This window comes from Microtus pennsylvanicus, chromosome 11 (genome assembly GCF_037038515.1).
Source record: "Microtus pennsylvanicus isolate mMicPen1 chromosome 11, mMicPen1.hap1, whole genome shotgun sequence".
NCBI classification, from domain to species: domain Eukaryota; kingdom Metazoa; phylum Chordata; class Mammalia; order Rodentia; family Cricetidae; genus Microtus; species Microtus pennsylvanicus.
The window spans coordinates 78711830-78856008 of NC_134589.1; the positions used below are offsets into that span (position 1 = coordinate 78711830).

Here is a 144179-nt window from a genome sequence, read left to right on the forward strand (position 1 = left end):
TATCACTGGCTGGTCACTATAACTCTTCCAGATACCTATTTGAGACCATACTCCATTCAAGAATAAAAATAGATGCTAAACTGAATTTTCTTTTCTTTTTTTTTTTTTTGTGTTTATCTATAAGAGTTTTTTTTTTTAATTTTTTTATTGATAAAAGGAGGATAAAGAAAAGAAAAAAAAAAAACAAATTTCCACCTCCTCCCACCAGCCTCCCATTTCCCTCCCCCTCCTCCCACCCCTCTCCCCTTCCCCCCACTCCTCTCCCCCTCCCTTTCCAGTCCAAAGAGCTGTCAGGGTTCCCTGCCCTGTGGTAAGTCCTAGGTCCTCCCCCCTCCGTCCATATCTAGGAAGGTGAACATCCAAACTGGCTAGGCTCCCACCAAGCCAGCAGATTGCTAGGATCAAAACCGCGTGCCATTGTCCTTGGCGTCTCATCAGCCCTCATTGTTTGCCATGTTCCGAGAGTCCAGTTTTATCCCATGCTTTTTCTGGTAACAGTCCAGCTGGCCTTGGTGAGCTCGCAGTAGATCATCTCCACTGTCTCAGTGGGTGGGTGCACTCCTCGTGGTCCCGACATCTTTGCTCATGTTCTCACTCCTTCTGCTCCTCATTGGGACCTTGGGAGCTCAGTCCAGTGCTCCAGTGTGGGTCTCTGTCTCTATCTCCATCCATCGCCAGATGCAAGTTCTAGGATGGTATGCAATATATTCGTCAGTATTGCTCTAGGGTAGGGTCATTTCAGGTTCCCTATCCTCAGCTGCCCAGGGAACTAACTGGGGACCTCAGCTTGGGCACCTGGGAGCCCCTCTAGGGTCAAGTCTCCTGCCCACCCTAAAGTGGGTCCCTTAACTAAGAATTGTGGTTCCGTGCTCCCCTATCCAACCTTCCTTTATCCCGATCCTCCTGTTTCCCCTAGTCCACCCTCCTTCCCTTCTACCTTTTCTCTCCCCATCTCCCCTAACCCCCATCCCACCCCACCCCCAAGATCCCACTTTTCCCCCCGGCAATTTTGTCTACTTCCCTTATCCAAGAGGATAACTATATGTTTTTCCTTGGGTTCACCTTCTTACTTAGCTTCTTTAGATTCGCCTATTGTAGACTCCGTGAACCCTATTTATGGCTAGAAACCAATTATGAGTGAGTACATCCCATGTTCGTCTTTTTGGGCCTGGGATACCTCACTCAGGATAGTGTTTTCTATTTCCATCCATTTGCATGCAAAATTCGAGAAGTCATTGTTTTTTACCGCAGCGTAGTACTCTAGTGTGTATATATTCCATACTTTCTTCATCCATTCTTCCATTGAAGGGCATCTAGGTTGTTTCCAGGTTCTGGCTATTACAAATAGTACTGCTATGAACATAGTTGAACAAATGCTTTTGACATGTGATAGAGCATCTCTTGGGTAAATTCCCAAGAGTGGTATTGCTGGGTCCAGGGGTAGGTTGATCCCGAATTTCCGGAGAAACCGAAACACTGACTTCCACAGTGGTTGCACAAGATTGCATTCCCACCAGCAATGGATGAGGGTACCCCTTCCTCCACAGCCTCTCCAGCAAAGGCTATCCTTGGTGTTTTTGACTTTAGCCAATCTTACAGGTGTAAGATGATATCTCAAAGTTGTTTTGATTTGCATTTCCCTGATCGCTAAGGAGGTTGAGCATGACCTTAAGTGTCTTTTGGTCATTTGAACTTCTTCTGTTGAGAATTCTCTGTTCAGTTCAGCGCCCCATTTTTTAATTGGGTTGATTAGCCTTTTAAAGTCTAGTTTCTTGAGTTCTCTATATATTTTGGAGATCAGACCTTTGTCTGTTGTGGGGTTGGTGAAGATCTTCTCCCAGTCGGTAGGTTGCCTTTGTGTCTTAGTGACAGTGTCCTTTGCTTTACAGAAGCTTCTCAGTTTTAGTAGGTCCCATTTATTCAATGTTGCCCTTAATGTCTGTGCTTCTGGGGTTATACCTAAGAAGCGATCGCCTGTGCCCATCTGTTGTAGGGTATTGCCCACTTTCTCTTCTATCAGGTTCAGTGTTTTCGGGCTGATATTGAGGTCTTTAATCCATTTGGACTTGAGTTTTGTGCACGGTGATAGATATGGGTCTATTTTCATTCTTCTACAGGTTGACATACAGGTGAAATTTACTTAGAATTTTAAATGCAGATTCCACCTTGTTCTTTGACCTGCATTGTGATATCAGTCCACACTTGAGCCATATACAGGAATAGTGTAATATAGCTCATCCAGGATCTTTCCTTGGGGTTAGTTTTTCTACCAGCATATTCTGATTAAATGTATGTGTTTAGAATAAATCAGAGGAGCACAGAATCAGTGATTCGTAGGAATAATTGGGAAATTGATCATAGGTAGGCAACTAACCCTTTCTATCAAAACTGTTTTGGTACCAATCTGAAGAGCATTGTGGCATCATATTATTGTTATAATACACAATTTCTTGATTACTACTGTGGTTAAGTCTTTATTTTATATATTTATTGGCTATTTACAGTTAATTGTCTGATAGAAATCTGTTTATATTCTTTTCTCTTCCTATATGCCAGTCAAGAGAATCTCTTTGCAGAATAACTTAGACTTTTGTATCAAATGTTAAACATTGCATTTTTGAGTTAAGATTATGAATTTGTCTTAGATTATTTTCATATTAAAAATTTCGATGGATTTTTAATTTTACTTTTTATCTTTGTGAGTGCACATATTGTGTGTGTGTTCTTGTGTATGTGTGTGTTCCATAGGTGTTCAGGTGTTTGTGAAGGCAAAAATATGGTGTCAGATTCAATGAAGCTGGAATTACAGGTTGTCGAGGGCCACTCATTGTTCAGTGCTGAGAACCAATTAGATAAATGCACTAAAATACTGTGCAGGTAGACATATAATGTATTAAACTTATTCTTGTTGTTAAACAAGCATATTAAAAATTGTAATGAAATTTGTAATATTAAGAAATGAAGTAAAATTCAAACTTGAATAGTGGCATAACTCCTTTAAACATTTTTATATGTGCAAGATGGTTAGCATATCACACCCATTAAATGGGGTAAACAAAATACCTGACCAAAATATTTCACAAGTAGCTGCCCTTCCTTAATTATCTGTGTATTTTCTGACAAAGTCCATAGAACCCCCAATGTAATTAGGACATAAAAATTTGTTTGTGGTTCTGATCATCTTAAAAGCTCCACTATTTAGTGCGTGGAAGCTGTGCCTCAATCAAATTAGAAGCAAAGGTATTTTTTTAACCTTAAGTTCTTCAAGGTGTATCTCAAACCACTGTGTGAAGGGGACAGGAGAGTAGGAGGAAGGAAAAGTGGCTGAGATGGGAGAGATTCTGAAATAAATCATTTTAATAACATGGAGTCATACTTTAGGATACATCAAGATGATCTGTTTTCCAGACCATGCTTACTACTTATTAGCTATATTATCTTGACAATGCAAAGGACTTGATACTACTTCATATTCCAAGAAATTTTTTTCTGAACAATGAGATAATGAGTGTGAGATAGGGCTTAACACAAAGCTTCCTTTAGTTCTCTGTGGGGTCTATACAGCTCCTTTCATTGTACCTATGAGCCCATTCTCTAACAGAAAACTAAGTTTTACGCATGCTGGCCAATTATCTTCCCTCACAGAAGTTTATTTTACAGAGAAATAAAATGAAAGAAAGCTGGAAGAATCAAATGAAAGCAGAGCATAGATGCGATTGTGTGATTTTAGGAGATGGGGAGGATTCATTGCTTTCCCACTCCGTTGTTCAAGTACATATGGCCATAAATGATAAGTGTTTTGTTCTAAGAAAATTAGCTTGTTGCTGAAAAAACAGAAAACAATCTCAACAGAAGACAAGGAATATTCCAGTTTTTGTATGAACATTCAAGCCCTCCTTTTTACAAGTTACACATGAAATAATATTATCAAAAATATATCATCAAAGCTGCAGTCAATACAGGCATGCATACATATATATGTATATATATCAATATATATATCAATATATATATGTGTATATATATATATATATATATATATATATATATATATATATATATATATATCAATCCTAGGTCTGAGAAGAAACTGAGTTCTCAGGCACTAGTGGGATAACTTTATCAAGTTCACACCAAGACTCAAGGAAAATCTCTGAAGATGGGGTTGGAGGAGGAGGATAAAAGAGCTGAAAAATAAGGGGTGTGCTCTGTGACATTCTGTCTTCTGAACATAATATGGCTGTTAAGCTGATAAATTAATGCCAACTGTGTTACCTGAACAACACCTATACAAGATCAAACAGGCCAAAATACCTCCATATTTGGGGATATGATCTCTGGGCCCTAAACTTCTTAATGAGGAGTTAGTGGCAGATGGCAACTTTTGGAGAAAATAATATCTTACATATCATAAATAGTATGGTTCCTGTGCCTCAGCAAATGACCCCACATCCACACACATGAGTAGCACTGGTGCCTCCCTCCTTCATTAGTTGTCCAATGCCTAGTAGTCAGCTCTGAAATAGTATGAAACATACAAGTAATATTGTATGAACTGAGAATATTGTAGTTATATGTTTAGGTGTGTGTATCAATTAATGAAAAAGAATCTACAAACTTGAAAGACACATAAGCATTCAAAAGAAAGGGAGAAAGGAGGTGATTATATTTTTACATTAAGATATTTTAAAAATTAAATAGGGAAAATTATAACTTTAGGTGATGAGGTATTAGAAAGATTTAGGGAGTTAAAGTGGGGGAATGAGGGATGCTCAGGATTTGATTTTATTGCTTACATGCATTAAAATTTTAAATAATAGACTAATATATAAATAAATAAAGTTGAAAATATAGGTTATATTGTTTAATATATTGTGCATTAAACACACTACAGTGTAACTATTGTATGAGGAGAAAGAGAGAGACAGAGAGAGAAAAGGAAAGTTCCCTAATTCTAAAACCATTGCACTGTGGGTTCAGGCTTCATTAGATTTATTGCAAGAGGACACAAGAATTTGCGCTGTAACATTACATCCCTCACTGCTAAGTGCATTGTCTTCCTCATTTGTAAAATATATGCTTTGCATCCCAATAATCTCAGAAGTCTTACCTCATCTGGCATCAATTCTAAAATCCAAGGTCAAATCTCTTGCTATAAATGACTCCACTCAGGCACCATGTGACGCAGGTATGATTCACACTTGTATAAAGGTCCTCTCCACCTAAAAACTTGTAAAAGCAGATAATTTAAGAGCCTCCAAAATCCTAAATATAAGTCCTATGATTTATCTCTAAAACCAATACTATGAACAGGGGAACCAGCATCCCTGGATCTGTTAGCACCACAAGAAATTAAAGAATCATGTACTGAGTATAGACTGGAGCAATTGCAGAACCTTTCTTATTCTGAGTCCCAACACAAGAAGAATGCAGTCTTGGGTTCCCTCAATAAGCAGAGCAGATTAATACACCAAAAATGAGTACATCGCCTCTTAAACCAAAAGAGACTCTTGATGGAAGGGGGCCAGGTGCAGCACCTTATCCTCCATCTTCCAGAGTATCTGCACATTCTGCATTTCACCAGACTTCTTGAAACTTCACTGATGTTGAGAGGCCCCCAACAGTTTGTCTTATTTACCCCCCACATCTGGCATGCTGCCACCTTACAATGAGTAGAATAGTTGTAGCTGTCTGGTTACTAGATCCAATAAGTGTAACCTTTTCCACATAATAGACAGCATTGTAACCTGGAGAGAGATAGGAGATGAGCTAAATTATGACATCAGGCTTGGGTGAGGGTTGACGTACCCTTAAGGGCTATAATTATGCCTGTCTCAGAATAAGACTGTGCATATGATTTCTAAAAATCTCAAACCTGAGGATGCAGGAGATGAGTTTCTCCTTCAGGACATACAGAGATATGCTCGTGTTATTTATCAAGAACAGAATCTGGGAATTCAAATCCCTGAGTTTACTCCCTGCCACCACTTTAAAGATGCCAGGCAGAAGATGGAGACTATTCACTTCCAGATTTTACTTTTTCCCATATTTACATTATCCTAGTGAGTCACCATAATACTTGCCTATAACAAGTGACCAATTAAAAATATAACGGTCCATACTTAATAATAATTAATTATTATTTTTCAGGTTATTTTGGCCCAGTGTTCCCAGTTATGTGGTAAACACTGCTTCTGCAGATTATAGAATTTCATAACTGAGGTAAGGGAGAATGATATTGAAGTGTTTTTCATAGTTATCAATGTATTTACCTGTAGTAATATGTTTTCAATTCAAATTAACGGAGAGAATGAACTTCTATTCCGTCCCTGAAATAGTCAAGCCTTATATGGCGAACAATGAGGGCTGATGAGAAGCAAAGGACAATGGCACGGGGTTTTGATCCTATGCAATGTACTGGCTTTGTGGGAGCCTAGCCAGTTTGGATGTTCACCTTCCTAGATATGGACAGAGTGGGGAGGACCTAGGACTTACCACAGGGCAGGGAACCCTGACTGCTCTTTGGACTGGAGAGGGAGGGGGAGAGGAGTGGGAGGAGGGGGAGAAGGGTGGGAGGAGGGGGAGAAGGGTGGGAGGAGGGGGAGGGAAATGGGAGGCTGGGAGGAGGTGGAAACTTGTTTTTTTTTTTTCCTTTTCTCAATAAAAAAAAATAAAGACTTCAAAAAATAATTAAATATTTCTGTACTTTGGAATTTTACATGTAAGATGAGAAAATGACAACAATTGATATATTATCTACGTCTTACAAACATTTAAGCATATTTAGGTTTCTCACACCTACATTTATATGAACACATATGTCCATATGGATTTCTTTTAACAGATACATTTTGTTTTTGTATTAATGAAATTTTAAAGTCTTTTGATATTTTTCTATTTAAACATTTCTTTGCTGAATCTTTGGAAATTTCACCCCAATTCTTATCACCTCTCAGTCCCTCCATATCTTTCCCTCCCCATCTGCATCAGCCCCTGGAAATGAAAATTAAAAAAAAAATCAAACCAAAGCATAACAAAATAAGCAAATACAAAAAAGAAAAACAAACACATAAAATCAAAATAAAAATCCTCTTTATTCCTTCTTTTTCACTTCTCCAAATCCTCTCCGTGTGTCCTGTTGGCATTGGGAGCCACGATGTGTCACACAGTAGACCCTTTTTCCAATCAGCTTTACTTGCAAATATTCATTGCAATGAGTCATTGGTCTGGTTCAAGGCTTCTTCTTTCTGGTATATCATCATCACTGGATCCTCATCCAAATTCCTCTTGGATATCCCACAGCTGCCCCGAGTCATAGAGATCCAGCTGTTATTGTTCCACAAGATCACTCCCTTGGAGGAGTTCCATCCAGACAAAGCCTTCATCTGGTGATGGATGGAGATAGGGACAGAGACCCACACTGGAGCACGGGACTGAGCTCCCAAGGTCCAAATGAAGAGCAGAAGAAGGGAGAACATGAACAAGGAAGTCAGGTCGACCCACCGAGACGGTGGGAATGATCTAAGGGGATCTCACCATGGCCAGCTGGACTGGGACTGAACGAGCATGTGATCAAACCAGACTCTGAATGTGGCTGAACATGGCGGACAATGAGGGCTGCTGAGAAGCCAAGGCCAATGGCACAAAATCTATGTAAATATATGATTAAAACAATACAACAGGGAGCACTTACAGCTGTCAAAAAGCTAGTTATCTGCTCCATATGGTAATTATATTTGATTGAGATGATTTTGTATTACTTGTAATGGGTTACAGGCTAGTTACTAGGAGTACTTGCATTTTGTAGATGGTGAAAATAAGGCTTAAGAATGTTAAATGATAGACTTTAGAATATTCTTTCTCTTCCAAAGTGAAGACTTGATCAGATAGTTGCTAAAGTGAATTTTAGATGTGAAATTATATCCAATAGTTTTTCAATGTATTCTCAACTGTACTTATTTATTGATATTTGGATAAGATATCAAAATTTTTAAATCACTTAATTCCACGGGCAAACACTAGAAATTTCAAAAGGGTTATAATCAATATTAAATCTCATAATCAGTCATAAAAATGTGTTAAGAAGGTCAACAAATGTTTCACATTAAATTGCTTTGCTTAAAATATATTCAAAGAAACTGGATAATTAAGCACCATAACAAGCATGCTCAGAGTCTGAGGGAAAACATATAGTTTACATATTATCTGTGCTTCCCAGCATCTTGTAGGTGATGCAACACTGTTGGTCACTGGATGAAAAAATAAGTCACTGAATGAACTGATAAATGAATGATTTGATAAAATGAATTAAGATTAAGTTGTTTTATTCAACTATCTGGAGAATAAGTTTAAAAATTGTTTTGAGTCTACATGTGCACAAAGGTTCAGCTTTATCACTTTGTGAGGTTGGATAATTGTGCAAATTTAAGTACTAATCCCAAAGGAATATTTATTATAGTAATTGCCCTTGGTTTCTTTAAAAAACCTTTGAACTCAAATATGATATACAAGGTCACTTGGATTTCATGTATTCTTTGTTTTTTTAAATCTTTTTTTTATTGAGAAAATGAGAAAAAAAAAGTTTCCACCTCCTCCCAGCCTCCCATTTCCCTCCCCCTCCTCCCACCCTTCTCCCCCTTCCCCCACTCCTTTCCCCCTCCCTCTCCAGTCCAAAGAGCAGTCAGGGTTCCCTGCCCAGTGGTAAGTCCTAGGTCCTCCCCCCTCCGTCCATATCTAGGAAGGTGAACATCCAAACTGGCTAGGCTCCCACAAAGCCAGCACATTGCATAGGATCAAAACCCCTTGCCATTGTCCTTGGCGTCTCATCAGCCCTCATTGTTCGCCATGTTCAGAGAGTCCAGTTTTATCCCATGCTTTTTCAGTCACAGTCCAGCTGGCCTTGGTGAGCTCCCAATAGATCAGCTCCACTGTCTCAGTGGGTGGGTGCACCCCTTGTGGTCCCGACTTCTTTGCTCATGTTCTCCCTCCTTCTTCTCCTCATTGGGACCTTGGGAGCTCTTAGTCGCGAAGAATTAGAAGAGGTTATCAAAAACCTCCCTACCAAAAAAAAAAAAAACCCAGGACCAGATGGTTTCAATGCAGAATTATACCAGAACTTCCAAGAAGAGCTAATACCTATACTCCTTGATGTATTTCACAATATAGAAACAGAAGAGGCACTGCCAAATTCCTTTTATGAAGCTACAGTGACCCTGATACCAAAACCGCACAAAGACTCAACCAAGAAAGAGAATTATAGGCCAATCTCACTCATGAACATCGACGCAAAAATCCTCAACAAAATACTGGCAAACCGAATCCAAGAACACATTAGAAAAATTATCCATTATGATCAAGTAGGCTTCATCCCAGGGATGCAGGGCTGGTTCAACATACGAAAATCTATCAATGTAATCCATCATATAAATAAACTGAAAGAAAAAAACCATATGATCATCTCATTAGATGCTGAAAAAACATTTGACAAAATTCAACATCCCTTTATGATAAAAGTATTGGAGAGATTAGGGATACAAGGGTCATACCTAAATATAATAAAAGCTATATACAGCAAGCCGACAGCTAACATCAAATTAAATGGAGAGCAACTCAAAGCCATCCCACTAAACTCAGGAACATGACAAGGCTGTCCACTCTCGCCATACCTCTTCAATATAGTGCTTGAAGTTTTAGCAATAGCAATAAGACAACATAAGGGAATCGAGGGGATTCGAATTGGAAAGGAAGAAGTGAAACTTTCGTTATTTGCAGATGATATGATAGTGTACATAAGCGACCCCCAAAACTCCACCAAAGAACTTTTACAGTTGATAAACACCTTTAGTAATGTGGCAGGATACAAGATCAACTCCAAAAAATCAGTCGCCCTCTTATACACAAAGGATATGGAAGCAGAGAGGGAAATCAGAGAAGCTTCACCTTTCACGATAGCCACAAACAGCATAAAATATCTTGGGGTAACTCTAACCAAGGAAGTGAAAGATCTATTTGACAAGAACTTTAAGGCATTGAAGAAAGAAACTGAGGAGGATACCAGAAAATGGAAGGACCTCCCTTGCTCTTGGATTGGGAGGATCAACATAGTAAAAATGGCAATTCTACCAAAGGCAATTTATAGATTCAATGCAATCCCCATCAAGGTCCCATCAAAATTCTTCACAGATCTTGAGAGGACAATAATCAACTTTATATGGAAAAACAAAAAACCCAGGATAGCCAAAACAATCCTATACAATAAAGGATTGTCTGGAGGCATTACCATCCCTGACTTCAAACTCTATTACAGAGCTACAGTGATGAAAACAGTGTGGTACTGGCATAAAAACAGAGAAGTCGACCAATGGAATCGTATAGAAGACCCGGACTTTAACCCACAAACCTGTGAACACCTCATTTTTGATAAAGGAGCCAAAAGTATACAATGGAAGAAAGAAAGCATCTTCAACAAATTGTGCTGGCAAAACTGGATGTCAATCTGTTGAAGAATGAAATAGATCCATATCTATCACCATGCACAAAACTCAAGTCCAGATGGATTAAAGACCTCACTATCAGTCATGTATTCTTGTAATGGTTAATCTTCATTGTTAGTTTGAGTGGAATTGGCATCTCCAGTAGGACACACTTTCATATATGTGTTTGAGAGATTTTGCAGCGAGATTTTACTAAGAACTGAAGAGGTTCTCTGAATATGGGTGACAGAGTGTGAACTGGAGCCTCAGAGTAAGGAAAGAGAAAGAAGGAAATGAACCAAACATCAGCTTTCGTCCTAACTGTGGTTTCCTTGTGACTATACATCTCCATGCCCCATCACCCAGTTTTCCCTACCTTGATGGACTACATTCCTCTGAACTCTGAGTTAAAATAAATGCTTCCTGGTCCCAGGAAGATTAGTCCGAACTTAAAAGCACGTTCTGAGTTTGCAGAGGACCTGTGCTTGTTTCCCATCACCCACGTGGTGCCTAACAATCATCTGTAACTACAGTCCCAGGGGAAGAGACTTCTCATCAGCACATACGTGCACATGGTACATATAACCCCATGTAGGCAAACATACATACAATAAAGTGAAACAAAACAAAACAAAAAAACCTAAAATTTCCCTTTCAGTTTCTCTGTCAGAGAGAAATAAAGAGGGCAGTCGCCTTATGTAACAATGCATAAATTATGTAACTTTTTGCATTATCTTTTCAGCCTAATCCAACGGAAGTTTCTTTAATGTGCAAGTATTATATGAAAACTATGAAATGGGACATAACATAAATAGTAGAAAATAGTACGATTTGTATGTGAATACTGTCAGGTAACTTTTATTCCCCACTCCAAATAATGCTAGTCAAATTTTTTACCACCATGGAATATATGTCCAAGCCGGGAAAAAAAAAAACATGAGCAATTATGCAACAATATAGAGAAAATCATTTGTGTTTGAAATAATATAAATTTTAAGATGAACCTAGAAATGTAGATTCAGTGGTAGAACACGTTCAACACAAAGTCTAGGCTCTGTGCTAACTCATGAGTAAAAGAGAGCATATTTCTTAGTATGGAGACTTAACTAAATTCATCAGTCCGGGCAGTAAAGGTGTTTAAGATGGGATCTGCAAAATAAGTAGGAAATAAATATCGAGGAAAAGAACATTATTATGCAGAGACAGCAACATGTATGAGAGCTCAAGGGTCGGAATGTAAAATGTGCTCTACATACTGTGAAGCCCCAGGGGATTGAATGGAGACAGCAGTTTTGAAAGTACCTGGAGACGAAGGTAGTGAGGCTAGTGAGGTTAGACCACAACCTGCTTGCCTATGTTCCTAGATCTCAGTGTTATCGATTGCCATATGCCCAGCCTGTGTTCCCAGATCTCACAGAGTTATCGCATGCCACATGCCCAGCCTGTGTTCTCAGGACTCAGTCCTATCACATGCCACAATGCCCAGCCTGTGTTCTTAGATCTCAGTCCTATCACATGCCACATGCCCAACCTGTGTTCTCAGGACTCAGTCCTATCACATGCCACAATGCCCAGCCTGTGTTCTCAGATCTCAGTCCTATCACATGACACATGCCCAGCCTATATTCCCAGATCTCACAGTATTATGCACTTTAACAAACCATTTCGCTGCCTCTAACCTACACATGTGAACATGCACAGCCTACAGCTTCTATGTTTTGAATTAATTTCCTCATTTTCTTGTTTCTTGAATTTATGTGCCTCGATCATTACTTTGAAGCGTTTCATCTTCTAAGTACTTATTGCTATAAAATTTCCTCTAAATCTGTTTTAACTCCACAACATGAATATGGATATGCTTTGTTTCCACTTCATTTCATGTGAAATGCTTCAAACTTTCCCTTTGAACCTTGTAATTCAGAAGGAGTTTGCTTAGTACTCAAATATTTTGGAGTTTTTCTTTATTTGCAATAGATTCCTCAGTGAATTCTGGTATAGCAATCTTATGCATATTTGAAATTTACTGATTCTTATTTTATGGATAGCTTAAAGAAATGTGTAGTTTGCATTCTCTTCTGCGGTTCCAGAATGTGATCTAGAAACGTCACTAAGTCTGTGTGTGTATATGTGTGTGAGTGTGTCTCTTTCTGTATTTCTGTGCCTCCTTCTCCATCCACCTTTGGGTCATTCATTTTGAAGCTTTGTTTTCAAATGCATAAATTTATGATTTTTATATCTTTCTGGTGAATCAATTATTTTAACATTATAAAGATGAACTCTCTCTCATTGTCTTAGTTACTATTCTAATGCTGTGAATAAATACTATGACCACAGCAACTCTTAGAAAAGAAAACATTTAACTGTAAAAGCATGGTTTTTACATTTGCTACAGTTAGAGAGGGTTAGTCCAAGTTCATCACATTGCAGCAAGCAGAAAGACATAACCCTGGAGCAGTAGCTGAAAGTTTTACATACTGACTCACAGACAAGAGGGAGAGAGAGAAAGAGAGAGGGAGCGGACCTGGTATAGACTTTTGAAACCTCAGAATCTACCAACTCTGACACATTTCTTCCCACAAAGTCACACCTATTTCTTTTTTTTCTTTTTAATTTATTTATTTATTAAAGATTTCTGCCTCCTCCCCGCCACCGCCTCCCATTTCCCTCCCCCTCTCGCAATCAAGTTCCCCTCCCTTGTCAGCCCAAAGAGCAATCAGGGTTCCTTGCTCTGGGGGAAGTCCAAGGACCACCCACCTCCATCCAGGTCTAGTAAGGTGAGCATCCACACTGCCTAGGCTCCCACAAAGCCAGTACATGCAGTAGGATCAAAAACCCATTGCCATTGTTCTTGAGTTCTCAGTAGTCCTCATTGTCCGCTATGTTCAGCGAGTCTGGTTTTATCCCAGGCTTTTTCAGATCCAGGCCAGCTGGCCTTGGTGAGTTCCCAATAGAACATCCCCATTGTTTCAGTGTGTGCCCAGCCAAGCTATTGTTCACTATCAATGGAGAAAACAAGACATTCCAGGATAAGAAGGAAAATCACACCTATTTCTAAAGGCCACAATTCTTGGGTCCTTCTAATCCAGAAACAGTCTCTCTCCTTGGTGACTGAATATTCAAATATATTAGCCAAGGGGAGTCATTCTCACTGAAGCCACCACACTCACGAAGTTTCTACTCTTCATAAGTACCTCCATGCAGCATTAGCTATTTTATGTAGGTTTGTTGCATTTTATTCCTCCTGTATTCTGAATATTTTAAATATCACTTTTATGTATATGAGGGATATGTTGTATGTACGTCTGTGGGATACATGACAGCCGGGTGTGACTTGCATTGGAGCTGGATTTATAGATAGTTGTGAGGCACCAGGAAGGCACGGGGAATCTCTGGACAAACAAACAGTGCTCTTAAGCCTAAGCCACCTGTTAAACATTGTATTCAGTGTTTTCTGGTTGTTTTGCCTTTATTCAATAATTTTTAGAATTAGATTTTTAATTTAATGACATTTAGACATATCTTATATCGCTTGTTGTGGTGTTTAGGATAAGAATGTTCATCTCTGGCTTATCAAAGTCTAAATAGAGACATGCCATTATCTCTTTGATTTTTTTTTTGTTTGTTTTTTGTCTTTTGATTTTTCGAGACAGAGTTTCTCTGTAGCTTTGGAGCCTGTCCTGGAACTAGCTCTTGTGGACCAGGATGGCCTCAGACTCACAGAGATCCACCTGCCTCTGCCTCCCGAGGTCTGAGATTAAAGGCGTGCGCCACCATTGCCTGGCTCCATGCCATTATCTCTTTAAAGGATATGTAGGAAATAGGTCACACTTTAATTTTATTTAACTCAAGGTTTGGGTTTCCTTGTGATGCTGTTGTTTTATAAAATATATGCATGTCTGTTATAAACTACAATATACACTAAAGTTTTTGTTTGCATTACAGGGTTGGAATATTTTTTTTAATTGTAAAAACATAGCAAAATGGGTTGTAAAGAAATTCTGATGAATTATATTACGTTTTCTGTAATATTAAGTGTTCCTAGAGTTCTTCATTATGGATCTGTTTCTATCTGTATTTCTTCAGCATGAGGTCTTTAGTATTAGTTTTAATTCAGCTACACTATAGAGAAGGTCTCCTAACCTTCATTTATCTAAAATGTTTTATTTTTCTTTAACTTTTGAAAGGTTTACTAAATTTTATGTGTATATCCCATTTTAGCCATTCAAATATGTCATCACTGTCTCTTGTCTACAATGTAAAAAATCCTTTATTTTTGAGAATGCCAAACACGTATATGATGGAATATAATTATCTCTACTTTTATTTCCCCATTCCAAATTCCCTTATGTCCCTCCTCCAAAAACCTCTCGATTTATGTTTAGTTTTTATTTTATGGTGATGCACATGTAGTTTATTTAGTTCCACACTGTGCTTGACTCCCCTTATGAAAGCGCTGTGGACACTGCATAGTTCCTGGGGGAGGATCATTCTCTTTTGAGTTTGTAGTTCCTGGTAGGATTCCAGCATGCCGATAGAGAGCTACAGTCATTTTTAATGACATCCATCCCTATATTGCGGACCTGTAATGTCATGATTTAGCATTCTATATTTTATTTTGTATGTGGGACTATGAAGATGTCTAGTGCTATTTTCACTTTGTTTACACCTCTTGGAATCCAGTGTTTTGTGACATAATCCATATGCTAATATTTCTGACTAGCTTGGGGAATTTGCCGCCACTATTTCCTTCGATATGTATCTGTTTAATTTCCTTTACTCCATCCACAGCACTTCACAGAAAGCTTGCTATTCATTCACCATTCATTCCCAGGACACTTACTCTCTTATTTGTAGTATTTTTTTTTTCTAGTGTTTATAAAAAGCACAAATTTTTTTACTTCCCCTCTTTGATTCTCTTTAATGTTTCTCAATCACTTCTGTTTTCCCCTCTCCCTTGTCTGTCTGCTACCATGTAGATTTTTCTTTCCAGGCACTGGAAAGTTTAATTCCAGATATTCTCTTTTATCCTTTCAAAACAATTTCTCCTTTCTCCTTGAGTTCTATGTCTTTCATTCATTTGTCCATATAAACGTTATGACCATACTTTTCATTAAATTCTTGAATTACTTTTTGTGGTTGACTGAGTGTTACTATCTGCTAATTGCAATATTTAGGACATCTCTCTTTTATCTGGTTCTACAAACCATAATTAAAATCGCTATGTCTCAATATTCTAAACTATGTACCGTGTAAAATTTTACCATGTGTCAGATTCTTATATAATGTGTAAAAAGATTCGGGTGTGTTATCTTCCTCTGAAGAATGATCATTTGTGTTGTAGTAAGTGTCTACTGGAGAATACACTGCACCATTTTCAAATGGGTCAGTCTTAGTTTTGCTGGTACTCGTATGACCACTCAGTGTTTCGTTAGAACACCAAAAGGTCATGGGCCTGGAGGTTGGAGCAAACTGAGGTGTTGATGGAGAACCTTGGTTTGATGGGATTCAGTTGCCAATCTGCATGGCAAAGGATGACAGCTGATGCCAATGGTCCCTTTTCAATTTTTCAGCTTTGCATTTGCTGGGTTCTTTAATGCCCTTAGCCTCATTCTCACACAGAAACAAACATTTAAGAGGATTTTACTTTGACATGTGAAATATTATCTTTCTGTTCTCAAGTTCTAATTTTCTTCTTAATTTGTGCTTTTGTGGGAGTTATCTGAGACCTATTGATGAGATTCAACTGTATCTAGGCACCCTAAATTTCCGGGGTTGAGGATTTTTCTATAATGTGGGACTTCAAACAAGGAAATTTTAGAAAAATAAAGAACAAGTGGTAACTTTATAAGTTGCCAGAGAAGAGCCACCATTTCAGGGCCAATTCAATTCTGCTTGCATTCTCTATTACTTTCTTTATAGCTTCAAACCACTTTAGACACTTTTTAATCCTTAACATAGTTTTTTGTTTAATATTTCCCAAACAGTTACAAATATTTTCCAAAGAAAGATTATTTATGGAATTATAGCCAGAACTAAAATCTAAGTGATATATTTTAGCTTCTTATGCGATACCATACAATCCAACTTTTAAATTTGAAATTTATTTCCTCTTTTAATTATTCTATCTCAGTCTGTCTCTGTCTCTTCTGTGTGTAGGTATGTGCGCACGCACACCCATGTGCGTGCCATAGCACACTTGTGGTGGCTAGAAGACAGCTTTTGGGAAAGGATCACTTTCAAGAGTCAGTCTTTTAGTTCACCTTGAGTCTGGCTTTCTAGAAGTGTCTGCATTTACCATCTTGCTCCAGGCTATCTGTCCCCACAAACTTCTGCGCAATTCTTTTCTCTCTGTTTCTTGTTTCATGTTAGAAATTCCTGGAACACAGGACACCTCTGCATCTGGCTTCTGAAGTGGGATTCCAAAGGTCAGACTCAGATCGTCAGTCTTGTACGGCTAGCACCTGCTCCTACAGATAACACCCAGTGGACCACAATATTGAATCTCGTAATTTCCTACTGGAGATAGTGACCACAGCAGTCAAACTATTACTACTGCTTCAATGTAAGAAGGAAATTGAAGTGGGTGGCGGTGGCACATGTCTTTAATTCCAGAACTCAAAAGGTAGAGGCAGGGGGGAGAGATCTCTGCGATTTTGAGGAGAGCCTAGTCTACAAATTAAGTTCCTAGAGAATCAGAGTTGCACAGAAAAACCCTGTCTTGAATAGCCAAAAACCAAAATCAAACCAAAACAAACAACAAACAAGGATAAAATTGAAAATTTAATACAAACACTGACAGCAGCCATAATCAATAAATGCTCTCATAATTGCAATTCCTTGTGGGTGGTAGGATATGAGTGGTAATTTCCTTCATTCTACCTTCTATATTTTTTAAAATTTTAATGTAATTTTATTTACATATATGTATATACACATACTTAGATTTTACAATAAAAATTAGCTTCATTTTATTAGGTAGCAACTATAAACTTAGTATAATAGGTAATATTATTGCAAATTATTACTAAATAATGTATTTTATAAGTATTAGAAAATAAAATTTGTCTTATGAGATATTACTTTAGCTATGTGTAGGTATGTTATATTTGTTTATATTGAATCTGTTTAACTGTGTAAAGATGTTTTACATTTGTTTCACCTTGTCTGCCTAAAGGACCTGATTGATCTAATGAAAAGCTGAGCAGCCAATAGATATGCAGTAGAGGGTAGGAGGGATAGTAGAGTTTAAATAGGGGGAGGAATCTAGGCTCCAGGGTAAAGAGAACAAAGGAAAAAGAGAGAGACAACTGGGGACAACTAGCTAGACATGGAAGAAGAAGGAAAAGAAGGACATATTGAATGAAAGGAAGGTAAAAAGCCCTGAGGACAAACTTAGATGAAGAGGAACAGGTTAAATTAGCTTAAAAAAAAAGCTAGTGGGACAAGTATAAGATAAGGCCAAGAATTCTTAACTAAAAATATGTCTCCAAGTAATGATTTTGGGGGTGGCAGTCCAAGAAAGCCTGATGCAAATGTGGAAATATCAGCAAACATATCCAAAAAGCTTAATTCAAAGACTAGTTAGCAGATAAGACAATCCATCGAGGTACATTCAAGCCAACTAATCATATATAGCACAGTAAAAATTGCAACCAGACACTGTAAATAACTATATGGACTATTTTTACATTGGAAAAGTATCCTCTTATTAAAATAGGTTATATAATTTGTGGAGATTGTTATGAGTGTATTGAAGTAGAAAATATGAAAATTTGTGAAAGATACCAATCATTCTGGTGGGTTTCATTACGTGAATTACTAATTGAATTTATCTGAGACAGTACTTTGGAATGCTTGAAATATCCCATAGGGGAGTAGACAGATTCCTCCCACATAAGTATTTATGCCATCTAGAAACAATATTTTTGGTTAGTGGGCTACCTACTTATTTGATTTGACTGTTTAGAACATTCCACAAAACTGTATTTCTTCAATTTCTTCCAAGAATTATGACTGGAATTAAATGATGGGTCTATTTCTACAGTCACTCCAATGGGTATGGTTTCTAATATTGTAATTTTTTGTAACTAGCCTGTCCATTTCACTATGTCATTGATATTTTTGGTAGGCATTTAAAAAATATGTTTGTAGGCCCTATTCTACAAAAATGTGATCAAATTAGATATAGTCACTAACAACATATAACTATAGACTTCCTAGGCTCTGAATACATTAAAATTGTAGCTGTGACGAGGAACACTGGTCTTCTTGCTGTAGTTAGGAATGGTGACCATTTTAGCAAAAAGGTACTTAAATTTGTTCTGTCTTCATTGAAACCACAGTGGAAAGAAATCCATTGACCTCTGCTGCGGGAACTACCCACCTACTGGAGCATGGCCTCATAGACAATTTACCTGGATGCAGAAATGCGTCTGGCCCCTTCCTCTCTGCTTCCCCCTGGGCCCCGTTGGTTGTTCAGTTTGCTTTGGATCTGATCTTCATCCATCGTTCAAGCAGAGAATCCTGACTTTGTAAGTTTTACCCTTTTAATAAACATCGGTCTATTTCTTAGTTCTGAGCTAGTGTGGAATTCCTTTTTATAATAAGCTTCCAATCTTTCTGCCTTCAGACCTCATATGAATACTGTTATTATTTTAATTGGATTTTGCTCACATGCCATGAAATAATTATGCTTAAGGCTAGCATCATGCAGGTTTCCTTGATGTCTCTGCCAGAAGGCATTTCCTGGACTTAACACCATTGACAGAAGTCATCAATAATTTTTCCTGCTTTTCTAATGTGTAATTTTGAGAACAATAATGGAAGTGGCATCCTCTCATCCTGTGTTCAAGTCCCAGTCCCGGAACTTGTTGCTAAATTTCCATTAGTATAGGATGATCTTTATCACAATAGTTTTTGGTTTAGGGATGGTGCACTGGCACTTTTCTATGAAGAGGTACAGCAATTATCTTACCTGTATTTTTTAGTGAACATCTTGCATATGCGATGCTAACTCTACAGGAAGTGGGAAGCACTTCACCACACCCCTTTCTTCCCTAGGATATGAGAGTAGAGATTTTCTGTGTGGTTGGCTAACTAGGTTAAAATAAGAGCGTTCCAATGTCCTCAGGGCTCATTTAATCAAGAAAGAAACACTAGTTAATACAAGATTGTTTCCAAAACACCTAAAACTAAAATTAAGGAAATCAAAGTCAGGGCACACAGAAGAAATGGAAGTGTCTCGGCGTTGTTACATCGCCCACTGTTTTTGCCCACAAGTACACACAGGCATAAGCAAATCAGGGCCCTATTTTGTGATCCTTGCTTAAGCAGCTGCCTCCATGCAGCTGTGTTGGTCAGCATTCCAACACATGAATAACAGACAAGGGAGGAGTAAGGTCCTGAGGAGTGCAGGACTTTCCCCATGCTTTACCCTATCAGTGTTTTCTGCTTTCATTCAATTTAAGTTTACCAAGTCTTTCTTTGCAGAAGGATAGTTCACTAGGCACAGCTACTCTTTTCTCAAAGCCTGTTATCCCTCCCCCAGCAATGCACTCATGTTTAAGATCACATGATTTTTAGATAAGAATTGTTCTCAAATCTGGCCAAAACAAACCCTCTCTAGTGATTCTGTTTCTAGGCATACTGAAGCATCTCTTTCTTTTTTTCTTTTCTTTCTTTTTTTTTTAACTCCCATGAATGGAAATCCTAGTATGTTGGTACAGGAAAGGGTTAAAAAGTGCTGGCAGGAAATCACGCCTGTGTTAATGCCTGCTGCAGCCTTGCATTTCTTCCACTTTGACCTCACAGTTAGTCTGCAGGAGTTAATCACGCAGAGCCTCTAGTGATTCCCCTTTCTATTTCTTTTAAACAGAAACACAGTAGAACCACGCAAACAGAGCACAGCCCCATTTAAAAAGAAAGAAAAGAACAGAGAGCAAATACATAAACAAATCTAAAAGGACAAACCCCTGGGAGTTCATGGGAGCGCACAGGGCATGAAAGTGAGCGCCTTTCTGTTTCTCTCATTTGCCTCCGTGTGCATCTCTGCCTGTACCATCCCCCCTCCCCCCCCACCTCAATTATATTATCCTCTCAGACTTGGAAGCTGCTGCCCGAGCTGACGCTTTGATGGTATCTGCGAGCGTTTGTACTGATCTTTATTTCTGCCCCCTGAATATTAATTTTTGAAGCTGGTAGCAATACATTTCCTGAGTGACGGGACCTACTAGAGGCAGGTGGGGGGAGCCAGCATCAAATCATCAGCATAATAATAATACAAAGGGGAGGGATTCTTCTGCAACCCAGAGGCGAGAGGAAAAAAAAAGCGATGAGTTCGCCAAATACATGGAGCATTGGAAGCACAGTCTACTCTCCTGTATTTTCACAGAAAATGACGCTGTGGATTCTGCTCCTGCTATCGCTCTACCCGGGGTAAGATGGGCCGTTTTCAATGTTGTTTGGCTCTAGAGAGATGTGGGGGAGAGATAGGGTTGTGGAAGCAGGGAGACCACCCAGATTTGAGACACTCTTTTGGCATTTAGGCTTTATAATTTAGGGAAGAGTGAATATATGGGGTGGGAGAGAGACGGATGAGAGAGGAAGGACATATTGGTTTATCTGTTAATGAACTAGGTTTTATTTGTTTGTGTCGTGTTTCTGAGCGCTATAGCTCACCTCATAGACTCTGTGTTCTGGGAATAGCGTTTGAATTTGCTGCAATCTGATATGAAGTGGGCTGTGCTTGCACACGCCAGCATTTGAGGCCATATTGAAGGCATTTGGGTGGGGGTCTGGAGGAGAAAATTATAAATGGGGTCCTGGAGAACACTAGCGTGGTCTGTGTGAAGGAGTATTGGGGGCGGGGGCAGCGCGTTTTCTATTCTACACTCAGTCTTCTTTGGTCCTGTACCTGAGTATTCAGTCAGCCAGGTTTTCTATCCAGCCCCATTGACCCGGCAGCTAATTTCCAGATGGGCAAACACGATTCAGCACCAAGGACAGCGGTCCAGCTTAGGGCCCGATGTAAAGAGGCTTCCCAGCCCACATACAGTATCAGTATCTCTAAATCTTCAAAGGACATCCACATAGTCAGAAGGCCAGTGGGCCAAGGCACAGCACAGGAGTCTGGGGACCTTGCACGAGTTATTGCTGCTCCCACCATCAGATGGTACAGGGGCCACTGAACATAAGGTAGTGAATATAGTTCAATGAATGTTTAGGGAATTTATCTGGAACAGAGCTGGCCTGGCTGCAGTCTTGAAAACATGCTCAACCAAGTGAATGCAATGCCAAAATCGTGAAGCATGCATGAGTGCTTCACAGTCTTCCTGCAAAAATAAAGGGGGAGGAGGATCCATAAAATTCCTGAGCATGAGTGCTCCCTGAAATGGGTTTCTCTAGATTATTTAGAACTTCTCTTGAATTAAGCCTATGAGAGTAGAATCCCCCCCCACACACACACACACACACAGGCACGGTGCCTATGCTTCTATTCATGGATATAGCTCTCACCACATTACAGTTTCCAATAAGAACCTACAGCAGGCTAGAAGTCCACTCTTTCATAGTATGCTCTTCTGTATTTCCATTTTAAAATCAAGTATTGTAAGAAATATTTCTATGGCTGTGTCATCTCCAAACTCCAATAAAGACACAAATCTGTGGAAGATATCAAGACACTATGCCAAAGTTTTCTTGGAAGTTAATATAGCTGTTGTAATAGATATAAACTAAGTGTTTAACTACAATAAACATTGAGTTTAGATAGACCGTTTCATTAAAACACACAAATTGAAAAAGAGTCTCAGAAGAGGAAAGCAACATTTATCGGAAAACAGTATTATATGTCACAGAATATAGTAGAATCATTAAAATATTTTTTTCTATTCAAAACCACCACACACTTTCCTGTTACATATTTTATGTAAGTTTGTAAACTTTGTTTTGGGAATCAGAGTGCTCATAAATAGGGCATTTCTTCTTGTACTTCTACAAACCATGAAACCTGTGGAATAAAATTTAGATCAGACATGGGGAAATGTATCATTCCTTCTTATTTCCATTCATTTTAGTAAACAATTTGTAATAACTGCCTGAGTATATTCTTATGTATTTTGCCTCCAAATTATTCTATTTTACTTTTTATGGCATGATAGCATTTAAGATTTATGTGTTATAAAAATGCTCTGATAGATATATTTTTGTATCCTCGGAGTGATGATAAAGCAAGTAGCCATTGCAGTTTCGTGCAGTGAATGTGGTCAGAGTTTCATGTGATGCAGTCCTTTAGATGATCTATCTAAATTCCTGAGTATGGATGGAGAAAGTAGAAGATTTGCTCTCCAAAGCTGTTGCAAAAGTGTGGGATACAAAAAATTTCTTATAAAAAATAATGGAATCCTCAGATTCTATGTCATAAACAATAATAGTAAGTGAAAGGGGATGAACATTGTAGGAGAAGAAACTTTAACATACATTTTTAATCTATAACACTTCAAATGAGCTTTTCTTCCTATTAAATGACCAAACTCAGTTGGTCATCCCAACATAAAAGCAAAATAAATCATAAATCAAATCATCAGAGCAAGTATGTTGAAAGCTCATACCTCTCCTTCAAGTGAGAATTTCATAAACTTGAAATTTGCTCCACTGCCTTGTATCTTGTTTACAACTTGTGAGAATCACTTGGGAACTGACGAAAATGGAAATTCCTCAACCACACACTGGATGATTCTGAGTCATGAGGTCTGCGTGAAGTCTAAGAATGTTAATTTTAACAAGTTCTCAGAGTTCCTTAAGAAAAATAGGCCTGTTGTCTGTCTATTTAGAAAAGTTTATTTATTGCCCTAGTTAATATTCATAAATAATGTGTTTCCTACAATTTTTATTCATCTTGGCATAGGAAATCAATTTCTTATCCATTAGTTACCTAGTTGTATATTAATCAAGTATGCCCATAAATCAAAAATTAAAACTGTAAAGGATGTTACTATATTTATTTCATGTGTAAATTTTTTGAAAAATTTTGACATACAACCTACTTAAATGTCTATGTTGGTATATGCACAAATTCTATATACCACAACAGCATATGTTGACAAGTATGTTTTAAAACAAATTTAAAAATTTTGTAAATTATTTTAATATAAATTCATCCTGCCACAAAGTTTTAAAAATTAGTAAATTTTAAAATATAGCAGAAATTATTGGGAATAGTAGGAAATTGGTATACAAAGAGGGACATTTTATTTTGATTGGCAAAAATTATCTTATACTATGTTTAGACTGACAGTTATTTTTTAAAAATTAGTTGAGCAGAAACATAGTGGATTGAATTTTTGACCATTTCAATTTTTCATTTAAATAAAAGTTTTAATAGTTTTACTTTATTTATTTTAGAGATTATAACACAATTAAATATCCCATATTCCTCTCTTGCTCTATGTCAAACTTATGGGTTCTTTTCAATTAGTTTTTGTCACATACAAATAGGTACATACATATTTATTGTGTGTCATTTTAATGCCTATATTTATTTTGTGTTCTTAGCTTTTCTGGATAAAGTATGTTTCAGATAAAATACTAAGAGTTTTGAATTTTTTAATGCCGTAATTACGTTTTATACTGAGTTTCACTTTTGCAGACCATCAGCATAAACATAAAAGAAATGCTCTCGTTTTTCAATATAACCAACTTGTTTACAAAGTTAATCTTCATCAGCAAGCTTGTTACTCTACATCTTTACAAGTGCTTTCCCTTATTTTTTTTCAAGAAAACTACCTTTGTTTTTCATAAGCACACACAATTGCTTTGGTTCTGACATAGGATCCTAGTTAGTCTTCTTTGAGCACCTACGTGAAAGGGTAAAAACAGAGGCTGTATGTATTACTCAGAATTTCCAAGAATCCTTTCCCCCACCACACTGTACACCAAATACCTGGATAGCAGCCTGGGATTTTGAACCTGTTTTCTGTTTTGTTTCACTTTGGGTTGTTCACGCTGAGCTACAGGTTGAATTATAGACTGTGCTCGGCACCAGTTAAACTTTCATTTAATGGAATCCATATATACTTTTCTGGTATTTTAGATTCATTTTATATTTAGTTTAAAATAATTCACCAAAATTTAAGTTAATGGTAAAAATTTGTTTAGAAATTTTATAAGTTCTAGTCAAGTAGGAAGGAAGTCAAGATTGACTGCAGTGACATCATTCTTGTTGTTCACATTGTCCTACCAGGCCCATGATTTCTTTTTGATTATAGCATCTCAGTTTGTTGAACATGGATATTTAAAATTTTAATCACAATGTAAATAACTCACAAGTGATCTTGACAAACTGCCATACTTACAAGAACAGAGGGTAAGTAAGTTAAAACCAAAATACCAGAGGTAATTAGTGACTGATTTAAAATAAAACCAGTCATGCTATATGTGCACACATGCTTAAGCACTTACTTTGTACATGATACATGTATACTTAGCATTAAGCACAGATATTTTGTCATATGTATGCACAAAAAAAAATCTCATATTGTTACTTCTGATTATCTGTTTTCTTTAAGCCAACCACCTAATCTGTCTAAGATTCTGTTTCCTACTCTGTCAAGCCTGGGTGATAAAGAGAGTGTCACCATGCCACAGTGAAGATTAGATATAATTGGCACAAAAATGTATAGTTCACTGTATCTACACATAGGTCAAAGTTGATTTGAAAGTACATTTATTTATGGTTGATTTAGAATATGCCTTACTTTCCTCTAATTCTGCACAGCATGCATCCTGCTGAGGGTTGTTTACAGAACATGGATGTGCTAAGCACTCAATGTAATTGAGCCACATCCTCAATCAGATGACTCCTTCTCTTGACATCGACCTGAAACAAGCAACAACAACAACCACAAATCACAGAATATCTATGCAAATTGAAATCGTGGGTGTCTTGACACCCATTCTGGTTGAACTTCCAGACTGCTTAATTAGAACTTTTAATCAGTGTTCTGTAATCAATTTGGTAAAATTGTTTTTGAAAAATCACAAACACATGCCATTTCAATAAAGCCCAACTATACTATATCAGGTATAACAGATTCTAGAAAAGATATCTTAGCTCCAAATGTCTATTGGATAAATTAAAATATTTAATCTATTTCTTTCTGAAGATTCCTTGAGATCTTAGTACTTACCAATTATATCACTATTAAAAGCTATCACATTGTACTCTCTGGACAGACATACTTAGACACATCTTGCTATTCAATGGCTTTCTACATTTAAGAACATACTAAATGCAAGGGCTTAATTCAAAATTAGAATTGTATTTGGGAAATAAATTTCCCATATTATTATGTATGTGTAAGAAAGAAATAGTTCAATATGCAATTCTTTGACTATCCAGAACCTACCATGGAATGCCATCAGTGTTTAAAAGTCTTTACTATCTGTCAAGAAAATTCACAGGAAAATCTTCAGTAGTTTATAGCTCAGTAGTTTTCATTAATTATTTTACAAAGTTCTTAGAAAAGCAAAAGATGAAAAGATGAAATTGAGTTAATAATACTGAATATTGAAGCAGAAATAACATGGCTTTATCAGTGTCAAGAAACTTAATTTTTCAAATATGTATATACTAAAGGATGACACTGTTAATTACCTGCATCATGCTAGAGCTTACTTAATTAGCTGTGCTATGGGGCCTCCTAATATCAAGGCAATGATGCTTTTATTTCTGGAGTAAAAAAAAGAAGTTTCTGTTTCTAAGTATTAATTATAGTTTTTAGTTTTTACTGTAATGCTTTTATTAGTGTTCTTATACCCTCAATAGACTTGTTAGATGATGAGGATAACACTTTTTTCATCAAAGAACTGTCATAACTGAGAACCAAGTTGATTAACGGACCTAGGAATTCTTGAATATCAGCTTCAGGAAAGACCGAGATTCCTGTTGTTGTATTCCTAGCATACACAAAACACTGGATAAGTATAATTCTTAGTGTTAGAAACCACACAGGTTGTTGTGAATTGCAAGAGGCCTCTTCATTTTGCTTCCCTGGGGGGGTGGGGGGGAGAGTTGTTCCTTTTTCATGTGTACTTTATACTGGATATTAAACGTCCTTTAAAAGAAAATGTAAAAGCCCCTTTTAAGTTACATATTAGTGGCTTAGGGTAAAAAGAAAACTTAACTCCAAATCATATTAATCCTTGTAGTATTATATTACAAGAGCATAAATATGGTAATAATTCTATATTATTATAAGATCATTGTTCAGCTGTGCGTAGATAAAGTACCATGTGAAGGGTAAATACGTAGTACTGACATTACACTCTCCACCCATTCATAAAGAAAACCAAAAGAACAGAAAATAGCATAGCAGTGGGCAAAACAAGGGATGTTTTTAAAAGCAAAGATTCTTTATAGTAATAAACCTTACCATGAATAAAAGTTCAGCTACAGAAACAAGCGTATGTAGTAGGGCAGTAGATTCTGCAATTTATTCATTCAATTTTATGGTAAAATATCTCAAAAAAACTAAATATGCCATGTCAATATTTAATATATATTTGTGGTGTGGAAAAATAAGTGATAGATGGTCTTATGTGTTGTTTGGTAGTTATCAGTCTCTTTTATAAGTTTCTTTTGCAAATGTACTTGAAATACATGGGTGGTGAATACTCTTCACACAAAATGTGGTATAGATGAGTCAGATGTTGATGTGGGAGTGTCATATATCAATCTGTTGATTTCATTGGTTAAGCAATAAAGAAACTGCTAGGCCCATTGGATAGGCCCACCCTTAGGTGGGTGGAGTAAACAGAATAGAACGCTGGGAGGAAGAGGAAGTGAGGTCAGACTCGACAGCTCTCCTCTCCGGAGCAGACGCAGGAGAGACGCCATGCTACCTGCTCCAGGGAAGACGCACACTATGAAGCTCCAGGCTCCTGGGCAGACACACGCAATGAAGCTCTGAACTAGAATCTTCCCAGTAAGACCGGCGCTTACAGATTGTTAGAGATGGGTTGATTGGGATATCAGAATTAGCCAGTAAGGGCTAGAGCTAAGGGCCAAGCAGTGATTAAAAGAATACAGTGTCCGTGTAATTATTTCGGGGCATAAAATAGCCGGGCAGGCAGCTGGGGTATTGGGGACACAGCCCCACCATCCTAATTACTACAAGATGTAGTGGTACACGTCTTTAATACCAACACCCAGTAGGCAGAAGCAGAAGGAGCTCCCAGAGTTCAAGGCCAGCCTGGTTTACAAAGTAAATTTCAGGACAGTCTAGGCTAAGCAGAGACCTTATCTCAAAAACAAAAGGAAGAGAAGTATAAATCAATAAACATTTTTTATATTTAAAAAGGTATATTTTGGAATTAGATTTGCTGTGTTGACTGAGTGTGGAATTACAGAGTAGCAGAACCACAAAGATCTGTTCTCATAGAGTTTCAATACAATGCATGTGGGTACAGGTTATGACCAGAAAGGTATACAAATAACGATTAAGCTTTTACTAGACAAATGCTATGTGTTAGATGAGAGCTACATGATGCTGTAAAAAAAAAAAAACAGGTTGGGGTTTTAGTGTTGTTAAAGAAAGAATGGGACAGAGGTTCATAAACATCAAAGATTCATCAGCAAACAGCTAGTTGCAGTTTTAACAAACTGATGCTATTTTCTTTTCTTATTCTTCACAGTTTTCAGTATAATTCTGGAGTGATCTTTTATATGTATAAAAAATTTATATATTAATGATATTTATTTTTGAAGACATCTACATTTTTTTGAAATGTCCTAAGCTTTTCTGGTAGTGTTTAGAAAAGAATTATTTATAACATATACACATACACACAAATACAAAGGGCGGTGATAAAAGTCACACTGTGGTCTATTTACATACTTCTACTTCAACAACTTCCTATATAGAATAGGAAGTTGGTAGCCCTCTCCATACACTATTTTGTATAAACAAGTCAGGTGTAAGTGATATTAACATATTTATTATATAATGCTTGTAATTATATATATGCAACATAATATGATGTATATATATAAATATAAAACAAGGTCTTATGGTTAGATAATTGACAGTGGATATGTATTTTTCTATTACTTTTTACTGATTTATCTTTTCTGAGTCTTTGTTAATTCAATATAAATGGACAAATACAGTCATAAAAGATACCATGACCATCTGTATTCTGCAGTCGACTCCAGAAATATTAAAGTAAGATAGTTTGAATACAACAGAGCCAAAACAACAAGGATGGAGGCATTCATATTTTAAGTGCAAAATGAGATGTGTCACATAAAAGTACAGATAAGAGTTTTTAATTCCTTGACAGTTTTTACCTTATTTTATTCTTTTTTAGTTTTTATAAAAATACTATTTTGTTAAAAATGATTCTAATAGTTATGTTAATGAATTAACTGCCACATAACCAATTATCTTCAAATTTCCTGTCCAAAAACAATTAATTAATTAATGCTGTGCTTCAAGGGTGGAATCATTTGTAGTGCACAGACATAGCCAAAGAAATACAAATTTAAGATGTTATCCCTTTATTTGACAATTGATAATGAAAAAATTTAAAATCATTTTTTTTACTTTCTATCTCTGGAAAGATCATTTTAATGAAGCTATTTGCCCTCCACAAGCCCGATAACAATTTAATAAGGTAATGGAAGGAAAAAACTTTGATCCTTTCCATATTCTCTTTCTTCTAAACTTCGAAATCCATCAAATGTGGCTACAAGCCAAGAGAAAATGAAAAACGACAAAACAACTCTTAAGCTATACATGCTAGGCTGTGACGTGTCTTAAGAGTACAAGCTACTAAGATATATTAGGTCACACACTCATTTATAGCTAGTCATTTCTTACATAGTGAGACTCAGTCACCTTATTTAATTTCTCTTTGGCAAGTCACTTTCTGTAGTGACTGGTAAATACACATGTACCTATTACCTCTCTTGCTACTGCGGGGGCAATGTCTATTCCCTAGTCTTTATTCTTTCTTAAATGCCAGTTTGTATGCCAAGGCAATATTCTGTCTCCCTCTGTTTAAATCTAAATTTTGTGAGAATGCATTTTTTTAAATTTCTAATTACTTTGTTTTCTAAATTTCTCATCCATTTTCTTACCTAGAATGAGGTAAGAAAACTTGGGGAAAGACTGTAATTTCTAGAATGCCTGCACTATTCATTTTAAGTGTGTTGTTTCTGTGAACCAGAGACTAAAATGATATGGACAAAAATTATAGGAATATATATATATATATATATATATGTATATGTATCACTTTAGGGGACTCTTCCCTCATATAAAACTAAACAGGCATTTATTTTCCAGTAGTTGGTAACAAACTACTGACATTCATTTGCTAAACAAAATTATTGAATTTATTATTGAGGACAAACAAACCTTGTTTGCTTATCTTGACAGTCAAAGCTCTTTTTGTCATGATACATTATTTAATGGTTGTAGAGTATTGGGAAAGATAAAAATGCAAGGTGATATTTTGCAATTTGTGATCATGACTATCACTTCAACTTCTGTATGCCTCATAGATCTGATCATAGGTAGGAAACCATGTCACCTAGGTTACAGCATCAGCACCAAAAATATCTTTCTGATACCATGTTTGCTCTTTACTAACTCACACATGACACAGAAGAAATAGCCTCCAAACTAGTTTTTCTCAATAACAACCTATTCTAATAGGTAATTCGTGTAAGATTTAATGAATAGCTGGATGAGTTTTTCTTGATAGCATTTCTTCTGATTCATGCAGACATAAGTTTTTTCCTACTTGTGAAATTAGTATTAGTGAAATTAACTGTCTATGTATTTTCTTTGATGCTTATTTTATTGGTCAACATGATGTTAGGGGATCCAATGGTGTTGCTTTTTGTTGTTGAATTTTAATATACCTAATTATTTCCATGGTGTGTTAGGTTGAAGTTAATGGGACAATACTGACATTGCATTCTTTTATGTGTTTTTGAGACTATGCTTTAATTTCCATGGATGAAAGTTTTTAGGTGCAAAATAGCTATGGTATGATATTATTAATTAATTAGTAGAAGAGTTTTCAAGTTCATAACAGTGAAAGTTACTTCAAATTTCACAACTATAGAATGCATCATTTTCCAATTATTCCAAAAGGCAGCAGTATAAAATAAATACATTCTTCTCAGATTAAAACACAGCTATGACAAGTTTAGCTGGGCAGCTATAGCTCAGAGTCTCTCATGAGGTTATAATCATAACAGGGTTCTACCATTACCCAAATGCAAAGATATATCTGTTTCTAAGCTCTCAAAATTATGCACCATCATTTATAACTTATGCTATAAGTAACACAAGCCAACTCTAACATTGTGGCTGTGGTCAAAGGAAAGTGGTTGTCTTAGTGTGTTCAAACTGCTGTAAAAAAAAGTATCCTAGACTACTGTTAAAATATTATGAATGGAAATTTTCTTTTTTTTAATTTTATTTTTTTCTGCTTTATTTTTATTATTTATTTATTAAAGATTTCTGCCTCCTCCCCTCCACCGCCTCCCATAATCCTCCCCCTCCCCCAATCAAGTCCCCCTCCCTCATCAGCCCTAAGAGCAGTCCAGGTTCCCTGCCTTGTGGGAAGTCCAAGGACCTCCCACCTCTATCTAGGTCTAGTAAGGTGAGCATCCAAACTGCCTAGGTTCCCACAAAGCCAGTACGTGCAGTAGGATCAAAATCCAGTGTCATTGTTCTTGACTTCTCAGCAGTCCTCATTGTCAGCTATGTTCGGCGAGTCCGTTTTATACCATGCTTTTTCAGACCCAGTCCAGCAGGCCTTGTTGAGTTCCCGATAGATCATCCCCAGTGTCTCAGTATGTGGGTGCACCCCTCGCGGTCCTGTGTTCCTTGCTCGTGTTCTCTCTCCTTCTGCTCCTAGTTTGGACCTTGGGATTTCAGTCCGGTGTTCTGATGTGAGGTCTCTGTCTCTGTCTGCCTTCATTGCAGGATGAAAGTTAATCTCCAGAAGGATAAATTTATGTCTTTCTTTGGGTTCACCTTCTTATTTAGCTTTTCTAGGTTCACGAATTATAGGCTCAATGTCCTTTATTTATGGCTAGAAACCAAATATGAGTGAGTACATTCCATGTTTCTCTTTGTGGGTCTGGCTTACCTCACTCAGGATAGTGTTTTCTATTTCCGTCCATTTGCATGCAAAATTCAAGAAGTCATTGTTTTTTACTGCTGAGTAGTACTCTAATATGTATATATTCCATACTTTCTTCATCCATTCTTCCGTTAAAGGGCATCTAGGTTGTTTCCAGGTTCTGGTTATTACAAACAATGCTGCTATGAACATAGTTGAGCATATACTTTTGTTGTATGATAGGGCATCTCTTTTTTTTTTTTTATTGATAAAAGAATAAAGGAAAAAAAAACAAATTTCCACCTCCTCCCAGCCTCCCCTTTCCCTCCCCCTCCTCCCACTCTTCTCCCCCTCCTCCCACCCCTCTCCCCTTCCCCCCACTCCTCTCCCCCTCCCTCTCCAGTCCAAAGAGCAGTCAGGGTTCCCTGCCCTGTGGTAAGTCCTAGGTCCTCCCCCCTCCGTCCATATCTAGGAAGGTGAACATCCAAACTGGCTAGGCTCCCACCAAGCCAGCAGATTGCGTAGGATCAAAACTGCGTGCCATTGTCCTTGGCGTCTCATCAGCCCTCATTGTTCGTCATGATCAGAGAGTTCAGTTTTATCCCATCTTTTTTTGGTAATAGTCCAGCTGGCTTTGGTGAGCTCCCAGTAGATCAGCTCCACTGTCTCAGTGGGTGGGTGGACCCCTCGTGGTCCCGACTTCTTTGCTCATGTTCTCCCTCCTTCTGCTCCTCATTGGGACCTTGGGAGCTCAGTCCAGTGCTCCAGTGTGGGTCTCTGTCTCTATCTCCATCCATCTCTTGGGTATATTCCCAAGAGTGGTATTGCTTGGTCCAGGGGTAGGTTGATCCCAAATTTCCTGAGAAACCGCCACACTGCTTTCCAGAGTAGTTGCACAAGTTTGCATTCCCACCAGCAATGGATGAGTGTACCCCTTTCTCCACAACCTCTCCAGCATAGGCTATCATTGGTGTTTTTGATTTTAGCCATTCTGGCAGGTGTAAGATGGTATCTTAAAGTTGTCTTGATTTGCATTTCCCTGATTGCTAAGGAAGTTGAGCATGACCTTAAGTGTCTTTTGGCCATTTGAACTTCTTCTGTTGAGAATTCTCTGTTCAGATCAGTGCCCCATTTTATAATTGGCTTGATTAGTGTTTTACAGTCTAGTTTCTTGAGTTCTTTATATATTTGGAAATTAGACCTTTGTCAGTTGCGGGGTTGGTGAAGATCTTCTCCCAGTCAGTGGGTTGCCTTTTTGTCTTAGTGACAGTGTCCATTGCTTTACAGAAGCTTCTCAGTTTCAGGAGGTCCCATTTATTCAATGTTGCCCTTAATATCTGTGCTGCTGGGGTTATACGTAGGAAGTGGTCTCCTGTGCCCATGTGTTGTAGAGTACTTCCCACTTTCTCTTCTATCTGGTTCAGAGTGTCCAGACCTCAAGTGTAAAGATCACTTGAGGTCTTTAATCCATTTGGACTTGAGTTTTGAGCATGGTGATAGATATGGATCTATTTTCATTCTTCTACAGGTTGACATCCAGTTATGCCAGCACACTTTGTTGAAGATGCTCTCTTTTTTCCATGAATGGAAATTTTCTTCTCACAGGCCTATAGGACTGAAAAACAGAGATTTGCAGGGTATATTTCTAATGAGAACGTTCCCCTGCTTGGCAGAATATTTTCGTATGACACACTGAGTTAATTAGATGTCTTTAAACACTAGGTTCATTTTCTATTTTCTCTACATTCTCTGTATCAGAGTTTACTATCTATTTCCCAATTTCTTTGAGACTAGCTATCTCTAACATGAAATTTTCATGAAATAGTTACCTCAGATTTTTAGAGCTGTTCACACACTTCTTTCTTATTTCATAGCTTAAAAGAGAGATCTTAAGTAGAATAATATTTACAAAACTAATTATAAATTTGAAGATGAGTTAATAAAGTGCCAATAATGTAGAATGAAGTACAACTCACCAGTTATACATACTGCAAGTCTACACACACACACACACACACACACACACACATACACACACACACACACCATTCATAGAATTTAATAAATAGAAAATAAGATTAATAATGTGGTTAAAACACAGATATGCAAGCATTCAAACATTTCTCAAAATACTCACTATGGTTTTTGGAGGTTTTCCAGATGCTTCTATGGCAAGAAGATCATAACAGTTTTACAGATTCAAAAGAACAGTTCTTTCTAAAACTCATTGTTGTCCCCACTTTTCCTTGCATAATTTCTCTGGTGAACAAGCATCCAAGACACCCTTGCAGATGCACAAAAAGTGAGAGCTCATCAATCAATTCATTCTCTTTGACTACTGATATTAAGTAATTTTCCAAACAAACTCTTAGCAGATGGGTAAGTCTCAATAAAGTACATCAAAAAATTTCAAGTGCATTAAAGACGTAAGTTGGAAATAAATGGTCCATACTTATTCTGGGGAGCTAAAATAGGATACTCTGACTTACGATTTACTTTCAAGATGACTTAACTGCTCTATTCCTCGCACAATGAAAACACTAAAGATAGCTAAACAAGTTAATCACTTGGTCTTATGGCATTTATATTATAATAAAAACATACCTTTAAAATATAGTTACATATTACACCTGGTAACATTATAGACCTGCCTTTATAACTTTACTTATAACCAATGGCATACTTATGTACAATCCTGTTTCACTATTTCTCCTGACCCAAGGAAGTTCTACAGCTAGGAAATATTTTCTGCTCAATCATTTTTCAAACAACCAAATCCCCAAGATTCCTCATGTTACCCTGGGCTAGCATAGCCAAATATGTGTCATGATTTTATGAACTTGGTATTAACTTTATGAGTTCTGGAGTGCTCTGTTGATAGTGGAATGAAAACAAATTCAAGTGGATCAATCCATCCCATCACTACATGTCCTGACTTCTCTATCTTTAATAAGTATTTACTGCATTTCTAGTACTTAATTGTTCCAATCTTATCCTTAGCAACACACACACACACACACACACACACACACACACACGAACCCTTTTTAAATGAAAAAAAAATTATTTTTCATAGGTGGTGGGGAGAAACCATTCTGGTCAATGAATAAGTCATAGTGATTTCTTTTTTAATTAAGTGAAGTTGAAACAATTAGGGGATTTTATTTTTTATTTTTTTGGATTTTCAAGACAAGGTTTCTACGTAGCTTTTGGTTCCTGTCCTGGAGCTAGCTCTTGTAGACCAGGCTGGCCTCGAACTCACAGACATCTGTCTGCCTCTGCCTCCAGAGTGCTGGGATTAAAGGCGTGCGCCACCACCGCCCGGCTTAATTAGGGGATTTTAAAAAGCACTATACTTATGAATAGAATGATTTAGAATAATAAAAGATCTTATGAGAATAGGATTTTGACATAATTTTAGCACTAAACTAAAACCAGATGTTTGACATACTGTAACCAAAGGTAGAACAGCTATAAGAAAGGGTTTGGGAAGCAGGAAGCTACTTCCTAATTCCCAGCCTTACAGCAGTAGTCTGAATTGAAACTGTAGCTTACGTAAAGATTTTGAATTGGTGAGAACAATTCTGGACATCAGTGTCATTCTTAAAGAAGACACATGGACATCCTCTAGAGAATTTTGAATTCTGTTGTGCACAAACAATTGTTCAATAACGAAAATTAACATAAACTATTGGCCTCCTTCTTGCTCAGAAATCTCATCTGTCCTTATATCCAAACAAGGCCAAGAATCACTTCTTATTTTTTATAGTAGTCCGGTTATTTCAAACACAATTCATTTATAACAGCTATAAAATTATCTTTGTATAATTAACTGATCTGTTTATACAGTTTTAGTTTTGTGGTGCTAAAATGGTAGCATTTAAAAATGACAAACAATTCCTCTTATACAAATTAAAATATTTATTAGTTGATTGATTTAAATGTTCTAGGGTATTGTCATGGAAAGGATTAGCAAATATGTTTTAATTTCTTAGCTGTAAAATGTATTGGTGGAACTGGAGGTAGCAAAAGTAAGATTCAGCTTCACTGAAGACTGAATAAAATTTTATGATTAGAACATGTTACAGTTTTGCAAATCCAGATTAAAATTTTTCTTAGGCTGTTTTATGCCCCATAATAGTCACTCGATGACCACCGCCTTTTGACTGTGAAGTTAAAAAACTTGGAGAGTCTTGGTTCAACAGGCCATTATAGCTTCCACAAACCCCAAAGCTGAGGATGTCATCACAAAGACCCTAAAGCAAACAACAGAGATTCTCCTGCTTTGTTGCCATCTGCTCACGTGATAGTCCCACCAAAGTGTTTTCAAATGCCCTGATTTACAGCTGTCTTTTGTTTTAACTATACAGCAATAGTAATTCACAATAACTTGATTTCTCTAATATTATGACATATAAAAATATCAATTTATTAATCTATGAAATGTAGACACTCTTTTTTCTTATAAATTTGTATTTGCCAATAAAATCAACATGGTGACTTAAAATATGCTGAAACTTAAACTCCACAAAACCATTTCCACATTAGAACAGGCTATTGGGAAAATTGTCCACTCAGGATGTTGTCATTCAGACTTAGCTCATACAAGTTCTCTCTTGTTCTTGTTGACAGCAGGGTTCTTCGTTGACACTGCAGAAATTAACCTGCATACAGAAGTACTAGGGACTGTTATGTGCTATCAATATTCCAAAAATAAATACTAAAACTGTCTAACAAATTTTTAAAAAAACCAAGTACTATTTCAGTAATAAAATATTCATTACTGAAGCTCCAAATTTAAGGACAAATATGATTCTTGGAAAGTCGTCTAAACTTGTGAAACACAAACCACATAAAAATTTCAACATTTTAGTAGCCATTAACTAAACGCATATTTAAATCTCAGAAAAAAAGAAAAAAAAAACACTACAAAATTTTACATTTAACAATGTATCTGGACATATTTTATGAAATTACATGCAGACCTTCTTTTCCATACACTTTAGTGCCCTTCAGATTTCACAGAACCTGGGAAAGTCTTGGCTTTCACTCACAGATAGCCTGGAAAAACACAGAGATCATCTTGTCCATCTCTTGCTGTCTTATAAACAAATGAAATTTGTGCATATGTATATGAATGATCTCATTTTTATTTTAATTCTATTCTTGGTAGAAAAAGAAACAAATGTTTTATCAGCTTCTTAAAGTAGTTTGTGTTCTGGATGAAAACGCTCATTTTCCCAGAAAACATTAAGATTTTAAAGGTGAAGAGAGAAGTGTTTCAGTAGATGTAACCTCAATGTCAAGTTGGATGTGCTGGGAGACAGATTAGTCATCGTCTTGCTCAGCGAAAGCTTTAGGGTTGTCTTTCATGTTAAGTGTTGCCTTTCTCTACTTGCTCAAGTATTTGTCTCCACAAATAGATAAGAGGTGTTTGAGACCAGCATTGCATTTAACACTTCCTTCTGTCTAACTACAGCTGCATCTTCTGCATGAGTCTTAAATACAAGCTGATTAACTAAAGGACTAGAAGATTTAAATCTATAAAGCATCATTTTCAAAATTCAGTCACTTTTCCTAGATTTCACAACTAAGTGACATGTAGTAATTTATATATTGAATATGTATTTTGATACTTTAGGTTTATTTTATCTTAATTAAAGTGTGTGTGTGTGTGTGTGTGTGTGTGTGTGTGTGTGTGTATTTTCATGTGGGTATAGAGAACAGCTGGCCTGAACACCAGAGGTTTAGGGTTGTGAACTGGTTGATATGGGTGTTGGAACCTGAGTCAGGTATTCTGGGAGAGTACTATGTCCTCAGAACCACTGAACCACATCTCTGCTCCTGTTACTTACCGAATACTTTATAAAAAGTATGAAACCAGTGATTCAGTATAATTTTATAATCTCGATAAATTCATTTAAAAATATTAAAAACTAGAAAATTAGTCTCACTTTTCATAATAGATGACAGCTACAAAGTAATTGCAATAAAACCAGAACAATGTTACTAAGCTTTTATTACATGACTTTTGTCTATCAGACAAGTTGATTTTGTTATTGCTCTTTTAAAAAGTAGATTAGCAAACTAACAAATAGGGTTGAATACCAATTACAGGCAACTGAGAGTTTTACCAAATGTGATTAGATATGAAGAAAGTAATTTAAAACTGTAAAACTTTCAAAATATGTTGTTTAATGTCCTTTAATATTATGTCTCTGTGAAATTTCAAGTTGTTCCCTCAGAATGACTTCAAAGATTCAGGTCAAATAAAGACTGTCTTAATAGGACACAAATATTAAAGACAATGCTTTTTTTTCTTATTGTCAATGTACTTTGAGTTGCATAACAGAAATTCCCAAATGATTATTTACTCCAAAGCTGAAACGTGAAAAAGAAGTTTAAAATGTTTAAGAAAGTGTATCCAAAATCTTCTGCCTTGTTTCTTCAATAACTCTTAATTATCCCACATCTCAAAATCATTTGAAAACCCAGATTTTGACTTCCTTTGATCAGTTAAGACATAATTAAGGTTTTTTTCAGCATTTGTATTTTTATAAAGACTTCCAAATAATTTTAACATGCAGGATTAAATAGGAACCGTCTAGATTCTGTTTGGACATTGATTGTGGAGGGAGTGGCATTATGTCGTCCTGGATGCCATAGTTAGCATATATAATGAAATTTACATTATTTCTTCCTTGAGGCAATTCTTGATGGTGTATATAATCACCCCCATCTTCATTAGATTTTATGTCTTGTATTAATTCAATTGTGAAAACTGACCTCTGATTTCCAGCGAGGAGAGAACAAGTCATGCAGAATCTGAGGATGTACTACTGCTAAACTGGTAGAATTCTTGCTTAGCTTGCAGAACACCTTAGGTTTGATCCCCAGTACAATTATCAAAAATTCTGGGAGGAAGAAAGCAGAATCAGGCAGATGCCATGCTTCTCCTACCCAGGACAGAAAAAAAAAAGAAAGAAAAGAGTATTGTTATCAGTTTTCTAACCAAGAACATTGATGTTTTTTTATAAATAAATGGTTAAGTAAAACCATGCCTAATTATATACTGACATTTTTTTATAATTATATTTAATACTAACACTCTATTTCTGTCTTATGAGTATCATGGTCAAAACTTTGTTGCTTGTGGCCTTAATTTTGTGTTGTTGGTATCTAGAACCATGTACTTCCTTTGCATATCCACATACAGGAGTGGTTGGTAGTTCATGATATTACTGGCTTACAGACAATAGAGTGTAACAAAGGCAGTTCAATTACACATTAGCCTTAATTATTTATAAAAAACCTTAATAGGAAATTAACATGATTTTTTTACTAGTTTTACAAACATCAATTGCTCTTATTGATCCATTCAATGTTTTAATAATAATATTAATTGGAAATCTTAGCAAATACCAAGGACTTAGATGACTTTGAAAGATGCTACTGAGGAGTCTAATTTTCTTATGTCTAACTTTGTTGGTTAAATTGGGATACTTTAAGCTGTCTTTGTTTTGTGAAATAAAATGTAAATAAGAACAAGATGTCAATAGAGATAGATGGAGTATTGCACAATGATATAAAAATATGTCTTTATCAAGCAACTCTGGAAAGAAAATATCATCACAAACTCCGGAAACGTCTTCACCTATTTATCAGTCTTTGTCTTCTCTCCCTTGCTCCCAATTAACTGCCGTCCTCACTTTATCGCCAGAGTGACTTTATCCTGACATTAAAATGCATATCACATTTTCATGTATATGTTTCTATGTGTTGCATGTTTTGTTTAGATATTTATTTTTCAGATTTATTTTGTTGCATTTAAGTACAGTTTGTTAACTTCATTGAGACTGAGCATTGATTGCATGAAGATGCCATATTTTATCTACCAGTTCTGCTGTCCATTTGAGTTACACTCATTTCTATTGATCAACACAGTAATGGGTCTAAGAATGTCATTGCGCGTGTCTTTTAGAAGATTGGTAAACAGTATTATAGAATATACAGATGCCCATGACAGACAGTTAATAACAAAGTATTTTCTTTCTAGAGGTGTATGAAAGCAAAAGTCATTCCATGACATCACAAAACTTTTGAGAAATGTTAAAGTGAAATAATAACAAACCATGACAAGAAGGCTGTCCCAAAGAAAATGGCTCATGGCAGTAATTCTAGAATACAACCTGATTGCTTTTTCTCTGCAGAAACTCTGCTCTAAGCAAGTATTGAAGTTGCCTTCATGTTTTGCTTCATCACCTAGTGCATTTCAATCTTTTTATATCAGTGAAGGACACTCTTTGTGGGAAGCTAATTCTAACCATAATTTTATTGAGGGTAAATAATCAAACTAAAAGTCTAAGGCATAATTCACCGTCTAGCTAAAGATGCTGACTTTCAGTACGTCCTTCTCCTTGATACTTTCTATGAGCTTTGGAAAGAAGTATTCTCTCTTTTTAAAGCAAATTTTGTAAATGTTAATCTCTCTGATGAATTTAAACAAGAAAGCAGGAAAATGAAGAGATGTCAGTGACTAGTGACAAAATTATCAAAGCAAGTGTTTGTTTTGACAGTATCCAAGACAGTAAGAAGAGACAAACAGAAAGGGTCTGATTTTGTGTTGTTATTGTTTTTATTTTTTGAAACAAGTTTTCATTATGTAAGCTACATTGTCTAGAATTCTTACAAAGTCTGGACTGGATTCACACTCATGGAATCATCCTGTATGGATTCCTGAGTTCTGGGAATACAAGCTTCAACAATCATGCTCAGTCTGAACCTGTGGGGTTTTTTGTTGTTGTGGTTTTTGTATTTTTGTTTTTTAATTCTCATTTTAAAAATTGTGTCAACACACCTTGAAGTCCACCCTACCTGTCATAAGTATTTATGTTCCTGTTTTCCAAGCTAATTTGGAGATTCTGACAGCAGTAGTCAAGATTAATTTCAGCTAATGAAACATAATTTGTGATGGATTGTTAATAAATATTTTTGCATTTTATGCACTGGAATATATGTCTGATATTTGATTCAGTCAAAGTGTTACACTTATTAACAGATATAAACCTATTTGAACAAAATGAACTATTTGTGAGCTAAAAAAGTCATTCCAAGCTAGGCAATCTGCTCTCAGAATTATCTGCATGCATGCACAATTAATACCCATTCACTGGACTCCTTAGATGTTACTCAGTATGTCAGTTACATACATTCTTCCAGGAAAGGGAGACATGTAAAAGTTACCGAAGACTCTACAATCATAATTACCACTGTCAGAAAACAAGATATCCTTCAGAACTCTCAGTCTAGAAAGCAGGATGGAGTCCCAGATGGCACTGTACTGTAATGATTCTCCCGATCCCTCACATGCGCCAGTATCTACATACATCTATTCTACCTTCTCACGAGCCTTCTAGAAATCCTCCCTTTCCAGATACAGCCTTTGGAAGGAGCGGGATCATAGTGCTGTATTGCTTCTGTGAGTGTGTAGCTTTCCGAACCCAACTCCAAATGGGGCAGCTGATCACATCCAATACCTTTCACTGCAAGCTTTGCTGTTATTCCTCAGTATGGATTATGAAATCATTGTTGTCTACAATGTCAAGCTTACGAAATTTGACTGTTATTAACTTAATAAGGTGCCTTATTATTCAATGGTCTCAGTTACAAACTCATTTATTCCCCAAAGGAAAATGAACTGGAATCGTCATTCAATGTACATAATGTTTTGGTTGTCTCTTTGATGACTACACATAGAGCAGCAATTCTCAACCTTTGGGTCACAACCACTTTGGGCGTTGAAATACCCTTCCATAGAGGTCATCTAAGATTTTGGAAAAGCACAGATATGTTACCATTTGTAACGGTAGCAAAGTTGCAGTTACAAAGTAACAATGAAAATAATTTTATAGCCGGGCGGTGGTGGCTCACGCCTTTAATCCCAGCACTCGGGAGGCAGAGGCAGGCGGATCTCTGTGAGTTTGAGGCCAGCCTGGTCTAGAAGAGCTAGTTCCAGGAACCAAAAAGCTACAGAGAAACCCTGTCTAGAAAATCAAAAAAAAAAAAAAAGGAAAAGAAAAGAAAAAAAAGAGAAAATAATTTTATGTCTTGGGGTCCCCAGAGCATGAAGAACTGTATTAAAGGGTCAGAGCATTAAACAGTTGGAGAACCACTGGCATTTATTCTTAGGCTAACAAGATAGCTCAGTGGATCAGTTAATTTTTCAATTCAGATCTCAAGAGCCTGCATAAAGCCAGATGTGCTAGTGCATGGCTCAGATAGTTCTCCATCCCTGAAGATAAAATTAAGAGAGCAAAACCGCCAGTGTATAAGAATTTGTTAATAGAAATGATTCAAAGGTAGCAATTCTCTGATATATATGACCTGAGGGAGAGATAGTGACATGTAAAATACTGTTCATGTGAATCATTGTGCCTGCAAAAGGAACTTGCAACCAGTACCAACATAGCAGTAGTGCAACTGATTTTTAAACCACACTGGCCTTTTAAAAGTATTTCAAGCATAAAAATAAATGTTGTTTTTTTATTATTTTATTCAACTATCTTACCTATGTTAGGGAAATAGAAATATAGATTGTATTTTGAGGAAGTGAGTCTCAATGGATTTATAGACATCTAAATGAAGCAAGAGAGGCTTTTTAATTTGTCCAACTGTTTTCTTTTTTATGATGGAAGTGTGTAATAAAGAGTCTCTTATTTAACCTGGAGCTTTAGTAAATCTATTAGAATATGACATAGATGAAAATATAAACTTAATAAATACTAGTTAATTTTTCCAAACAACCCACATATGTACTAAAATTAAGAATTTTAATCGTTTATGTAATTGTACTTTTTTTCTTTCAAGCCCTGCCTTTTCCTAAATAGCTCATTATCAGTATGAAGAAGAGTTAATGTTTATAGTTATGGCTTAGTTAGGACCACATGTTAATGTGTAAAGACAGAAACAAAATAAATACTATGATTTACAACGCAGAGATTCAAATGACTAAGGCAGACTGGGAACATGAATTTATCTAAAATATCCTATTCGGCTTTTTATTATTTTATTTTTTAATAAGAAAACAAACTATCTTTTTTTTTCATTTTACATACCATTTCCAGTTCCCACTCCCTCCCCTCCTCCCATTCCCTCCACCTTTCCTCCCTACCTTATCCCCTATCCACTCCTCAGAGAGGGTAAGGCACATTGCTTTGGCAAAGGTCCAAGGCCCTCCCTACTATATCTAGGCTGAGCAAGGTATCCATCCAAATAAAATGTGTTCCCCAAAAGCCAATACAATCAGTAGGGATATTTTGATTGAGGGAGCCATTATGGGACTTGCAAGAAACCTGACATTAGAGAAATTTTCAGGAGTCTACAGAGATAACCCCAGCTAAGACCCTAAGCAATAGAGGAGAGGGTGCCTGAATTGGCCTTGTGATGTAGTCAGGTTGATGATTATCCGAAATGTTTCCATAAAACTTTCATCCACTACCTGATGGAAACAGAGGCAGAGACCTGCAGTGGAGCACTGGGCTGAGCTCCCAAAGTTCAGTTGAAGAGTGGGAGGAATGAGAATATGATCAAGGAGATCAAGACCATGATAGTGATAGGGATACCCACTGACACAGTTTACCTGAGCTAATGGAAGCTCACCAACTCTAAACAGACAGGGAAAGAACAAACATAGGCCCAAACTAGACCCTCTGAATGTGGATGACAGATGTATGACTGGAAATTTCTTTAAAGAGTCTGACTTATGACTATAGATGGATCTTAGAGTTTAGCTTCCTAGAAAATCCCCTGAGAATCTTTAGACTATCAATCCAGAACTCTTGGCCAGATGACCTGTGACAACCTCTGTAAGTTTTCCAGAAATGAGAAGAATGAAGGTTTGTGGACGCAACTCCTCTGATGTTTTCATTCAAGTGAATTTTAAAAATTATGATCAATTAACTTAAGAACAATTTTGATTGCATTTCTTTTCCTCTATAAGGTATTTTTAAGATACTACAAAAAATAATAACTCTAAATCCTCCCCAGGGGATGCTGACTGGTTCCTGAATTCAGGTTTTCAAGTTTGTGTGCTTTCAAGCCAACCATAGTAGATAGATTGTCTTAAATCATGATCCGTCTGTTTGTAGGCAGGCGTGCCCACAGTTCAACATTTGTTGTTCAGACACTGTCATCCTTACAAAGCCCCTGTAAACACAGACGTCCTACCTCTAAAGACCAAGTGAAACAGCCTGCCATGAATGAGGGAAGATTTTTTCCTCTTATTTATTTTTTTAGACAAATCTGGAAATGATCCCAGATCATGCATCATCCCCTTTAATTTAGATTTCAGCTGGGAGAGCTGTGGAGAAACTAAACCTCGTTTATTTATAATATAGGGGCTCATTATTTTTCCTCCTGGAAAGCATCTGTTTTTAGTTCTTCTGAAGTAATGTTAGGTAAATGCCTTGAAACTGCTCCATGGATTCATGCTTTAGTTACACATTTGGCTCCATTCTGTTAAACCTAGCAATGGTCACCTCGCCATAATAATTATGGACCTAGATGCTAAATAAGTATACAGTGTAATATGAGTATGGATAATCCCCCATGCTTAAAGATTAAAACTTGTGGTTTTCTAAGTCTGAGTAAATTTTTCCAGGCAATAAAGTGAGAATTAATATAGAAGATAAACCAGATTTACCTGTCTCCTAAATATAAGTTTCTTATTTCTTTTTTGTATTTTAACTTCTCTCAGTGTCTGTTTGCGCATTGTGAAGTATGGAAATAAAACTACCACTGGTGTATTCCTTTTTAATAATCAGATTTTTGTTTCAGCAGTTGGTAGGGAAGTGATGAAATTGAGAAAGTCATTAGTTAAGTTCAGTATCTTTCCTTCTAAGCAAGCCTATTTTATTTCTACATTAAATAAAGTTTTGATTTTAGTTGCTAGACAAGAAAAAGTAATTGCACCACTGTGCCTGGAATATTTATTTATTAGCATGAGAATTTCCATAAAAAATTAAATCACCTAATCATCATCTTCTTATATTAAAGAAAATGGAATCCCTATGGCTGACAGGGAAGCAGGGAGCGAAGGGAAAGACACACACACACACACACACACACACACACACACACGAGAGTTAGATTTAAAAGGCACTTACACTTTGGCATGGATTGTTATGGTAATGAAATACTATCATGATTACTTTTAATGGACTAACGATATTCTTTTCTTCATGAACTAAATAAATTGAAGTTTCTTGTTAGAAAGCCTCTCCCCAAACACAGTAGTAAGATCTGGGTCATAGGATTAGAGTTCATTTAGGCAGTGCTTAGCAGTGCTTTGGTGAAATGAGGAATTGAGCCCTTAGAGGCAATTTTCTAGCAGAGAACTTGTCTTTGGAGAGGTGTTGAAACACTGCCAGTCTACCCTATCCCGTCCAGGCACTCTGGAAGCAATGCTCATCTGGAGCTCCTATGCTCATTAACATACAAAATGTCAAATGGTGTCTTTGTAGATGTTTGTCCATATACTTTATTATTTTTGAAAATTTTTGGTTGAGAATTTTACACATAAATATACTCTAGTTATATAATTTCCATATTTCCAAAATATTATTGCTTGAGGATTTTATATATGGATGCTATAATATGTGATGATATACACCCAACATTCCCACTTTTTACTCACCCTGGTACCCCCACATACACATACATTCCCCTGAGAGGAGTCTAGTTCTGAGGGTATAAACAATCTTCAGGAAACAGCTTGGCAATTTATGAAAATAATATCAGGTACTACTGTAGAGCCTGTAACTTCCCCAACAATGGTTCTTGATCCAGGACTATAATACTAGGCATGGATATACCCCTGGAGGAAGATAACTCAAATTATAAGAAAGCATGTAGTTACCCTATAAGAATGACTAGTCAACACAGGTGAATTCTTGAATGGTAGATCAGTATGGCAGTATGCAGCATTGGGTAACAGGTGAGGCTCTTGATTTCTTTTCTCCTTAGCAGACTATGTAGCCCTTTCTGGCACAATAAAAGCTAGCCAACAGGTGGGATTTTCCCAGTTTGTTTGAGATTGATTTCTCTAAGTCTTATGGGCAAAATGTGTGGTATCTTTAGCCATAAGGGTCTATATCATGTGGTTATGGTGGGTAACCAAGATAGCATTTGTTGTTTTTGGAGACCTCTGAGATGTCCCTAACTAGTAACTTGTAAGAAAGTATTCCATGCATTATACTATGATTTTCATTTAATAACATGTGTCTTTGGTGAGAAGTATTGTCTACTCAGTCAAAAACATCATGTGAAGTACATGCACAATAGTTTACTAACTAGTGCATTCCTATAAGGCTCTTCATACTTACTTAATATTAGATATTATTTCCCAAAGCTATAAAAAAACAATATTATTGTCCTTGCTTCCTAAGATAATCTAACTAGTTAGTGTTCCTCTTAAAACATCACCTTCTATCTTCTTTGCAACCGACGTTAACAACTCATTCACCATTCTCCTGCCATTTTGGACATCTACATATTATTGATCATCCATTTTCTGTCTATCCATTGATATGTATATACACATCTGCAATGTTATATACCTATGTATAAATATACATATATTTAAACTTATTTACTGCATCCACACTGTATAAGTAATTTATATGATTGAGGAAATGTAAAAAAAAATCCATGCCTCAGCATGTACAGGCTTACCACCCAGCCTCGTGACCCTAGCTTGACCCCAGGAACCACATAGTAGAAGGAGAGAACAGAGTACCATGGGTTGTTTTCTAACCTTTTCATAAACTCTGACTTCCATGGGTGTGCCATGGCACACTTTCTTACTCCCGAATAAATAACTCCAAATAAATAAATGTAATGAAAAATTTCTAAAATCTATATATACCATCAAGGCAAAGTTGCAAGCTGGTACCCAATGATATCCATTCTTTGACATAATTGGGAAAAGTAAGCTAAAACCAAGAGTTTGGGGTCAATCTCTATTTGTTAACTTTTCACAATCCCCAGATTTCTTGTAGTACTGATGAAAGTGAAAGGTGAGGGTTTGGCCAGAACTTACATTTTTCTAGACCTGAAAAAATACAGAAATTTTGCATGTAGGAAGGGAGGAGCTAGAACTTAGAGCAGAGGAAGATACAAATCACAGAGTTCAATTCACCTTCCTAATTCATTTCTCCCTTCTTTGTCAATTATGAGGAATTTTCCATCTGGTTTCAGCATATAATACTGACTGACAGTATATCCTGAGACTATTTGATCAGTCAAAACAACTAATTTCATTCATATGAGTACAGTACATCCAGCCCCGTTAATATTGCTGTGACAAACGATGAATTAAAGCCTGCAACTACATTTTTCTTCGTAGTACAGTTTTCTTAACAAGGAAAGATAAATGAATGACTCTAGCCTTCAGTGCAAGAAATTGGAGAAAATACACATCATGTAGCCTGGGGGACAAGAAGCCAGTCAGCCTGAACTCTTCCTAAGTGGCTCAGGTCGAGGAGAAGGGGCCTGACTGAGGGTTGTGAGAGTGAATCTAATAATCACTCCCTTAGTTTCCTTAATAGATTGGTATAAATTAACTTCTTGAAGAAGCAAGAAGAAGACAGTATTGCTGAATCATTAGGCTACCTTACAATAATTTAAATATCACATTCCCAATTTTTTTTTTTAAAAAAAGGTCTCTAATGAGGCTGAGCATGTGGGTGAGAAGAACAGCAAACATTGAACGGCAAAAATAAGAGATAACACTTGTCTTATTCATAGACAGGAGGGCAAAGCACTCCGGAAAACTGTAAGAAACATTGTAATACATGTTAATCTCCATCTGCACAGTATAATTGGTTAGATTAACCATCAGGTAAACTTTTTGCAGTTTCCCTACACTCCCGCAATCCTGCCTCATTCCTCCTTTCCTCTGGCTGGTTTGTGGTAGAAGTCAACTCAGATGTAATCTATGTGTTTAGTGACTAATATTTTTCTTTCCTTAGCTTCACTAGCCAAAAATCAGATGATGATTATGAAGATTACACTTCTAATAAAACATGGGTGTTGACTCCAAAGGTTCCTGAGGGTGACGTCACTGTCATCTTAAACAACCTACTGGAAGGTTATGACAACAAACTCCGGCCTGATATAGGAGGTATGAAGATGCTTTGGGTTCTCTGCTGTAGAGGGGACACACCAGGCCTAGTTACTTAATTCAAAAAAACATATCATTATATTCCAAGAGCCAGAAAGTTTAAAATTATAATCCTACAATTTTCAATATTGAGAAAGGGTGTATAAATAGCATTCAAGCCTGGTGGTAGCAACGTGGAAACTTTACAATTGCTAGATATTTTCCTAGATATTACAAAGGTTTTAGTTTTTAAAAGTTGCTGCTGTTGTTGCATCAAAACTCCAGATGAAATAACACCAGAGAGAAAAGAAATCAAAATGAAGAATAGCAGAGAAGGTATTGGTAGACACAACTATGTAATAACCAGCTAAAATTTCAGAGACACTAGCAATAAGCAGTATTTGGCATAATAGTGGGGGATGGACTAACCTATGCCTAGTCAAACTGGATCAGATAGTCTCTCATTCTATTCCAGAATCAGGGTGTGAACTGTGAAAATCCTTTTTATGGTAATAGAAAAGAAAAAGAGAGATGGTTAAACATGTTTGGGCTTGGAATTGTCATTCACTTTTGTAAAGATGGTATCTGTCCAAGTAAGATCCACCAACCCTAAAGTCAAGAGACAACAAAGTAACCTTCTTCACAGGAAGTGAAGGGCTTGGATGTCACCACTGACGAAGAATTCCATCTGTCACAGAGAGTTCAGACATGGTACTTTCAGGGAAAATGAATAAGATGAGATAAAAATGCTTGAATTAAAGCCCAGAAGGACCTCGTGTATCTTCTGCCAATTAAATTTTAAATCAATATAGATCGCATTCATTTGATCGTGAGCATTACACCACCTACTTTAATATTAGTTCTATCTAACAGATTGCTGTGTAATGGGCTTGCTGGCAGTTTCCTTCTACAATCTACGCTGTCACAGCAACCCAGTAGGTCATTAGTGAAGATCTCGTTTTGATGTGGGTTGGAGATGTTTGAGGGCAAAGTGGTGGTGAAAGAATTGACAAGAGCAATGTCACATTATTGCTGTTTGTGTCTACTTTGAACTTTTAACACATAGTTCCCCTGCCACTTAGTAATCGTGTTTCTGTATACATCAATCAAGTGGGGTTAGGAAGCACAAACAGTTTCTAGAGCTCAGAGAGAAAAAATGATAAAATTCAGGATATCTGAGAGAATGCTATAGAAAAGCAAACAAAAAAGAAGATTTTTTTTTATTCTTCACTTTTGTGTACTCTAACAAGAAAAAGCCAAAACCTACTACACTTGCTTTTTGAAACAACATCCTTAAAAAGAGATATTTCTTTGAAAAAAAAATCATTATGGAAAGCTAAAGTATTGACTAATACTGAATTAGTCCTGTGTGATCATTTCTAATGCAGCTAAGTGAGATAGGCTAAGAAACAGACAAAAAATACAGTTTTGTTCCTGGTTTAAAAAACAAACAAACAAACAAAGAATTATGTCCCTCTAATTTTCCTTGCAGTGAAACCGACATTAATTCACACGGATATGTATGTGAACAGCATTGGCCCAGTGAATGCTATCAATATGGTGAGTTTTAAAATATAATTTGTTTTTAGCTAAGAAATAATAAGGAATTTTTTAAAAAGTGAATCAAAAGTTTGCAAAGGAAAGATAAACTTAAAGACTGATTTTTCATGTCAATTGAAGCAGTTAAAAATTTAAGGATTTTTATCATAAAACTCAAACATGGTTAGAAATGAAATCAATGAGTATAATTTTGATTAAATGTTGATCCAACAATCACTGTAAACCTGTCAATTGCTACCTAAAGAAAAACATGAAATTCTTTTATGATTTATTAGATTGATGATGTAGAAATAATACTTTGCTTCAATTTATAAATCTTTTCCAGAGAAAATATTCATACTTTTAATATTTTCAGCCCAAATCTGAAGTGAAATACTACATTTATTATATAACACAAAATATAAGGGAATAAATTTATAGTATATTTTAATATAAATGTTATTGCAAAATAAAATAAAATAAAGAAGCAAATGTGGTCAAAATACATAGCAGAAAAATACTATTTCAGTACACAGCATATAGTATAATAATATGATAAATTATGGTAATATTATGATTGAAAATTGGCATTTGCCATGCTAGAATAAATTTATTCTATACAGATAAATAGAGACTCAGATAAAATGATATAAAACTTACATAATCATGAAAATAATCCTCAGATTTTTACATCTTTAGTGTCCTGATACAAGCGCTAAATATTTAAAGACAGTTTGTAAGTAATAATTTAGCTTTGTCCTTATTGACAGCATATTGAAAGAGATTATCTTGGTATCAGAATTATGTTTTTTAGAAACTGTCTCTTAGTTCTATAAAATGCTGTTTTTTCATTGTTGTATTTTAATTTTCATTTTGTTTGATCCTAAAGTGTGTTCACATTTATCACATCATTTTACTTCTCAGCTCAGCATTAATTAGTTAAAATAGTTATTAAAATTAGTTTCTCTCTCTTAAAAAATTAACCTTCAAGCCCTAAACTAAACTATGAGCAACGTATAGGACATAAGCAGTGTACTGTTTGTTGTGTGCTATGGTGAGACACGGTAGCAGCTAATACAGACAAGAGGAGTACAGAACAGCGTGGAAGCAGCGAAAGAAGCATATCCTGATGTTGCATATGGTTCTGAAAAAACAATGCTTCCCATGGTGCCTTGAGTTTTTCAGCATAAAATGGTGTATAGGCTACTGGACACCTAAGAGGCCTTCTGAATCTTCTGTATTCTAAGAACTATAAGTTGATTTTTGTCTGTCCCACTTTTCCTATTTCAAATCAATCTGATTGAAATCAAGATATAAAGTAATACAAGAACCAGGAATGGTTATTTGGAACCATTAAAACAGTATATTATTTATGATATTGTTTATTATTATAAGACTTGATTCTTTGGATTATTGACTTAAAGTGTGATATTAATCAGCTAACAAGTGAAAAGCATTTAGTAAGAAGAATGACCCAGAGTAAAAATTTCTGAAGAGTCACACACATACAAACAAATACACAGACACACATGGACAGACATACACACACACAGAAAGAGAGACATACACATACACAAAACACATACATAAAAACAGAGAAACACACAGGCATACACAGACACACTAGGGGTTGGCTATTTGGCCAGAAATCAAAACTTTATGAAATCGATGTCAAACCCAGATATGGTAGTGATCTCATCAGGAAAGCTATTAATTCCTTTTGAGCTATTCAAAACCCAAACAACACTGCCTCATCTGGCAATATTCATGGGACTGAGAAACACAAACACTCTAAATCCTCTGTTCTTTTTAAAACAGGAATATACAATTGATATATTTTTTGCCCAAACCTGGTATGACAGACGTTTGAAATTTAACAGTACCATTAAAGTTCTCCGGTTGAACAGCAATATGGTGGGGAAAATCTGGATTCCAGACACTTTCTTCAGGAACTCCAAAAAGGCTGATGCTCATTGGATCACCACTCCCAACAGGATGCTGAGAATTTGGAATGATGGTCGAGTTCTCTATACCTTAAGGTATTTTTTTTTTGGAGGGGGAAGGGGTGTTTGTTGGAAACAAAAGAACAAAATCAACCCTATGCTTTTAGGAAGGAAGGAAGGATGGAAAGAAAGGGAAGCATGTGGCTCTTTGCTTTCTGTCTTGTCCTATGAACTCAGGCAACTGTGAAATGTCTATGTACAGAAGATATTGGAAGGACTTGGTTCTAGAATACATATCAAACTTCTTTTCTACATAAGAAGCATGTCATTTCTCTTGTTACATTTTCTATTTCAATGAATTAAGCAGGCAAAGATATAAATTATTAGAAAAGGTGGAGCCCCCACCAACTTACCTCCCATTCTTTAATGGAAGTATAGAAGTACTATAGCTAGTACTTCTTAGCTGTCAGGTAAGGATCTTACCCACATGTTTGTTAGAAGTGAAAAGAGTGATGGGTACCATGCTAACTGCAGGGCATAATACACAATACATAAGTATTTCAGGCATAAAATTATTTGTATATTAGCAGAAATTTAAATAGCACACTTCTAGGTTTTGGCATGTAAAAGGTACCAGTAAAATATATGTCTTATAATTCTTAATACTGAATATATGAACCATACTATTTTAAAATTGCCTGAAACTTTACCATTTAGATTAGTTATTGAGAAAAATGGCTCCAACTGCGAAAGTAAGCCATTGTGTTGATATTAAAGTCATTGAAAACTTATGAAATGACTGATAAGGTAATGATTAAAAAACGAAATGAGAAAATCAAAGTCTGTATTGTCCATCAGAGCTCAAACTGGCTTTTGAAATATGCAATCATTCTCCCTATCTCGGGTCTTATCATTTTATAATGTTGTAGTCATTTTTTAGTTCTATTAGTTTGAGGAAGCACTATACTGTTTAATTATGGAAGTATCCTAAAAGTGTCAATTATTGCCTGCTTAAGACTTGAGACAATGTACGTACATAGAGAAAGAAAGATGATTTTAGCTCAGTTTCTTATCTGAACTAAAAGTGTCTGCATGTGTATAGGGCTATATATTTCTGAGTCTGTATCTATATCTGCACTCTATCTGCATTATCTTTAATTTGTAAAAATTTCACTTTAATTTTGAGAGATAATTCTAATAAAGAATCAAATTTAATTGAAATCTCATTTATGAATAAAGCCAAGCTTTTCTTTGAAAAAAATCATAAGAAGAAAATTATTAAATCCTCCCTGCTATGAAATATGGTAAGCCTACATCCAAGTCCTGTGACTTGTCCTTGGTCATGTGACCTTGAGGAGATTCAAATATCACAGAGCACTAACAGTGCATTCTTAGGAAATAGTTCACTTAGTCCAAGTCCTGTGACTTGTCCTTGGTCATGTGACCTTGAGGAGATTCAAATATCACAGAGCACTAACAGTGCATTCTTAGGAAATAGTTCACTTAGTCCATGCTTTATATGCATTAAAGATGCACAGAAAAGTCATTAATTGCTTTATTACACTACAAAAATTTAAATGAGCCCAATTAAAAGTTATATCTATTGGAAATTCTTTAAAATTAAACTTTTATAAAATAATAGTTCTATCACTTAAGCGGTGGCATTGTAGGTTATAAGAAATCCAACTCACAGATGTGAATGTTTTGAAAATTACCAACCATCACCGTTACAGTGTACCTTTTTCCCATGCGTCTGCAAAGGAGGTCAGAACATCTGGACTCCTTTAGATTTAGACTCCTGGAGTCTCGGTCCAGGGCGTGAAACTCCGGATTCTTTAGGCTTTAATTCTGTACAAAATGGAATTCGATGGCTAAGGCTTTCTCAATTTCTCAGTGTATGTGCATTTAGCATCTCCTTTATGTGTTTAGATAACCCCCTTCTTTATAGCATTCTATTTGATGGCTTCATGGTGTTCTGTTGTAAAATTGCACGCAAGTCCATTGCACCGCAGAGGCATTTTAAAACCCACCTATGGCAATTTAAAGATGGCAAATTCTTGCCAACAGAAGGCTTTGTGTTAATTAGCTGATAAGATCAGGGAACTGCCAGAATCCATATTGATGCAAACAGTAAATGTGCTCAAGTTCTGAAAACAGTTTGTTCTCTTAAACAAGTTAAATATATTCACCGAGAAATCTCCAGTGTGTGCAATTAATTTGTAAAAATAAATAAGATAAAACACAAAACAAGGAATCACATAATTTCAATAAATTGGGTTGAGCTGAAGTAGATGGTTCTGTTGCTATATAAAAATTTTCACGTAGAAATATTTTTTTTAACCTGGAATTTAGAATTTTTGGTCCACGGAGGATCACGTTGTTTGATAGATATGTTAGTTTGTAGTTCAAAGGATGCCGGTGTGCAGTTTGGAAATGATGCCGGTGTGCAGTTTGGAAATGATGCCGGTGGTTTTCTCTGCTGTCGTTCTACATAGGCTGACCATTGATGCCGAGTGCCAGCTGCAGTTGCACAACTTCCCGATGGATGAACACTCCTGCCCCCTGGAGTTCTCCAGTTGTAAGCAGTGCTCTCTTGTGTTGTGCCCTCTCACCTGGAGTCATTCCGCTAACCTCATCAATGAATGTAATGGAACATAGAAGTTGCATAGTGGCTGCGGGCTATGTTATTGATTCTGAAATCATTTTTATTGTAATTCCAAATTATGCCAATTAAGAAAAGCTCTGCAGGAGAATTCATTGAGTGGGAAATTTTAGAAAATAGATAATGGATTGCCAGAGTCACTGTTGAGAGGACTTTAAAACCAGGTCTGAACTCAATAGAAATGGCATAGCCATTGAGTCTATACCTCCAATGGACTCAAAAGAGTGATTTTTTTAAAAACATATTCTTAGGCAAGATGTGCCCCACATTAACACTGTTCTGTTAGTATAATATGTGTAAAAATGCATGGCATGTCAACACAATAAAAGCATGACTTATTGTTGTTATCTTTATTGGATAATATAAGTTACCAAGAAGAGCTTTGACAATCCTACCGTCAATTAAGCATTAACACTTCTGCACAGATATTTGAAACCAAAAAGGCATCAGTTTTCTAAATGGTTTCCTATTTGTTAATCATTCACCTTAGATTATCCTTCTCTGCTTTTTCATATGACAGTTGGACATAATTGGATACATGAAAAATTATTTATGGATTTTGAAGGATACATTTTTGTAAAGATAATTTCTCTGCGAGGTAGTCAGGGAAACTCCTAACATAAATAAAGTCATAGCCATAGTTAATTTTAAAAGACCAATCATAAGAGAAGCAATCCTCAGTTAAGTCATCAATTCCAAGGATATAAATGTGCATAATATAAATTTATAAAACATCCCATTATATATCTCATTTCATGCTTATCTATTTGAGTAAAATGTGTTCAGTTATAAAGTTGACATTCCCCTCACTTTTAGAGAGAATAGCCTTACTGTCTGTTACTAACCAAATAGAGCTGCTATTCTTTTGAGTTAGTTGAAACTCAAAAACAGGAAATTATTGTGCATTAACTTGCAATTAATGATTGTCTTTTGAACACACGCACACAATGTAATATCGCTTACTGCTGAAAGAAAATCACTCACCACTCCACTCCCCACAGTGTTCTTTTGGGGTATCATACTTTTCCCATCCTCAGTGTTGCTACAAATGTACCCACCTTATTTGTAGATACCATCTATCTGCTCTCTTTTACAAAAGTAAACAAAGATTCAACCAAAATTAAAATGAAAGTGAAAGCAAAGACTATTTTATTAAAATGAAAAGCATACTTTATGGTCATGGATTATCTAATTTAATATTATTAATATATGAATAGTTGAAGTAATGTTCATTTCTTACTTATTCATTCATGCACCCATTCATCTGGGGCCATATGAGAAAGTTAAACTAGGACCTTGTTCCATGCTCTACAACATTCTACCATTGAGTTTTATTAGTACTCTTGGTTTTAATTAAGTTCATATTTTACTGAGAAAAGGACAGTATAGTACACAGTTGCTGTGATATGAAATAGTTTTATACTAGCCTAGAATCAAGTATAATAAAGGTCTATTTGTTAGAGGGTAAACTCACAGAAAGAAAAGTGACCCTCAGTCCTCTGCATGATCTGGGAACTAGAACCAAATCCAGCAGTCAAAACCCACCCCTTCCCCCTGCACACACTTTTTCATCTACATTTACAGTACATGAGTTCAGTCCAAAAGTCAGATAGCATCTTAAAAGTTATTGGCTAAAGGAGTTCCCACAGCACACAGCTAATTCATGATAATGCTGTCCACTCAGGAAATGTTCACTGTCCATCAATTCTTTAATAGAGGAATTATGATAATTACTGTTAAGAATTATTTTACAAAACAGTTAAGAAAATTTCTATGATACCTTTGGATATCATACACAAAGTCACTCTTTTGCCCTGATTGTAAGTGTAATACTATTTTTTGTAAAGACCTTCTATTCCTCTATGCTCCTTTGTGTGTACCCATTGGCATTTCTACACACTAGCTTCAAATGGCATTATCTATTTATCTTAAAACTGAATCCAAACTGTATCCTAATACCATCCTGTATTTCCTCTTCTCCTTGCTCTCTGCCACACACTAACCATGTAATCCTAGCAATCAGATGAACAACTTGATATAATTATGTCATGCTAGTAGGAATTAGAGAAATACCTTTATTGAACCTTTCTCATTGTTTCTTGTGTCTACATGACTCTCAAAATCTTGACCTATTGGCAAGACTTCACTATAAAACACTAACTTACATTTTTAAATCTTTATTTTATACTGGACATTTTTATATTATCTCAGGTGATATAAAGTACAGATATGATATTTAGAACATCATTTATTTTTTACATTCTATGCAATTAAAAGTGATTTTTCAAAGGCAGGTTTGCTTTCGTTACTTTCACTCTTTTCCAGCAGGGTGTGTTAAGAATTTTGTTACGTTTTCACAGAGCAGTACCTTTCAGTCCAGGGTCCTTATATGACTTGCAGTGCTGTCTCCCTTAGCATCTGCAACTTGTTCAATGAAGGTAGTTGCTACCTATGGCCCTCCGCTGTTTGCATTTAACGTGAGTATTCTCATCTCATGGTAGATGGCTATCCACGTGAAGAAATTGTTTATCAGTGGAAGCGTAGTTCTGTTGAAGTGGGCGACACACGATCTTGGAGGCTCTACCAGTTTTCCTTTGTTGGATTGAGGAACACCACTGAAGTAGTGAAGACAACTTCTGGTAAGTTGCCCTTGAGAAGAATTTTAAGGGACACATGTACTGGCAACGTTTTTTGATGCAGATCTCGACATGATATTTAGAAAGACCATGAAGCATATTGATTTCTTGGTATTTTAGTAGCACAGATGAATATACATGTAACTGATCAGTTTAAAGCAAATTGAATTTGAAATAGTCTAGTACTTTATTTACTAACTTTATAAAATTAATTGCAATTATTTGTGAAAAGAAAATGTTTATTAAGTGCAAATTAATTTATTCCTTTTAGGGTGTATGTTTCTTAGTATATGGAAATGGAACCATGTTCAATAACCACAAAAGTAAATGAAGTAGACATTTTAATATTTTAAAAATACTTTTGTTAAGTCTTTAAGACTTAACATACTCAGTCTCTTCAAATCCCACCCTTACTGCACTTTCACCCCTTCCCACCCAACTTTGTGATTACTATTTTTTTCTACCTTTTGTACCTAGTTTGTGTTGCACAATTAATGTTGGAATTGTGCTCTCGTCTAGTGTATAAAGTTAGTCTATCAGAGGTACCATCATAAGACAAGCAAACAAAACCAAAACTCCCAAATCCTCCTCTACCAGAGGCTATCAAATTTTAATATCTCCTCAGTTAAAGAATTATGTATTTACCTCTCACCCTCTATGTTGGGATTTCTTCTGGATGAAGCTTGCAGAGTCCTTATGCATGCAGTCGCTGTTACAGTTGCTGTGAATTCATATGTGCATCTGGATTATTGTGTCTGGAAATCACTGTTCGGTTTAATTATTTTATACTGGCTTCATAACTGGTTAAGATAACATGCTTTGCATTTTGTATAGACCCATCTTGTCACAACTGCATCAGGCATTGTCTATAGATACTGTGACATTATCTGAAACTCTTCTGGGACCAATTTTCCTAATTGCTTCATATGTATTAAAAGAACTACTCACTGAGAGTATGTGTATATGATATATACATATATGTACATATTATACATAAAGTGATACTGGCATTAGAGAGCTGTCAATCATAAATGTAGCTAAAACTGTATTTTGTTAAGTACACATAGCCATGGCATTAAGTTATTAAGAGAGGCTGAAAGTCAATATGTTTTATATAAAGTATCATGACTTTTAATGGCAATGTGGTCTGAACAAGAAAAATTTGCATACACTCATGTTTGAATATTTGGTTCCCAGTTAGTTGAAGTGTTTAGGAAGGATTGGAAGGTGTGCACTTGCTGAAGGAAGTATGTGCTTGCTAGTTTTATGTCAACATGACAAAGCTATCTGAGAGGAGGAAATCCTAATTGAGAAAATGTTTCAGTAGAATTGGTCTGTAAGCAAGATCTCAGGACATTTTCATAATAAGTGATAGATTTTGGAGGGCCCAGCATAATATGGCTTTTAACATACCTAGGCTAGTGATCCTGTGAGCTATACAAAAGCCTGCTAAATGAGCCATGGAGAGTAGGCCAGTAAGAAAGACTCCACAGCCTGTCCATCCCTGCCTCCAGGTACAAAGCCTAATTTGATTTCTTGCCTCTGCTTCCCTCAACGAACTTTGATTCAGGATATCTAGCCAAATAAACCCTTTCTTCCTCAACTTGGTTTTTGTCATGATGTTTTGCCACAATAGTAACCCTAACCAATGCAAGCTGTATCATTGTGTGTACCCTGTCAGATTTCAAAAGCCTACTGCACCACAGTTAGCTCTGCTTTGTGACTGTGTGTCAATATTCAAACTCCCAGTGACTGTACTGGCGCCCTGCCTGAGTGCTTGCTCTCACACTCCCCATGACGATGGTCATCTTCTAACACTGTAAGCCCCCAGTAAATTCTTCTATAAAAATGTGTTGGTCATAGTGTTATTGCACAGTAATATAAAAGTAACTAATATAAATGCTATGATTTATTTTTTTTTCAAAATTCTCTGTGGGAGCAAATTTGATATATTTTGAAAGGAGGAACATTTCCTATGTGTGGTATGTTTGAACTCTGAAAAGTCGAATGTGGTCTCTGTGCAGAGTATTCAATGCTACTATATCAACTTAAATATGTCCCAATTTCAGACATCAACATTAGGTTCTCACCATGCTATCAATTATTTTAAGGAAAGACTTTGAATTATATACCTAAGTGTTAATCAGATTTCCTATAGTTCCTTTTTGCAAAATTCATAGGACATGATTTTTGTATTGAGTTATATGGAAGGTACTGTCTCTATTACTCAGAGATGAAAAAAACAGGAACTAAGTGAAACTGAAATTTCAAAATCAGCCTTCAGCGTACCATTCTCCAAACTACAGAAGCATCTGACCCTTGCATGTCTTTCATCACTGACACGTTTATTCTAAAGATTCTTTTGTTTTGGAAAAGCAAGCAAAGAGGTTGAAACAGTGCTTGAGTGCGTGGAGAAAGGTGGCCTTCTGTTCCTTCACTCACAGGGATCCTGATCATCATGTACTAGAACATCTTTTTTCCATTTGGTTCAAGCTGAAAAACAAATCAAGACTACCTTTGAACTAAAACTTCCCATATATAAAAGTAATATAAAAATATTCTCCAGTGCTTATCTCTTCCAGAAAGAGAAACTGGGATTAAGTTCTGCTGGATATTCACATTTTTATTTTTGTACCAACACCCTAAAACAGCAGCCACAAACTCATGACTAGCATGCTTTTCGTTTACTCATTTTGTTTCAGCAAGATGTTCAGCACCAATAACAGAAGAAAAAGGCTGATGTGCATCATAACTTCCTAGTATAGGTGCCCCCCACCGCCCATGTGACTTGGAGACTGCCTAAGGGCATTTATTAAGACAAATGTACAGAAGAGACTCCAATCACTTTAAATGTGGTAAGAATTAGCAAAGTCCCATGATAGCATCACTCTCTCTAAGAAAGTCACAGTGAAGCTATAGGGAGGCTGAATGCTAGAGTTGTTACAATAACTTCTCTTCAGGAAACTCAACTTCATGTGGAATTTAGTGTGTGTGGGGGGTGAGGTTTAACAGTCACCATTTCATTCTACTCCTTGCTCTCCTTTTAAAGATGTGTGTTTCCTGTGCATTTCTATTTGAATGGCCTCATTGAAAATACAGGCTGAGTTGAAAACTAGCATCAATACCAACAGAGCACCTCAAGGCTTGTGACAATATTCTGATTGGTGATGGTGCATACCTTTAATCCCGACACTCTGGAGGCAGAGACAGGTGGATCTCTGTGAGTTTGAGGCCAGCTGGGTCTACAAAGTGAGTTCCAGGACAAGTTCCAAAGCTACACAGAGAGACCCTGTCCCGAAAAAAAATTCTAGAAAATCCAGTACAAAAGAACTGGTGAAAAGTGCGGCGAGACTCAAGAGAGCAGTTAGACAGATGTAGAGCAAGCAAGGTGGAACAGAAAGCATCATGAACCTGATGATTTGAGAGCATAGTCAAAAGCAGCTAGAAGACCAGTGTGTTCTCTGCAATTTTGATTAGAGGAGGAGGTTTATTGAGTAATTAGGAGAAAAGTGACATATCAAAGCTAGAATGTTCCAGGTTCATATCAAGCTAACATCACAAATGCCTAGCGTGTTCCCATAGCTGATGACACCCAAGTTGTTGGAGATGAGCGTTGTGTATGACTCTAATGATGTTGCTCATTTATAGAATGTTGGGAAACTGTGTGGGAAGACAGGGCACAGTGACTCCTGGTTCACCATGTTTGAAGCTGGAGCCCTTTTCTCGGTATTACTTTTCTTTAAATTAGATTGCTGAACAAGCTAAATGAACATTTTTTTTTAATTAGCAAAAGTAATATGTCAGAAGCAGTTAGTATGAACAGGGGTTACTATAAAGTATAATAAACTATGTTAATATTTTATATGTGTGTGTGTGTGTGTGTGTGTGTGTGTGTGTAGGTATGTGCATTTATGCTTCCAAAACTGAGTATGTTGAAGGAGAAGGCAGAATGTACCACAGCTAGCACTGAAGCTTATACGCATTCTTTTTATAAACAAGATACAGAAGTTTGTATAGGAAAGAATTCCTCCCTAGTTAAGCCATTGCCTCTTCATAGTCCTCGAATTTACCTCCCAAGTCATCTTATTTACTATCAGTACCTCTGTGCCTTCCCTTGAGGGGAATATTTTCCAGGTGGTAAATTAGTGTAGCACTTAGTGCCTTCAGTTCAGTCACTTTATCATCCCGAGGCCTGATCGAACAATCCTCCGTCCAAACCCCATCTCTTCCTGACGGTTCATTATCTGACAACAGCACCACCGTGGCCCCCGTGAGCCAGGCATGAACACTCAGAGTCATGTCTCTGCCTCCCACACCTAATGAATCATGAAGGCTCCTGTGCCGCTGAAATCTCTTGTGTAACTGCCCTCCTTTCTGTTGCCATTGCCACTGTCCTAGTTCACAAATTTGTCTGTTCTTATCTGGACTATGTCTGCAGCTTATTAAGGCATGTCCCTGCTGTCAGCCTCTCTCCTCCAAGGTGTGTGCCTTGTAAATTAAACGGAAAGCAGCAGAACTTCTTGAACGCTACCAACATGTACCTGCAGCACCTGCATTCTCTCTGTGTGCAAACAGTGTATAGCCGTTCCCCAAATGGGAACATTAACTACAATTACCAACAATGCTGATATCACAGTCTTTGACTTTGAGGATTTATTTGTGAGGATTGCATCCACGTACAGGGCATACATTTAATAGGCCTGCTCCCAGACACATGCTTTTCCTTACTTATTACACTATTTTGTTCCCCTGTTGGTGCTATGAGACCCCACTGGACAAAGCCCAGCATATGTCAGGAATGAAGCAAATTCAATTAAACTCACACTATTATTTCTAGTATTTAAGAAACCAGCCTCCTCATGCCATTTCCAGCATTGTTTTCTGTAGTTTCTCAGCTTATCACAAAACTCACCTGAAAATGTATGCCCAAAATGATATTGCTTGTACTATGTTCACATTCAATCTTAATTCCCTTTCTATCTAATAGAACTTTTTAATTCACAAACAGTTTTTCAGAAAACACATTTCTTTTATTCGTTTAGTGTATGTGTGCATGGGCCACAGTGTGGCAATTATAACCCATAGGAGTTGGTTCTCTCTTTTTCACCATGTGGGTCCTGAAGATCAGTCTCTTATAATACTGAACAATATCTCACAGGCCCCAACCACAACATCTTATTTCTGAGACTCTCAATTTTTAAACAAATGCCTTATTCTCCCTCACGCTTTTACTGGTGGTTACACCAAAACAGCCTGGAACCTTCAGTGCCAGTGTGAACCCTTAGGTCCTGACCACTTAATTTCCAAACTAGCTTCACCTCTTAGTATTCACTTAATTTTTTTCTTAGAAATCCTTCAACACATCTTAAGTCAACATCACCACTGTCATGGAATTGCTGTAGGCATGAAATTGGGTGTTCTAGTTAACATTAAAACACAAGAAGCAAACAAAACAAAACAAAAACCTGGGACACTGGGGAGATGATTCAGGGGGTAAGAATGCTTTCTGCATAGGCACACAGCCACGAATTTGAATTCCTAGCACTCACATGAAAAAGAAAGGCAAGTGAAAAATGCCTGCAGTGTTCTGGCTTGGGGGAAGTGCTTGTAGATGAAAGGAAATTTTATTACTGTTACCAGGATCACCATAACTAATTATTAAAATCTCATCAACTTCCCTCCTGTGATTCTGTTATCCTGTGCGAACATACCTGCTGCTTAATTTTACATAAGACATTTTATACTCAACCTTTGACCTTTCAGGCCACCAAAGCTTTGATAAAACTATATCTTCTTCATCAGTTAAAATAAGTAATACAGAATTCAGTGTTGAATTTTCTCCTTGTTCAGTGTTTAAACCAGCAATTAATTCTTTGTGCTCTTATTATTCCTACTCATAGAATTTGGCCATCAAATTCTCTGCATTACTGTGTGTGTGTGTGTGTGTGTGTGTGTGTGTGTGTGTGTGTGTGTGTGTATACTGAGCAGAACTTTGTTCTCCATGTACACACTCTGAGATGGAACCATGAACAAAGGATTTCATAGTGGATATTGATCCTTTGGACCTAAATGCCTTCATAGTGAACCAAGAAGAAAATCCTCATACCCTCCCTTCTAGGAAACCTTCCACTGTTGTTCTTAATGCATCTGAAACACTTGTTGCATGAAGTTCCTTCATAACTTTTTGTCAAAAATTGCAGATTAGTTATTTTTTCCCTCCTCTGCTGTTCTTCAGGAAGTTTTTGAGCTCAGACTTGGAGTTACCTAAAGCGGCATGGTCAAACTGTGTGTGGTATCATCCTGTACCCTAGGATCCTGGACTGAGTAATAGCAATAATAATAACAACAACAACAACATCAACAACAGTACTACTACTACACATAATAATAATAATAATAATAATAATAATAATAATAATAATAATAATAAATAATGTTATTGAGCTGAGCATCAGCATTCACTAGTCTCTGCTTCCTGAGAGTGGATGAATGTGATCCGCTATCTAAAGAGCCTGCAACCAGCACTTACCCACTGTGTGCTAAGCCAAAATAAATTCTTCCTTTGTTATTTTGATTTTTGTCTGGTATTTTATCACAGTGACCAGAAAATATATAGATATATTTCTTTCTTAATTTCTTTTGCAATAAATTCAAACATACAAAAGTTAAAAAAATCTGTGCCATTAAATGGATCTTCGCTTTTATCAGTTATTATAAATAGACCCCAATTTAGATATAATGGCTTATAGATCAGGCTCTTGCTTGCTATATAGAATTATGTGCTATTTATTCTTGATCCTCAAACCTTGTACATCACCCCCTACCATGCGTTACTTTTCTCTATGAGCAGACTCATAGGATGACCTGGTCTACCGTCTCTGCTTATGCCAACTTTACTACTTGGTATTAAGTTCAAATGCAACCTTTTATATATACATTCATTTACATACAATCTCTAAATACAAATCAAAGTTTCCAACTGGAGGTTAATTTAGATTACTAAGGAAATTAATGAAACCAAAGGATTGCTGAAGTGAACTAAATATTGAGTGGAGAGGCAAGAAATAAATTCAAAGACAAAAGTTAATAAGGTTTTCTTTTATTAATTAAGGTAAAAGAGGAGAGAGGACTGAATGGAAAATAGCAGCAGTAACACTGGTACAGTAGTCTTAGTATTTCTGAGATTTTGTGAGTCATGGATCTATTTTAATCAATACTAAAATTCCCAAAGTGCTCAAATAGCAACTTGCTATCTTAGAATAAATTGGCGGATGACGGCACAACAATGGATTTTTATTTTATTTTTAAACATCAATTGAAAATGTTAAAATTCATTTCATTTGAGGGAAATATTAAATAATGCAACTTGCTGTTGGCCTGGAGCAGCCTGGAAAGCTGTTCATCTTCCAGACTGAAAATTCTGAGTCAATGTTTCAAAGCTCTTCTCCTGAGCACGCCACAACTCCTGCTGTAACCAAGGATATGCCCCCCCACCCGTTGTGTAAATGTAGAAGTTGCTTTCTCCATAGGTAGAATATTTTTCAAAACATTTTTCTCTTTTTCAGAGTTTTCAGTGTGATTTTGAAAACAAATCAAATGCAAGCAAACGTACAGACATGTAGGTGCTGAGTTTAAGATAAATGACAATTTCCACCCCTCTTTTCAAAGTTGATAACAAAATGGCAATTTTCTATTAGCTGTAATTCTGAATTATTCACGTTGCATCTTAAACATTGTGTGCTTGAATTTTAAATCCTGGTGTTGTTCTGATAGTATTTGGAACCTTCCTGGAAATAGATTTCTAGGGGTGAAGGAAAAGTACTTCTAGAAGTCTCATGACATCCAAAGATAATTGTTTGGGTTCAAGGGGACAGGTGTGATTGTGTGAGCTCTGCTTGTGCTTCCTTGGCAAAAGGAGTTGCATGCTCCAAGGAAGACAAACCATGACCAGAAACTAGGAAGGGACAAGAAGTTTTACAGTGGTTTAACATCTGGGAATTGTGATCAATACAATTTTATTTCCACAAGTCTCCAAGGAAGATAATCACTGTTTTCCTATTTGATAAATGTAGACAGAAACTTACAGCTTTAAGTATTCTGCTCAAGGGTACTCAATGTAGTTATTTATCAGACCCATGGGGTTTCACCCATGCCACTCAATAGCATATTCCATGAAGAGACAGATTGACTTAAAAAGAAACTTATTGTGGAGTTTAGAATAGCTAAGGATGGCTAATGTTACAGATACATGCATGAGTGTCAGAAATGACCTATGACTAATTATGACCATTAGTAACAAGCTAAGCTGTTACGTTCTACCTTAGGGTAGTAACTGTGTTCAGAGAGAGTAAGCATTGTAACACAGTTAATTTAATGGTATTTTGACAAATCTAGAAATATATTTACAGCTAATGTGATATTATTTAGTTGTTAAGGAAATATTAACTGCCATAAGAAATCTGGGAATCCATTGTATTTATATAAATTTGTTCCTTGAAGAAAAATATAATTTAAATAATTATAACATAGCATTATCATGAGAACTAAATAAAATAAATATAAGAATGAATCTCTTATTTTAGCAGTAGGTAGAGACCAACAGGTTGGGGTATAAAAATTTATTCAGATTATTCTCTAAGTCACTTGAAATCTTAAAGATACATTAGTGTAAGTAGATAAAACTAACAGCTAACAGATGTCTCTAAGACATCTGCTGCTGTGAAATAAATATAAAACCTCAAATGATTTTCATATTCAAGACTGAGTGTACAGAGTCAGTACTTTACCCACAAATGAATCTGTTTCCTTTTATTCTATTTTCTGTGAAGGAATAATTCCTTTGTCTAAAGTCTGTATTTATAGAATATGGTGTTCAATATTATACATCTAAAATTTTAAACATTTTATACACCAAAAAGAACAAATTCTTAATGAAAAACATTATTTTTATTTTATTCATTGAAAGGAGATTTCTGTGAAAGTCAGAACATTTTGCCTTTCCTAAGAGCTTGGAAAGAATTTTCTTAGTTATTTGTGTGTGTGTGTGTGTGTGTGTGTGTGAGTGAGTGTGAGTGATGTGTCTTTGTATTTATTTTCCATCGCTGTGATAAAATACTTCAGAAGATCTACGTACAAGAAGAAAACTTTTATGTCACCCCCCTTTCAGACTCCTCAGTCCATGGCCACTTATGCCTGTTGTCCTGAGTGAGTATTTAGGGAGGATGTCATAGTGGGAGCCCAGGATGGAATATTGTACTCTCTTCTCTTTGTGGCATCTGAGTAGAAGAGAAGTGGTCAGGTCCCAAAGTACCCTTCAAGAGCACACCCACATGACCCAGTTTCATAACAGTAGGTGTCATCTCTTCAGGGTCCCTTCATCCCCCAAGAGTAGCACAGACTGAGCTTTGGAGAGAAATTCTGATGCAAATATACTAAAAATACAACAATTACAACTAGCCTAGACATTTAGTATAGATATGTAATATCCTTCATCTTCCAATTCACCCTCCATCCACTCCAAAATTATCACGTATCAAAAAGTACATTCTCAGGATACACTAGGATGTACCCTCACCTTAAATTTCACTTTTTAGCCCATGCTCAACATACAGACTTTGCCCATTAGTATTTTACTACAAGATTTAGCAAGTGACTCTTGCATTTATGAATGGTGGAATACAAGAAAATGTGGCATTTCCAATAAGATACAATAATTTCAAATTATACATATGAGCTTGTAGCTCCCAAACATGATTTCTAATCTGCCTACACTTATGTGACTAGCAGAGCCAAACACTTTCATTTTTTTTTTCAATTATATCATTTGTTAACAGCTGAAAGGTGAGGAGCTCTGAATCATGAGCTCTGTAATAGCACCTTGTTAAAGAGATAGCAAAACCAGGTGCAACAATTGTAATGCCAAGCAATCACAGTTACTTGGTTGGTATTTCTCCCTAGCATATTTGTGACTAAGAGTTAAATTAGGTTATTGCAAAGTGTAACATTTTAAGGATCGGTGGCAATTGTAGCTTTACTCAGAAAGAAATCAGTACAAAGAGGTAAAGTCAGAGAGGTAGGGAAGTTGCAAACAATTAGCAAGCTCCTATCTAGAACAGAGTAGGCATGACCAGAGTACGGTGTTTTTATTTCAGTGAACTGGAGGAGAAAGTTTGTAGGGACTTCATAAATTAAACGTTCTTATATCTTAAATGTCTGTGCCTAGTTTCCAAGGCACACAGGTAGAGAAGGGTCATCAACTGCCTCAACATGAAGAGTATCAAAAGTTCATTTTACCCAAACCTTCAGCATGACTTAACCTTGTTTCTCAAAGGTATTGACTTCTTTTCTGATCAAATGTTCCCTGACTTCTGGAAAGCAATATCAACCCATACTATTATTTAAAACAGGGGGAAATTAAACATAGTAAATCCGCAAGTGCCAGCACATACATTTTGAAAGAAGTCTTATTGTTTGTTAAAGGACAAAGAGTGTTCATCACAGAACATGCTAGGAAATAAATGTGAAAACCACCCAAACATGATGTGTCTGAGAATAGGCACTGAAATAGGTCCTAGGAAAACAACAGAGCCTATTCATTCTAGATACCACACCATTTTCGCCTTCATGCTTGGGATTATGTGTCATAAACATCTAACAGCAACAACTAAATTGACTTTAATTTCAGTAGACTTCCTGTTGCTATCCACATTCACGGGAGATGGAGGTTAGATAAAAATAGGGACGCGCAGTGCTATGCACACGCAGTGTTATGCACAGCCATCTGTGCCTACAGGCATTGTGTTGTCTTCCTGGCTTCCATGTAAGCAGCTCAAAGCATTGCTGCTGTTTTTCTGCATAGTACTGATCAGCAGTCTTGCATAGCCAATTAAGAAAGTCTTCTTGTAGTGTTTGGAAGATCTACAGCATCTGTGACAAAATCCCATCATTTATTTTCTACAGTGCACTGTGACAGCTGGTGTAGGGAAAACAGTATAAATTCTGTTTAAGGCTTGTCGTTTTAATCATACCACCATATGGTTGAATGACCTTGAACACATCATTTTCTGTTTAAGGTGAAACAATTGCTGAACTTGTATTTGCAGAAAGATGTGTCTATTTATTTACCTATCTTGCAATTTGTTTTCTTATTATTATTCTGGCATATTTTTTATTTCTGTTTATAAATCTGTCTCTGTAAGTCTCCAGTCCTTATTCTCTTCTACTCTCTCAAGATCTATAGCATGCTAGAATAATAGAATTAGTCTGCAAGCCTAAACCAGACTAGATCATAAATAGCAAATAGTATTCAAAATTCTTGCAGCTTAAATGTAAAACATTTTATGTTAATTTTTCTCTATCATTCTATGGAATGACATATTTATTGCCAAAGTGGAATACTATAAAACAAAGTGAATGTGAAAGGCTCTCCTTTGAAACTAGAAGACACTTTAGCGGAGAGTCTGTTGGCTAGAGAAGAGCCCCCTGGCAAGACGGATGTGCATGGAATGACAAGTGCAAGCTGGGCACACAAAGGACCACCAGGCAGGCCATTCTGCGATGGACTTTGGAGAAATGGGTAACAGATCTTTTGAGTTACAGAATCATAAAAACTATTACAGTGATAATACCCTTAGAGCTATAAATGGTCTCTACACAGGCCACATATGAAGGATCAGGGAGGCAGAATATTTTATTCATCCCTTCTCACGAAGTCCTCACTAGGAGAATTGGTCCATTCAGTAAAATCTGCAGCTTTCAAAAAGATTCCATCCACTCAGGATGAATAAAGCGGGTCCTCATAATACATTGGAGGAATCAAGTCATTTACGGGTCCTTCTTATTTTCAGTTTCTGTTTGACTTCAAATCTTAAGGTCACATGTCGTTATCAATTACCCTTGAAAAAATGAAATTATAACGTGATGTTAGAGAAAATAAAGTATATGAAAAAATGTCGGTCAGACTCAAAGTTTTCACTTTGCACAGAGAAACTTGGGGTCAAGAAACCTCACTTGGTCAAGGACTTCTTTTTTTTTTTAAATTTTTTTATTGATAAAAGGAGGATAAAGAAAAGAAAAAAAAACAAATTTCCACCTCCTCCCACCAGCCTCCCATTTCCCTCCCCCTCCTCCCACTCTTCTCCCCCTCCTCCCACTCTTCTCCCCCTCCTCCCACCCCTCTCCCCTTCTCCCCGTATAAAATCAGCTTCAGACAGAATAAGTAAAAATAAATGATGTTAACATGAATATCATCATACAGTGAAGAGAAAAGTCACATGTTATGAACATGGGTAGGTTATCCATGGTGAAGGAACTATTGAAATAGCTTTATTAATTACAATGAAAAACAAGTTTGTATGTATCATACTGTGATAAATTTAATTTTACAGTTATTAATCAGTGTTAACATGAGAAAATGACCTAAAATTATCTTCTCCTCAGTAGGAAGGAATACTTCAATGTAATCCAATATATAATGGTCAAAAATAATGAAAAAGCCAGGTAATCTTGATGATTTGTTTTTTCTTAATTTTTGTATATAAAAATCCTTAAGGTCTAGTAAGACTTGTATGAAATACAAATGTAGTTAATTAGTCTCAAGCAAAATAAAACACCTCACCATAGTGCATTTTAACAGTGAGATGCATATTAAGATTCTTTCCTCCAAGGAATTTTATTTTATTATTAAAAATATTATTTTATCTTTATTTTATGCATATGTATGTTTTCTCTGCAATTATGTAAAATAAGTAAGTAAGCATACCAAATGTGTGAATGGTGCCCAAAAAGTTCAGAACGAAGCACTGGACCCCTTGATGCAGAATTACAGGTTATTGTGTGGATGCTGAAAACTGAACCCTAGTCTTCTGCAAAGACAGCAAGTGCCTGTGTGTGTGTCTGTGTGTGTGTGTATGTGTGTATATATGTGTATGTGCCTATGTGTATACATAAAACAATACTTTTTCAATGTACACCATGCCAGTTGCATAATATAACAAACTATGAAATATTATAATCAATATAATGGCAGTATTTGGAGTATTATAACTAAATCTAAACTGGCATATCATTGAATATTGTATTTCACAAATAAGATAGTTAAAATACTTCATGAGATTACATATATAATATATACATATATATGCATACACACATATTTAAATATGACTCAAAGGAGCACTCTGGATATAATCAAAAGGGTATAAAATTAGAAATACATCACTTTAAGTAACAAGTTTAAAGAAAAACACTGGGCTGGTGTAAAAACCTGGGCCTTCCATTCCAACTAAACTTATTAAGATATGTGTAAATTGGGCAAGTCCCAAAACATCTGAGATCTCATTTTTATTATCAGATAGATAAGAATTATAGAGTTGCTAAGTGATGTAAGCATAGTAACTAAAATGCATAGAATATTTCAAATATCCTGAAAACAGATAACCACATAATCAGAATAACATTTTTTTCACCATTTACTCTTTCAAAATTGTTTTCACATGAAAATTCCCGAAAACTGTCTGCCAAATGTAATAGATCCAAGAAAAGAAAAGTGATTCATAAATTATTGAAAGAATATCAGAGTTAATGGTTGATGCAATGTTCTAATTCTGCTTGCTTTGTAGCTTTCCATTAAGAGACCAGAAGGAAAGACGGTGTGTGGGGGAATGTTCCTTTAATAGCTGCCCCATAAAGTGGCTTTGAGGGTAGTGGTTAGGAAATTTGTCAAAACAATTGGAAGTGTCGGGTTTTCTGCTCATTTGCCTAACTCAATTTATTTATTTGTTTATTTATTTATTCATTTATTTATAAAGTGTCAGTCTCCCTGTGTATCCCTGCCTATCCTAGAGACCAGACTGGACTTGAACTTGTATAGATCCTCCTATCTCTGATTCCTGAGTACTGGAATTAAAGGCATGCATTATCATGCCCAGCTTAAGTTGATTTTTGACTCAGCCCCACTAGCTTTGGGTGACAAATACACTCAGTTTAATATCTGATTTAATTTTCTGGCTCACATAATTAATAATACTTTATGAATTTCATTTAATACAAAGAAAAATGTGTAAATCAGTAGAAGCCTTGACTTTCCTAGCTGAATTCCTTTCTTTATTATAACTAAAGAATTACTTTAAGTTTATTTTTATGATGATGGTTACTAAGTGTATGACACGTGTCTGTAAGAAGGAGCTTTGTGCCAGGGGACACTTACAGAAGTGGGAGGATGCTTTTATGATTCCAGTTCTCGCCTTCCTTTTTGTTTTTCCATTGGTATGATTGACCAAAACCAACTTGGGAATAAAGTATTTGGTTTACATTTCTACCTAAAAATACAAAATTGAAGGAAGCTGGGAAAAGAACTGAAGCTGGAACGTGGAGGCAGAAACTGAGGGAGACACCACAGAGAAAAGAAATGTTCACTGGCTTCCTTCTTCTCACTTGCTCAGCAATGGTTCCTATGCCCAGGTGTAATATATCACAGTGGGCTAATTCTCTCTGTGTCAACTAGAGATCAAGAAATTACCTGAGACCTGCCTATATGGCAATCTAATAGAGGCAAATTCCTCAAATGAGGCTCTCTTTTCCTAGGCGATTTTAGTTTTGTCAATTTGACAAAAACTTACTATGACACATGGATTCCTAGATGAAATTCTGGGCAGCAGACTTGTAGGAGATGTACCTTTACCTGATGAGTCATCTTACAGGCTGCTATCTGCTACAATTTTAGAAATGAAGTGTGGATAAACTCATTGATTTACATATGGCCTTCCAAATAGCTTGTAGGAACGATAGCATATAAAAATCAATCCCCAGACTCTAATCCAATAAATTTTCTTCAACTCTCCCTGCCCAGTCCCTGAACTTGGTTTCCTTATGATAGGTGTCTATTTCATGAGAGAGTGAGACAAACTATAATAATGAAATATAAAACTCAAGGAAGCAAAACAATGACAAATACAGCCTAGTAATTGTGCTGATTGGAAGGTCTGAGTATTGATTGCTTTCTCGAGGATATTACAAGTGGTTAAGGATTTCTAGCAGTGTTGGTAATTATTAATTATTCATTGCAATGTCATGTGGTGTTGACAGATAAACCCAGTGTAAACGATGTTAGTCCTAGCTTTCAGACTCAGGCTGCCTCTAACTATAGCCAAGTGAAGCAGATCTTTTTATCTCTTTGTGTACTGAATTTTCACCTGTCAGTCATGATCTCATTGATAGAATTCCTTTCCCAGAAAGCTGTAGGAAACTCCAGTGAAATAAAGATGTAAGAACTCTATATAGCACATTTAGAGTGTTCCCTCCATGAAATGTAATACCACAAGTTTTTATTCTCATCATTATTTGTAAGATCTAAGGTTTTGATGTTCTAAAGTCATACTTGTGGTTATGATACCTAAAGTGCATAAATTTTGGTCCAATGAGAAATTGTGGCATAAAAATAAAAATCAACAACATCAACAAAACAAACAAATAAACAACATAAAAATAATAGACCATTGTTGAAACTCCAGAGGAAGGAGGCTGAGAATGACTGAAGCGGCAAGTGGCTGTTTCTTCCTCCTGGAATCCTGCAATCAGATTTTGTCATCAGGACTTTAGAGCTACGATTAGCAAAAACAGCCAGCTTGTTATCAAGGTCCCTCAAAGGGTACAATTTAGGCCTTGCCACACACACATTGGGAATCATTGCTGCTAAGTGATAAAGACTAAATTCAGATAGGAAAGACAGCAGTTACTTTAAGAGACACCTATGGGAAGATAGAGTTTAGATGGCCCTGGAGTTACTGCGCTTTATACCTAAAACCAATAAAGAACCTGCAACCTACCCAATTTTAAAGTAGTCGTTGGTTTGAGAAAGAATTATCTATGTAGATTGAAAAGCAATCTCTTATCTCTTTTGGGAATGGAAATTAAAATTTCAATATGGAATGAGGGATGGAAGGAAATAAGAAATTAACCTCTTGAAAGACATGTAGACTGATTTAAAGCATTATCCTTTTCTCTCAAAACATCCATGGCATGATCTAGCCTCTAAGCATTGTGCAAGGGAAATCACAAAACTTCGCATTAACTATAGTCTACATTATGTCTACAACTGAGAGAGATGGTGCCTATTTCTTTTTGAACTGAAAACCTAGTTGTATACTTCTCCAAGGATAATTGCTATTTATTTTCAAACTCCATAGTTAGCCATTGTTGAAATAATTAATAATATATTTCTTTTTTGAATGAATAATTAATACAGCAAATTGCCATGGCAATTTCCCCAAGAAGGCTCTCTCGATTCACACAAAGACCTGAAAGTAGATATTCATACTGTCTACCTTTCATAGATAAGAATACTGTGGCTTAAGAAAATTTGATAACAGCACCTTCACAGCCATTAGAAAAAAATAAAGAATTTGAAATTAGGCTGTGCTCTTCACAAGGGCCAAGTTCATCAGAGTTTTATTCTGCAGGATATCTTAAGAGGACGATGGTTTCCTGTGAAGTTATGTCCAGAGGGATAAGGGATAACGAGAAAGGGAAAGTTATAGAAACACTTTTCCAAGCGACTATTTGCTGTAGAAACATTGCATGTTCACAGTCTTTTCAGGGAGGTGGCTGCTTGTCAAGCTTCCAGTGGCTTGCCACAGGCTGCCCAGCAGGCAAACTCACACCCATAATTTTGCCCAGGTGTTAGCTGAGAAAAAGAAAAAATAAATAAAGGGCAACGAACAGCATTTTCTTTTTTTTTTTTAAGTCTTATTGACTATAAAATTTCACTAACATGAGGAATGGTCAATAATTTTATATATTTGAAAAATTTCTGGGAATTACTAGGTGAGCATATGAAAATCATCTTATGTAGAAAGACTGGTTCTCTACTCTTTTAACTTCCTGGCCCTAAAGCAAATTAACAAAACTTTGAATTAGTACAAGTATTCAGGAAAAAGTTTTTACAAATACAAAAGAAACCTCTGCTGTTTCTATTTAAATAACAGAATCATGGTGGCAATTATTACTGACTGCAATTACAGCAGACATGGAGTTGCCATACAACCATTCTGCAGATATAAAGTATAGGGCTAAGAAACAAAAAGTGACTAGCCAAAGTAACATAGCTGATGTATAAAAGATTAGAATTCTAGAGCCTTCGATGCCTGCCTGGATACATGTGCAGGGTGCTGACAGTGGTCCAGGCTCGTCAGCTCATCTCAGCACCTTGGTTATCTATCTAGAAACTCCTATGTTCATAATATGACTAATAAGCTCATGAAGATAAATTTCCCTATAGTAAACAATTCTTCAGTTAAAGAAAAGATGAACCGGACCGAATTGAATTTGAAATAGTTTCTATGAGTCTATGTGATGTATCTACAGAGCACTGACCAGATATATCTGCACATTTTTCGGATTAGGAGAGTCCCTCAGTTCAAATCTGCTTCCAGAGTATGCCATCTTCACTTTGACTTTACTGAATGAAAGAATCATTATCCTAAAAATACCATCTATTCTTATAATACTTCAGTATATATTTGAAATATAATTGGAAGGTATCAGAACAGTCATTATCTTGTTTAAGAGCTATTGTAGTTAATTATGACTACAGGACTCATTTTAGGAAGTTGCCTATCTACGCCTACCTCTCTTCCTGGCAGGTGGGAGTCTCATGTCCTTTCTTAAGGAGAGCAGTGTCTCCCAGACTTAGCTGGAACACTATCTGAGGGGCACTGTTGCCACCCTGGAACTCCAGTAACCGGTGGTCCTTTGAAGGGGCTTTGTTTGCATAGCAAATAATGACTAAGGCAGGTTGATGTGTACCAAATTAATGTTATGTTCGGTGCTTTGTGGTTTTGGTTTGCCTTTTCCCTACCTTTGCTTTGCAATTTCTGAAATATTTGAGCCTAGAAAGATAATAAAATTTTGATCTCCTTACAGCTGTAGAGATAATACTCATTTGATGTTTTACCCAGCATTTTTATAGCTCTTTGTTCTTCTGGATTCTCTGTCTGTCTGTCTCTCTGTCTGTCTGTCTGTCTGTCTGTCTGTCTGTCTGTCTGTCTTTGCCCTCCTCCTCTCTCTCAACCAGTGAAAATAGAACTAGGTAAGGTATAATTGAGCAAAAGTTTGGTTTTGGTTCTTATCTTCTTGCAGGGAGGAATACAACCAAGAGACACTGTTAGTTTAAGAAGTTTCTATAGCAAAGAAATATTGAAATGACCTACCCATAGAGAGTGAGAGAGAGAGAGAGAGAGAGAGAGAGAGAGAGAGAGAGAGAGAGAGAGAGAGAAAGAGAAGAAAGCAGAGACAGAGAGAAAGAGAGGGGCAACTTTATGGGATCTATGTTATGGAATTATTTTTATTATTATTCTATTTTATGTTAATATAATTACATCATTTCTCCCTTCCATTTCCTTCCTCCAAATTCTCCATTATACACTTCCTGCTCACTTTCAAATTCATGACCTCTTTTTCATTGGTGGTTGTACATGCATATATGTATAAGTATTTACATATACATACTATATACAATTTACTCGTCAGTACAATGTTACTTGTACATATGTTTTCACTGAAGGGGCATATGAAAGTGTATGTGGAAGCATATAAATCCCTTCTATAGGTACTTGGCAGTATGTGACAGACTGCCTAGCATAAGCAGGTCACTGAATCGAGAAGAGGGAGTTGAGAATGTCATAGGAGCGATGCAGGAAGAGATCAAAGGGCAGATGTTTAGAAAGGAGGAAATGCACAGGAAAGGAACTGGACAAATATCCAGAAGGGTCTAAGCAGTCAAATTTTCTGAGTAGTAGCATATTCCATTTAGTAGTATAGCATTGTATTCTGCAAAAATTTAAGTCATGAGGAATCAACACACCTATTACAATTTTCAGAGATGGTTATTCAAACAGTTGTACCTATGTGGCTTATATCTTAAAATTTAAAGAACAAATTTAACTTCTCCATATTAAAATTCTAGTTGGTGGTATGAAAAATGGTGGTGTATTAATTGAGGATTATGTACTGTGGAAGAAAAGATAAGAGAATTTGAAGTGATAGTAACAAATGTTTCAGAATGAAGCACAGGAAAAAGAACATGAAAGAAGTGAATAAGCACCGCAGAACTATTGAACAGATGTTGGCTGCTGGTTACAACCAGTGGGCCACAACTCATTTTAAAGGCTCTGCAAAGACAGATGAAACAAGCAGAAGTAGAAAACCAGAGGAGTAAATAATCTAGCAGTTCATAAATTAATGGGAGAATATTAACCAAAAACTCAATTTCCTCAAATTCTGATCAGAAGAAAAGGAACAAAAACTTCATCAAATTATTATAAATTGCTTAAAATTAGTGATAAAATTATCTTTAAAAAAACAGCTAAGGTCAGAAGAGATAGCACAGTTAAAAACATTTGCTAGCTCTTATAGTGGAACCGGTTAGGTTTAACTCAACACTGACAGGAGAGTTCAGAACTGCCTGTCCTAATTCTGGGGGCTTCTGTCCTAGTGTGTTCACACCTGGGTTCAATCTCTCATACCACAGAGAAAAAATGTAATGACTGGCAAACAAGTACGTGAAAAAATACTCAACATAATTAGGAATTTGAGAAATGAATCTAAACTACTCATTATTCCTCAATGCATCCATTAAATTAGACTAAAATTAAAAGAGCTAGGAGAAAAATGCAAAGATAACAAACTAACTAAATGGCATGTTTTAAATCTGTATTGCCTATTATGTATCAATCATGCCTCAGTGTAGATGTATGAAAAATAAATATGGTCACTCACCTTTCTCTTTTCAAAAGAGTGCTATACAAGCATGCCTGGATTTATGTGCCCAATGAATGCTAACTTAAATCAATCGCTGAAGACTTTTGATTCATATGCTGGGCTCATCTGTATTATTTAGTGCATTGTGCTGCAAGTTTCTGCTGAGAAATTAGAACACTCACCTGCAGAGGAAATATGTTGAAAGATCTTGACAATTCTTCCTACCTTCCATTTCCCAGCTTTGCAAAGATAGCAAAGAGCGCACAATTGCTTTCAGCTCCTCTAAGAATGGAAAACAAAACAAAACAACAACAAACTGGTTTTTCCTAGAATGCCTTACAGTGCACATTGTTGTCTCGGTCTTTCCAACATTTTAATACTAAAAAGTTAGCACTAAAGTGTTTTGAGCTGAGAGGAGGACCTTTCCTTTACTCAATCAGCAAATTGAGTGCTAGCTAAAAGATATCTAAAATTAGGAGCATCCATTTTCAAATCAAATGACATGATGTTTCATGTATATCCTAGAAAAATTTGGAAGAGGGTAAAGGCTGTAAACTGTGGAGAAACAAACAAAAACCTGGATATAATTATTAGCTGAACCAGTTTCTAATGTTGTTCCCCTAAAGAAATTAACTGTTCCAGTTTAGTATGCTTATTATGAAGTGAGGTGGATAAGAAGGTCTACCTTGATGATCTTCAAAGAGGGAAAATAAAAGTTCTGACAAACTTCTTGGCACAGTGTAGATTTCAATTAATACTAATGTAGTGTTTAATCATTTAAAGAAATAGTTTTGTTATTGTAAGCCTCAGGCTAAGAGATGACTTTCTAGGTGTTTTGTATCAGCAGTGGCCTAAAATGTTCATTTTTGTTTTGGTGTTTAACTCTAGTAACTAATATAGCTGCTATTTCTCCACTAAGATAAAAGGAACAGTGTTTCTATTCGAAAAAAATTAGACAAAGAAAGAATTCTTTCTGGCGTGCTATCGATTAAAAAGTGATGATCTTCAAAATAAACTCACTAACATAGAAAAGGAGTGTATTGCTGTGGAATAATATAAAAATATTAACTATTAAAAGAGAGTAACGTCATGTACTTTTTGGATACCTGCTTGAACCTTCTGAAAGTGTGACAAATGGTTTATGAGAGAACTGTCTATATTAATGAAAGATTGCCATGACTAAAGTTAGATGCTCTGTCACCAGGCATTGGTTCTCCAACCTGCTGGGGTGTCTTTTAACAAATACTTCAATTTCATGAGCTTCACCTTTCTAGAATAAATGTTTTCTTGGGAAAATGATTGGACAGAGGAAGGTTAAAATTTAATTGTTAACATGTTACAGGCAGCAATGAAAGATTTTCTCCTGAGCAGAATTAATCCTAAGGTTTTGTACGATTACAGAATTTGGGGCATTGTTGGTACTGTGGAGTTCAACCATCGCTGTCATGATCTATGAATATAAACAACTGCGTTATCTAAGCATGTATGAGAATGAATCTTGTTAGTTGTGGCAGTAAAGACTTTGAATATATTTCTATCTTTCTTTATTTGTGATAACAGAACGCACAAACAGGGAAGAAATTGTCCGGGTAATTCAAAGCATTGTCTCCCCAAGAATCCTCCATAAAATGAAAACGCTTAGTTAAAGCAATTGTTATACATTTTCCCCACAAGGTCAGCCAGAAGGTTGAATTAACTAGAAATGGGAAAAGCCCACATTTTAAAATTATCAGTCTAATTGCTTGCATGCCCTTGACCGGACAGCACAGAACCTGGCAGCAAGCCAAGCCAAGCATCTCCTCTGATTAGCTGTCCCAGGCCTGTTTCTTAGTGGAGATACAGTGAGAGAGTGTATTGATTTCATCTCGGATTCCCATCTGGGTCATTGGAACCACATTCAGCAAGTGTAGTACTTTCCCTGGAAGTGGCAATGACTGAGAGACACTGTCAGACCCTCCCATGAGAAGGGCTAAGTGTGGTGACACTGTTGGCTGGCATCTCTTTGTTGGCCTGGGTTTGTGTTACATAATCACATACCACAACTCTTCAGGGAACAATGCTAGAAGCTGTCTTGGCTTCCCTTCTCCTCACATCGGGAAGAGAAACATGAGCGATTGCAAAATGATCCTTGCCCCAAGCTCTGTTCTCAGCAGGTACATAATCAACATCTCCCAATGCCAAACCGCAATGGCTCCTCTGTCTTCTCTCTTCCAGCTATATATATACACTGTGTGCCCCAAAACAGCAACACTTGCATTTGTAATCCTTCATGATGCAGGCTTGGACAGAAGGAGTCTTGCTTTCTACACTTAATGCTTTTTAAACATAAAAATTAAATAACTTTGTAGAAAAATCTCAATCTTTATGATTATAGGTGCTGTGTGGCTTGAATTGTATGAGCAAGTACATTGCCCCTTTAAAAAAACATGTACACTGCTTTTAATGAATCTCACAACTGGAAAATTTTAGGTTCAGATCCAGCAAGTGAAACTCAGGGGTACAGACCTGGGACTAATTACTCTAGCAACTGAGTATATGATCTTGTAAACTCTGCCTTTGTGCTGTTTGTTTTCTGTTTGGAGACAGTGCCTTACTATGCAAGGATGGCCTTTTGCCTTTGAGCTCAAAATACTTCTGCTTTATTTAGCTCAAAACTAAAGCAGATAAAAACTCTTCTGTTTCAGTTTAACTCCATTTTGGTGTTGAGTTCAAAAATGCTCCAGAATGCAAGGATTAGCCAATGTACCTTCAAGTCTTGCTTATCTCAGCTCTCCAGTTTTTCAGTTGTAGCTAAGTTATATTTTCCTTGATATTCTTTTTAATGAAATTAAATCTAAATGGAATGCTTTCTCTTTTCGAATTTGTATGTATTTTTAATTTACTTTATAGTGAAGGTAGTTTAAATAAATTATGTCAAAATTGGGAGGTGCTTTGTTGGTTACTGTTTTACTTAACATAGCCACAGAGGCACAGGAAATTCTATGTAAACATAAAGAATCTCCTTCTTTACTCACCCCCCTCCCAAACACAGTGTGTTTAAACAAAATTCAGACCTTTAACTTGCCAAATAGATACAATTCCACAGCCCCAGTCTCTCTAATGAGACTTTCTCTCCCTTTAATAAAGGATGAATTCTGCAAACTTGGTGAGTTTGAGTATGACAGTGTGGCAGATTAAAATTCAAATCATCCACAGAACCTGAGACATGGCAAACATAAGAAGAAAGTTTTTTTTTTTATTCTTTGTTCAGGATCTAAGTATTACACAGTATTGTCTATATCTTTCCTATCAGAGGAAAATATCATACAGTAAAATATAATTGAGGGCAGTTATTTTCTTTTCTTTAGTGTCTCATAGCAAGCTTACAGATTTTCACAAATATTCTGTGATTAACCTCTTGCAACTGAATTCTATATACTGTAAAGAAATATGAAAAAAATAAAATTTTAAAAAAATTGAAAAAAAAGAAAAAGTAATAGGTTGGCAAAAAGAGCTCAATTTGTATATATAAACCCTCCATTATACATGCATTCTGGATAAGACAGAGCAAAAGACAAAGGTTTGTCTCTTTTCTGAGTAAAAGACTGAAGAAAAGAAGACAGGGACCTCAATTCTTCCATTACTGAAAAAAACAAATTTCATATAGGCTGCAAATTCATTCATAAGGTCATTAAATCCTCCTAGACGGATCTCCTGATCTACAAACTCTTGTTGCTGTGTTGAGACACCAGTATCTCTAAGTTAGTGCGTCCTTGAATTTAGAAGCTATCCTTTGCCTTGCTACTTGAAAATCATATAAGGAGTTTGTCCACATAAGGGTTCATTGACTCTGAAGTTAAATCAGGAACTTAGGCAGAGAGAAGGCAAGATAAGGTCTATTAAAGTTTTAATCCACGAACCTTGATTCAATTTTGTAGTTCAAATATTATTTACTTAAATGATCATATTAGGAAAAGCAAGCACTTTGGATGAAATGAAACACCTGGTTATAAACGTAAAGTCTGTTGTATATTCAATGACTGCTAGCAGATCTCTGTCTCTTTTAGGATTCTGCTTTCTAACCTGTGAAATGAAGGGAATATTTTCATCTCTACTTTCCCTTGGCACTCTGACTTTACTGTATATAGGATCAAATCTAAATCCCAATGTCATCACATAGAGCATGGATTATTTTCTATATAATGGGACCAGATAAAGTTGTATGTAGGTGAGCATAACATCATCCCTTTGCTCTAGATGGTGAAAGAGAATGGCATCTGAATAAAAACAGACAAGTACCAACTCCCAAAGAAATGGATAGATGAATGGATGGATGGATGGATGGATGGATGGATGGATGGATGGATGATCTCTGATGATCCTCTAGATGAATCCTGTAACAGTTGAAACAAGATGTGGGATAGAAGCCTACACATCATGGTTCACAGGACCCTTTCCTTGAGAAGTTACATTAAGAGTGTGTTCTTCTAAAAAACTTCTATCCAAATCTCTAATGGAAGAAAATGCTTAATAATAGCCCTTTCCACATCTAAGCTTTAGAAAAGTGACAGACACATAACACCCATGAGACAAATAAATTGACAAAATAATTTAATCTTTGACATGAGAATTGAAACACAAACAACATTGAGTTCTGAAAATCAGATGACATCTAGAAATGTATAATGCTACATGTTTTTCTTAGTCTTTGCACTATTTCATTTAATTTCAATAAAAAATAAATTCCTTAAATTGCTGCAAGAATGAGTGGGCAGAAGGAGATGATCCTGTCTCACGGAGGAGAAGGAATGACAGGTGCAATCTTATCAATCCAGTAAGTATACAAAAATCGCAGCTGCAAATCCCCCCTACCCTCTCAAGGAGCTTCCTCAAGTCAGGGATGGACTGTGGCCTTGTAAATTTTACATCAGGAATGGAATCTTGTCTGTGTCTTGAAGTGTGTACTGTAGTATAACAGAGAAGGTCCTAACCAGGTCTTAAACAGGTTTTGGCCTGAATCACAAATAAATGTGACTGTGATTTATGTTCGTGACCTGTCCGGTCAAAATATGTAAAAATGCAAGAATGTTTATTCTATGTGTAAATATAAAAGACAAGGCCTAATCCACAGCTTTATTTTAAGATCAAAATTACTTATTTGTTTATTATTTATTTTTGTTTTTTTTTGGGGGGGGGTAGTGTTTCTTTGCACCTTTTGGATCCTGTCTGGGAACTTGCTCTATAGAACAGGCTGGCCTTGAACTCACAGAGATCCACCTGTAAGATCAAAATCCCTCTAAAGTTGTATGCAAACATAAGTAAAGGGAAACCTTAGATGCTGACATTCAGTTTCATAACATTAACAATGATGCTCCACCTCAGCACCATTCTAGGTAACTCTAAGGAAATCAATATCTTTAATCTTTACCACAACCTTATGTGATAAGGATGGCTATTATTCTTATTTTCCATGTGAGAACTCTTCACTGTCAAACTTAAACAGATAAATAAGATAAGTAAGTAAATTAAGAGCTAGTTTATATTCTTCTCTGCCAAGTGGTTTTATTTATTTCTACATTTAAAAATATTTTTAGAACTTTTGTTAGTGAAATTGGCATGTTTTCCAAATGTGCAGACTTAAGTGTCAAAATGACACAGAATTACCAATGTTGTAATCAATATTTGTGCAGTATTTTCACTAACTATATCATTTGACTGATTTCGTGATATTTCAAAGAGAATAGATAAAGAGAACAGCATGGAAGAAGTCATTTTCCCAGGAATACATAGCAAGTTGGGATTAGATTCTAGCACTTCTGATACTGAGTCTTGCATTATCTTTAAAATAATGGTTTCCTTAAAGAAAGAAGTTAGGCATTATGGCACCAAGTGCCTAAATATGGCATAATTTACCTAGCATAGTGTGTATGAAATTAATTTTTCTTATTTATTTAAATGTAATTGCAAAATTTTCTCTTCCTTTTTGAAACTCGCTACAACCCCTCCCTCATACCTCTTCTTGTTCTCTTTTAAATCCATGACCTATTTTTCCAATAATTGTTATTATGGTTATGTGTGCACATTTGCAAACTTGCACACACACATTCACACACACAAAACCTGCTTGGTAAGTATTATGTTGGTTGTATGCATGCTTCCAGGGAAAACAATTTGGTATTAGATAACACTGGTGTGCTCTTCCCTGGGGAATACTAAACAAATCCCAATAACAAGCTAAAAAACTTCTTGAGTGCAAGAATTCCACTGAGTTGGGAAGAATTTAAAAATTGAATGCTGAGTACTAAAGGCCATGTAGGCCAAGTTTTTAAGCCTATAATTTTGCTGAACATCCTAAAAAATAATTTGGATATCTTGGGGTCTGAGTTGTTATTTGACCTTTTGCAGGATTTGAACATTCATGCTTTTTTTTTTCTCCTAGCTTCTTTGAAAGCCATTTTAGAAAGCTTGATATTTTGCTACCACCAGGTTCAAGCTCAGCAGAGACTTTTGTTTAGGAAAATAGCAGTTCCTGGGTTACACCAATCAGCCCAGCTTCAAATGAAAAGCTCTAAGAAACTTATTGGAAGAGATATAGGGGGAAAAAACACAACAGGAACAATAATGCATTTTTACTAATAGGCTTATTCTCCAGAAAAGCACCTGGGTACAAAGATATAATCATTATGAACATTCTCTCTTGTGACTAAGTTCAAGTATCATCTTGGGGCTGATTCCAGTGATTTATAAAATTAGACAAATTGGAGATGCACTGCTTGATCGTCCTCCTCCAAACCTCGTCTTTGGCCTTAACTCATTCAAGAAACAAGCATACGTGATCAATGTGCTTGCTTAGAGTGGCTGTTTAATATCCATCTGGGAGAGAACGAATTCTGACCATGAGAGAAATCCCTTAATTTTACTCTATGGCTTCACATATACAATCTCTCTAATGGTGGCAAACACCACAACGACTGGATCCATGTAGTATGAAAGGACCTCAATAGCTCTTGACCAATTTGATAGCAGGTGGGGAAAGTAGAAGAGATTGAGGCCCTGTCCAGTCACTTAAAGTAGTCACTTGTTAAAGAAGGGAGTCCGCTCATTGGTTCCCAGCCACCCGTCTAGTTTAGACCCAAAATAATCACACAAAAACTGTATTAATTAAATCACTGCTTAGCCAATTATCTCTAGCTTCTTATTGGCTAACTCTTACATTTATTTAACCCATTTCTATTCATCTGAATATCACCATGTGGCTATGGCTTACCAGCTAGTTTCGGCATGTCTGACTCTTCCTGAGGCTCCATGGCACCTCTCTGACTTCGCCCTTTTTTTCTTCCAGTACACAACCTAGCTTTCCCCATCTAGTTCTCTTCTTCCCTGCCATAGGCTCAAAACAGTTCCTTATTTATTAACCAGTAAAAGCAACACATAAACAAAAGAATCTCCCATATCACAAAATGGTGCTTAACTAATCTGGGACAAGAACTCAGTTCTTAATGTAGATTTTCTTGTTTTTATGACATGATGGCTAATAAACAGCTTCCTTGAAGAAGCAGTCTTTATCCTAAAAGTGGATGGATCAAGCTGCTGCCTATGACTGCCGTTGTTCTCCAGCATGAGACTGTGGGGTGCATTCCTTCCAACTCATTTTCTCTATCTAGTGCAATCTGTTATTCCTGTGTCAGGATGACTCCATATAACATGCTTGTCCCTTCATTGTGCTCCATGGTTAACAACTGGTAAATTAATCATGATGACTAATTCAACAGTCCATAGAGTTCTTCCTCTGTTAGTATTTGTTTAATTGTGAAGGACACAGGAGTTAATGACTGCACACTTTCTCAATCTTCACCAATACATCCTCAGATCCATTTTTTTTATTTTATTAGTGTCTAGTTTTCTTTAAGAAGTCAACTATAGTAATTTTTAAAATTATTTAAAACAATTCTTTTGTCATGTTAGAGTTAATAGAAGACTGAGAATTTACAATTGAGAATTTCTCTTAGAGGGCTTCTTTTAGAGTAAATTAGGATGTTCATTTGTGCCACACCCTATGAAAAAAAGTGAGTAACTTTTCATTAAAGATCATTCTATAATGTGTGATTTTTCTGCCATTCAAAAATCAAGCTGAACAAACAAGCATGATTTTAACAGTTCAAATACTTCAGTTATATTAAGGTGGGGATGTATTTACAAATGCTTTTTATATTGCTATAAACAAATACAATAGGGGAGAATGCTATTCTTTCTTCCCAAGAATTACATGTAATGTTTTATTAATGGCCAAAAATGTTGCTATCATCAAGATGTGTACCTACTAATGTCATAAAAGTTATTTCTCTGACCAGACGGTGGTGGCACATGCATTTAATCCCAGCACTTGGGAGGCAGAGGCAAGAGAATCTCAGAGTTTGAAGCCAACCTGGTCTATGGAGCCAGTTCTAGGACTGTCAGGACTGTTACACAGAGAACTGATTTCTCAAAAATACAAGCAACAGCAGCAACAACAACAAAAAAAGTTATTTCCCTAAATATTTGTCCTCAGGAAGCAGCACCTTAATTGGACCCTGATTTGAAAGGTTCCAAGATCCTTCTCTTCCATCAGCAAGTGTGTTCTTCACAATATTCTCAATAGCAGCCTGTGCCTCATTATTTTGCAGTGAGGATTTCCATGATTAAGTCAAGTCTAGGTTCCTAGTTAGCCTTATCACTTGCTACCACTATTGATTGTACTTGGATCCTGGCACTAGGTTTGCTACTGGGAACTCCTCTATACTTATGTAAAACATGTTTTAATATCCAGTCAGATGTTTGTAGGAGTTAGAGTTAATTACCTGGGAAATTGTCTCCCCTTCTGATAGATAACAGTGACACACATATCCATTTGAAGTTACAGCTTCAGTTGCAAGAGCCAGAGTTATTTTATTTAAATGGATCCCAGGATGAATTCTTTGGCTGCATTTCTGAAATTTGATGGCAGACTCAGAATAACGAATTGTGCTGCAAAGGTCTACATTAGGCTAGGCATCTGTGGAGGGATTTTACAGAGTGAGAAAGAAGTTATTGTATTAATGAGCGAAGTTGTGAGTAAAGGAATGTAGAGACTGATATTCGCAAATGTCCCATGGTGTGACTCTACAGAATCCCTGTGCTCTAAAGATCGTGTCAACATTGAATCCCTTTCATCTAAATGTTTTTTTTTCTAAATGGAAAACTACACAGTTGTTGATTCGAATGCTCTCTCTCTTTTTTTTTTTCTGTAGGCTCGGCTGAATTTAATGATGCTGTTCTTTCTTTTTTTTTTTTTTTTACTGAGAAAAGGAAAAAAAAGTTTCCCCCTCCTCCCAGCCTCCCATTTCCCTCCCCCTCCTCCCAACCTTCTCCCCCTCCCCCCACTCCTCTCCCCCTCCCTCTCCAGTCCAAAGAGCAGTCAGGGTTCCCTGCCCTGTGGAAAGTCCAAGGTCCTCCCCCCTCCGTCCATGTCTAGGAAGGCGAACATCCAAACTTGCTAGGCTCACACCAAGCCAGAACATTTAGTAGGATCAAAACCCCTTGCCACTGTCCTTGGCTTCTCATCAGCCCTCATTGTTCGCCATGTTCAGAGAGTCCAGTTTTATCCCACGCTTTTTCAGTCATAGTCCAGCTGGCCTTGGTGAGCTCCCAATAGATCAGCCCCACTGTCTCAGTGGGTGGATGCACCCCTCGTGGTCCTGACTTCCTTGCTCATGTTCTCCCTCCTTCTGCTCCTCATTGGGACCTTGGGAGCTCAGTCCAGTGCTCCAGTGTGGGTCTCGGTCTCTATCTCCATCCATCACCAGATGAAGATTCTATGGTGATATGCAAGATATTCGTCAGTATTGCTATAGGATAGGGTCTCTTAACATAGAATGAGCAGTGTTACAAAAGGCTCAACAGTAAATGAAGGCAACTTTTGTTGGTAGTCAGGAGCACCAGTGACCCAAATCAGCTTCGTAAATGAACTGCACAACCAACTGTTATTCAGCTTTTCCCTCCTTCCCTCCTCTGTGCCTCCATGTTACTAACCATTGGTAGAAAAAAAAAAAAAGAAACCGTTTTATTTCTGTAGCATTATAGTTTAGGAAACAGAGTCTTGGGTTTGCCAATGGTAAGTCTTGTTTTTCTTCATGCATGGGCCTTAAAAGGCTTAGTATTCCAGGGTGGTAGTGATACCAACTGAGGTGCCTTATGGCTCAGAATGATGTTTAATAATGTTAGAAAGATTTCTCTACTTCAAAATAACTAGCATTAATGAAACTTCTATTATGTGTTTGAAGATTGTCAAGAACTATATATGTATGAGCTCTTTTCATGTTCTCACACAATTATTACTCTCATTTTATAGATAAAGATGTTGAGATTCAGGGAATTAAAGAAGTTGTCTGAAGTCATGTGTCAGCTAATGACATGACTAAAATTTTCACCCCAGCTGACGTGGATAAACAAGAGATTTTTATCATCCATTTTTGTAGCCACCATTGATGCCACTGCCAGATGTTCAATTTCCTTGGTTTCAGATATCCATTCCCTGAATGCTTACTGGTTTATTCTTTATAACTCAGGATTGTCCCTTTCTCTGGCCAAAACCATATCTGGAGAGTAAAACTACCCTACAATATTTTTCCAGGAGCAGCTTTGTCTCTAGGAGAAAACAAGGTTGTGGCAAATTTTGTCCTTGACCCTCCAGGATGTCTCTGAACTGAACCGAATCCATACTTGCCTTTTCTCTTTACTCTTGTTTTCTTAATACCCCTGGTCTGAGTGCCAAACACCAACAAATCACCCAGAGTCATGGACTCAGCTTTTTTGGAAAGCATTAATTTAAATAGGCCTGTTTCCACTATTGCTCTACATTTTGATCCTTGTCATACATTCAGATGGAGTCTTGAAAAGACAGACTCAACCCCAAAAGCTTATATTAATTCTACTTTTAATTTTCTGTTTTTCTTCTGTAGTTTCGTTTTGTTCCTTTGATTCAACATGAGAAGTCAAGGAGAAGACAAGTAAGATCAGTGTATCAAACACACACACACACACACACACACACACACACACACACACACACACCAAAAACAAAACAAACGAACAAAAATCTAAAACACACCTGTCAGATTTACCATGGATACTGTTAGTTTTAGCATCCAAGTCTGGTTGTGATCTTCTCTACTAAATAAATTCATCCACCAAACTGAATAGTACAGTCTTGGCAAGCAGATAACATTACTTAAGCTCACTGTGACCTAGTGTCTACATCATAGGTGGCTAAATCAAGCAACTTATACAGAAAATTAATTTACTGTACATTTCTTTTTAAATTAAGCCTTAGGGCTTTAAAAACTCTACATGGCTGTAAATATTTCCTAAACTAAAGCATTTATTCATTAATGAATAATATTGTCTTCTTTCTATATAACACTCATTAATTTTGCAGAAGAATAAACTGTAGGATTAAATAGGTACAACTACATCTCCATTGACTTCATAGATAAATTTTAATCATGATACACGTTGTGGAATATTAGTTTAAGATATGTTACATTTGTTTGTGCTGTGAAACATTTGTTTAATGAAGCAAAGGTGTGTTGCATTCTTTTATGCTGCATTTGTTTAACTCACATATTGTCCTTAAGTTCTAGAAGAGTTTTTTCCACTCTGATCATGTTACACATATACACATGTGTATATGGACATGATCAATAACCACCCACTGATATCATAACATACTTAGAATCTAAAGTAAAGGCTTTCAGTGTGTTCTGACAATATATGACAGTAACAATGGATAGAAAAGAATCTCCATGGGAAAATATAACATACATCTGGCTAGCTGGTCATGAAATGGGAGAGTATAAAGTTTGTGAGACAAAGCTATGCTGGATCAGTATAGACTGGAAATTGCTACACTTAAAAAACTGTTCTGCAAACTTCACCATGCAGAGCATTACCTAGGTGCTAACCATTTGTAGGGCTGAGCTTTAGATCTGTGCGTTAGATAACCAACACACTACTTCTTTTCATTTAACTCAATTTTCATTATTATATAATTAATTTTTACATGTAATCATTTAATAATTATATAATTAATTGTTATATAGTTGTTACGGCCACCGTTCTAGAGAGTACGGATCTAGAACTGCTATGGAATGTATGTATGTGTGTAAGTGAGAGAGAGAGAGAGAGAGAGAGAGAGAGAGAGACAGACAGACAGACAGACAGACAGACAGACAGAGACAGAAACAGAGAGAGATTGTGCATGATCAGGAGATCAAAACAAGTAAAAGTGTGAGAAGAGACTCTTTTGTTATCTAGAAGGGAGAAGATGGAAAGGTAGAGAAATCACAAAGGCATAAAATAAAAATATTAATTTTATTTTGCTAGGGTTTGGAGAACATAAAAATAATGGTCAAAAATAAATACACAGCTTAAAATCAAATTATATATTTGAGAAAATACAGAGCTAAGAAAAGTGTCTTTTCTCAATGACTATTGGGGATTCTGTATATATTAAAGATATTACTCTTGATAACTTATTCTTATAGAAAACGGTCTATTCAAAGGTGGCATTTTGCATTTCACAAGAATTATAGAATTTATTATAATTAGAAGTTTTATGTTTGAAACAGTATACTTGCTTCTGTTTCCTTATATCCTCTATATTTCATGATGTATCCTAAGTCTTTTCTACATGAAATTACAAAGATAATGTGGGAAGTCCTTTGGTATATGTGTTGCTTTTATTAGTTAATGAATAAAGAAGCTGTTTTGGCCTGTGCTAGGGCAGAGTAGATCTAGGCAGGACACCTAAACTGAATGCTGGGATTAAGAAGAAGTCAGTGAGATGCATTGTAGCTGTCTCAGGAGACAGATGAGCTGGAGTCTTGTGAATAAACCATGAGCCTCATGGTAAAATATAAAATAATGAAAATGGGTTAGTTTAAGTTGTAAGGGCTAGCCAATAAGAAGCTAATGGGCTAACTGTTGATTTAATTAATACAGTTTCTGTGTGGTTATTCACAGTCTAGGTGGTCAGGAATGAATGAGCTGCCTCTGACAGCACAAAGGTGTCCATTTTTTTCTGTGTGTTTTAAGGTAGTCTATTTACTCATGAACTTATATATATAGTGTGTATGGAATTTGTGTGTTAGGGTCAAGAACAGGTTTAATTTCAGAAAACAATATTTTATTATTTTTTATTTATTTTACATGCCAACCACAGTTTTCCACTCTCTTCTCTCCTCCTGTTCCCTCCCCCCACATAGCTTCTATCCCTGCCCGTCCATCTACTCCTCCTCTTTCTCCATTCAGAAAGGAACAGGCCTCCCATGGGAGTCAACAAAGCATGACATATCAAGCTGAGGCAGGACCAAGCTCCTTGCCCCGCATTAAAGCTGAGCATGGAATCCCACCACAGGGACTAGATTCCAAAAAAAACCAGTTCATCTGCCAGGTACAGGTCTTATTCCCACTGCTAGGAACCCCACAAACAGACTAAACTACACAACTTTCACCAACATGCAGAGGACCTAGTTCAATCCACGCAAGCTCCCGCCTGGTCTAGGTCGTGAGCTCCCATTAGCTCCGGCCAGCTGTCTCTGTGGGTTTTCCGTCATGATCTTGATCCCCCTGGCTCATATAATCCCTACCCCCTCTCTTCAATTGGACCCAGACTTGCCCCAGTTCTTGACTGTGGATCTTTGCACCTGCTTCGATCAGTCAGTTATTGATTGAAAGTTCTATGGTGACAATTAGGGTAGTAGCCAGTTTGCCAAAACAATTTGATCTAAAGCATTTTAGTCAGCTCTCTTCCTATGGAGTGATGCCTTGGGTCTCGGTGTTGAATGAGGTGATAAAGGCAGGTTAAATGCATTTCATCACTTCTTTCTCTGCGTTTAGAGAGAAAATGGCTTTCCTTCAGTCTAAACCATTTAACGTAGGACCAGTGGTGAGATCACGCAAGTCTTTATTTTCGGTATAACTAACTGAGTGTTCTTTGTAGAACAGTGATGAAAAGTGTTTGCGTGCTAGGAAGGCACATGTGAAGGGTAGGAGAGTAAGATATCATTTGCCAGTACTGTAAACCTAATAGAATATGCTGGGTTCCACTATATGTAAACATACTAAAAATCATGAGAAATGGATGAGGAAAAAGTGGCGCGCGCCAGTAGGATTTGCTGAAGGAGGCAGAGGCAGGAGGATCACGAGTTTGAGGCCAGCCTGGGCTACACATTTATGCCGGGGGGTGGTGGTTCACGCCTTTAATCCCAGCACTCGGGAGGCAGATGCCGGCGGATCTCTGGGAGTTCGAGGCCAGCCTGGTCTACAAGAGCTAGTTCCAGGACAGGCTCCAAAACTACAGAGAAACCCTGTCTCAAAAATCCAAAAAAAAAATAAAAAAAAAAAAGAAACTCTTTGTTTTGTTCTTTTTCTTTCTTCATTTATTTATTTTTACTTAAAAATTTCCACCTCCTCCCCTCCTCTCATTTCCCTCCCCCTCCCCCATCTCTCTCCCCCTCCCTCTCCAGTCCAAAGAGTAGTCAGAGTCCCCTGCTCTGTGGGAAGTCTAAGGTGACCTCCCCCCTCCATCCAGGTCTAGGAAGGTGAGCATCCCACAAAGACTAGGCTCCCATAAAGCCAGTGCATGCAGTAGTATCAAAACCCAGTGCCATTGTCCTTGACTTCTCAGTCAGCCCTCCTTGTCCAACGCGGTCAGAGAGTCCGGTTTGATCACATGCTCCATCAGTCCCAGTCCACCTTGCTTCAGTAAAAGCATTTAGGATGCTTTCATTAAACACATGCAAACCATTCAAACCAGTGCTTACATGAAGTAAAGCCTCACTACCAGCAACTTGAAAGCAACTTCTCTTACTATCTCAGAGATTCTAGAAAGGCAAATTCCCTCCAAGAAATCATTAAGATTTTCAGAGTAGACATATTATAGTTTCATCTATAAAATAACAGGCTAAGTATCTACGAACTACAAAATTCTAATGCTTTCATCTGACTGTTAATTACCACAAGTTAACAGTAAATAGAGCCTCATTTCTCTGACATTGAGTCACAAGAAGTTTCCAAAGATAAGGAAAAGGAACAATACTTGTGTTTATTAATTTAAATGATACATTTCATGCCTTTAATTATAGTCTGTGTCTTTTCATGCCCTGATAAGCAGGGTTGGGACTAATTTACCAAATGTTATGACTTAGTGTATCTTGTGTGGGACTTGTCAAAGGGCTAGTTTGATTTGAAGTGTCTGAAGTTCCCATCTTTGACTTGCGTAGCATTTGGGGACTAGAGGAGTCATTGATGCAGCACTTTAAGAGGATTAGATTTTTCCGACTTCTCAGCATAAGAGTTTTTAAGCATATAAAAAGCGATGTGGTCTTGGTGATAAGACAGTCAGCAAGCTGTCTGCGTGATGCTGCTTTGCTTTTAAATGGCTAGGTTTGGAGTTTGAATCCATAATCCACCGGTGGAAAAGCTTTAAGATTCTCAGGCAAGGAATGATGGTGCTCAGAAGCCATCGCCTTGTAGTAGAAGCTGGTAGATAGGCAGACTATGAGAAGTTAGACCTCAAGAGGAATGGAGAAAAAAATCAATATAACAATATTATTAATGCTGAACAAAATTAAAGTTCACTTTCGAGGCCTTAGACCACTGATGTAAAAACATAGGCTCTTCTTACCTTATACAATATGAAAAAAAGCTACTAAAGTTTTATGCAGATTTATCTACAATCTTACTATTTCTACACTTTAATTAAAATATGTTGTAACGTAGTGAAAACTCATGGGAGAAAATGTATCTTCAAATTTTAAATTTTATTAAAAAATTTCTAATACTTTCAGCTTTTCATGTAAAATAAATGAGCTTACATTTTTTACAATCATAGAAATGCAAAATAAAAAGAGAAGACCTGTGCCTATTATACAAAATCTGAGAACAAATTAATTCATGAAATATTATTTCCAATAGCTTTTTTTCAGATAAATCAGTGCAGAGAAATATGTTATCAGGAAATATGTAAAAGTGAGTTATCAGAATTGAAAAGCTTTCTACCTTTGAAAATTCCTACATAATTCATAAATGATTATTGCTCTCTGCTATTTGTGAAGATTCCCACTCTAAGCCAGGCACGCTGTTCTTCAGCCAGGATTAAATGAGACAAGGGAGAGTTTGTGAAGGCACCAACAAACTCTTAGCAGTGCTAAGAGTTTTCTAAAATTTTAATGATGGAAATTGCCAGAAGATGGGGCTGGGTGTGTCTTTGGTCTCTTAAAGAGCAACCGAGGAGAGGGTGAGCATCCCAGCAGTGTGTCACAGTGTGAGGTAAGGCTTGAGACTGCTGGGGAGAATGAGTTGTAACACCCTGCCGAAAAAGCTCTCTACATTCATTTCTTATTTTTACATCGGCTTGAGAAAGCCACGAGTAAAGAAAATCAGGCACAAAGCCAAACTATCCGACTGCCACATACCATTTCAGTGTGTGTACACATGTTAGAACAAAAGATCGTATAGTAAAGTGAAAGCAGATATTGAAAATAGGACCCAAGTATTAATCCCAGATTTAACAAAAGAAATTCTCTCCTATAGAAAGCATAAATATATATTGGATGGGAGATGAACCATGGTACAACTTGTAATTTCAAAAACCGCAATAGTTTGTTCTACAGGCATGTTTCAAGCTGGTGCTGAGGGGTTTTACAAACAATTTATACATAATCACGTTTCAAATTTAATGACTTTAGATCATCTATATATATAATATATATAGCTATTCATATAATAATATATTCTTTGATTCCTTGGGGCTTTTAGCACACCCTTGCACTTTTTTAGACAAATCCTTGGGAGAGGGTTTGTTTCTAATTCTTTGTTTTTCAGTTTTATTTCAGATTTTGGTTTTGTTTGCTTCTTTGTTTGAGATAAAGTATCACTATATATCTCAGGCTGGCTGAGAACTTATTATGCAGCCCAGGCTCTTAGGCAGGCTTTTAAATAGCCAGTTGTCCTTCCTCATTCTGGGATTGTAGACAAGTTCCATAATATATTAAAAATAATAAATTTATTTAAAAACATAAATGACATTATTGCAAAGAACTCAGAAATGAAATGTCACATACCTGGGGGAAGGTAGCCAACCCCTCAAACACACCCTTGCATAGACTCAAAATCACTTGTCTCCATGGATTGTTCCACTGGATTGGCTATTCAAAATCAGTGCGGTATTTTGCCTTAGGTTTGTATTATCACTATTAATTACATATTTGTGCACTTATTTACCACAAAAGTCGAAAAAAGTACAATAACAGCAGAAACCAGGAAAAAATAGCAGTGTGTACTCCATGGTCTATGAGATATTTTTGACTGCATTCCATTCTTTTTCATCTCCTAATATTACTCCTTCTTAGACTAAATGTTATATTATGTCTACACTCATTTTTAAAACTCAATTGTTTCATAATATTCTTCTTGGACTTTAAAGTATTGACTTTAATTTATGAATGAATCCCTCCAATATTAGTGACTCCAATATTAGCCCATTTGCACTCAAGTGGTGTGCTAGTGACTGACTGAGTGAGAGTGTAAGGAAGAGGTACAGTTTAGGGATTCAAGCAGGTAAAAATCAAATGACAGCACTTATAGCATCAGCACCCAAATGAAAGCACAATCATGAGTGAAAGCAAATGCTAAAAAATGATTGTATGATTCAGTGAAATCATGAGGAAATATCTCATCGAGGGAAAGGAGCTATAATTTTGAGCAAACTATAACTTAATGAGTGTCAATCACCTAGATATTCTCCAGTGGTCTGTATATGTAGAAATAATAAGAATGTGTAATACAAAGCAATCAAACAAGGCTTTGTGCATAAAGGGTATTTCTCCACTCACAACAAAGAAGACCTTATACATTGATGCTACATATGGAAGGCAAGAACCAGAGTCATCTCAAAGACGAAATACTTTTAAGACTCAAAATTAGTTCTTTCTCTCTGATAATATTATTTCTGCTGGAAGGTTTAGGTTCCAGTTCAGGCTGGGTTGTATTTTACAATTTTGTTTTTGTGTTTTGCCCAGGTAGTTAGACAAGAGCTCTCAATTTAGCCCTCAAGTCAACTCTGAAATTGTGTGTGCAAGAGAGTTGAATATGGGCATATTGCCTGTACTTCATGGTGTTCAATGAGATTTCCCACAGCTCCATCTTTTTCTTCCAGGAGACTATGTGGTCATGTCTGTGTACTTTGATCTGAGCAGAAGAATGGGGTATTTTACTATCCAGACCTACATCCCCTGCACACTCATCGTGGTTCTATCCTGGGTGTCCTTTTGGATCAATAAGGATGCTGTTCCTGCCAGAACATCTTTAGGTGAGACGTACTTCTAGGTGCTCTGGTCTATCAAGATAAGTACCTAGGAAAAATCACTCCTTATTTCTCCTTTTAAGTGGGTTCACTCAGAATTCAAAAGCTAAATGAAAATCCATTTTTTATTATTTTAATGAAAGTCAATATGATTATTTTATTTAATGTATTTAAGGGTTACTAATTCTATAGTTCTATCTTCTTTAATGGGCTCAGTATTTCTTTAGTACAATTAAATAATACATATAACTAAATATAAAATTCAAACAAAAACTTAATTTCAAGAGAATTTTGATTTTTTTATCCACTTTTGCTCTTTAGTCTTCTCCACACATATTCATGAGTGCTGACCGCATTTATCCTTTATCAATCATTTGCTTAGTGATGTTATGATGTTATATAAGGGTTTGAAATATGCCAAGGTGAAAAATTTAGTATCTTCGGAAAGGGAAGTACAGGAAACCAAGCACGGTTGTTTCCTAGAATCAACTGTTATCCTATTCCTAGCACATCACTCCTGGCTAATGCCAGACAATTCATTACTGTGATGATATTTAACAAAATTGACTCCAGAAGAGCCATCTAAATTATTAATAAGATTAATAAGTGGGAAGCACTTATCAACAAATCTAGAGAACACTATTGTTTTATTATCATTTGTAATTTAATCAAAATTTTAGATGTGGCGAAACCTTGTTAGATTTTTATCGTTTTGTATATATGGAAGAAGAATTCCACAAACCAAAGCAAAGCTACCAACTCAGAAGAACACTATAGTCTCCATCCACAGAATGATGATCTTTCTATGTGAAACTCAGTCATTGGCTATGTGCAACCTGGTACTACATGTCTTGCTAACCCCGTGGTGGGAAAAGCAATATCAGAACACGGATGTTGAAGTTCAGTGATCTTTATTTCCAGCCATACATACAAAAGAGCTGTGCAATAAACCTCAGTGTCTCTAATCCATCGTTTCATCACATGCAAAACAGGTACCATTCCTGTTTCCTAATTTGAAGAGTTTACTGGGCTAGAGTAACATATTCTATGCAAAGAACATTAGGCAGAGAAAAGCCTCAAAAGTGATATTGACTCTTATTATTTCTGATAAAATGATCTGTACCAGGTTATTAAACTGAGGGCAGACGTGATTACTGGGAGAAAGAGAACATTTGCATATCTGTCCTCTTCCAAACCCAATTTAGTTTCCCATCTGTTTCAAAATGAAGTTATTTTGATTTTTCTGATATATGCAGTACTTTGTGTTACAAATCCTATTCAACAATTCAAATATCCTGTCTAATGCCACGTACTGAAACAAACTCCAAGTACATTCAGCCTAACACTGCAGAGTGTCCCCTGTGAGCATGTTACCATCTCCCAGGGGAAACTCTAGATGTGTTGCTCTTCTCTGGCAAAGAGCTTCCAACGTGCTACTGCATCAGCAACTATTCTGTTAATTTATATGTTTATGAAAAAATGCTCTGAAAAATTCCAGTGTGCCATCTTCCCAACATTATTTTGAGGAAAACATTTTAGTCTTTCCTGTGAAGGCTAGATTCCTTTTACCAATATATCATCTATGAGCACATGACTGATTCATTTCAACCACTCAGTGACAAGTGTTCTCTAACAAGAAACCATTGGAAAAGAAAGAGATGTCAAGGTGGGTTGACAGAAGGCCCTTGCTAAGACAGGAAACAGGTTCTGCTTTCATCATGTATAGATCAGTGGTGCTCAGTGTTTCTGGTGCAATTGTGCATCAGGAAGAAAGAACCATCACAGAATCATCACAGGAGGAAGTTGCAATGATTATCACACTTCAGAGCTGAGTTAAGCATGTAAATATGCTGAGAGTTAAGTAATAGTCCCAAAGTCACACAGTCATTTGGCAACAGACATGTACCCTGGAAAATTAGACATGGGTTTGTCCTAGGTATGAGGACTTGCTGAGTTCTCCTTATCGTCAAAGTACAGAAGCCAAGCTGTACATGCTTCTATCTTAACTTTGTTGTCAGTGCTCTAGATCAGTGCTTCTAAAATAGCAATGCATTAATATCACTGAGAATACTTTGGAAGCCCAGGAAATTTATTCCCACCCTTAGATTTTTCTTTGGGCTGCCAGCTCACAACAAAATGACAAGGAGACTGATTATTCATTATGAATGCTGGGTCTATAGCTTAGACTTGTCCCACTAGCTCTCAAAACTTAAATTAAACAATTGCTTTTCTATTTATTTTATTAAGAATTTTTCAATATACTCTTTTCTCATTTTACCTAGCTACTATCCTCATGCCCTCTCCCTCCCTTCCTTATTTTTATTTACCTATGTGTTGCCATATGACTTGTGGCTTTGACCGATTTCTGCATCTCTCTCTCTCTCTATATATATATATATATATATATATATATATATATATATATATCTATCTGTGTGTGTGTCTGGCTGGTGACATGGTTTTCTTCTGTCCAGAAGTCTCTGCTATACCTGCTTCCTAGCTATTGACCATTTAACTTCTTTATTAAACCAATCATAGTAACACATCTTTCTGCAGTGTAAAGGAATATCCCACAACACCATCTTATGGCCACCTCATGGGGGTGATTCATTTATCTTGTTCCCATCCCACATTTGGGCTTTTGTTTTATTTAATGCAAAGTGAGTCAAGTATCCAGTCACTTTTCAGAATATTACTGTATATTTGAAAAGTTCTATGATCTTTTCAGGCATTTATAGTCAAAATTTAAATGAGACTACCTTGAACACCTACAGTTTTGAACTTCTTGTCACAGAACAGATTCAGCTTTCCTGTATGATAGCAGACAATACTCAGAAAAATCAGTTTCTTTCTGAGGACATATTTCTGGATCTTGTAACACATGAATGTGGTTTGGTACACAGCTGGTAACTGGTGAAAGTTAATCGTGTTATAGTGAGAGTGGGTGCACAACAAGATGAAAACAGAGGCTGGTGTTTTTCACTCCAGTATTCTGAGGTGAGACAGCATCCCTGAGATCCTCACTTCATGCCAGGATGGGAGTAATATGTAAAAGTTGTGCTTCTCATTCCTTTCGCCAAGGTAAGAAATATTTAATTTCAGTAGGTAAAACTGGGATTCAAGGGTACATCAAGTTAAGTTATTTGTAATTCATGTAAAACCCTAACTTCCCTACTTCCTAATGTCATAGTTTTTCTTTTTTTTTTTTGTGACCCCTGAAAGCACTTTGGAAATATGATGGAGCAGTTCCTAAAGATATACGTTGCATAGCCGTGACGAACATTCTTGTGTCCTAAGTACTGTCTTTCTCTTTTGTGAGATCAGTATTTAAGTAATGTGTCTAAATTTGTTTTTTATTTAATTGTCACATGCCAGATCGTCTAAAATGAACTCATCCATCGTCGCTACCAAAAATAGCTACATTTTCACATTTTCAAAGTTCAAGTGTAGCTTCAGGCCTGATTGTGAAAATGAAAGCCCGGTTTCCAATCCAGTCTTTCACATTCTCTCCAAAAATATAAGATGCAATTAGGTACAATCAAGAAGTTCTATTTGAATTAATGTGTACCCAACCTAATTAGTTTCTTTTAGCTTAGGAAGTAGATCGTCTCCAAAATAAACAACACAAATATCTAGCCGTACTTGGGACTTTGTTTGGTGTCAGTTCCCTGTGTTAGTTTTTCATCAGTGTAGCAAGTATATAAAGTAAATAAATGTGAATGGAAGAAAGATTTGCTTTGGTTCATAGTTTCAAAGGTTTCGGCATATGGTCACTTGGCCTTGCTGTTCTGAACTATGGGATATCATGGTTGAAGTTCATAAAGAAAGAATTCTTTTTATGTCATGCAGATAGATGTGAGCTGGGGAGAGGGAGTGGGACCAGCATCTTAATATCTCTTCATGTGTGCACCTAAAATGTCCTAACTTCCTCTCCTATAATTAAATGTTGCACCATGTCCCCACGTGTCACGCTGGGGACTGTTAGCACATGAACCCTTGAATTACAGTCCAAATCTTCAACACAATACCTTCTACATTCATTAGTACATTATTTAATGTTCACAAAGATATCTAAGATGCACCACTATTTTCCATGCTGAACTCTAAGCCGAACACTATCTAAACCAATAAGACTATAACTGGTTGTGGAGGCTCCCAGAACTGCATAACTTCCTAACTCAGTGTGATTCAAAACTTCTCAGATTTCTGGGGTTTTATTCTATATATTTTCATGAATTTACAAATACATATGGAAATTAAAAAGGTAATCCAGTGTAAAGCAGTTGTCAGGATGCCCACATTTTTATTACATCTCTATTATACTAGCCTGGAGAGAATATCATTCCTCTTGTGCTCTGGGTGGTATGATAACTTATTTGAGGTAGTAATTTTCTTTGTGAAAATCTTAGTTAGATAGTGTCACTTACACATGAATCCATCTCTCCTATTGAGTAATTTTTAATGGTTTCCCCCTATTGAAGAAAACAATGCCCTATACTACATGTATAATGCATGATTAATACAACTTCTATTTCACCAACATCCCCTTGATATCCTTGTTTCTCTGGAGATTGCAGGCATCCTAAATTTTCATAAATAGACATGATTGGCTTTCCTCAGAGTCTACCCTCAATTTATTAATAGCCAAAAAGCTGATTTCACTTTACTTTTGAAGCTTCAGTTTCAGCTTAGATGTCTCTAAAGTCCTCCTATGTGAACTCCGTCTAAGGAGGTTTTCTCCATCCCTGCCGTTTCCGTGACATCTTTCAGAAATTCAAATTAGGATTTTCTTTCCTAACTTCATTCATACTGCTTCTTCTCACTAAAATACAAAGCACCAAGAACTGCATCTATTATATTTTTCATTATGTACTCAGTGCTATCCAGGATAATTTATACCTAAAAGATAGACAGTATTTTGGATAGAGTGAATTAATTCTAGTTTTGCAGTTACTCCTCCCTTTCTGGGGCTGTTGACTCTAAGTGATATTTTCAGAATGGCTGCTCAGATTGTCCCCTTACTGATGACATCATGTCATCTCCTTTCCTGTGCTTCCTTATAGGTATCACTACTGTCCTGACCATGACTACTCTCAGCACCATAGCCCGGAAATCTCTGCCCAAGGTCTCCTATGTCACGGCAATGGATCTCTTCGTATCTGTTTGCTTCATCTTTGTGTTTTCTGCTTTGGTGGAATATGGCACCCTGCATTATTTTGTCAGCAATCGGAAACCAAGCAAGGACAAAGACAAAAAGAAGAAAAACCCTGTATGTATCATTTTCCATCAGAACAGCTGAACTCTTAGAAAAGGTCATTGGGATTTGGCTTGGGTTTGCACTGGTGAGCTTACATGCATGCTCAGCATTTTGAAACAAGACAGAATAAGTGAGGTTTTGACCACAGTATAAAGGCTTATTTATGATCATTTCTTAGGTCAGAGTTACAAGATACTCTAAGGCAGACTCTTTATGCAAATATAATTATCCATTATCTTCCATATGGAGGATTAAAGCAATGTTTAAGAATACATTCATGTGTGAGCTATTATTCTATGGGTCACTGACTTCCATCTTACTATGTTTTTAGTTAAAAGACACACCAAAGTGAGTCTAAACATTACTTTCTTCTATTAGTTTACCAGTCATACTAATTTGTAAATAACTTCTCTCTCTCTCTCTCTCTCTCTCTCTCTCTCTCTCTCTCTCTCTCTCTCTCTCTCTCTCTTTGTGTGTGTGTGTGTGTGTGTATGTATGCACATGTGTAGGTGCGTGTGTGTATTTATATGCATATATGGATTTTCTGCTAGAAGGTTTCTTATCATTGCATACTTACATGTATCTTTTTAAAAAAAACAAATGGTTTAATATTCTGTGGGTAAGTTAATTAGCCTTCCTGTCTTTGATTTTTCATATCAAATAATATGGTTATATCAAAACTAAGGTCAAATAAGGCTGATATAAAATTAAATATATTATGAAGATCAACAAATCAAGAAAATATTTAAAAATTTATAAAAAGGTAAAATAAGGGTTATTTATCTTGGTGGATAGGATAGGAGTTGATACTGATTGTACACTTGACAACCTGACTTTTTATTTTTGGTGACTGCTTGATTTGGAAACAGGTAAGATCACGTATGCTTGTACTAAACCATAAAAGAAGAGAATGAAGCATACATATAAATAAGCAAAGATCTTATCTTTTATGGGGAATGTTGAGGACAGAATATAGATACCTATTTACCCACTTGGGTCTGGTGTCTGGGTCACAGAAGCCCCCTGGAAAGTGAAAATTTATTTCCGTTTGAGAGGATGACAAAATTAATGACCCTACCCTTCTGGATTGAGACCCTGCCCTGGTTTTCTGCTCTGAGAGGCATGAGCAGTATCACAGTGGCTACCAGTCTTGCCATGAATTTTGGGATGACTAGAGAACTCTAGTTGGATCTGACTCATACCCCTGATACACCTCCAGAAATACTGAAAATACTGAAGATATTTTATAAATGACACGTTTGTTTGAAAGTAAGACTTTGTGGAAGGTAAATAACATAACATCACCATTCTTACTGGTTAAGGAAATCAGGAAATTTGCTTTCTTTCAATGTCCCAAATATTTATTGTACTGTGTGTGGTCCTCCCTTTCCCTGTCTGTTCTTACGTCTCTACCTTTCCATTTTTCCTATTATTGTTTGAATTTTCCTTCTCTAAATTTTGTTTCTCTACTTAATCCATATCCTTCATTTCCTAATTCATTCTCCCTCAAATAAGATGGCTGTACTGATCCTCATCTAAGATGAGGATGGGAGGCAGGCTTTTAGGTGAAGCCTGAAGTCCTTTACAAAAGTCCTTTGGCTTTCCTTATCACTTCAGTGTAGAAATTGCTACAGAGACAAAAATAGTTGGACTTAACTCAGGTCCATGGAAATAGAAGAAGAAAAATTTCAGACAGACAAGGAGATCAGAACATACAAGGAAATGTAATTCCTTGAGAATCTTATGCACTTTTTTCCTTTTAAGCCAATTTGTTATCAGAACTAGGTAATCGTCTAGATGGTGAAGATCTAAGAAGCTGAAAGTTTATTTCCTTGTTTATTGTGCCCTTCTCTTCTCCTTGTCAGGACTCACATATGAGGTCCTCTTTTACGGCAATCACACAATTCATACTATTTTTCTACAGGCAAAGTTTTCACTAGGATGTATCCTTGCAACTGAACAGCATTGACTTTCACAGTCATGTACTTGGGGGTTAATTTGCTAAGGATTTGATCACCAATCACGAAATGTCATTTTCTAACTTTAGACATGCTAATTGTGCCAACCTCAGAGCCCACCTTCTGTGTCTAGGCTTTCAGTTCATTTTACTTACTGCGTTTTCAAAATGTATTTTTAATTTGTCTTATTTTGTTTCTCTTTCTCTTTTTATTCCTTTTCCTTCTTCCTATTAAAAAATGCATTCTCTTTTCTGTCTACAAATCCAAAGCTTCTTCGGATGTTTTCCTTCAAGGTATAATGTTTTGGAATGGAAATTTCACTGCATGCCACTGCTAAATTAACTATTAATGCTTTTCATGGTGCTTTATTTTTTTATGAGTAAACATTTAAGTAGTCTACTAGATGATGACATACTTAGGTGAAGAACATTCTATAAATCTCTTGAATTGATTCAGCGACTAGACACTATTTGTGTAGGTTTTGATTCTACACTCAGCTCAAAACCACCAAGCCAGTAGTAATCACAGGTTACAGGGCTTCAATAATCCCAAAGCCCAAATGGACTGTACAAATGAAATACATTTCACCGTCTATAATTTACATATATACACATATATATGTAGTATATATACTTTTAAAGCTAAAATTTGACTCCATAATTTTTAAATGTTTTAAAGCATGTTTTATGCTGGGCAGTGATATCACATGCCTTTAATCTTAGCTCTTTGAAGGCAAATACAAGCAGATCTTTGTGAGTTTAAGGCCAGCTTGGTCTACAATGGCTAGTTTCAGAACAGCTAGGACTATTACACAAAGAAACCCTGTTTCATAAAACCAAAAAAAGGGCAAACAAACAAACAAAAAACAAACCATGCTTTATAAACTTAATTTCTATGTACTTGAGAATTTTATATTAATAAAACTGTGTTTACAAGACTTTAAATTAAAATCTTCTTCCTTTTCTGCCAATGTGATCACCAGGTCTATTGGCTCTGTCAAATATTGAAATGAGATTTTTATTCTTTCTAATAACTAATTTAGAAACTGTTGTTTATATTTATATACTCTAAAAGCTAAAAGTAAGCATCAAGTCTTCGTTTAATTTTATTATTGGTCAAACATGGATATTAGATTATTGTCAATAACTGCAGTTTATCTTGCTAAGAAAAATTTGACAAGTAATGACATTCTTTTTGAATTCTCAATCTCATTTGATGTATGTAAACAATGATAAAAATTTTAAACTCGAAGATGGTGAGTGTTAGACAAACTACATTATCTTAATACATAAATTAAATCTTTGTGGTACCAAGTCAATGATCTTCTTTATTGCTCCATGCATATTAGCATTATCAGTAGTAGTATGATGGGTTCCTACTTGCTTATAAATTAGCATGACATGCAATTTGATTTGAAAACCAATGCATTTTTATTTCTCTATTTTTACTCACTTGCAGTACCATTAACCAGCTTCATGTAACCAGCTTCACGTCTGATAATTAGTGGAATGAGATTCCATGTAGTTTGATTTAAATATTTATACTTTGAGTTCTTATGGTGTTCAATATTCTTGCTGTAGCTATTAGCTTGATGGTATTATTTCCAGCTGCACCGCTTAAGCTCAAAGTCTGAAACCTGCAACTGTGCTATCTTTCTAAGTTCAATTTTGCCATCGTAGTTCACGATGCCATAAGCAGTTCCTTGAGTACTCATTTTCAGATTCATCATCTCATTGGTGACATGGTGGAGGAACTGTGTAGCCTACATTCAGTGCTTCTGACTTGGGTCTCTTTCCTTTACCTACCTTGTCTCAGGCCCCTACCATTGATATCCGTCCCAGATCAGCAACCATCCAAATGAACAATGCCACACACCTTCAAGAAAGAGACGAAGAATACGGCTATGAGTGTCTGGATGGCAAGGACTGTGCCAGTTTCTTCTGCTGTTTTGAAGACTGCCGAACAGGAGCCTGGAGACATGGGAGGATACATATTCGCATTGCCAAAATGGACTCCTATGCTCGGATCTTCTTTCCCACTGCCTTCTGTTTGTTCAATCTCGTTTACTGGGTCTCTTATCTTTATCTGTGAGAAAGTATGGGTTTAATGGATAGGGGTCTTATTCACTGAATCTCATGGAAAGAAAATGTCCTTTCTAAATCCAATGAAATAATTCCTTATGTGGTCATTGAATTTGTTTTTCTTTCTCAACCTAGGAATACGTATACTGTAGTACTATCTGTGCCAACTCTCCTTTGGTTATTGTAATTTGAACTTCGGTGTGTACTGTCTTTCAAACCTGCAAGGCAAAGTAAGCTTAGAACAAGGACTGTTACACTGAGCATGCTATCTTTGAGCAACAGCAATAGGAACAATGAAAGCCTTGAGTGTTTAAAGTGGTGGTATCAGTCTTTGATTCCAACATGGTGTAGGACAAAAGGGGCAAAGCTGCGTGCGGTGTTCACTTGGGGTCAAGTTGTAGTAAATTTGAGCAAATTAGAATACCTCCCTCTATGGTGAAGAATCACAATAGAAAAGTCTAGATTAGAATTCTATTAAACCTTTATTTCAAGGTAGGAAAAAATTTCCTGCATATTGTATGTACAGTGATGTAAATATTTCAGTAATGTAGAATGCTTCAAGTTTAATGCATGCACCTCTCTAGAGCCAAAATAAATGACCTAAATGATCATCATATAGTATTGTCTTTTATTTTGTGTCTTTGGGCTATAAGAGAATATATTAACATAATTACAGGGATTTAGGCTTGAAATTGGAGGGGATTCACTCTCTTCTCCCTCATGCATGAAAATTCAGGTTTTAAAATTATGTTAGTCTTGTATAACATTAAAAATTTGAATAAATTTAGGTTGATTGACATTTGACAGCTCTAAATATGCCCAACTTCATCACTAGCCTATAAAATCAATGTATGTGCTTGCTGCTGTTTTACCTTTGAGGATGTGAGTTTTTTAACAAAACTCTCACCATCCCAATATCTGCTTCTAGTGATGGTTAATGCCTTGTGGGCAGAGTCCTTGTCATTTTTTTCTTTGGGTTCTCAACATCTTACACTGTGCCTGGCCCGTAGTCAGTGCTCATTAAACATGGTTGAAAGCAACACATCCTCTTATAGTCTGGTGAATATCTTTTTTCTGACCCAGAACAAGTGATTCATCTTCTCACACTGCTTCTGGCCAGTGACACGTTATCTGTAGAAGTAACCAGAGAATCTAAAGAACTGCAGCTCATATATTCATGTTCAAAAATTTATTTTTAAGCAAAGTCTGTATTTGTTTTAAAATAATATCTGCTTTTACACATATGTATGCAATTGATGAGTTGAGCATAAAGTTTCTTCATTATTTATCCAGTTTGTTTTAAAGAATCAATTTAATCTGTTAAAAAATTTCTGCCTGTGAACCTATGAAAGTATGAACAAAATTCATACCTGACTGGTCTACAGTATGTAGTGTTCTGTGCTTGAGAAAAAAAATGTACTGAAGGTTAAATTAAAAACTGAAGCAACACTTAGTGACTTACATGGATAACATTGAGCCTCTGACTATAGGCTCATTTTGCTCCATGACAATTAAGTGATTGCCTGACTTCAGACATGAGTTAGACTTTAATGTCATCATTCTGAATCCTTATTTTTTTTAAAAAATAGTACCATATGGTCAGTTCTTCTTCAAGGAAAACACTAATTTAAATCAAAGTTAAATCATAGTTAGTATAACTTTATAGATGATGAAAATACAATTAAAGAAAATGTCTTTGTTAATATAAAACCACATGAAGTCATTGTAATTTATCTGGATGAATCTTGAAAGCATTCAGCTGCTGGTTTTGCAAACCTTGAATATACCAGTGCTTTAGTATTTAACCTCAAACAGATGTAAATAGATGGTTATTTTCTTGTTTTAAATTGTCAAAATAGTCAATGTTGGCTCTTGGGAAGAGTTGTTGGCAAATTCCAATTGTGAGAAACATGATATTAATGTCAACTTGGAATGTGTTCTGTAGTAGGGACACTGAGAAAAAAATTAAAGCCAGCTTTCCAACATGAGTATAATATCAACTATGGATATAAATTATATATCATCCAATTCTTAATCATCAGCTGCTCCATGTCTATGTATTTGCAAATCTTTTCACAGAAAATTGCCTAACATATGAACTTTTCCAATAAAAATGCTGCATTCTAATCCATGGGGGCATCTCAGTTGTCTGGTTGAATGGTTTTCTGTTTCTCTCAAGAGTTATCTTCTCTTTCCAATTTCATGTCTATAAATATAATTTCAATGAGCTTTATTTGTTAACTTTGTTGCCAACATCCAGAAAGTGATTTCCTTCACTGGAAAAAAAATGAAGCAAGCATTTTGGGTAGAGTGAAGAAGAAAGACAGAAGTGTTAATGAAGTACTACAGCACTTTTGATGTACAAAAACTTCTCAAAGTTGGGATTAAAGTGTCACTGGAACACTGCTTGAGAAGCCAACCATTAGAAGCCTATATTTTGTACACTATAAATCAGACATATTAATGGCACCCCAATCAATGGCACCTGAAGAGTGGTGAATCATTCCAGTGGACCCATGTAGTTCAGTCCCTCCCACTCCAATCAAACCAGCCCTCTTATGAGATAGCGCCATCCTATTTGCTTTAAGGTTACTCTGTGTGTGTAGAGTGTTTTTTTTTTTTTTTTTTTTTTTTTTTTGTTGTTTGTTTTTTGTTTTTCGAGACAGGCTTTCTCTGTAGCTTTGGTGCCCGTCCCGGAACTAGCTCTTGTAGACCAGGCTGGCCTCGAACTCCCAGAGATCCGCCTGCCTCTGCCTCCCGAGTGCTGGGATTAAAGGCATGTGCCACCACCGCCAGGCTAGAGTGGTTCTTTTTAAGGAGAACTTTATATATAGTTCTTTTTTTATTAAACTATATACTGGAGGCCAGAAAAGTGGCTGAGTGGAGAAAGCATCTGCCATGAGCACCTGAATTCATAACCCTAGAACCAGTGTAAAGGTGGAGAGAGTAGCTTGCACACCTCTCATCCCATTGTTCTCATTGTGAGGCAGAAGTCCTGGAAAGTTAGGGGCCAGTTAGTCAGGCTTACACGGTGGTGGTTAGAAGAGATTCTGTCTCAAACAAAGTTGAAAGCAGGAACTCAAATGAAAGTGTGATCTCTGGCTCCTATATGTACACCACGACACGTGTGCTCCTCCCTCTACACACGGGAGCACACAGATAGCAATATAGAGAGAGGGAAACAGAGACAGGGAGAGGGGAAGAGAGAGAGTGAGATGAATATAGATCGAAAGTCCAGATTTTTCAGAAACAGAAACAAAGATGCGCAAACAAAAAGTTTTATGAACCAAAAAGGCCCAGATAACCCCCAGTGAATAACAGTTCCAAATTTGAAAACAGAGAGACCTGACAATCCATGATTCTGCGATGGACAGTGTCCTGTTTTCTCAGAGGCCTTTAAAATTCCCCTGAGAATAAAGTCACTAACAAGTCCATGCTCACCTCCTCTGCATGTCTTTGCCTTGTCCTGCTGTGTCTTCCTGCACCTGGTTTAAACATCTGTTTCTCACATTTGGGTCAGGTAAGGATCATTTTCACAGAGGTCTTCTCTGATGTTTACCAAATGCCTTATCTTCAGCTAAGGACATATTCCTGTGTAAAACCTGCATTTCTCTTTGGTCCCAATGCTACCTACTGAGTTCCCAGCAGTAAACTTTGTGATGAAAGTCATATTAAATTGATCAAGTGTTGTGGTCTATGGAAATTTGGTAAAAAAAAGAGAGAGAGAGAGAGAGAAAGAAAAGAAGGGAGGGTGAGGAGGGAGAGAGGGAGGGAGGAAAGTAGGGAGGAAGGAAGGAAGAAAGGAAGGAAGGAAGGAAGGAAGGAAGGAAGGAAGGAAGGAAGGAAGGAAGGAAGGAAGGAGTGCTGTCTCTGTGCTCTTTCATTATGAATTTTTGTCAAAGATGTAGAAGGTAAGGTAATGACCTACACCAAGGTCACTTCAGAATTATCTGTGAATGCCTAAAGATCACATGGCTTCCTTTTCCCACTGTGTCTCATAGTGTTTCTGAATTTGTAAGTAAAATCCTGGTGTATCTTTCTGTATATCCATTAGGATTTGTCATCCTTGAATCTTCCTTTCTTAAACTTTTCCTTTACTTTATTAATTACAAAAATAGTAAATTTTAGACTTTTTGGTAATTGAGATTTCACATTTTGTTTATTCTCCACCATGCATGATATGATTCACCATTGAGTATTTCTTACACTGCTTTCAGAATTCTCTTTTGAAGAGGCAGGGATTGTAATCATCTGAAAAACAAACAAAAAACAAGACCTTTGTTCCTAAATCACAGGCTAAGGATGCTTGTCTATAGCTATTCTCTGCCGAATCCTCTACCATTTCTGCAACGCAACTGTGCATTGTCAGCAGTAGCTGGCCATTATGATTCTTTCAACGACTACAGGGTATAGATAATTATGTAATCAATTTAACTTTCTTTTGTAAAACTTTGGGTTATGAAAACAGAGAGTCAGAGGCTCTTATTTCATATTTCATGTATACAAATCTTGACCCTGAAGTTACATGTTATAACAGTTAGCTTATTTGTAATATGGTTTCTTTATGTAATCCGTGGTGGTCTTGAAGTCTTGGTTTTTCAGTCTTGGTGTCACAAGCCCTAGGACTACAGATTTGTGATTCCCACCTAGCTCAGCGTTATGAGATGCTTATGTGCCCCCGTTTCCTCTTCTCTAAACACAGAGACAATATTTCAAAATATCATATACTTTCACTATAAAGAGAAATTGAGTCAATGTTATTTATTTTCTTCATCATAGAAATGAAATTTCAGAGGTGCATTCATTAGAACTCTGTCTATATTGATTCTAATTAACAGCTGTCATCTATAAGAACATTGTTTGAGTATTAAAATGAGATAGGGAAAAACATTGGCCAATTAATAGCAAAAGAATTTGTCTAAATGACTCCTTTCTTGATGGGACTAGTTTCTTATAGATACATAAGGGGATTTGACCTCTTCTCTTTCCAATGGACTTTAATTCTACGTTCCCCCTGCCATTTATTAGGAGCTGATAATATGGGTTTAAATTGAACACCCTGAGTCTATCAAGCTGTATAATTTCCATGTAGCCATTGGCCGATTTGTCATTTTGCATCATGTGTCCTTACAAAAGACTTCTCAAGATGCTTTCCCACCTCTGAATATTCTACTGGGCCTAGAATATTTCTATGACTCTACTAACATACACTAAGATATTTCCTTTTAATTCTTCCACTATTTAGTATAATTTAGAATGACCTAATCCTAATGTTTACTTCATCAAAGTACTGAGCAATCATTCAGTCCTCCTAGTAAACAAAATTTAAATGAACAATGCTGTAACAAGAATATGGCTTGCATAATTTCGCCTTCATTTGCATCCTAAATCAGGGTGTTTATCTTTATGTCTATCTTTCTGTTATATAAATTTACTGCATATTTCTTCTGAACCTTGTGTGTATTATGACTCGGAGATGAAGTCTTTTATCAAGGAAATCTTGATGAATCACCTATGAAAAAGCTTTTAGGAAATACATAACTGCAAGCTTTATGCCCGGCATTGTGAGGCCAGAAAGAGAACAATTGCAGGCATGCCTTGCCTTGAAGCATCAAGGATATGATATGGGGGGAGGGGAATGGGAACACAAATAAGCATAATGGGACTACACACAAAAGTTATAGTAGAAGCGTCTCTTCTGTCTGTGAATAAATCCAGGAAAGCATTGGTTGTACAAAGTTCTGCGGGATGCGAGACTCCGTCATTGATTTTAGATCTCCCTTTCTCACTGCTAATGAGAAGTCATAGACAATTTACAAAACATGAATAACTGTAACTCTTTCACTAGCTACAAGTAACCACTCTAAAGGACAGATGCCTTTTTTTTCTTCTCTCCACATGTGCCTAAACACATAGATTAAATCGACAGGTGGGTAAATTGATAAAACCATAGATACACATATGGATATCTATAAGTATGGGGTGGATATCATGCACATCTATATTTTTATACAATTTTATATGCAGATATGAATTCATATAAGAAGGAGCTCCTGGATTTCTGTTATTATCGTTCAGTTCTACCATGGGAAGTTGACATACTTACTTGTTGTTATAATTAATAATGCTGCTACATGAAACACATTTGTCAGGCATTATATGTGCCACCAATAGATTCAATTCACAGAATGTGCTTATAGACATGAGTTTTGTTAAATAAAAACTATGATCATTTCTTACTTGCAGAACTGACATAAAAGAGATAGTATGCTCCATTGGAACCCTGACTGCTCTTTGGACTAGAGAGGGAGGGAGGGGGGAGTGGGGGGGGAGGGGGAGGGAAAAAAGAGGCAGGGAGGAGGGGGAAATTTTTAATAAAAAATATAAAATAAAAACAGATTTTAAAAAAAGAAAAGAACCTGAGGTAAAAGCCATGGGTTGAATTCAAATATGACTTCTATCTTCCTAAAAATAAAAAATAAATAAAATAAAATAAAGAAGAAAATTAATGAAGAAATTACTTACCTTCATTTTATTAAGGATTATTTACTAAAGCCTACCAATAAAGACATGGTATACAATTATTAGTACAACCGAGGAAAGCCATTATTACCTACCTTGACTTCCTAATATTATGGTTTCAAATTACCTAAACTTAGTGACTTAGCCCAATACACGTTGTCATGTTTGATGGTTAGCAACATCATCGGTTAATGTAGACATGAGTGTCCAGGGCTGCAGTTCTTCTGCAAGCTCTCTTGCCTTATTCTAGGTCCTATAGTTCTCTGCTATTTCTTGCCTAGTGCTCCTCTTTTTGAAGTCAGAAGGAAATCAAGTCACATAAATGTTACCTTTGTTTTATCCCTCAGTCTGACATCATGGCTCCCACTTAGAAGAATCCTTGTAATTACATAAGCCCACACTGAGAATCCTGAATGATTTCCTCTTTCCCAAATTCTTACTTATGTTTAGAAACTGAAATATTAGCACATGCAGTATCATATCTATCACTTTCAGAGATTAGAATGTTGACATGTTTTAGGGGCCAAGCTGATGCCTATAATAGCACCCTAGTGATGAAAGATCATGAGATTATATACATGGGCCAGTGAGATAGCTCAGTAGGTTAAGTCTTCGGCTGCAGAATTTGAAAACCTGAGTTCACACCCCAGGACAATCTTGGTGGAAGAAGAAAACTACATTCTGTAAGTTTTTCTATTCTATCTACATATTTTCCGTGATATGCACACACATTCACAGAAATGTAAATACACACACATCAATAATAATGAATAAATGTTTAAAAAGTTATATAAAAGATAAAGAAGACCTAGAGGGGATACAAAGGAGCAGACGTCATGTACCAGATGCATTAGCTATAAAGGCAGTCACTTCTAAACAGAAAAACAATTCCCAGAGTGGTCAGACTCAGTCTTTACTGTCATATGCTGAGAATTAACGCAAGGTGGATTCAGAGAGGCAGATGGAAATCATGCTGCAAACCTCTCTGAAACTTACCATGTACTTTTATTTGTACTCTCTTGCCATTATACATTTTTGAAGAAATTAAGATATTTGGCCTTTTCAATTGTACTATTATTGTGTCGAAAAATGGCCTTTAAAAAGTATTTCATGGTTGTTTGGTCTTTAAAACTCCACAAGGAAATGAAAAAGAGGATTACCAAGAATCTCAGAGTAATAACGATTGAAAAGTCTGATACAGACAGGCAGGCAAGGGTAAGATTTTCCATGTTGCACAATAAATCTTTAAAGTTAAGAAAATGCTGGAGCTCTGCGGTTAAGAGCATGTGCTGCTCTTCCAGAGGATAGAGTACCAGCAATCACAAGGCAGCACAAAACCATCTGTTAACTCAAGTTCCAAAGTACCTAATGTCCTCTTCTGGCCTTGCTGGACAAGCACCCAATGTCATGACATGCAAAATACCATACATACAAAATAAAAATAAAGAAATCTTTAAGAAAAATTTCATTTCAGAGTATTAGAGTTCTATATGTTTTATTTTGAGTTACGTCTCCAACATGGAAAAGTTTCTAATTGGCTGCATAAAGGTCAAGTTAATGTCTTTAATGTGGATTAATAGCCACCGTATTCTGAGTAGTCCCACAGCAAGGCAGCCAAGAGTGGACTTTTTGAGCCAACATTTCTCATCTGTTATCACAAAGCTTAAGCAAGACAGAGCTTCTATGTCATTGGGAGCTCAAGAGGACAATTCCACATGAGTTCAAGGCTAAAAATAACAAAGGCAAAGTCCTCTTTTTGCAAACGCAATGACTATAAAGACAGTTACATTTTAATTGGCACAAGTTAATCTAAAGTGACAACAGCTGAGTCATTTGAAGTAGGCAGATTGTTTGGTGTCTTTAATATTTTCAGAGTGAGGCTGACAGGATAAATGTAAACCATATAGAATATATATAATATGTAGAGGAACCGAGACTTTCTTACAAGGCTGCAAGCTTCTTAAAGGTAAGACTGCAGAGTCTACTGCCAATCTTTAATTCCTACAACAGTACTTGGTATTCAATTATATGTTTATTTGTATGTATCCCCAAGACCTTCCAAGGTCCATGCTCGCAAACTTTGCTCAGAAAAATGTAGTAAAAGTTTATTAAATGATTCAAACTCATGATGTTAATTTCAGAATACCATCAAAGACATCATCTGCTGAAAACAATTTGAAATTTCAGAAGATTTATTACATTTTTAAGTATCAATTATCTATCAATGGCAGCCAACCTATTCAATTAGTTTTGCGAATACACACACACACACACACACACATTTCTTTAAATAAGATATTTCAAGGCAGAATTACTCCAAGAAAGGTCAAAATTAAAATTACAATTATTTTGATAGGACAGCCATTATTTATAACTGTGTTAATTGATTTCTTTCAAATGTCACAAAAACAGTTTTGAATTTTTATTTTCTTATTTTGTGTCCTCATACCAATCAAGTTAAAGTAAAGGAATGATAATGTTATTGGTATTTGTGGACTGTATATATATATATATATATATATATATATATATATATATATATATATTTCTCAGTACCAAAGTATATATTGCATAAGATGGTAGAAAATGTTGAGATTACTGAAGACAAATTATATTTCCTCAGCATGTTTAAGTCCTTCAAAAGGATAAATATGACCACAAAATTGGTTACAAGGGACAGTGCATTTTCTTTTTAATAATCCAAATCATAAGCAATTATCAGATGCCTACTATTATTGCACTAAAGAATTTAAAATGTTTAACACTGTTACATACCTTTAATTCTAGCACTTGGAAAGCAGAAGCAGGAAGATCTCTGGGAGTTGGGGGCTAGACTGATCTGCATATTTTGTTCCAAGCCAGAAAAGGCCACATAGTGAGACTTTCCTCAAAATGAAGGAATGAATGAATTAAATGTGGCATATTGTCATAGTAACATTATAAAATTCAGAATACTGTGAATAATTCATAGTTCTATGAATAATGATGTAGGTGGATATGGCACTTAATGTACAGCAAGATGTCAAGCAATGTTTCTAAATGTCTGTATTGTGTATGCATCTATGTAAATGTATGCTCTGTGTGTGTGTGTATGTGTGTGTGTGTGTGTGTGTGTGTGTGTGTGTGTGTATGTGCATGGTGGTAATTCAGAAACATATTTTCTATACCTATCTTAGCAATATAAATTTATTAATATGTATGTATATTTATTTGTTTTTTCATACTTAAGACATAAGGCATACTATAAAGGACCTTACCATAAATCAAGCAATTTTATTCTAGTTTCTTTTTGTAACTAATTATCATTGTGGTTCAGAGAAAAGGAAAGTGTGTTTTACCCAGAAGTTTCTCATGAGAGCTTGAGTCATATTAATTCTGGTTTTACCTTTTATATCTTGAAATTTGTAAGTTATTTACGGTCTTTCACATAAATGACCCAGGTACTGATACTGGCATAGAGAGAGAGAATCAAAACCTGCATTCAGTTATTTGAACATGAGCAACATTCTGCTATTTTGATTTTGACTTGTGACGGTTGATGTTGCATTCACTGGGTGATCACAGTTTTAAATGTAAATAAGAATAATCAAAATATTGATTTGTTAACATGAAAAGTATAATTTTGTCAACTGAATAACCTAAATGTCATGAAAATTGTATCTCTAGTATATACCTCTTAGATAGTGTTTTTCATTTCTTTCTCTGAGAGAAAATGCCCTCATCAAATGAGGAATCTGCTATGTATGCTTGAGAAAGGAAGGAACAAAGCCGGACGGTGGTGGCACACACCTTTAATCCCAGCACTCAAGAGGCAGAGGCAGGCAGATCTCTGTGAGTTCGAGTCCAGCCTGGTCTACAAGAGCTAGTTCCAGGACAGGAACCAAAAGCTAAGGAGAAACCCTGTCTCGAAAAATCAAAAAAAAAAAAAAAAAGAATGGAAGGAACATTTTGCCAGTTCAGAATTAAGCATATAAAAATTGCTTGTCTTCATGGAAGGTGGTAAGAATCTTCAGACACTATCTAGAGCATCAAGACCTATAAGCTTAACTTTGCTGATTTGAATCTCATGCCATTTAGCTGAGGCTAAACTCAGCTGCCAGTTCCAGCTCTCCAAGAAACTTGCTCAACAAAAATTATCAAAGCTTTAGCAATTCATGAGAAAATGAACTACTAATTGTCACTCATATTCAAAGCAAACTGTGATTGCCAAGTCCTGAGAGCCTCACCATAGATATTCCAAAGTAAATTGGGGGTGAATTAATGAGAACGCTTTAAATTAAAAATAATCCATGGATGGTCAGATCTGGGAACAAACTGAGCAGGTTGTATTTAGGAATTTATATAGATAAATACAGATAAAGATATAGATATAAATTATATATAGATAATAGATGATATAGATATGGATATAGATAGATATGTATATGTATATATTAATATATAGAGAGAAGTGGTTAAGGAGAGATACATATATGCATGTGACTATTAAAGATAAAAGAGGCTGTGATTTTTAAAGAGGCCAAGGAACAGTAGATGGGAGTTTATGGAAGAAGAAATAAGAAGGGAAATTTATATAATTTTATTATATTATCAATTATAATGGTATATTTTTGTGTGTTAATAAATAAAACTTACCTGAAGATCAGTGCTTAGTAGCCACATGAGTTAGCCATGGAGGCCAGGTGGTGGTGGATTAATTCCAGCACTAGAGAGGAATATAAAATGGGAGGAGACAGTTCTTACTCTCAGTGTCAATCTGAAGAAGACAGAAGCAAGTGGCAGGATAAAAGATCATTGTCCCATAGCACTTCCCCCCACCCCATTTTTTTTTAAACAAGAACTCTGAATCTACTATCCTTTTTTAGGTTTTTGTCCAGACCATTATCCATCCTTTTTCTGGGAATGTGGGTACAATTTTTCAGGATACTTCCTGCTGATTGGGGGTGCTGATAATCTTATAGGGACCTAAAGAAAACTTAGAATTTTGATCAAGTCCTGACTGGATTATCTTCTGAGGCTTGATCATTTCAGCCAGCAGTCTTGAAATGTTCTGGATATAGAACTCAGACATCTGGGCTATCCACTCCTACACATTTATCAGGGGAAGGGGAGGTCTTCCTTGATCCAACCTGATTTTTCTTAACCCTGAATGAATCCACACCTTCTCATTTTCTGTAGAAACAAAAGCAAACCCTCTTCTCCAAAGTAACATACCTTTTGACTTAAATTTTGAAGTCAAGGCATTTCAAAATACATATGTTGGATTAATCTAGCAACATTTATATCCAAATATATTTTAGCAGCTGTTGCTTCTTCTTCAGCAATTAAACAATTCAAAGACAACACAATAAAGTACAGTATCCAGACTCCCTGTGTATTTTCCATCTTTACGTGCCTTTATTTTAAACTCTATTTCTTTTATTTTTATTTTTAATTTTGGGTTTTTGAGAGAAGGTTTCTCTGTGCATCTTTGACAATCCTGACACTCACTCTGTAGACTGGATTGTCCTCGAATCACAGAGACATACCTGCCTCTACTTCCTAAGTGCTGGAATTAAAGGTATGTACCACCACACCAAACTATTTCCTTTCTTTCTTTTTTATATTTTAAGGACTTTATTCTTTCTCTTTTCTCTCCCAAGTCTACATATATTTTTGAGACACTGTAAGCCATTCAGAGGTTTTCTTCATCTGAATATATCTTTACTGTGTATCTTTTTCTCTAATTTACCAAGCAATGGGGGCTTTGACGGCTGGATCCACCCCCATTTCTTAGCTTTCTAAGAGTCTAGCCTCATGGCAGAGGTACCAGCTGGAATCATGTTTATTGCCACAACTGTGTAGCATTTTAAGGTCCATGACACCACCAAGCAGCATGCTATTGGCAATTCATAAACACCATTTAAGTGTTTGCTGGTGGTTCCTCTTAAAACAACTGCAAGGTTTTTGCATCTAAAGCTGAGTCAGGAAGCCTCTTTTAAAGGAACTGCAGCATGCTACCAGCAAGGAGAGCCCATCTGGAAAAAAAAAAAACTGCGGCTAAACTTTGTGTTTTAGTGTCTAGAATTCCTTTCCAGACTTTCTCTTGTTTTACATGGATTTAGTCAGCCCCACGTTAGTATGCCAGTTTGTTGCCAGAGGTTTCTGTTCCTCCCACTGGCTCCAAAAGATGGGCGCATGGGGTGGTTGTGGGGTGGGGGGAAGAGGAGAAGGGGAAGAGAAGGGAGAAGGGGAGGGTTGGGGAGAGCTGAGGGGAGTAGGATAGGAGAGATGGAGGAAGGACGAATATGGGAGCAGGGAAGAAGATATCTTAACTAAGGGAGCCATTTTGGGGTAGGCAAGAGGCTTGGCTCTAGAGGGGTTCCCAGATGTCCATGGGGATGTACCAAGCTAGGACCCTCGGCAGTGGAGGAGAGGGTGCCTGAACTGGCCTTTTCCTGTAGTCAGACCAATGACTATCTTGAATATCACCATAGAACCTTCATCCGGCGACAGATGGAGATAGATAAAGAGACTCACATAGGAACACTGGATTGAGCTCCCAAGGTCCAAATGAGGAGCAGAAGGACAAAGAACATGAGCAAGGAAGTCAGGACCGTGAGGGGTTGGTCCACCCACTGAGACAGTGTGCCAAATCCAGCTGGACTGGGACTGAAGAAGCATGGGAATCAAACTAGTCCTCTGAATGTGGCTAAAAATTGACTGAGAAGCCAATGATAATGGCACTGGGATTTGTCTCTACTGCATGTACTGGCTTTTTTGGAATCCTATTCTATTTGGATGCACACCTTCCTAAGCCTGAATGTAGGGAGGAGGGCCTTGGACTTTCCACAGGGCAGGTTACCTTGCCCTCTCTTAAGAGTGGATGGGGGAAGAGTGAGTGGGGGAGCGGCAGGGAAATGGGAGGAGGGGTGGAAGTGGAAATTTTGAACGGTATTATTTATAAAGCAATAAAAAATAAAAAAGAGTAATAGTATTATTTGAGACTGATTCTTACCTTAGGCTTCATTTAGCCAGCCAGCATAAGCCTTAAGGGGTTTACAAATATGTGTTATTGTGATTCGTAGAAATTAAATTTTATCTTATCTTTAAAAAAGAGGTGTGCAACCAGGTTAGAAACTCCTATGAGAAAAATTATCTAAAATTATGTTATATAAATGGTCAATATAGAAATAAACTTTAGAGAAATGGAAATTCTACCAAAAAAATGGAACTAAAACATTAGACCTCAAATAAATTCACTAAAGTAAGAAAAGTTAAATCTTTTTTTTTTTTTTTGGTTTTGACAAATGTTTTAAATTTTCCAAGTTGTATGCATTTGCTTTCTGCTGATGTTTGAACACATCCCCTTTGTCTTACCCCAGGAGTCCTTCTCATTTTACATGACATTTCAAGAAACTATTTGAAGACTCAACTTCTCCCACACCCAAGCCTCTATTTTTAGTTTCTGTTCTTTTTAAAAATATAGAAAGAACGCTTGGGAATACAGAGGGTAATAGCTCTGGAGAGTGGAGATGTGTTTCATTTCCGTCATCAGTGGATCCCATGAGGCAGCAACTAATCTGTGCTCCACCACCCCGCGGTGTGATTTTAAATGTTCCTAAGTGACAGTGCCCCCAAACCCCATCAGGGTAGCTCTCTTGCGATTACCCACGGTCTCCCTGTTATGGTGCAGAAGAAAGGTTACAAAAGTGCTCTTCACTAATGTGGGCTAGCTAAGAAGGATTAAATTCAGTCCTTACTCACCAAGGTACCTCTGGGAGATAATCAAGGTCATACATCTGAGAAGGATACTCAGTAAGGAGTGTGTGTTTGTGTTTCTGCGTATATATGTGTGTGCTTATATGATATATATATATATATATATATATATATATATATATATATATATATATACAAATGCATTATAGATATCATAGCATCTAGGAACTTTTATGTTCACCTGCTTTATTCAGTGATGCCACCTCTGAATTATTCCCTTGGAAATATCTATATAGCATCAGGTGCCAGAAATAAGGCTTGCTAGTGAGAATAATAATACAAAACCATAAAATTTGGTTTTTGCTTTTTTTCTTTAAATTTTCACTCATTTCATAAATGTTTCTGAATACCTATAATGATACAAACTAGCACAGTGAACAGGCCTGCTGCTCATAAAACAGGCGCTCATATCTATCTGCTTTTTGGACCCTAAGCTTCAAGGGTCCAAAAGTTAACAACTATTCACCTTTACAGTCGACTTGTTTTCAACCAGTAGCTAAAGGATTTGATGTTAGGTACAGAAAGTTGTTTAAATTGGCAATTTTTAAGTTTTAACCCTTCCTAAGTTGTAGTGACTATGAGACACAGATTTTATATGTATTCCTATCAAGACCCAATATACAAAGCTTCACATACCTAGGGTGGCAAAATATCCAAACACATCTTTATTGGCAATTATCTCCTCTCTGGCACTATACTCTAGTTCATGGTTACTGTAATCACATTCAAAATGATTTACATTAAACCCATCCCTTAGATTTTTGTTCTAAAGAAACCTAAACTTAAAGAAAGCCAAGTCATGTAACTTTAAAGGGGTAGAAATTGTGTTAATAAAACAATCAAGAAAGTTTCCAGTGAATTCTATGACTATGGAAATGCCCATGTTTTGAACAAAAGAGAAGGAATTCTTGTTGTGGGAGAAGACCACATATGGAACTTATCCCTGAGCCAAATTGTGAAAGATGAGATTAAGTATGGGAAAAAAGAAAAATTGTTAGACAGGAGAAAATTGCCCATTCTTCCCTCATCTTTTCCTTTTGATTTATTCTTTTCTCATACAATATAGCCTGACTTCAGGTTCCTCTCTCTTCACTGCTCTCAGTCTACTCCCTACTTTTGCTCTCCCCTAGATGTTTGTTTCCCTTCAGAAAAGAGAAGGATTCCCGGGGATATCAACCTAACATGGCATAATATTATGTAATAAGACTAAGCAGAAACCATCATATCATGGTTGGACAATAAAACTAGTATGAGGAAAAGGGCATGAAGAACAGGGAACAGAGTCAGTGACACCCCCTATTCCCACTGTTAGGAGTGCCATAAAAAAATCCCAATCTAAACAACCACAATGTGTTTGCAGAGGACCTAGCACAGACTCATGTAGGCTTCCTGATTACCACTTCAGTCTCTGTGAACCCCTATGAGCCCTGCTTAGTTGATTCTGTTGGCTGTGTTCTCCTGGTATCCTTGACCGCACTAGTTCCTGCAATCCTGTTTCCCTGTCTTCTGTAGGGTTCCTCAAGCTCTGCTTAATGTTTACCTGTGCGTCTCTGTGGCTGCTTCCATTAGCTGTCAGAGTAAGCCTCTCTGATGATAATTGGACTAGGCATTGATATAGAAGTATAGCAGAATAATATCATTTCATTGACTCTCTCTCTCTCTCTCTCTCTCTCTCTCTCTCTCTCTCTCTCTCTCTCTCTCTCTCCCTCGTTGCATTTGGTTCTGCCCTACCTAGGTCTTTGGGCCATCCAGATTTTGATTCCTGGCCATCCAGGTAGTCTTGGACATAAGCTCCTCCTCATGTGGTACAGGGCTCATGTTAGAACAGTCATTAGTGGCTCACTAAGAGAAGTTCTACACCATTACCCCAGCATCTCTTGCAGACAGGACAGGTTGGGTTTTAAAACATTGCCGCTTCAGATTCCATATCCCTCATTACATACAGTCCTTGCTAGGATCATCTTGGTGGATTCCATGGAATTTCCACTACACTAAGTTTCCACATTGCTCTCCAAGTGCCCTCCAATTCTAGTGGACTCTCCCAGCATGCCCTTCTTCTATCCCCTTTATCTCTATTCTTCTAGTCTCTATTCACCTCCAGTCCACTGATATATTTTCATTTATAAATAGATATTAGCTATTAAGTAAAGGATAATTATGTTAAAATTCACAGACACAGATGCTAAATAACAAGAATGGATTAAAGTAGGGGAAGAAGGAAACACATGTATCTTCCAGGATAGGAGATAGCAAAGAAATAGGATAAAAAATTACCATCTTTAAATTTAAAAAAAAAAACTGAAATAAAATGCAGCATGATTTGTGACATCCAGTATCCTGTCTTTGAAACTTAGAATGAAGTGAAATGCTTTAGGTAGAAGCAGCCAGGAATTTAAGCAGATTATCTCTCATGAATGACCTTGTATGCCCTGCTAAGGAGTAGGACTTTATCCTCAAGGCAGTGGAATGATATTGACAGGCTTTAAATAAGCCAAAAAGTGACATGATCAGATTTGACTTCTGAAAATCACTGAGACTGAATTGTGAAATGGATTGGAGAGGCCATGACCTGAAAGAGGAACACCAGTTAAGCAAGTGCTACAGGCAATCAGAGAGCAAGTGTTGTGAACATTAGAGATGGGGGAAAAGAACTGTATTCTTGTGTTATTAAAAGGCAGATGGTACTAGAGTTGTGCTTTATTTCAGAGAGTTTGTAAAAGAAAATGCCCAAAGTTTTAAGTGAGTGTATTATTCCAGAGTTGGAAGACCATTCAAAAGCAAATCAGAAGGGTATGTCAGCTGACAGCTCTCTACTTCAACTTTTGTAGTGAAGCTTTTTTCTTGTTTATTAGTTGACACTCTATGGTATAGTAGGTGGTTGACTACATTGAACGGGGCCTTCAGTCACTTGGATTCTAAAACCGTCTACTGAATGATTTATTAAAAATTTAAAATCTCAGTTCACTTATCATTTTTTAGAAATTTTATTTTTAATTCTGTACATGTGTATGGAAAGAAAAACAAACTTGACAAAATCTAAATTAAATTGTAAATGAGCACCAGGAGTATATGAAGAAGTCAACAAAGAGTAAAGGAAGAGTAGAGGCAAGTTTAAACAATGAAATTCTTGTTTCTCAAATAAATGTGAACTAGCAAAACCATTTAAAATTCCTCCCATAGATTTTACCCCTGAATCTTCACAGCAACTTCTCATCTCTTCCCCCTAATGCAATCATTGTTCTGAATGTTTGTGCATCAGTAAGTAAGTGACATCTGTTCTAGAATTTCCTCTTGAATGGAAACATAAATTATTTGTTTCAAATTTTCTTTACAAGGTAGAATACATATGATATTGAACATTTCCCCTTATATTTCTGAATAAAATTCTCATGTATAAATAAAATTCTGTTTATTGAATTCATGCTGCTATGATTGAAACTTTTTTCTATTTTAAGGGTTTTTTTTCTATTTTAAGGTTTTATTTACTAAGAAATCAGCTGTAAGTATTTATTTTCGTGTTCTTTGGGGTATATCATTTCAGGTATCTTAGATAGGTAGCTAATGATGAATTTTTGGTCATACAATAAAGGCATGTTTTGTTTCATTCTTTTTGTTCTACAGCTTCCAGGTGTTCTGTTAACTCACAGATTTTTCCAACTTATTTATGTAGGCATTTAGTGCTATGAACTTTCCTCTTAACACTGCTTTCTTTTTGTCTCATAAATTTGGATACGTTGTGTGATCATATTCATTGAATTTCTTCTTTTATTTCTTCCTTGACTCAATGGTGATTCAGGTGAACATTATTTAATTTCCATGTGTTTGTGAACTTTCTGAAATTAGTGTTGCTATTGAATTCTAATTTTAAGTCATGGTGATCCAATAAGATATATATCGGGTTATTCCAATTATTTTTATCTGTTGAGGATTGCTGTGTTACCTAGTATGTGGTCAATTTTTGAGAAGGTTCCATGAGGTGCTAAGAAGAAGATATATTCTTTTATGTTTGGATGGAATGTTCTGTAAATGCCTGATAAGTTCATTTGAGTAATAACATCTGTTAGTTTACTTATTTCTCTGTTAAGTTTTTGTCTGGGTGGGGTGTTGAAGTCTCCTGCTATTAGTGTGTGGGGTTTAATGTGTGATTTAAACTTTAGTAGTGTTTCTTTTACATATGAGGATGCCCTTGTAATTGGGGCATAGATGTTCAGTATTGAGATTTTCTCTTGACGGACTTTTCCTGTGACAAATATGAAATGTCCTTCTTGGTCTCTTTTGATTGATTTTAGTTTGAGGTCTATTTTGTTAGATATCAGGATAGCTACAACAGCTTGTTTCTTAGGTCTGTTTTATTGGAAATTTTTTTCCCAAACCTTTACTCTGAAGGGATGTCTGTCTTTGAGGTTGAGGTTTGTTTCTTGCATGAAACCGGAAGAATAGATTGTTTTTATATCCAATCTATTAGTGTTTCTTTTTATAGGTGAGTTAAATTTGTTTATATTAAATAACATTAATGACCAGTGAGTGTTATTTTCTGTTATTTTAGTTTACATTGCTGGTGATGTTATTGTGTGTGTTTTTCCTTTCTTTGGAATTTGCTGCTGTAAGATCATCAATTGTCTGTGTTCTTGTGGATGTTGCTTACTTCCTTGGGTTGCATTTTTCCTTCTAATACTTTGTGTAGGACTGGATTTGTGGCTAGGTATCGGTTAAATCTGGTTCTGTCTTGGAATATCTTGTTTTATCCATCTATGTTGTTTGAAAGTTTTGCTGGGTAGAGTAGTCTGGCCTGGCATCCATGGCCTCATAATGTCTGCAAAATTTTGCCCAAGAACTTCAGGCTTTTATTTTTTCCATTGAGAAGTCGGGTATAATTCTGATAAATCTGCCTTTATATGTTATTTGGCCTTTTTCTGTTGCAGCTCTTAGTATTCTTTCTTTATTCTATATGTTTATTGTTTTGATTATTATGCAGCAGGAGGACTCTTTTTTTTTTATTTTGGTCCAGTCTATTTAATGTTCTGTAGGCTTCTTGTGTCTTCATATGCATGTTTTTCTTTAGGTTGGGAAAGTTTTCTTTTATGATTTTGTTGAATATATTTTCTGTTCATTTGAGTTAGACTTCTCCTTCTTCTATTAATATTATTCTTAAGTTTGGTCTTTTCATGGTCCATATTTCCCGGATATTTTGTGTTAAGCTTTTGTTAGGCTTAACATTTTCTTTGACTGGTGAGTCTATTTTTTCTACTGTATTTCAGTGCTTGAGATTCTCTTTTCCACCTCTTGTATTCTGCTGTTTATGCCTGATTATTTTTCCATATTTTCTTTTTCTAGAATTCCCTTGGTTTGTGTTTTCTTTATTGTCTCTATTTCAGTTTTCAAGATTTGAACCATTTATTTTACTTGTTTGATTGTGTTATCTTAGTTACCTTTATGGAGAAAAAGAAAAAAAAAGTTTCCGCCTCCCTCCAGCCTCCCATTCTCCAACCCTTCTCCCCCTTTCCCCACTCCTCTCCCCCTTCCTCTCCAGTCCAAAGAGCAGTCAGGGTTCCCTGCCCTGTGGAAAGTCCAAGGTCCTCCCCCCTCCGTCCATGTCTAGGAAGGTGAACATCCAAACTGGCTAGGCTCCCACAAAGCCAGAACATGAAGTAGGATCAAAACCCCGTGCCATTGTCCTTGGCTTCTCATCAGCCTTTATGGAATTTTTTGACTTCTTCCATTTTTTTTTGTTTGTATTTTTCTCCATTTCTTTGAGAGAATTTTTAATTTCTACTTTAAGGTCCTCAAATATTCTTCTAAGCATATTTTTAGGTCATTTTCTTCTGCTTCATATCTATTGGGATGTTCAAGTCTTGCTGTTATAGAGCCAATGGCTTTTGCTGGTGTCATGTTGCTTTTTATGATGTTGAATGTGTTCTTACCTTGTCTACCCATCTTTTCCTCTGATTGTTGTAGTTAGAGCCGGGTCCCTGGTGATCAATGTTCCAGGTGATAGTGTATCCAAGGTTCAGATTGTTGCTTCTCATGGTGGAGTCAGGGCCACAGTTCTTGTCACCCCGGATGTCACTCAACGTTCCTGCACAATTCACTGGCTCAGGCCTGGTTCTGCAGAGGTGTTTGGCATGGACCTGTTTCTGTGGTAGTCGCTGGCTATGCCTGCTTTGGGGGAGGTCACTGGCTCAGGCCTGATCTCATGAAGATTTCTCCCTCCAACCAGCTCCTGTTGAGTTCACTGGCTCGGGCATAGGTTGCTGGCTTGGGCCTCTAATTTTACAATAAACCACTAGAGCTCAGCTTATTATACTATGGAATTTTACAACCCAATAGAATGTGTAATCACTCCAGTTACCACATTTCCATCAAACAATTTCCATTCTTATTTCTGTTTACCTTAGTCACCTAGATAGATGAGTTTCACTGTGTTTGGTTTCAATTACTTACTTTTTAAAAATGCCTAAATGGAATTGAAATTCCTGTGAGGATATGCTAGGGCTGTCTGTTTTGTTTCTGTTTTATACTTGTCAAGTCTCCATGAACTACTTAAGAGAACTATTCTTTTAATCGAGAGTGTTGCACCAAAGGCTAAGTGCTGGAAGATGACTGAATTTGTTCTAGTACATATAATGCAATGCCAGATGGTCCGAGCCTTTAAACTGTCAATTAAATACAATTCCACTGAGTAAAGCCATTTCAGAGAAGAGTTCAGGAGTGAAATCACATTTCAACTGCTTTCATTACAGTTAATGCTATTGGTTTTCATTTAACCAGAACACACATCTTTATCTCTTATTAATAAACCTGGATATATCAACAATGTTAGAAAAATAAGTGTGAGAATGTTTCTGCTTACTAGTCTGCTTTTTTATCTTTTTACCACTATGTTGAACGAGTTCTTTTAACTGGAATTAAACGTCATGCAACAGCAGTGATTCAGTGGCCTAAGAATTCCTGAACTGTACCTTATAAAATCATAGTGCACACATTGCCCAATTTTGAATGTATTATTAAAAATATCTCTACTTCTTCAAGGACTTCCTACCTTGTGCCAATATTAAATGCTTTTCAATGAGACATTTGTTTAAGAAATATAGAAATGCATATATACACATATATTTCTAAATATATAAATGTAAGATGCTCGGTGTGTATGTTATTATATGTTGATTATTTCAGGATTGACTAGTTAGTAAAAAAAAATAAACAATGAAGGTTGTAAATTTGGGAGAAAGAGCAAGAGGGAGTAACATGAGAAGGGTTGTGGAGAGAAAAGAGAAGGGAAAATAGTGCAAATTATATGTTGATTTTGAAAAATTAACAATGAACATTATATAAGCCAGGAAGCATGGTGCATGCCTTCAATTCCAGCATTTAGGAAGCATAGCTCTGTGAATTCAGTTCAGCCTGATCTATATATAAAATTCTAGGCCAGTTGTGGTTATATAGTGAGACATTATTTAATATTGCATAATTTCTGTGTACATAATAACCTTCTGAATGGTTTCAAGAAAGTAGTATAAGGACACAACTCTTTTCTTTCTAAAAAATATTTTCATGTAGAGTCTCAATGAAAGTAAAAATACTGCAATAAAGAAATAGTTTTGATCTAATAAAATATAAAATTAACTGGAATTTTAAAGAATAGTTCTATGTCCAAAGCTCCTTCACTGCTGAATATGTGGGCACATTGTAAACCATTTCTGCTAGTTTAGCTTCACCTCTTTCTGCCAGTCTTAATCTTGGTACCAGTTCTGAGCTCTTTGCCCTCAGAAACAGAAGGCCAATATTTGTATCTGATGTGTCATTGCCTGTCACTTTAAAGGGACAGCAGAAACTCACAACTCTTGGTGCTTATTTGCACATTAAGTTTCCTGGCGATTTAGTGCATCTTGTCTGTTTCTTACAATTTATTTCTACAAGATCATCACCTGAGATTCTGAGAAACGAAAGGATGCCCGATACCTTCTTAGTAAAATATGTGATATTTAACTAATTCAATAACTGCTTCTGAAGTCTTAATTGATATCTTTGCAAACATTTTAAAATCATAATATTGCTTCTATTTTAAGTATCTTTGGGGTGGATCTCAAATAAATAATAAATATAAGCATATATTTATTATTTGTAATATATATATATATATATATATATATATTACCCCAAATAAATAAAAAGTCACAAAAATGCATTTTCATGTATGTTATCTAAGGATATGGGTATTCCAGAGTGACTTTGTCATCTCTTTATAGGTCTTTACTTCCAGGGCCCCAAAAATTCGAAGAGGACACACTTAAGTAAAATACAAAGATTATGCAGTAAAGCTTATATATCAAGATGACAATATTGATATTATTTCTGTTCAAGGCACCATTGTAATACTTTGTTTTAGTATGATTCAGATGCTGTCAACGACTTCATAGAGTTTCATTATTTTGGTATATTTACATAAAAAATATTATGTTTTACAAATACTCTCACTGCTCCAATCAAATCAATCAAAAAATAAAATTTTTAGTAACAGTCATGGATTTAGTATACACAATAATTGTTACCTTATAAAGCATGTGGTCGCAAATACAGTCACTCTTGACCACTCCCCTAACAGACAGACAGACAGTCACCACACACACACACCGTGATCATATTTTTGAACAATATAACATTAGAACTTAAGTTATAATTATGTAGGACTTAATTCTGAAAGAAAGCTTAAACTTTAATCAACTTACTCATTCAACAAATGAGATAAAGAAGCTGCATGTTACCCAAACAAGTAAGTTCAAGACAAGCAAGCAACAGAACACTAGCACTATGTACAGAAACTCATACAATCTTACTACGATTCACACATGTTGCCAGCCCCTTTAGAGAGTTAGCACGGTCCACTGAAAGTCTTATGATCTTATACTTAAGGCAATGAAAAGCTTCTCAGAGATTCCAAGTCACCCCACGTCGTAGTATTGACGCTGAAGTTGAAAACCATCAATTCTGTGCTGTGTTTGCTGTCTGAAATTGAGGGCACACACAAGCTGCCACTGCCAACCGAGCACCTATGATCACTACTATCATTCTAATACTGAGGATATGATATCTTCATAGTTGAAAAATATAAAAACAGTTTTTCTACCTACTAACTCCATTCTCTCACAGGCTTTCCCAACTATAAAACGAGAAGTCTGAAGGACAACCTGAGATACATCAAGAATCCTTTTATCCCACAACCTGCCACCTTGTGCTTAAAACTTGGGAGGAAGATGTGCTAGGGAGGACAGTTAAGGAGTTGGCAATGTGAGGTGAGGGTGGATAAGACACATATTTCATATATATGAAATTCTCAAGAATAAACAAAAAATATATTTGTAAGGGAACCCATTTTTTTTTCTGTGCCATCTTTCTGCCACTCTTAGTCTTGGTGACATTTCTGGGCTCCTTGACCTAGGATACAGGTCAAAATTTTATATCTGACATGTCACCATTTAAAAAAAATCAAAATTCCTTAACCTCTGCACTACCAATGTTTTCAGCTGAACAATCTTGCTGAATGGCTGCCCCTGCATTGAAGTTTGTTTAGCAAGAGGAATCCTTTTTGGTATTTTTTCTGTTATGAAACCTGAAACAGCTCTAGACATTGACTAATGACCTGTGATTAGGGAGGGTGTGTGCAGGACAGTAGCTGAGAATCACTGGTTCTAAGGAATATGAGACAATTATCTCTACTTCTAGCTGTTCAGTGTGAGTCATTTTCTGTCACATTAGAATCAGGTGTGATGCCACACACATGAAAGAAATCAGGATGCCCATTGGTCACATTAACATGGGGATGACAAATGCAGGCCCACTGTAATAAGGAAATGAAATTCTATCTTCCACCTATACTAGAGCAGTTAGTGTGTGATCCTATGTTCTAAATTCTGTATCTACATGAGTTCTTCTCTGGAAGTCTTTTATGCACAGTGGGCTCTTTTCTGTATCTTGCAGTTTTGCCGTTCTGAAAGTGGATGGAGAAAGTAAACACTCTATTTGCTTTTGAACTTTTTTTGAGTCAATTTGAAACATACAGGAAAGCTGAAAATTCATAAGGAATTCCCCTTTTGCTCTTTGACAGCTGTGTGCAGTCAGCATTACCGAGAAGTTACATTAGCATGCTATTATCAATTAAAGCAAAGTAAGTACTAGAAAAACCCAATTTGGTCACTGATGAGCTTTGCTATAACTCCCTTGGATTGAAGTTAATATGTCTCTATCTCAGAATTATAAATAAGAATAGAAAATGAGGTGAGACCATGAATATGTGTTGAAAACAAATGACATCTACCTATACATTTTTAGATGGTTATAATAAATTTAATTTTTTCAAAGTGTCCATGTATCCAGGTATTAAGAACCTGTGCAAACTATGTGTAGGTATTTCTACACTTTGGTGTCAATTATTTCATCTTTCTTTGTTTACTGAGAATGCAGCTCATTGGGACTTTTGGAGGTGATGCTCATCCGTATTTTTTCTCTTGTCATAATTATTTACTATGGAAGCACATTGCTTTGTTTTCATAACCTAAAGACATGTTCATAGCTACCTTCTTCTCTTGTAAATGATTAGCTTCCTGAGACAACTTGTTTAATATAAATTTGAATTAGTTTGTTTGATTTGAGACATGTTTCTTACTCATTTCAATGTTGCTGAATGTGTCATATGTAGTAATGTATATAAAATAAGTCAAGTCTTTGAACCACATACACATTGTAATGAATGAGAAATGTTGACAGGATTGTTAAAATAGCATTTCCTTGAATCACAAATGACAGGCATTAGTTATAAAAGGAGATTATTTTGGATTAAGTGAGGAGATTCAATTTGTATATAATCATCCATATAATATTTAACTTGCATTGTAGTCTAGTGTGTAAATATGGGGAAAGCTGAATGAATTCTACTTATTTCTTAGACAATATAGTATTCAAAGAGAAAATAAGTCATTCAAGATCCAATTCTCTGTGATTCTGTGTCTCTTTGTGTTACTTTACATTGACATTTTTTCCTTCCCAGGAATAAATTACATTTGTTTCTATAATATGTTTTCTCACACAGTCCTCAGAGATTTCAAAAACTGTGATATTTTTAATATACACTTTTCAGTTCTCTAGAAATTTGACTAAAAGGAGGTAAGAATCTTTCTAAGTTGGCCAAGGAAAAAAGTCTCTGCTGATAAGTGATGTCTCCAAGCACGTGTTGTGGACACATGATGAGATATTCTAAAACTGTCAAAGCAGACACAAGAATGATTAGAATAGGTTTTCTTTGTGCCAAAGCCTTTCTTAAATAAAAGTGGCAAGTTCTGACCGACAGGGAACAGATGAGTGAGCAAGCAGCACTGGGATGATTCTGGAAACCATTTTGTTTTTGTCAAGTAAACATTGGGAAGTCAAAGTTTTCCTGCTATGTGTCCCCCGCAGACAACATCATTGAAATGAAACACACCGTGTGTTCTCCGAAGACACACATATGTGGCTCCAAAGGAATTCCTCTCACTGTTTCCCAGTTTGCTTCTAGGAAGACTACACTCTGCTTTGCAATGCTGCTTGTAAAATCTGGGGCAACAGTGCAGCTCCATCCTTGTCCCCAGTCTGCATGCTGCACGCGTGCATTTACCTGGAAAGCATTATATTTTCTCAAAGATAGCATGTTCCTTCCCATAGAAGACCACATCTACCAGGATTATGGTGGGTTTTGATCCCATGTCTATTAAAAACCAATGGTAAGCTACTTTCTTTCTCTTTGAATTATGTTACTATATATGGATGAGGAATGTTGTTATCTACTCATATCAGAACCATTTTGTGCAATGAGTTAGTTGTCAGACACTGGTGGAAATTACAAAAGTCCATCTCTGGGAGAGGGCTGCATTCAGTAGATATGTTGACATATGACTGTGATGTGCAGACTTCTTCAGGCTTACTTTACTGGGACTTTACTATAGGCAGCTATATACCTGTGACAAGATCTTTTTAATAATCTCCATTTGTACTTAAAACATTTCCGCCAAAGCACAGTCCTTTAATACAGGATGCTTAAAAATGTCACAGGCCTCTGAACACCAGCAGTCTAGAGTTAGCTTATTGGAACAGTTCCTGTTCATGGCTGCTCTCTACACTGGGCTGGGGCTGCACTCATCTCTTGCACACAGTCTTGTTCTCTTTGCACCCTGGAAGCTTCAGTTCCTTCCCATGTGACTTTTATAAGCTTGCTTATATCCTGCAAACTTCTTTCAGAATAAGGGAGGGGGTGGTTGTGGGAGGAGGAAGAAGGGGGAGGGAAGAGAAAATGGTCACAGTGTATTAATGGAACACCTGAGAGTCACATACTAATAATTACACTATATCCTACCTGTTAGAAGTAAAGCAGTTTCTACACTGCCTATTCAGGCTCCAATGATGACTATCAGAGAACCATCAAATGGACCTTTTGACGCATCACAATTGGATTCAACTGTCATCTAGCTGTAAAAGCTATTCACTTGCTCCTATCACCAGGTCTAACATAGTCTATTTTGTCTCAGCTGATAGCGCTGAAATAGATCCACGGATGTCTCTGTGAAGGTCCTGCTGAATGCCGAGATTGTCTATGAGCCCATAGAGATGAGTTTCCATTTTATGGATGGTTTCGATAGCATTCATGAAAATTTATAGATATAATGAGTTTATCCCCAAGTCCTCTATTTGTTCATCCCTGCATTCTCCAACTAATGCTTTGAGTGCCCCAGAGAAAGCCAACACACGCCAGAAGATATATTTTCACACTAAATACCTGTAAAAGTTTTAGCTTTTGCTCTCACAGCCAGAGGGAGCTCTAAATGTTAGGTAAGAAAAAAAAAGGCTGTTTTTTGTGTGTTTGTTCATATTTGTTTTGTTTTCTTTTGAACATACTATTTTCCCATTCTCTCCTCTGCTGTGAAAACAATCACAGCAAAACTATTATTTAACAAGGTTGCTTTATCAAAATGACATGCGAATGAATCAAGTATAAAGTGTGCTTCCTGGATGCTAATGCTAGGTTAGAATGACCCTGCTGCTATCCTGTCTTGTGACTGCACATCATAATTTATAAATAACCCTGCACTCCCGATTTCATTTGATCTTCATAAAGAAACTCTAGAAGAAGTAATATTGGTATTAATCTCATCACTATAGACATGAATGGAGACACACAGGTTTTAGGATGCTATTGCTGTCATATAAATATACATGTGAGATTGGATTTAAAATAGATTGGAGGAGTGAAAGAAAGAGGAGGAGAGAAGGAAAGAGAAACTCAGAATAGAGTGGGGCAGGATTCAAAGCATGTACCATCACTTCGCGCGGCAGGTACCTCTAGAAACAGGACTCTTGAGAAAATACAGCTGACTCTCAATGTTAATAACAACAGGAAGATATTGGAAGTTTGGTAAGTCACAGAACTGTGGAAAAAAATTGAACCTTAAAACTTTCATTTCATCCTGTGATTGCTGTGAAGCCAACCATGCTTTATCGCGGAGGAAAAAAATCGTTGCAAAAGCAAATCAAAGGCAGAAAGATGGGCAGGGAATACAGGAACCAGCAATTTTTCTAAATGCAGTGGAGGAATTTTCTCAGTGACCCTAAAGTTAGGAAAGCTTCTACTGACCTGAAGCTTCCTCACACCCAAAATGCCAATCCTGTTCTTTTCAAGATTTTGGGACTGAATGACTTATATTCTAGCAAGCTCTGAAGTAGTGCTGATATTGCCACTCTCAGGGAGAGATGCTGCACTGAGGAGTATACCCCAACCCTGTCAGTCTCTATTTTTTCTGGCTACTGGCCTTGGCCCCTTACTTTGCCTTGATAGCTAGGTTATATTTGATAACTCTTGATGGTTTCAATATTGACTTTACTTAGAGTAACCTTATAATTTAGCACCTAGATTGGTTAAGACACTTTGAGAGAGAGAGAGAGCAAATATCTAATCCATGATATCACAAAGCATTATCCATCACTACTGGCAATGTAAATATGTGTATTGAGTTTGATATGAGGAGACATGAGTTTCCCTGGACACATTATTTAACTTGTGTTAGTCCTGACTATTTCGTTGACAAAATTGGGATTAGCTTCCCTATTCCCTTGTATACAGGGAAAAGTTAAAGACTAGGAGTAATATTTTGCTCCTGTCATATCTTTGTGCATTCTCTGAGGATTAAAGGATGCATATATTTCATAATCTGTTAACTGAAGTGTTACCTTTCAGATCTCTTAGAAGATTGCCATAACTCAGGCCGGTGGCTTCAAAAATCAGGACTCCTCAAAGGGCAACTTTTACCAATGAATGATGGACATAAGATTCTTTTGCTCCAACGTGGAGTAACTTCAAAGGGTCACCATAGCTCTAGGAGAGTTCATGAATTTTCTATGTCACAGCACAACATCTCTTTCAAACTTGCTTTTTTCAACTCATAAGCACCCATCTCAAATGAAGTCCTGCATGTTAACCCCTAAGTCATTGTTGCTGATTCTACAGACTATGCTCCTAACATACTTTAAGACTCATGAGACAAGTTGTGGCTACAAGGACTACAATTGCTAAAATTCCCATTGTTCCATTTCCCATGCCAGAGGTTCCCTTGCTTATTGTTAGCAACCAACTTCCACTCCATCTATAGAGCATTTGTAATTACTACGATAAGCCCAAATCTAGTTACTAGCTCTTATAGTGTTTGTATAATAACCTTAGACTTGGTAAATAGTGATAAATGTCTCATCTTAAAGTATGATTCAAGTTTCTATGATGTCAATCACTGGAATGTGGATGATGGGGAAACGATGGATTAGTATTTTATAGTCCATTTTTGACACTGGAAGCTTAAGTGGTGTGTACTCCTTTTATCTCTGCTTGTCTGGATGTTTAAATATCCAGTGTGGATGTCAGTGTGCAGTGTGGGGGGGAGGTGAGAGAGACTTACTGGGTGAATGCAGCCATGGTGATGGAAAGGTCTAATGTTGAGCAGCTCTCAGTAAAGCTAACCTGTGTCCTCCATGCTCCCAGTGAACCCCTTTTCTGTGTGGAGGAACAAATGAGATGAATTGGAAGCAATTGCGGTTTCATTGCTTGCTTTCACTTAGAGTGGCACAGAGGGTCTTTCCTAAGAAAGCAAAATGCAAATTTACTGTTTCATACAGGTAAATATAGGCATTGACTTAAGAAAAAAAGATCATTTAAGGTAGATCTGAGCTTGTGGTGGTATAAAAGGACTACACATTCACTAAATAAAAAACATGTTTTATATGTGTACTTTGAGCTTTGCAAGAATTGGCACTATATAATATAACAGAATCTTATGAGGCTGACCTTAAGTCCCAGCCAGCCACGTGATGGTGTTCTGTAAGTATTTTCCCCTCAAATAAATATTCCTTTTAATAATAAATCCAAACTGGTGTGGGATTGTTTCGTGCTTTACTGCCTTCTATCTCCCAGCATTCAGTTTAGTTTTTCCTGCCTAGCTCTACTTTGCCCTATCACAGGCCAAGCAAGCTTCTTTATTCATTAACCAATAAAAGGAACACATATAGAGAAGGACTTCCCACACCAATATTCCTTCTACTACTTATTTTCTCTGTTTGCCAGCCTTACCTATCCTCCCACTGCCTAGCTAGCTATTGGCCATTCAGCTTTTTATTAAACCAATCAGGTGACTTAAGCAGAAAAGGTAAAACAAATGTGACACATCTTCACACAGTTAAACAAACACAACATAAAACAAATGCAACACACCTTTACATAGTTAAAGTAATATTCTTCAATATAAAGAAATATAACACATTTTTACATAAGTAAAGTAATCTTCCACAGCATGCCTGCCCTAGGAATTCAAAACATGGCATAGGATTTACTTATTAAGTATTTCCTGGCCAACACACCTCTCCGTCAATGCAAACAATCCCAATCAAAACAAATCAGAGAGAATTAAAAGATACCCAGAAATAATGGGTGCTAGCACTCACTGGTGACCCTCGGAAAACATGGAGGTGGGGGAGGAAAACCAGAAAGACCACTGGAGAGGGAAAGGTGAGACCATTTGTTCATCCTCTAGGGGGCAGTTTAAATAGCCTGTGGAAGTGGTCTTGACTTTCCCTGGGAAGGGGTCACCATTTGTGGGGGGGGCTTTCTTGGAGGTTGAGTCTGGCCTGTGGACACTCCCAGGGGAGGGAGCTTTGAAATGGAGCTTTCCACCCAACATTCCAAAAATGTATGCCAAGGGGCTGGGGTGAAGCCCCCAATTGATCTGGAGTTATAGGCAGTACCAAGCTGTCTAGGGAGGATGCTCAGAATCAAATTCAGGTCCTCTGCAAGAGAAGTGCATATTCTTAACTATTGAGACTTCTATTGCCTTCAGTGTATTTTTAAGCCTTAATAATTTTGTTGCTATTGTTGTTGTTTTATTTTGCTTTGCTTAGTTTTTACTTTGAAACAGGATAATCTCTAAAGATTTTTCAGATTCAAGTTCCTTTCCACAAGAAAATTGCATTCATTTGCCAGGATACTTGATTTTAGATGTATTTTGTATTCAATATTTTGCTCGTTTCATTTTGTTTTTGTGGTGTTAGGTACCAAAATAAGGACTTAAGCCACCTGGGAAATTATTGTCCTTCCGAGGGACATCCAAGACTCTAATCTTTGAAATTGCCTTTGCTCTCTGAAATTTTAGTACTACGTTCTTTGTGACTGACATCTGGGATGTATTCAATAAATATTTATTGACTGTGAAAAGTACATGGATGCCATGCAGATACACTTACTTCATGGAAATTAGGTTTGTGTTTTCAAAGCAGAGGTTTGATACAATGTCATTTTGGATAGAGAGGCATCTTAAATGAACTCTAGCAAAGCATACTTATGCAAGAAACTACAGGCTGACGTGAGAGAGAAATAGAGTAGTTGCTTAGAGAATGCAGCCTGACAAGATTTCTTGGGGTATGATGTTGAAATCAATGTCTAAACCTAAGAAAAGACAGCAAGAAAAGCTTCTGCTTTTACCCCCATGTGTACACCAACATTTATGTCTGCAGCTCTATCCTAAGTCACTTGTCATTGATGTGTGCTTACTAGTGTGTGAGGGAAGGGATGAGCCTGCAGAGAGTCACTGTTTAGTCACACAAATTCACCCTTAACCATGGTGCAGTTGGGGAAGACTAAGCTTTTTTTATAACCATCCTGAACAGTCTGTTGCTTCTGTTTGCTTGTTTATTAGGTAAAAAATTGATGGGCAGCCCAGCTAGCTTCAACTCACAGTTTCTTGTTTTATCTTCTTAAGTTCTGTGGGTCATGACAAGTGCCAGAAGTCTCCTGTCCCTACTGTTTTGTTTTTGTTTGACACATACCACCTTACCACCCTGAATACTTTAGAATTGCTAAAATGTCACATTTCAAAAATTATGAAATATACATTAATAGTATTTCCAGAAGCAAATCAGAACAGAGTGTTTTTGAATCTGCCTTTTGAAATCACGTTCCTCATTCTCCTCTGAACAAAATTGTATCGGGGACTTTCCTGTGTATGTTCTTAAGGTTAAAATGCAGAAGAGTTTACCTCGTTCCCTCTCTCATGATGCATACAGCTCTTTCTATAGCTGAAAACAGGGACGAGACTGACAGGGAGCAAGGCAAACGATAGCAAAACTTTTCCTCCTAGTTTGTAATTACGTCTACAATGTGCTGCACGGACAAAGACACTCTAGTCTCACAAATACCCATCAATGTGGAGATTCCCACAAGCTAGGAAACTCATTAGTAAGCAAGAACAGGCCCTGAGATGGAATATGCACTCAGGCCCCTTAGCATGGTTATAAAAAAGACAAAATGATGTCTATACATGGGGGAAGAGAGTATTTATGCACTGTTGGTAGAAATATGAATTGACATAACTGCTACGGTAAATAGTTCGAAAGTGATAGTTGTGTAGCTGGGTATGTTTATGGGACCCCTGGCAGTGGGACCAGAATCTATCCCTGATGCGTAGGCTGGCTTTTTGGAGCTCATTCCCTATGGTAGGATGCCTTGCTCAGTCTTGATGCAGGAGAGAGGGGCATGGTCCTGCTTCAACTTGATGTGCCAGGCTTTGTTGGCTTTCCATGGAAGGATTTGCTCTTTTTAAGAAGTAGAGGGATGAAGGACTGGGGGGAGGTTGGGAGGAGCAGGAAGAGGGGAGAGAGGAGAAACTATCTTTGGCTTGTAAAGTAGAAAATTTAAAATAAAAAAAAATGTAAAAAGATGGTCACACATTTTTTCCTTAATCACTGTAACAGGATTTTCATCTCTTCTCTGTATTGATTTGAAAAGTGTTTTATCAGACCGCAAAAACAGAAATTTCTACTTGCTTCCTTTTCCCATTTGCTTTCAACAGTGCTGCTATTTTTTTTTTTTTACCCTATAGTGCTGTCTGCCTTTGGTGGCAGCACATGCTTCTTAGAGGTAACTAAAGGAGTTGGTATTGTTTCAATGGATCCCCAAAGTGTTAGTCTATGTCTGTTGATTGAGGAATCAAGCCTGTTAACAATCAGAGTTGCTATTAAAATGTCCTAAATCTGTCAAGAAAAAGAGTTCCTGAATGTATGAATGGTTTGATTATGAAAATCATTTGACAACACATTTTTTGTACAATAATGTCCCGTTGTAAATCTTTGATATGTCCATTATTGTGCTAATTATGTTTTGATAAGGGTAGGGAAACTTTAAAAAAAAGGAGTTGAGAAAAGGATATTGTGATAATAGGAGTGAGAGGTTGGGAGACATGTTGGGAACGGGTCCTGGCCACTTGGTAATGTAGGTTACAGATACCTTTAAATGCCACAGAATTGAAGATACAATGCATACAAATAAAATAAAATAAAGTCACACTTCTAAGAAGCCTCATGTAACCACAAGTCATGCTGTTTTCAGCAAATACATTGGAATCTAAAAGTAAGCACTCACTCAAGCATTCAGGCCTCATCAGCTAACAAGAAAAATAGTCCCTGATGGCAAATAGAGGCAAGGCTACAAAACTCCAGTTTCTTGCTCACCCCAGAGGGCCTTGCCTCTCAAGCACACCATGAGCAACATAATAATGCAGCACTGTGCTGTTGATTAAAGAGAATACTCTTCTCATGAAGTCTGAAAAACGGCCAGAGGCCCCTTCAAAATTAAAGCTTAAGTGAGCAGGGACTTCCTGAAGCACTGTTCACAGAAAATAAATGAGCAGTCGTTCATGTCACCCAGATTTTTCTTAGAATGTACTAGGTGCCTCCTAAGCGTTTTCGTAAAAGTAAATATATAGGTAAAAAGCTTTTTCATGACCAATGGAATCAAATCGAAGAACCGGATATTAACCCACAAACCTATGAACACCTGATTCTCGACAAAGGAGTTAAAAGTATATAGTGGAAGAAAGAAAGCATCTTCAAAAAATGGTGCTGGCATAACTGGATGTCAACCTGTAGAAGAATGAAAATAGACCCATATCTATCTATCACAAAACTCAAGTCCAAATGGATTAAAGACCTCAATATAAATCCGACCACACTGAACCTGATAGAAGAGAAAGTAGGAAGTAGACTGCAACACATGAGCACAGGAGACCACCTCCTACATATAACCCCTGTAGCACAGACAACAAGAGCAACATTGAATAAATGGGACCTCCTGAAACTGAGAAGCTTCTGTAAAGCAAAGGACACTGTCATTAGGAAAAAAAGGCATCTTACTGAATGGGAGATCTTCACCAAACCCGCATCAGACAAAGGTCTGATCTCCAAAATATAAAGAACTCAAGAAGCTGGACATGAAAAAATTCCAATTAACCCAATTAAAAAATGGGGTATTGAACTGAAAAGAGAATTCTCATCAGACAAAGTTCCTGGCCAAAAGACACTTAAGGTCATGTTCAACCTCCTTAGTGATCAGGGAAATGCAAATCAAAATAACTTTGAGATACCATCTTACACCTGTCAGAATGGCTAAAATCAAAAACACCAATGATAGCCTTTGCTGGAGAGGATGTGGAGTAATGGGAACACACATCCATTGCTGGTGGAATGCAAATATGTGCAACCACTTTGGAAATCAGTGTAAAAACAAACAAACAAACAAACAAAACTTTGCAATTTTTTTTTTCTAAAAGTAAGAAGTTGACTACAGTTTTTTTTTTTTTTTTGGATATAATTCTTAAACCATCAGGCAGCATAGCAAACTAAATAACAGAGCCCAGACAGCGGGAGCAGGGAAGAAAGGACAGGTGATGTCATCGTCAAGATTTCAGAGAATATTGGGAGACTTTTGAGAACACAGAACAGTAAGGATGTAGAATGGGAAAGCAAAATGACTTAAAAATATCGTACCCTTAGCCTAGTGTGAAGACACTCACTGGAAATCAAAACCCTTGGGTAGCATAGGCAGGGGGAGGATGATTGACAAGATTTAGCAGCCAGTCTGGATGAGATGGTATCTCAAAAACAGAATAAGCAAACTACTCCTCTTCAAGGATCAGAAGTGAATACAAGAATAACAGTCATCTTGGGAACCTTTTCCAGTCTGATCTATCTTGAATCCTAATAGAAAACACAATTTACTGTGCCACTATTTATATAGAATTAAAAAAAATCACTTGGCATGAATAGGATACTGGGTATTTGTTCTCTTTGCAAGGCACTGAGAACACATTACATTAACTCTACTGACTCGCAAAACAAATCTGTCAGGGAATTGTAGTGATGATTTTTCTGAGGTGGAGGAGAATCTTCAAATAGTTTACCATAGTAGCATGGTCATTCATGTTTGTAGATCAGAGAACTGAAGCTCAAAGAACACTACACGCATGTTTAACAACTGCTTATTCTGGCTCAGAAACCTGGTAACTTAGTTCAACAGCATTTGGATAAAAAGAAACCCACAGGGGCATAGACAAAGACTTTTAACATAATAGCTATGAGATTATCACATTGTGAATACTAGATGAGCAACAACATTACCTCTTGCTTTTAGCTGCAATATAAGATGTGATTAGACAAATATTTGCTAACTAATTATTATATAATCTTACATTATGTGCTCTTCTTTAAAGATTCCATGTTTAATGACCCTCAGACACTGGTATGACATTGAAGACATAGCCACTAGTAATATTTTCCTGATAATGCAGCAAAACTTGCATAATACACACTTTTTTCATAGGAAACATCATAAATCATGACCTCCCTTAAACTTAATGCTACACAGTACTTCCGTCTTATGGTTTGACATAGTACTTTTAAACACTAAAAGGAGGCAACAAAGGCAAAAATGGCAAAGAAAATCATGACACCAAGTAGATCTTTAACCTGAACCTGTACACAGTATGAGAGATGGACTAAGGAGGCTGAAAGTCACGTTTTTCAGTTCTAAATAGGAGCAGGTATTCTATTTTACTCAATTTTGTTTTCAGCTCCATAAACATCTGCAGTGGTGTGAAAGTCCTGGGCATTACATATAAACTTCAGAGAGGAAGAGGATTGTCAAAAACAGATGATAACCTACAAGGGTGTTCAATCAGGAAGAGGCTGATTCTCCCAGCAGTCAGTAGTGAACTGTAGTTCTTTGTCCAGGGGAGGACCCTTCTAATTTTCTCCCACTTCCACATCAGCATATCCGTTGATATTACTCTTATTTCTGTCATGTTTGTGCAGCCATTTCTAGGACAGACTTGTTTGATAGTCGTGGCTCTTACATTCTTTAGGTTCCCTCTTCCACAATCTTCCCTGAGCTACAGACGCACTAGCTTTGATGTAGGCATATGTTGTGACTCCTAACCATCTGTTGATCTCTGCAGTGTGTATAGTTTGTTGGGTGGGTTTTTATTTGGGGGCTTTTTTTCTGTGATGGTCTTTAGTTGATGCATCTCTGTGTATAGGGAAAGACTTAGAAGGTAGTAAGAGATTAGGCTGGTCTATCAAAGAGTTTGTAATAGATTCACTTCTAATGGCCATAACCTCACTAGTCCCAGAGAATTGGCTATATTTCCAGTATCAGGCATAATTTTCATATTATTGCATGGACTTAAGTCCAATGAGACAATCATTCACTGCTACCAACATGTGAGTGCCACCTACTGCATCATTATGAATATTTCACCATGCTGATAATTGCCATGGTTTATGGGTGTTGCAGCTGGGTAACAGTTTCGCTCCCTAGGCTGCTTGCATAGAACTTTCTATAACCATAGATGACAGAGCACAAAAAAGAGGTTTTCAGGTCATATCTAGCTTAAATGTTATGCCAGTTGTCTGGAGATTGGTTTATTCATTGTGCCTCAAACAATAATTCTAATCAAATACAGACACACACATACACAAAGTCACACGCATGCATACATGGGGAGTGGGGCTTCGGTGTGGAAAGAGACAGAGCATGTGTGAGTCTAAATGAGGGTACAAGAGACCCATCTCTTTCCTGCTGGACTATGATTCTGGTGTTTATCAGCTTTCAGGAACACCACACTGGACGACCAAACATTTAAGAATTCAGTATTTGATTGACAGAAGTTCAAGCAACAGCTATACAGATAAATTTAGATGATCATGATTTTGCCTTGGAAAATGCCCAAAATCAGTTGCCACTCTACCACATACAAACAGGATTCTTGCTAATGATCAAAGCATTACCAAGATCTTAATCTTAAACCTGAGAGGATGTTTCATGTCCAGAGTGATGAAGAAAAATTACATATTTTCTATTTCTGATTATTATGTTAAACTTGTTCTCTATATCATTTTTCTAATATGAATTTACTGTAGAAGTTATAGAGTATAATCTCTAATTAATTTTTTCTCTGAGTGATCTAGAAAATTGATAGTATTTATAAAATCCAGGCATTGTTTCATTTCTGACGCAAAGTATAACATCCAACTTGTAAATACAGTATTGTTTTTTATTTAGTTTATTTTGTCATCATTTGTTCTATGTAATCTTTGTACTTAATTTTGAGTACATGATTTGTCTTTAAGCTAAATCAATAAGTTAAAAAACAGAGCCTCAAAAATATTGCATTGTATTTTAAGCAAAGCGATCAATGCATACAAATAAAACAAGAAATATATGTGCACACCAATAAAAATTCAAAACACAGGCTGGAGACAAACTTGGAGAAAACAGTTTAAATCCAATATTACAGAGAAGTAGCCTATTTTCTTGATCTGTTTATGGCTATTTCAGGGCAGCAAGAAAATAGTAATCTTATAGTAAATGGTGAACATAATGCAAACAATATTAATTTCCCAAAACTTTTAGAACATATTCAAACTAATTTAAAACATAGATAATACAAATTTAAATCTTTAATTGACATTTTCTGCTGACTGTTTGATAACGCAACAGAAAGATTTAGTGAATCACTACCTTAATGAGAATATGAAGAAATAGGCATGGTTCTCTTTAATGTAGGAATGAATTACTAAATATAATTAAAGTAAGTCTTTAAAACTACTATTAGAAATACATTAGGAACCCCTCTAGAGTCAAGACTCTTGCCAAGCCTGAGAGATGTCCCCAGCTAGGTCCTTGGGCAGCTGAGGAGAGAGAGCCCAATCCTATAACCATACTAACGAATATCTTGCATATCACCATAGAACCTTTATATGGCGATAGGTGGAGATAGAGACAGAGACCTACATTGGAGCACTGGACTGAGCTCCCAAGGTCCAAATGAGGAGCAGAAGGAGGGAGAACATGAGCAAGGAAGTCAAGACCTCTAGGAGTGCATCCACCCACTGAGACGGTGGGGCTGATCTATTGGGAACTCACCAAGGCCACCTGGACTGGGACTGAAAAAGCATGGGATAAAACTGGACTCTCTGAACATGGCAGACAAGGAGGGCTGCTGAGAAGCCAAGGGCAATGGCACTGGGTTTTGATCCTACTGCATGTACGGGCTTTGTGGGAGCCTAGCCTGTTTGGATTCTCACCTTCCTAGACCTGGATGGAGGGGGGAGGTCACCTTGGATTTCCCACAGGGCAAGGAACAGTGACTGCTCTTTGGACTGGAGAGGGAGGGGAACAGGACTGGGGGTTGAGGAGTGGGGGAGGGGGAGGGAAAAGGGAGACGGGGAGGATGTGGAAATTTTTAATAAAAAAAAGAAATATATTAGGATTCATGTTTATGTATGTAAACCTGAAAGCAAGATGTCATGAAATCACTGAAGCAAGAAGAAAACATCAGAAACAAGAGAAACAAGCACTCAGCACTGAATTCTAGATGAGTCATATATGGAAAGTAAGTGAAAAGCTATGCAAAAGTTTAAAGAAATGTTAATTAAAGTATTTTAAAATATTTACATAGAAACTTAACGTAAATGCAAAAATAATCTATAATTTTTAAATATAAAAATAAGCTAAAAGCTAGGCATGTGTTCTTAATTTATTCATTTATTTATTATTCACTTATTTAAAAATTTTCTTATGGGTCTCTGTGTGTATCTTTGTCTCTGGGTCTGTGTAAACATGCAAGGGTGCCCACAAAGCTAGAAATAGGTGTTGCAGCTAGACTTACAGTAGATTATGAACTGCCAAATGTTGAATCTGAGAACAGAACTCTGTCTACAAAATGTGTATCATATTTTCCTTAGGTGACAAGGTAAGTTGAATATGGCTTGACATTTTATCTTTACATTATTTAAGAGTATATCTACAATAATGCAACTTTACCCATAGTATAATTATCAAGTTCCTTTTATTAACTATACCATATCAGATGAATTTTATTACATTCAGAAAACAGATCACTACCGTATATTTCTTACAGTAAAGAATAGGCTATAGTCACATATTCAGTTGGAATGCTCTCCTAGTCTTATAATTCAAATGACATCTGTAGCTTTCCTTACCTTTCGCAATGTTGATACTTTTGAAGAATCTTATTGATGGGCTGTTTTTATAGCTCCTTATATCACTCTGGTGGCCTCCTTTTGGCATGGTTCTTTGTACGAATTTTGAGAAATGTTTTCATGCATCCTTCACCTTACAACAATCCAGTACCACTACCAACCCAGAAATTATAATGCCAGAGATAGCAGGGTGTTACTAAAGAGTTTTACTGTTGAAAGGCTTCCTGAAAGTATAATAAGCCAGAGAAGACAGCTACAAGTCTAATACCTTAGATAAAATTCAACATAACCATAACTAATGGTCAAGCAATGTTAGGGAAAAAATGGTCTTTACTAGTTTTTATTCTCTTAAACTCTTATAAGTTTGAAACTACTTAAGATTTTCAGAAAATAAAACTCATGCTTTCTGTTCTTAGATTTTATGAAAAAGATATTGATCCCCCCCTCAAAATTAGGATCTTACATGCACCTTATAGTGGTAATCGAGGAGGACTCTAAAGTAACTCTGGCATGGTGGGAAAGACCATTTGCTACACTGTCTTTCAGTCAAGAAGCTGATGTTCAGGTATCTTTCACCCTTTAAAGCAATCTGAGTTACCAATTCATATTTAGTGTGGGCCAACCCAATTAGATTAGTCCAATCTAGGAGGAATAGAGTCAACTTTGAAACACTGAATAAGAAAAGCAATAGTATATTGAAATGAGAACAATGGTGAATTATCATAAGAATTTTAATGATAAGAATGTTGAGAAATCTGGATAGTAAGACTTTGGCTAATAATGTTTCAGAAGGGACCAAGGATTCTGTTAGAATCTGACCTCAAGGTCATTTTTGCAACAATCTGGAAAAGAATCAACTTTCTGCCCACATCCTAAGAATCTGTGTGAGACTGGCCCATCTTAAGCCAACTTCAACGTTCTACTTACATGTCTTCCAACATCTTAGATTCATTGGAGTACGTCTGTAAAACACAAAGAGATGCTTTGTCCTCCATGCTGATTGAAAGCTGGAAACAAAAATGACACAGGGGTAGAGCAAAT

At 36.5% G+C, this 144179-nt stretch overlaps 1 protein-coding gene across 2 annotated transcripts; it reads left to right on the plus strand.

The window, feature by feature from the left end:
* Window positions 1-20267: 20267 nt before the first annotated feature.
* On the plus strand, window positions 20268-104856 carry Gabrg2 (gamma-aminobutyric acid type A receptor subunit gamma2). 2 transcript variants are annotated; one of them, XM_075941305.1, is made up of 10 exons: window positions 20279-20906; window positions 47642-47793; window positions 49265-49332; window positions 51130-51350; window positions 53750-53832; window positions 56418-56555; window positions 94522-94674; window positions 99732-99937; window positions 102153-102176; window positions 103699-104856. In XM_075941305.1, exons 1-10 carry the CDS (start codon window positions 20803-20805, stop codon window positions 103972-103974), a joined length of 1425 nt encoding a protein of 474 aa, XP_075797420.1. In that variant the 5' UTR covers window positions 20279-20802; the 3' UTR covers window positions 103975-104856. The 2 variants fall into 2 exon arrangements, with proteins under 2 accessions (XP_075797421.1, XP_075797420.1); XM_075941306.1 differs by lacking the exon at window positions 102153-102176 and having other exon boundaries at window positions 20268-20906.
* Window positions 104857-144179: the final 39323 nt, after the last annotated feature.

What these genes read in the sequence shown, in the direction of transcription:
- Gabrg2 (XM_075941305.1), top strand. Translation starts at nt 20,803, where the DNA reads ATGAGTTCGCCAAATACATGGAGCATTGGAAGCACAGTCTACTCTCCT. An exon ending in CAGTGAATGCTATCAATATG is followed by an intron (nt 49,333 to 51,129) that starts GTGAGTTTTAAA and finishes TTTTTAAAACAG; the next exon opens with GAATATACAATTGATATATT. An exon ending in CCCCCTGGAGTTCTCCAGTT is followed by an intron (nt 53,833 to 56,417) that starts GTAAGCAGTGCT and finishes ATCTCATGGTAG; the next exon opens with ATGGCTATCCACGTGAAGAA.